General features: G+C 46.4%; 3 protein-coding genes across 5 annotated transcripts; all 3 read right to left on the bottom strand.

The window, feature by feature from the left end:
• Positions 1-287: 287 nt before the first annotated feature.
• On the bottom strand, positions 288-1,317 carry LOC123059640 (uncharacterized). The gene is made up of 2 exons (XM_044482154.1): positions 829-1,317; positions 288-688 (listed from the first exon to the last, which is right to left on the bottom strand). Exons 1-2 carry the CDS (start codon positions 1,302-1,304, stop codon positions 616-618), a joined length of 549 nt encoding a protein of 182 aa, XP_044338089.1. The 5' UTR covers positions 1,305-1,317; the 3' UTR covers positions 288-615.
• Positions 1,318-18,762: 17,445 nt separating this feature from the next.
• LOC123063654 (cyclin-A2-1) lies at positions 18,763-24,013 on the bottom strand. Of its 2 annotated transcripts, none has more exons than XM_044487525.1 (12): positions 23,547-24,013; positions 22,472-22,780; positions 22,065-22,368; positions 21,652-21,758; positions 21,369-21,461; positions 20,530-20,663; positions 20,251-20,326; positions 20,080-20,156; positions 19,957-19,990; positions 19,714-19,863; positions 19,496-19,636; positions 18,763-19,360 (listed from the first exon to the last, which is right to left on the bottom strand). In XM_044487525.1, exons 2-12 carry the CDS (start codon positions 22,772-22,774, stop codon positions 19,256-19,258), a joined length of 1,524 nt encoding a protein of 507 aa, XP_044343460.1. In that variant the 5' UTR covers positions 22,775-22,780; positions 23,547-24,013; the 3' UTR covers positions 18,763-19,255. The 2 variants fall into 2 exon arrangements, with proteins under 2 accessions (XP_044343460.1, XP_044343461.1); XM_044487526.1 differs by having other exon boundaries at positions 23,815-23,965.
• Positions 24,014-56,818: 32,805 nt separating this feature from the next.
• Positions 56,819-122,097, bottom strand: LOC123059638 (deoxyuridine 5'-triphosphate nucleotidohydrolase-like). Of its 2 annotated transcripts, none has more exons than XM_044482153.1 (2): positions 121,683-122,097; positions 56,819-57,015 (listed from the first exon to the last, which is right to left on the bottom strand). In XM_044482153.1, the coding sequence occupies exons 1-2, from the start codon at positions 121,861-121,863 to the stop codon at positions 56,819-56,821; spliced, it is 378 nt and encodes a 125-aa protein (XP_044338088.1). In that variant the 5' UTR covers positions 121,864-122,097. The 2 variants fall into 2 exon arrangements, 1 of the variants encoding a protein (XP_044338088.1); XR_006427518.1 differs by lacking the exon at positions 56,819-57,015 and adding an exon at positions 120,221-120,553.
• Between the last annotated feature and the right edge of the window lie 22,082 nt (positions 122,098-144,179).

Here is a 144,179-nt window from a genome sequence, read left to right as displayed (position 1 = left end):
CAGAAGATTGAACTGTGTGATTTAAACAATAAGCAATAAGATAACAGGATCATCCAAAGATATGTGTTTAAACTGAAGAACACAAACAAGCTTCACATCAAAACCTATCACAGGATCATGTAATTTACTCCCTCCGTTCGGAATTACTTGTCGCAGAAATGGATGTATCTAGATGTATTTTAGTTCTAGATACATCCATTTCCGAGACAAGTAATTCCGAATGAAAGGAGTACATGTTAACATAACAGAAACAGACTGAGCTTCACCTTTGCACTGGGGTTCTTATCCTTGAGGCAGTAGGCGCCGGTGATGGTGCCGGTGATGGTGCCGTTGCTTCCAATCCGGGAGCAAGGTCATTGCCTTTACCGAAAATCCATCGATTTACAACAAGGCTATGCCGCCGTCGTCTCCTTGGTGGATCTGCGGGTACGTAGGTGCCGGCTGAATACAGGGGCAGTACATTTGTGCACCATGCATGTGAACTGGGTGCTACACTTTGAGATAACACTATCATTTTCTTTTTAACACACTATGAGCTTTACATTTTCAAATATGTATAATAAATTTTTTACATCAAAACATACAAGACCAAAAATTAATTCCTGTATCTGCTGCCTAGGCTGGGCTGCGAGTCTTCCTGCCGCCTCTTCCCTTGCGTTGCCTTGTCCTTCTTGCAGCTGTCTCTTCACTGGGACATGAGAGGGGAAGCCCCGGATTCACCAACAAAAGAAGAAAAACACAAGCAACACCCATGTATCAATCAACCATGGTAAGTAGAAGCAACCTAGAAGAAAACAAAGGCACATGTATAATCATGGCTAGCTATACCTGTCAGCACCAAGACGTGAAACGAAGAACGCCGGCCAGTCCATCTCTAAGAGCACGGCATCCAGAGGGCTGCTGGGGCGGGCGTGAGGCCCGTCCGCCACCTCCTTCATTGCTCCGGTCTCGAGGTCGGCGGTGTACACGCGCCCGCGTCCGTTCATGACAAGCAATTTGCCGCACTTGTCTCCCAGTATGGAAAGCGTGTCTTTTCCTTGGGTCGTCGTCTTCTTCCAGTATGGCTGCTGTATCAACCTGATCGTGTGAGGGAGGCACACCATACACACCCTCCTGGCCCTCTTGTCTCCGCATCTCCAGCGTGCCATCTCGCATCTGTAGTAGCGAGAGCGTGCCGTCGCTGGACAGGCTAAGGCACGGGCGGTGATCCCGGCCACGCGCCATCGGGACCGAGGGCCACCCGAACATGAGATGGTCGTCCTGGCCAACCAGTTTAACAAGATTGAAACGCCGTCCCGCGTCATCACGAAATAGCCAGTACGCACAGAATGACCCGAGGATACTGGAAAAAATAGTTTCAAGGGAGCGCCTTGTACTCCAGCTCGGTTTCTCAGTCGACAAGGTGTGGATGTCAAAGTTAATCCGTTGGCCTTCGTGGCCGGCCGTGATGATTACCACTTTGTAGAAGGGCGAGTTGGCCGGCGGCTGTTCGCCGACGCCGCCGGAGCGACAGTCGTCACCGGATAGGACGGCACAACAGTAGCATCCATAGTCACGGTAGCCGACAGAGGTGGTGCGCATTAGAGGAGGAAGCTCGTCGCACGTGCCGAGGACAAGGTTGCACACGGCCAGACGGAGGACCGTCTCGTCCAGGTCGGCCTCACGGGGCGGGACGAGGCGCGTGAGGGGGAGGCCGCGGCGCGAGGACAGCGGTCGGGCACGGTGGGCACGAAGGAGCGGAGGCCACGGCACCGGCGGCCCAGCGCCGACCGTGGCGTGGGGACGAGCGCCTTGGCCTCTTGATCACGGACCCGGTTCTTGATGAAGAAGCCGGCGAGGGACGGGCGCGCGTCCTCCGGCCACCGGCGGCGGAGCATGGCGGGGTCGGCGACGAGGCCTCGCCACTGCTTGCAGGCCGCGGCACATCGGAAGAGCGCGGCCGCGTCGTCCACGCGGAGCAGGATGTCGAGGAGGAGGTCGTGCGGGAGCGAGGCCACCATGGCCGCCGCCGTGTCTTGGGACGATCTGATCTGAGGAGGAACCTCGACTAGTCTGCGTAGGGTTTGGGTTTCGAAACATGTATGCCTGCAACTGGAAGTCGTCACGATGTCCAATTAATCCAATCTGTATCCGTATCCGTATCGCATACTTGACGTGGATTCGCTTTCAACTTGTATATATTTTCGCCACATGCGACCGAACTTGTGACAACATGGTACTCCTAATTGCTAAGTATCGGTTGTGTCGGCTGCAACTTTTGTGCACGTGGGTCGCAACTTCGGGGCTTGCCAGTCATAGCTTTTTTGGTTGCGGTTGCAGCTTTCGGGCTCGACAGTAGAGCTTTTTTGTCGCAGGTTGCAGCTTCCGTGCTCACTGATTGCAACATTTTTTCTAACGCCGGCTGTCGCTATGTATTGCACGGTTGCAACAAATAGTTCGCCCGGCTGCAGCAAAAACAAATCGCCGGTTCCAACAAAAATCATGTGTTGCTGCCGATGGGTTCCAACAAAAAACTTGCCGGATCCAGCAAAAAAAATCTTGCCGGTTGTGGCAAAAACAAAGTCGACGCCAATGAGAACGACTCGACGGTCTTCGGTTCCAGCACTAGTTTGTGTGATTGCAGCTTTTTGTTCGGCCGGTTCCAGCAACACCGTTGAGTCGCAACTTTCTCAAAAAAAAATGTGGCTGAGCATGTCGCCTTCGCAGAGAGAAATCGTGTGCTCAGCCGGCCAAACCATCGACGATGGCGGCAGCCATGGCCTTGCATGCGCAACGGTACAAGAGCAGCTGGAGCCATGGCGCGTGGTGCGCTTGGGAAGGAGAAACGAGAGAAAGAAAAGCGAGTCGATAAAGAGTGCCCCATTAAGGAGGTGGATTTGTGGTCTATGGGGACATCTACACCCTATATGAAAAAAAAGTAGTAATTCAATAAAATGTCAAAAATTCCTGAAAATATTTTTGAAATAAACTTGACCTTCTATTGTACTGGTAAGAAAAAATCCACAAAAAGAAAATCTCCCTTTGACTTCTTTTCAAAAAAAGACATTTTTCGCTAAAATAGTGTGAATAGTGACCTATAATAGCAAATAAATTTTGCCTTTTTTGCTGTGAGGTCAACTTTTTTTCTTCTTGAAAATTTATATACTAGTGCAAAAGTAACTCAAGTGTTTTGTCAAAATAGTTCTTACCTATTTTGACTTTTTACTAAAATATTTACAAAAATTCTCATATAGGATGTATATACAACCAGAAACACAACCGTATTTCCCGCCCCATGAATCGATAGATAAAGGTAAGTGCAGCAGTGCATGGCCCTAGTAATAAGTTCAATGCTAGGCCTGCGAGACGTACGATCTGAAGAATCAGATAGCTCGCACGCGACCGGCGCACGGCTTCGGCGGCCAGCGTATCAAATCATCGCACTAAGATATTTATCCATCAAAAAAGATATTTCAGGTTTATATTAAACAGATTTAGGTTTATACTTTTCTTAGAACATTTATGTTTATATTATACTCCCTCCTATCCTTTTTAGTTCGCATATAAGATTTGACTAAAGTCAAGCCTCGTAAAGTTTGACCAACTTTATAGAAAAAAGTACCAACATTCACAATCTGAAATCAATATCAATAAATGTATCATGACTTAAAGTTTCATATTGTATAACTTTAGCATGACAGATGTTGACATTTTTTCATATAAATACGGTCAAACTTTGTGAAGTTTGACTTCAGAGAATTCTAGTATGCAGAGTAAAAAGGACCGGAGGGAGTAGTAGCACATATGCCCGTGCATTATAAGTTATAACCGATTTTTTTTGACATATAATAAAATTTGATGAGAATTATATGTGCATGCAAAATACATTAGCAGCAGTTGATGCAAAAATTAATCAGTGATAGCTTATAGAGTATATTTACACTTAAGTGGCAATCCTCCTGCAAAATCAGTTCTAAAATTCTACTGCTTGTGTGGATGTTCAAGCATATAGTTGTACTCTTTGTACACAAAATAAGAGTCATTTTTACTACTAAAATTCTCATTTATTGGCATCCATGAAAGGAAATCTGCACGTTGAAATCCTATCCTACTGCTGCAACGAAATCACTCCTTCGCGCTCGCGCGTTGCGACGCGCGACAGACAGCGGCGTATCTCCTTCCACTTTCCATTTCTAAACTACCAGGGTCATTATTAGTGGGTCCTACCTTGTGCCCAGCGTGAGGATGCATGCAAGGAATGGTAGCAATTCCGTGAGCGCCTGGACCCACCAAAATTTTCTTTCTCAGTTGCATGCAAGCACCCTGGTCCAGCACGTTCTCTCTGCTCCGTGAATTTAGCCACACATGCAAGCACGGGCCCGCCACTTTCCCTAATCTCTCTCGCCCCCCCTGATTTCAACGGGGGGGTGGGGGGCCGGCGTGTCCTCAATCTCTGCCACTCTGGTTAGTTAAAAAGGAAATTCGACTCGTTGCGCACATACTTAAGAGGAAAGCCTACCTGGTCCGAAACCGAGCGTTGCGACGCGCGCGCGCGTGTTAGCCATCCTCTGCAACGAAATCTGTAATCGAAGCTGCTAAATCCCACTCGACAGTCGACGAGTCAGCCCGTGTAGTATCGGCCCATTATGGTGCAAACAGCCTCTTCTTGTTCTGTTTTTTTGTTTTTTTCCTTGTGTTGGGCAGGGATGCATCATGGGCTGAGCGTGAGGGAGGGTCTCTTGTCTATTGGGCCTTTTTTCTGGATGTGTGAGAAATATTGTGTCTGAGCTATACGTCTCCCTTCTTAAAAATAAAATTAAGATATACGTTGTTTTTCAGTTTGGTAGTTAATTTATGTTTTATTTTTGTTCCACTCAAAATCAAATTGTGGTTATTTTCTAATTGATAAGGCAAGTTGTAAAAAAGATGAGGGCCTCGTTATTTTTTTCTTTGTTGTTTCTTTTCTTGTCCATTTTTTATGTTCACGTCGAAGCACTCATCCGACACTTAGTGAGTCCTTTTTTTTCTATGTTCATGTCCTTTTTGTGTTTTTTGTCCTTTTTTTGTACATGTCCTTTTTTCCTTGTTTTTTTTTCTTTTTTGCTCTATTTTTTGTGTTTGGGGTTTGATTTTTGTTTTCTTTTTCTAGTAAAGGGGGCCCTTTTTTTTTCAAACCCATCCTTAGGTTGTACGCCTGTCTTGCACACGGAACGGAAAGATGTGAAAACATGTGTGTAACTAAGTGTGCTATAAGCTAGGTGCATAGGCGGCCGGTAGGTATATTTATAATTTTTTGACACACAAAATAGGTATATTTATGGTTAATTTTATGTTTAATTTCATTTTGCACTACCATTGCTCACTCGTCATATGTGTGCAACTGAGTTGAATTTTTTTCTACGAAAAACATCTGGATGCGTATAGTTACATGTCTTTTACATGTGTGCAATCAAATTCGTTATTAGTTTGCTTTTTGCAATTGTTTTGTTGATGGTTATTTTGTCCTATTAATCTTTCCTTTTTCTGCTTTTATTTATTTATATTTTGGTTTATTTTGGGTTTTTTTATTTGTATAAATAGTTTTTTTTATTTTCCACCTAGTTGCATGTTCGCCCTTGATGTGCACTTGTGCTATTATGCCCTGCATGCAACTTCAAGTAACTCCACTGAGTTGTAATTGCATGTTCGCCCTTGATGTTTTGTTTCATGGAAGCGGGGCAATTGCATGGCTACTACTAGTCACGCAACTCTAAGTGTCGCCTCCGACTGCAACTTTGTGTCTTCAATGCGGCCGCAACTCTGTCTTGTTTTATGGGGACGGATTGCATATCTTTTAGTAGGCACGCAATTGCAAGTGTGTCCCCGAAATGCAACTTCAACTCAATGGTGTTTTTGTCCAAGGGAGGTGGCAGTTGCACCACTAGGCACGCAACTGCAAGTGTCGCCTCCGACTGTAACTCTGTGTTATTTTGTTGGGGAGGAGGGTAGTTGCATGTATGCCAATAGGCACGCAACTGCAAGTGTCTCCCCGACTATAGCTGCAACTCAGTGACGTGTTTTCATGGAAGTGAGGTAGTTGCATGCCTGCTACTACTCACGCAACTGCAAGTGTTGCCTGACTGCAACTATGTATTGTTTTATCAGCGAGGGAGGTGGGTTGCATGTCTCCAATAGGCACGCAACTGCAAGTGTGTCCCTGAGATGCAACTTCAACTCAACGGTGTTTCTTTCTGAGGGAGGGGCGGTTGCATGTTTTCTACTAGGCACACAACTGCAAGTGTTGCCCTCGATTGGAACTATGTGTTGCTTTCTTGGGTAGGAGGGCAGTTGCATGTCTGCCAATAGGCTCGCAACTACAAGTGTGCCCCCCCCCCCCCCGACTACAATTGCAACTCAGTGGTGGTTTGTCCACGGGGAGGGCGAGAGTTTCATTCTACTACTAGTCATGCAACTACAAGTGTCGTCTCCGACTACAACTGCATGTCTTCAACGTGGTTACAATTTTGTAGTGCTTCGTCGGGAGAGGGGGCAGTTGCATGTCTGGTCACTAGGCATGCAACTGCAAGTGTCGCCCTTGACTGCAACTGAATGTCTTCTAGGTGGTTGCAACTCAGTGGTGTTTTTGTCGGGCGGAGGAGATGCAATTGCATGTCCACCACTAGACATGTAATTGCAAGTGTCTCCCCCTACTGCAACTACATGCCTTCAGCGTAGTTGCATTTTGTTGTGTTTTGTCAGGGGGGTGCATGACTGTCACTAGACATGCGGAGGGGTTAGCTGCATGTCCTTCACTAGGAACGCAACCGCACGTGTCCCCCTAACTACAAATGCATGTGTTCAACGTGATTGTAACTACATAATGTTTTGTCAGGGAAGGGGTTAGTTGCATGTTATCCTTGAATGCAACACCATGTCTTCCACACAGTTGCAACTCATTTATGTTTTGTGGTACAGAGGAGAGGCAATTGCATGCTCACCACTAGGCACCCAACTGCAAGTGTGACCCCCGACTACAACTTTATTAGGGGGAGGGGGCAGTTGCATGTCCGTCACTAGGCATGCAACTGGAAGTGTCACCTCTGACTGCAATTGCATATCTTCCAGTGCGACTGCAACTTAGTGAAGTTTTGTTGGTGGAAGGAGAGGCAATTGCATGCCCACCACTAGGCACGCAATTGCAATTTTCACCCCGACTACAATTGCATGTCTTCAATGCAGTTGCAATTTTGTAGTGTTTCTTGAGGGGGAGGGGCAGTTGCATGATCGTCACTAGGCATGCAGCTGCAAGTGTCGTCCCCGACTGCAACTGCATATCTTCCAATGCGGCTGCAACTTAGTGAAGTTTTGTTGGTGGAAGGGGGTGAGTTTCATGTCTGCCACTAAGCATGCGACTCCATGTGTCGTCCTCGATTGCGACTGCATGTCTTCAATGTGACAACCGCTGGGGGGGGCAAAAGTTGTGTATTATTGGCGGCAGGGAAGGAGGTATTTGCATGTCTACCAATAATAGTTTATTAATATATTTTAATCTTTTTTCGACCACAAGATATGAAAGTGAGATTGAAAAATAGGATTTTATTATTTTTGACAAATTAGCAGCAAGTTGCATATAAATGCAACAAGCACAACTCACATAGTTGGGGACAGCAGCTCTCAGTGCGGCGCCATCCCTTGAGCAGGGGGCTCGAGTGGTGGCCGACCGCGCGGTGCTCCCTCGACGCACGTCGACGAGCTCTGAAGTGGTGGTGGACGGCGGTGGTTATGGGCGTGATCCGTCGCCTCGGTGCTCATGTTGGTTTGTTCGTGGGTGGTGGCCGCGCCGGTGAAACAAGGTGCGGCGGCGGCAACATCGGCGGACCGGGGGGCTGCAGATGTGGCGGTGTTGCTGCTCGATGGAGCTTGACTGCGCTGCTACGGGTTCTCACGCAAGCTGCGTCCTAGATCCGTGGGAGTCTTCCCCTGGATCTAGAGATCGGCATAGGACCCAATGGCTGCTTGTGGCCTTCGGCCGAGGCTGGCTGGGTTCATGTGGCCCCAGGCTGCCTCTGCACGGCTGTTGCTGGCCTTGTTGCTAGCCAACTAGGTGGGTCGGGGCTCCAGGCGCAGCACCAGATCTGGCGTCTCAGGCCACCGAGATGGATGTTGCTTAGCGGTGAGGTGGCGGCTCACTATTGGGAGCTAGGCTGTGGGCAGCAGGCAGAGGTTGGTGGTGGTTGGGGTGGTGCTCGTGGTGGACCGGCTGCTCTGCTCAGAGGCGTAGGAGACTGCCAGGCGAAACTCTATCTCCGGCTTTGGTCGGAGCCGGCAGTGGCGGCGTCCGTGGGCGTTGCTACCTTCTTGAGGGCGATGTTGTGGTGAAGTGCTCCGATACGTCTCCAACGTATCTATAATTTTTGATTGCTCCATGCTATATTATCTACTGTTTTGGACATTATTGGGCTTTATTATCCACTTTTATATTATTTTTAGGACTAACCTATTAACCGGAGGCCCAGCCCAGAATTGCTGATTTTTGCCTGTTTTAGGATTTCGAAGAAAAGGAATATCAAACGGAGTCCAAACGGAATGAAACCTTCGGGAACGTGATTTTCTCAACAAACAAGACCCGAGAGACTTAGACCCTACGTCAAGGCACAAAAGAGGAGGCCACGAGGTAGGGGGCGCGCCTACCTCCCCTAGGCGTGCCCTCCACCCTCGTGGGCCCCCTGTTGCTCCACCGACGTACTCCTTCCTCCTATATATACCTACGTACCCCCAAACGATCAGGGACGGAGCCAAAAACCTAATTCCACCGCCGCAACTTTCTGTATCCACGAGATCCCATCTTGGGGCCTATTCCGGAGCTCCGTCGGTGGGGGCATCGATCACGAAGGGCTTGTACATCAACACCATAGCCTCTCCTATGAAGTGTGAGTAGTTTACCTCAGACCTACGGGTCCATAGTTATTAGCTAGATGGCTTCTTCTCTCTTTTTGGATCTCAATACAATGTTCTCCACCTCTCTTGTGGAGAACTATTCGATGTAATCTTCTTTTTGCGGTGTGTTTGTTGAGACCAATGAATTGTGGGTTTATGATCAAGATTATCTATGAACATTATTTGAATCTCCTCTGAATTCTTTTATGTATGATTGGTTATCTTTGCAAGTCTCTTCGAATTATCAGTTTGGTTTGGCCTACTAGATTGATCTTTCTTGCAATGGGAGAAGTGCTTAGCTTTGGGTTCAATCTTGCGGTGTCCTTTCCCAGTGACACTAGGGGCAGCAAGGCACGTATTGTATTGTTGCCATCGAGGATAACAAGATGGGGTTTTCATCATATTGCATGAGTCTATCCCTCTACATCATGTCATCTTGCTTAAGGCGTTACTCTGTTTTTAACTTAATACTCTAGATGCATGCTGGGTAGCGGTCGATGAGTGGAGTAATAGTAGTAGATGCAGGCAGGAGTCGGTCTACTTGTCTCGGACGTGATGCCTATATACATGATCATACCTAGATATTCTCATAACTATGCTCAATTCTGTCAATTGCTCAACAGTAATTTGTTCACCCATCGTAGAATACTTATGCTCTCGAGAGAAGCCACTAGTGAAACCTATGGCCCCCGGGGTCTATCTTCATCATATTAATCTCCCACTACTTAGTTATTTCCTTTACTTTTTACTTTGCCTTTATTTTACTTTGCATCTTTATCACAAAAATACCAAAATATTATCTTATCATATCTATCAGATCTCACTCTCGTAAGTGGCCGTGTAGGGATTGACAACCCCTATTCGCGTTGGTTGCGAGGATTTATTTGTTTTATGCAGGTACGAGGGACTTGCGTGTAGCCTCCTACTGGATTGATACCTTGGTTCTCAAAAACTGAGGGAAATACTTACGCTACTTTGCTGCATCATCGCTTCCTCTTCGGGGGAAACCAACGCAGTGCTCAAGAGGTAGCAAGAAGGATTTCTGGCGCCGTTGCCGGGGAGGTCTACGCAAAAGTCAACATACCAAGTACCCATCACATACCCTTATCTCCCGCATTACATTATTTGCCATTTGCCTCTCGTTTTCCTCTCCCCCACTTCACCCTTGCCGTTTTATTCACCCTCTCTCTCTATCCTCCATCTCTTTCTCTATTTGCCTCTTTTTGCCCGCTTGCTTTTTGCTTATGTGTTAGTTTGCTTGCTTGTCACTATGGCTCTACCTAAATTTGGTGACCTTCACCTTAAAAGGCTAGAAGAGGTCGAAAGCAATGTCAGGAGTTTCATGGTTTTGCAATTTGAACATAATAGTTTCTTTAGAAACGAGCTTAAAGAACAGAAAAGTTTTATGAGTTTTATGAATAAAGAGCTTGATGATATGTCTAAAGAATTCGATGGTTTAAGATCCCAAATTGCTCATCTTGAGAAATTAACTGCTGAAATTTCGGATAGGCAGGCTACCTTAGTTAATAAGATGGCCGCTAAACTGGATTGCTATGAAAATAAAGATGAAGATCTAAAAGTTATTCATGTGTCCCCTATTAAATCTTTGTTTTGCAATATGAATCTTGATAATGATGGGACTGAATATGATCCACCTTTACCTAGAAGGCGTTCCAAGAATTCGGAAATTGTTGATCTTGATGCTAAAATTGATAAAAGTGGGATTGAAGAAATTAAAACCCTAGATGTTGCTAAACCCACTATTATGGAGTTTAAGGAATTTAACTATGAAAATTGTTGTTTGATTGATTGTATTTCCTTCTTGCAATCCGTGCTAAATTCTCCTCATGCTTATAGTCAAAATAAAGCATTTACTAAACATATCGTTGATGCCTTGATGCAATCTTATGAAGAAAAACTTGAATTGGAAGTTTCTATCTCTAGAAAACTTTATGATGAGTGGGAACCAACTATTAAAATTAAAATTAAAGATCATGAATGCTATGCTTTATGCGATTTGGGTGCTAGTGTATCCACGATTCCAAAGACTTTGTGTGATTTGTTAGGCTTCCGTGATTTTGATGATTGCTCTCTAAACTTGCACCTTGCGGATTCCACTATTAAGAAACCTATGAGAAGAATTAATGATGTTCTTATTGTTGCAAATAGGAATTATGTGCCCGTAGATTTCGTTGTTCTTGACATAGATTGCAATCCTTCATGTCCTATTATTCTTGGTAGATCTTTCCTTAGAACGATTGGTGCAATTATTGATATGAAGGAAGGAAATATTAGATTCCAATTTCCATTAAGGAAAGGTATGGAACACTTTCCTAGAAAGAAAATTAAATTACCTTATGAATCTATTATGAGAGCCACTTATGGATTGCCAACCAAAGATGGCAATACCTAGATCTGCGCTTGTTGGGAGGCAACCCAATTTTATTTTTATTCCTTGCTTTTTGCTCCTGTTTAGTAATAAATAATTTATTTATCCTCTGTTTTGGTTGTGTTTTTTTATGTCTAATTAGTGTTTGTTCCAAGTAGAACCGTTGGGAAGACTTGGGGAAAGTCTTGTTGAACTTGCTGTAAAAATCAGAAACTTTAGCGCTCACGAGAACTGCTGCCATTTTTATTTGGAGAGTGACATTTAGTTAATTATTTTTGCAGATGATTAATAGATACACTCCTCACGTCCAACAATTTATTTTAGAATTTTTGGGGTTCCAGATCTTGCGCTAGCTACAGGTTACTACAGACTGTTCTGTTTTTGACAGATTCTGTTTTTCGTGTGTTGTTTGCTTATTTTGATGAATCTATGGCTAGTAAAATAGTTTATAAACCATAGAGAAGTTGGAATACAGTAGGTATAACACCAATATAAATAAAGAATGAGTTCATTATAGTACCTTGAAGTGATCTTTTATTTTCTTTCGCTAACAGAGCTCACGAGATTTTCTACTTTAAGTTTTGTGTTGTGAAGTTTTTAAGTTTTGGGTAAAGATTTGATGGATTATGGAACAAGGAGTGGAAATAGCCTAAGCTTGGGGATGACCATGGCACCCCCAAGATAATCTAAGGACACCTAAAAGCCAAAGCTTGGGGATGCCCCGGAAGGCATCCCCTCTTTCGTCTACTTCTATCGGTAACTTTACTTGGAGCTATATTTTTATTCACCACATGATATGTGTTTTGCTTGGACAATATTGTATGATTTGAGTATTTGCCTTTTAGTTTACTACAATCATCCTTGCTGTACACACCTTTTGAGAGAGCTATACATGATTTGGAATTTGTTAGAATACTCTATGTGATTCGCTTATATCTTTTGAGTTATGTAATTTTGCTCTAGTACTTCACTTATATCTTTTAGAGCACGGTGGTGGATTTGTTTTATAGAAACTATTGATATATCATGCTTCACTTAGATTATTTTGAGAGTCTTAAAAAGCATGGTAATTTGCTTAAAATCCTAATGTGCTTGGTATACAAGATTAATAATAAAACTTTCTTATGAGTGTGTTGAATACTACGAGAAGTTTGATACTTGATAATTGTTTTGAGATATAAAGATGGTGATATTAAAGTTGTGCTAGTTGAGTACTTGTGAATTTGAGAAATAGTTGTGTTGAAGCTTGTGATTCCCGTAGCATGCACGCATGGTGGACCGTTATGTGATGAAATCGGAGCATGATTTATTTATTGATTGTCTTCCTTATGAGTGGTGGCCGGGGACGAGCGATGGTCTTTTCCTACCAATCTATCCCCGTAGGAGCATGCACGTAATACTTTGCTTTGATAACTTGTAGATTTTTGCAATAAGTATATGAGTTCTTTATGACTAATGTTGAGTCCATGGATTATACGCACTCTCACCCTTCCACCTTTGTTAGCCTCTCTAATATCGCGCACCTTTCGTCCGTATCATACACCCACCATATACCTTCCTCAAAACAGCCACCATACCTACCTATTATGGCATTTCCATAGCCATTCCGAGATATATTGCCATGCAACTTTCCACCGTTCCACTCCATCATTGTCATATTGTTTAGCATGATCATGTAGTTGACATCGTATTTGTGGCAAAGCTACCATTCATAATTCTTTCATACATGTCACTCTTGATTCATTGCATATCCCGGTACACCGCCGGAGGCATTCATATAGAGTCATATTTTGTTCTAAGTATCGAGTTGTAATTGTTGAGTTATAAGAAAAATAAAAGTGTGATGATCATCATTATTAGAGCATTGTCCCAGTGAGGAAAGAATGATAGAGACTATGATTCCCCCACAAGTCGGGATGAGACTCCGGACAAAAAATAAAAAATAAAAAAATAAAAGAGGCCATAAAAAAGACCCAAATAAAAAAATGAGAGAAAAAGAGAGAAGGGACAATGTTACTATCCTTTTACCACACTTGTGCTTCAAAGTAGCACCATGATATTCATAGTAGAGAGTCTCTCATGTTATCACTTTCATATACTAGTGGGAATTTTTCATTATAGAACTTGGCTTGTATATTCCAATGATGGGCTTCCTCAAAATGCCCTAGGTCTTCATGAGCAAGCAAGTTGGATGCACATCCACTTAGTTTCTTTTTGAGCTTTCATATACTTATAGCTCTACTGTATCCGTTGCATGGCAATCCCTACTCACTCACATTGATATCTATTGATGGGCATCTCCATAGCCCGTTGATGCGCCTAGTTGATGTGAGACTATCTTCTCCCTTTTTGTCTTCTCCACAACCACCATTCTATTCCACCTATAGTGTTATATCCATGGCTCACGCTCATGTATTGCGTGAAGATTGAAAAAGTTAGAGAATGTCAAAAGTATGAAACAATTGCTTGGCTTGTCACCGGGGTTGTGCATGATTTAAATATTTTGTGTGGTGAAGATGGAGCATAGCCAGACTATATGATTTTGTAGGGATAACTTTCTTTGGCCATGTTATTTTGAGAAGACATAATTGCTTTGTTAGTATGCTTGAAGTATTATTATTTTTATGTCAATATTAAACGTTTGTCTTGAATCTTTCGGATCTGAATATTCATACCACAATTAAGAAGAATTACATTAAAATTATGCCAAGTAGCACTCCGCATCAAAAATTCTGTTTTTATCATTTACCTACTCGAGGACGAGCAGGAATTAAGCTTGGGGATGCTTGATACGTCTCCAACGTATCTATAATTTTTAATTGCTCCATGCTATATTATCTACTGTTTTGGACATTATTGGGCTTTATTATCCACTTTTATATTATTTTTGGGACTAACCTATTAACCGGAGGCCCAGCCCAGAATTGTTGTTTTTTGCATGTTTTAGCGTTTTGAAGACAAGGAATATCAAACGGAGTCCAAACGGAATGAAACCTTCGGGAACGTGATTTTCTCAACAAACAAGACCCGGGAGACTTGCACCCTATGTCAAGGCACAAAAGAGGAGGCCACGAGGTAGGGGCGCGCCTACCTCCCCTAGGTGCGCCCTCCACCCTCGTGGGCCCCCTGTTGCTCCACCGACGTATTCCTTCCTCCTATATATACCTACGTACCCCCAAACGATCAGGGACGGAACCAAAAACCTAATTCCACCGCCACAACTTTCTGTATCCACAAGATCCCATCTTAGGGCCTGTTTCGGAGCTCCGTCGGTGGGGGCATCGATCACGGAGGGCTTGTACATCAACACCATAGCCTCTCCGATGAAGTGTGAGTAGTTTACCTCAGACCTACGGGTCCATAGTTATTAGCTAGATGGCTTCTTCTCTCTTTTTGGATCTCAATACAATGTTCTCCCCCTCTCTTGTGGAGAACTATTTGATGTAATCTTCTTTTTGCGGTGTGTTTGTTGAGACCAATGAATTGTGGGTTTATGATCAAGATTATCTATGAACATTATTTGAATCTCCTCTGAATTCTTTTATGTATGATTGGTTATCTTTGCAAGTCTCTTTGAATTATCAGTTTGGTTTGGCCTACTAGATTGATCTTTCTTGCAATGGGAGAAGTGCTTAGCTTTGGGTTCAATCTTGCGGTGTCCTTTCCCAGTGACACTAGGGGCAACAAGGCACGTATTGTATTGTTGCCATCGAGGATAACAAGATGAGGTTTTCATCATATTGCATGAGTCTATCCCTCTACATCATGTCATCTTGCTTAAGGCGTTACTCTGTTTTTAACTTAATACTCTAGATGCATGCTGGGTAGCGGTCGATGAGTGGAGTAATAGTAGTAGATGCAGGCAGGAGTCGGTCTACTTGTCTCGGATGTGATGCCTATATACATGATCATACCTAGATATTCTCATGACTATGCTCAATTCTGTCAATTGCTCAACAGTAATTTGTTCACCCACCGTAGAATACTTATGCTCTCGAGAGAAGCCACTAGTGAAACCTATGGCCCCCGGGGTTTATCTTCATCATATTAATCTCCTACTACTTAGTTATTTCCTTTGCTTTTTACTTTGCCTTTATTTTACTTTGCATCTTTATCACAAAAATACCAAAAATATTATCTTATCATATCTATCAGATCTCACTCTCGTAAGTGGCCGTGTAGGGATTGACAACCCCTACTCGCGTTGGTTGCGAGGATTTATTTGTTTTGTGCAGGTACGAGGGACTTGCGTGTAGCCTCCTACTGGATTGATACCTTGATTCTCAAAAACTGAGGGAAATACTTATGCTACTTTGCTGCATCATCGCTTCCTCTTCGGGAGAAACCAACGCAGTGCTCAACAGGTAGCATGCTCCTCTGCCTTGTCATTCCCTGCTCCGAGGGAAACCTCAGGTCTGTGCTCTTTCGGATCGGATGATGGTGGTGGGCCGCGTCGTTCCCCTCTTGTAGGCATCATTTCTGGAGTAGGGGTCAGCTGGGGGACCAGTGTTGATTTGACGGTGGTGGTGGTACGACCGGTTTGGGGTCGACGGCGGTTGTTCGGTGCTGTTCTTTGGGGTTTGGCGGCGGTGCCATTGGCATCATGGGACGGCCATCCGTTTTCCCACTCGCGAAGGTGTCTCACCCATGTTGTTGGCTTGCTCAAGACCCTCCCATGGCTGCCGATGTGTTGCGGTGAGCTCCGTGCTCTTGGTGATGTCCGGTTCTTCTTTGCTCATTGATGGCGCAAGATGCCTCCCCAACTTGCTAATCATCCTGTTACCGTAGTAAAGGTTCGTGTTTAGTTGCACTCGTTGTTTATGGATGCTTCTGAGTTGTGTCGTGGTCTTGGTACGCACGCCAATTCGGTGTGTTAGGCTGCTTGCAAAATTCGAGTATTCTGATCCCTCGACAACACCCCACATCTACGAATGTCTTTCATGGCGATGGTCTTTTGTCTACTAGCTTGGTGTGCCCTGTCTGGGTGTTGCTTGTACGGTTTTCGGCCCGGTTTCCCTCATAAACGGGGTCACTTTGTTTAGGTTTTCGATCTAGTTTCCCTTATAAACTGGATCAGCCAACGCTTAAGGGGAAACTCTTGGCTTCGCAGCTTTTGAGCAATATATTCAGATGGGGATCCCCCCCCCCCCCCGTTGACCGCTCAAAAAAAGCACATGCACCAGCATCACAACACACATGCGCAGCAGCAGCACAACACACATGTGCGCAACAGCAGCAGACACACACGCATACACGCGCGAGCTATGAATTGCCCAAAATCCTCCAAATTCGTCACCAGCAATGAGAATCCGACGTAGGCAAAGGGTCGCCGGAGTTGCGGGGTTGTTGGGGGTTCCATTTTTCTGGTCACCGGGGAGGCGGACGGTCGGCGGTGTGAGTTTTGACGGCGACAGACGGGAGGAAGAGACGTCGCACATGAGAGAGGAGAAGAAAATTAATAAAACTCGGAAGTGGCATAGGGCAAAAATAAAAGACTTTTTTTGTGAGAAAACTTTTGATCTATTCATCAACTGTCAAGGTAGTATAAAGAACACCAGAAGTAAAAATTACATTCAGATTCATAAACCACCTAACAATGACTACAAACACTGAGCGAGCCGAAGGCACGCCGTCGTCATCGCGCATCCCTAATCGGAGCCAGAAAAATATTGTTGTAGTAGATAGTCAGGAAGTTTTTGTACTAAGACCCAATAGGACCACACGAGAACATCAACCATCGTCGATGAATAAAAGCGTAGATTAGAAGGATCTAACCTGCAGAAACACATATGTAGACGAAAAACGACCGGATCCAAGAGGATCCACCGGAGATAAATGTCGATTGGATCCCACAAGAACCTTATTCCATCTTCAAAAACCCGTTGCAGCCTCGTCTTTTTTTAGCATGGCACAAACCCTAACAATTCAAAAAGGCACCTAAAAAATAAGCACCATAGGAGACGAGGCGGACGGGCAAAAAAATTAGGAAAAAGCTACCCTTCAGCCGGCTGATGTATGTGTAGCGTCCGCCGCCTACGTAGCCGTTGGATAGTTCGGATGGAGCGCTCACGCTGTCACAAGCCCCGCGTAGTCATTTTTTTTGCAACAAGGGTCTTGTTTCAGAAGGTTCCTATAAGAAAGATCTTGTTTCGAAAGAAGAAGAAAATGGTCCAATGGTGAAGATTTTTTCCCGCGACATGGCTCTTGTTTCAGAAGGTTTTTGCAACAAGGGTTTTATTTCAAAAATAAAAAATGGTTCTCTCCAATAGAGGTCTTGTTTCATAAATATAACCCCAGCTGCAGACAGCGTTGGAGGCTGCAGTTGGAGGAGCGCTCAACTTTAGAGCGTGAGAGGTCAGACACTGCAAGATGAGGCATGTTTCAGAAACATATCCCAGATTGCAGAAAACACCGGAGAAGCATCCGACATGAGAGGTCCTCGCCATGGTGCTGGAGGAGAGGTGGCAGTTGCTCATGATGCTGGGGTGGAGGAGGGGTGGCAACTCCAACAACCGGAGGCACTCCATGGTCGAAGCGCTCGGACCATGGCGACACAGCAGCTACGTCTCCAGCCTAGGGTGTGCGTGTCTTGGCCAGTTATTGTCTCGGCGGACCATTGCAACAAGGTCTTTGTTGCAAAGCTCTTGAGCGCAACAAGCTAGCTGTTGCAAAGGTCCTCGACTGGCTGGGACGGTAGATCGATGATTGTTTTAGGCGGCATCTGACGGTTGCCGAGGCGGCTGATCTAATCAACTGATTTTCCGGCGGACGCGTAGCAGTGCCTAAAAAATTAAGAGACTTGTGCTACTTTTGGGAGGCAACTCCTAAAATTTTTACTCCTCTGAAGGTAAGGTTTGAGGGTTGGGCTAGGTGCAGTGGCTCTTAAATTTACTCCTCTAATTCTTAAAGTTTTTAAGAAATCAACTAACAACTAGAGATGCACTTAAATTTACTCCACTAATAAGGATTTCTACTGGATCAAGATGCTCTAACTGGGTTCAAAACTTCAAATCAAACATACCTTAGAATACTACTGGCGTAACGTGGCTGCCACTCTGGCTTCATAGAGTATTGTTTAACCATGTGCCGTCACTTTGTGTCAGTTGACTGTTTGACCGTCATATTTAAATACTAGTGCATCTCATTGCTGAATAGACAATACTGCTCCCACGTGACATTCATTCAGCTCCCCTCATGTCTTCATTTTCCAAAATTACAAAAATCAGTTGCCTCTGAATTCCGATCCCCAAATTCTAAACCAGAGCGCTATTTCTACGGACTGAAAATGACTTCCATTTTATTTGCTCAACTGAAACGATTATTTCATACGGTTATTAAAGCTTATGGCATAAAGTCAACTACTCCCTCTGTCTCAAAACGTAAGACGTTCTTTTGACACTATAGGAACAACAGAGGGAGTACGAAAGATTGGCTCTTCACTGGCTTAGTTTCATCTCATCGCAAACAAAAGGAAACGATAAAGAAACAAACCCTTGTGTTCAGCATGATGTAGACAGTCAGGCTACATTTATGTTCATTTACAAACCAAGCAATAATGAATGTTCTTGTAACAACAGGTTACATCACATCACATCAACCATCCTGGACTCACTACAGTTGCTCTTCTAATCTCAAGAGCGAGCACTGCACTGCAATTGCACTCACTAAACTCTGGGAAACGCCCGCAAACCTACGCTAAATCAAGCGGAACTCACTCAGTTATCATACAGACAGACAGACAGACAGGATCATCATCATCATACAATTACCAGCCCTAGGCATCCATCAGCAGCCTACACAGGAACTCAATCAACATTTATGTGAGCCATCGCCTACGACTGCACAACTCGAAAAAGGTCGGGAAAAATAACAACACAACCAGATCGGAGGGAGAGGATGGTGGGAAGGGGATGCTACAAGATCTTGGAAAAAAATCAAGTTGTTGATCAGCAGGGGGCTGACGCTGCGCTGCTAGGAGTTGTTGATCAGCAGGGGGCTGGTGCCGTTAGCTTGTCTATGGAAGAGGAAGAGCGACACAGGCATCGCCGGAGACAGCATATTGGCTACACATTCAAACTGCAATGGGATGGGAAACACAAATTAGCTGTCAAGTGATTCTAAAACTGTATGAATGTATGGCTTGCACAGAAAAAGGATTCATGTGGTGTTCTGCTTACAGAACTCAAGCAGCAAGTGGTGATTGTGGCATACCTTTTCCTGCCGGTACTTCTCGCGTATAGCATTGAGGGGGGGACTTCCACTGGTGTTGCCCTGCTGCAGCTCCCATAGATCGCGTACGCATCCTTGAATATCGGAACTTTTGTATGAGGTGTAATGCTCGAGAGTACAGTTCTGCATGAGACATAACATATATTAGAGCAAATAGAACATGATGTACAGAGGTCTGCATCCAGAGTGCTCATACGAACCCATGGCAGGTCTGATTGGTCGAGTGTCCATCTTGCAAGGAACACTGCTGAGGCTGCCACCACCGAAGGGTGAAATTTCAGGAAACTGTAATCGGTCAAAGTCAACTCCGCGAGATAATTGCCCAGATAGCCCAAAGTTGCACAAGGAGCCTGCAAATGTAGTTTGGGAACTTAGTGATCATCAGACGCCAAACATACAAATTAAATGAAAACTGTGCTAATATGGTTGGATGCCAGTCTTACTTTTTGAGAAGCATGTGCTGCTCTAAGGAATCTCCTAATAAAATTTCAAGGAAACGCTTGTCAGTGATGTCATATTGGAAAAGAAATAAGATCTGTCTAGTCATCCTGTTCTGAGTAACTAACCTCAGAAACGTTTTGATTGTGGGAACAGAAAGATGAAACCCCAGATCATTAAGCACTTCGCACTCCATTTTCAGCACCTATGGAATCAGGATGATATCAATTATGGCAGATCAACAATGACATTTCGCATGTGTAATTAACAATCCTTCAAACTTCACATGTAACAAGTACCTGATTTTTTGTATATGTGTTATCAGTTATGAAACAAAATTCTTCAACACGAGGCGCACAGATCTCTTCATATTTTCTGCAGAAGAAGGTAGATCTTTAAATGATTCTACTGACATATGTCACTGGCGCCAATGGCAGCACAAACAATAAACATAATTCATGCATTTGCCGCAAAGTAAGCTCCTTCAGCAACTAGGCAAACCTTTTCATGAGACATCTTCCTATCAATTTCAAAGCTTTTGATGTTAAAATATTAAAATCAAACAAATGTGAACTTACGAGGCAATCAGCATGCTAGTTATTCCAAGAAGTTGTAGTTTCTGTCTTTCAATATATTTCCGAGAAAGAAATTGGTCAATAAGATATACAGTGAGGTACAGTGTGTCTGGCACAAGTTTATATTCCTCAGAAACCTGCAAAGATGGAACTTCATAAGCTAAGAAGTCATGATTCATGAACAGTGAAGATTAAACTTGAACAGGGATCTTGATTTGCTGCAAAAGAAAATGCAGGTTTCCCATATGCATGTGAGAAATGTAGAGTACATTTCTGGTGCTGAAGATCACTGTCATCGTATTCTGACTTCGTCACTATCACAGGGCCTCTGTGGTTTATGTGTTTATTTTCTATATATACATACAGCACATGTTACCACCACAGCACGAGTTTGACCATGTTGCATTTGGCTCAGTTCAGCAACTTATGTGGTGCAAAAAGAAAGGATGGACACCACTGATTCAAACTTCTCATATAAAATCCTCCATCACCACTGATTCAAACTTCTCATATAAAATCCTCCATCACTAACACCATATAGTTATGAGATTTGAAAGGGAAATGAATAACTACGTGGACAGGGATGTAAAGAATATTTATGTGATCTATTGAGTCCAACGAGGTCGGATGTGTAAACCTTGCACTCTATTCCTCTCTGAAATGAATGTGCAAAGTTCCTACCATCCGTAAAAAAAACACATTCACGTGTATTTAATTTTGCAAGTTATATACATCAATTTGTATGTAAAGTTGTGCAGTTAAGTGACAATGATGATGTTCAGTCTCAAAAACATGGTTGGACTATTTATGCATAAATTTAATCAGAAGCAATATATACAAACCTCAACAAGCCAATCAATCAGGATTCCTCGCATGCCCTTCGTGATATCCCTTTGCAAAGTCTCCATGTAATTTGATTTAGGTCTCCTTATAAGCTGGGGAGTAACATGAGCATATAAGATGGAAGCTGAAATGCTTTCAGAAAATAATTATAGTGAAGGAAACACAAACATCCAAAACTGAAATTCTTCCCAGCTTAATAAGGCATGTAACATATGAGGAATTTAAAAGTCTGTCTAAACAGTAGAAGAAGCTCTTCCCTTCTACAACAGAATATAAACATACCTCTGCAGCCATCAGGTTTCTGTATATTTCTGCAGCATAGGAAGCACACATTTGTGGATTGCCATTATCTTTGTCAATGTCTATAACGTTTAAGCCAACATAGTCCCCTGGAACAAAGATAAAGATTCTTTAGATGCTGCCCAACAAAACAGAATACATAAATACCTGCAAGTTTCTCAGGAATGCTCAGTGGACAAAATATTTACAATATGCTTTTTTGTTTTAAGTTTTGTGGCCACATAAAGACCATAAAGATTCAAGAATATACTCAGGATACGACCAGACTGCCAGCAAAGAAGTGCAACATTACAAGCAAAGAGAAGCTCCGAACAGTTTCTCAAACTTCTAAGTTCTAACCTATCTTTAAGTCCATATGCTAAACGGTAGAGAGAGAGAAATGCAACTTAACTAACCAGTGTTTGAGTCAGCAGTTTCAGATTTATCTCTTGTGTTTCTTCCCTGAAAGAATGGCTCATGAACACCACTCTCCCTGTTCCGTGCAATATTCCATAATGACAACGATCCCTTGTTTTCGAGCAGAGCAGTGGGCTCCTCTTTTGGTGGCAAAAGCTCTGCCTTCTGAGTTTCTTCCACGTTATGAGAATCATTCACAACAAATGAAGTTCCACTAACAGTAGGAAGAGGTGGCTTAGGGGCCTTCTTTGCGCACTGCTTGTTTTTGCTTCGATTTAGCCCTACCTTTTGTGTGGGCCTTGACTGGAACAAAGGAAATACATTCTAAATTAGCTGACATCAGGAAAAGGTAATCATCAAAAAATCATACTAGGATACTGTAATAATATGTGGAACATCTTGGTACCTGTAGCTTAGTCACAGCAGTGCCATTTCTGAACGAGTTTGCACAGCTTATGTTTGTCACATCCTTGAGCGCTGCTCGCCTTTTAGGAGGTGGAGCTGAAGTTAGAGCACTTGCACAAGTGTTCTCATCCGAAGCTCCCCGTTTCGCCTTTCCTTTAGTCACCGGTTTTCGTTCAGTTCTGACAGGTACCGGTGCTGGGTGAGGCACTCCAAATCTTCCGCGATTAGCAGCTTGAGCTCGTGTTACACGGCCGTTGGGAGCTTGGCAAGCAATAAGGACTGCATTATCCTTCCTTGCAGCCATTTAAGCCTGAATGGGTGAAAATGAAAATAGCATTATGGATTCATGCACTGAGCAAACAATATAGCAAGAAGTAGCACTGCAAAACTGAAAGGGGAATAAGACTAGGGTCTAGGATGTGCGTGAAACATCATGCAACACTCTGTCTTAAATAAACAAGTGAAGGTACAAGTTTACATTGGGACACATCATTTCAACAAAATTACTTTCTGGTGTTGCATCCATGGACAAAATAATGAAAACCCATATTCATGAAACCCAGTTCACAAGATGCACGACTCGAATTATATCTAAGTATATGAATACAGGTGACGTTGTTCTTTTTGAAATTGTGGAAAAGGTAGTTCTTTCTGGTTCTGGATAAGCTTAATGCCCTGGATTGCATTTTGTTTCCACTACCACATGTCTTGCAATAAGAAAATCATGTTGACCGCGTAGAAGAAATGTGCATCTATAATTTGATAGATCCCCAAATCATGTCCTTCAGGTAAGTGAAAAAAAATGCAGAAAGGGCAGCCGCCATCAAACTTAATACATAGCCAGCACTAAAGCGCATCCAAATAATTAAAATGTGGGTGGGGATGAGCAGCACGAGGATGGCAGCCTCGTTCGGCGACGAGGAGCAGGGGGGAGGGGGGCGGCGGCGGGTCGGCCCCAGTTCTTGAAAAAAAGAAAACCCAAATCCTTTTCTTGGAAACAAGAAAGCCCAAATTCGGCGACCACGGCGCGCAAGGAAGGATAGCATCTATGGGGGATGAGTGGAGAAAGAACTCACCGGGCTCGGGAGGGCGGGGCGAGAGGAGTCGCCGCCGGCGTCGATCTGCCGAGGCCCGAGAGGAACGACCAAGAAGAGACTGTACCGCCGTCGATCTGGCGGCGAGGGGGGATGCGCCGGCAGGCGGCCCTGGGGGAGGCTGGCCGCCGTCGCTGGAGCCGTTCGCCGAGAGCGTGACGGGGAGCAGGGGGCGCCGGCTTCTTGGCTCGGAAAGGGCGGGCGGGCTCTAGGGTTTAGGAGGGGGGGAATGCGGCGGCGGGGAACCAACCCTAGCGGCGCCCGTCCAGATCTACGCGGACAAGGCTCCCCCGCGCCGGCTGGATCCGGATGGGGCGGCGGAGGCGGAGGCGGCGACCACCGAGCCTTCGGGGTTTGAAGTTTGAAGGGGGGAGGCGGGATGATTTGGGGCGGCCGTAGAAGAAGAGGACAAGGAGGGGAGGGGAGGAGGGGACGACGCTCCTCTCGTGGGTTCAATCCCTTTGGCAGGCCTGGCCCTACCCAAGCCCAATGTGAGTGAGATTCAACTGCTCACACTTTTTTCCCCTCGCGTTAGTCGATCTGTCCCCCCCCCCCCCCCTCGGCCTCCGGTGTCCTCCTGTGTGCCCGAAGGTGGGAGGGAGCCCTCGTGTTAGGTTTGTGCATGAGAAAGGGAGGCGGGGCACGGGAGGGTAGTCTCCTGGCTCTGTCTCGCTCCTTGTGCGGCCACACACCGAAGAGCACGTGATGTTTGCACCTGGGATCAACAGCTTCGGATCTCGGACGCTTCGGTCCTTCATGGTGGTGGTGGTGGTGGTGGCGGTGGAGATGCTGGCATCAACTGAGTTCCGGTCCAGGTTCTTCCCTTTTAGTCTCGTGACATGGTCTTCTTTGTCGGCAATCGATGACTTGACATGCAAACAGAGTGTCCCTAGCCAGGGTGCATTACATGATACTATAGAATACCTTTTATCACAAGAGTTGACAACAATAGATACACACTACAAAGCTGCACATCATTGTTATCACAAGAGATTCAAATACCAGGAGATTTTATTCACACTATACATCAAATTCATTTATACAAAAGAAAGCTCCATAAACTGCATCACCTATACTATCTTGACTTGAGGAGAAAATACTAAAGGAAAATGAACAAAATATCTACTATCCTAAACTATTTGACTTGAGTTCCTCATTGTTTGGCCTCGTTGAGTGAAATAACTTCTCTCTCGAAACAGGCTCGTGCCCCGCTTTAAAGATAAAGCAACAAACAAAGTACATGATCGAATGATACAAAGTGGAGAGGTAGCCCTCTTACACAGCAGATCATGGGATAACGGGAGCGCGACTACACTACCAAAAGTGAACACGGGGAAGTCATAGTACAACGCCACACCACGCCCTAGCACACCTAGTCTCCATGACAAACGCCCTCAAGAGGGAGAACGGCGCCGAGCGTTGCCGCTGCCAAGTCCATGGGTCTTCACCCGAAGCCTTGGCACGGAGAGGAGAACCACAACAATGTCTTCAAGAAGATAGCGGCGCCCGTTGGGCATCGGCGGCGGTGGCGCCAAAGCGCGGAGCTTCGCTCGGCAACTCACCCATGCCATCACGATGACACCAAGTCGTGTGTGGCGAGTTCCAACTCCCTGGATCTAGGCAACACCTATGTCAATTATATGAAACGTGTCTGAGCCACCAACCTCTACCCCTTGCCGCCCACACGACCAAAAGGGTAAGCCACCGCTGCTGCCATGAGGCCCGCCGGAGAGCCAAGCATGGGGACCACCATCCGGGGCCGCCACCCCGGCATCCCCACCCCAAGACATCACCACCCGACCACCTCACGACACACCAACCACATCAGGAAGAGTAGAAGGCCTTGCTTTCACTCCTAGCCCGGCATCAGTCTCTGGATCTGGGTCCACACCTCCACGGTAGGAGGCGTCGACACCTGCATCCCCAGCTAGTCCCAGTGAACCATGGGGACATGATTCCTAAGACTGCCGACAACCGTCGTACAGGCCTTGGAGAGCCAACACAATGACTAATATGTGGCCATCGGTGATGATCCGTATGTTGGGGAACGTAGTAATTTCAAAAAAAAATTCCTACGCACACGCAAGATCATGGTGATGCATAGCAACGAGAGGGGAGAGTGTTGTCTACGTACCCTCGTAGATCGTAAGTGGAAGCGTTATGACAACGCGGTTGATATAGTCGTACGTCTTCATGATCGACCGATCCTAGCACCGAAAGTACGGCACCTCCGCGATCTGCACACGTTCAGCTCGGTGATGTCCCACGAACTCACGATCCAGCAGAGTGTCGAGGGAGAGCTTCGTCAGCACGACGACGTGATGACGGTGATGATGACGCTACCGGCGCAGGGCTTCGCCTAAGCACTGCAAACGATATGACCGAGGTGGATTATGGTGGAGGGGGCACCGCACACGGCTAAGAGATCAATTATCAACTTGTGTGTTCTAGGGTGCCCCCCTGCCCCCGTATATAAAGGAGCAAGGGGGGAGGTCGGCCGGCCCTACGGGCACGCCAAGGAGGGGGAGGAGTCCTCCTCCTAGTAGGAGTAGGACTCCCCCTTTCTTAGTCCAACTAGGAGGAGGGAGGGGGAAGGAAGGAGAGGGAGAGGAGAAGGAAAGGGGGGAGCGCCCCCTTCCCTAGTCCAATTCGGACTCCCTATAGGGAGGGGGCGCGGCTGCCCCTTGTGGGCTTCCTCCCATCTTCCCTATGGCCCATGTAGGCCCAATAGTTCCCCCGGGGGTTCCGATAACCCCCGGCACTCCGATAATTATCCGGTGACCCCCGGAACTCATCCGGTGTCCGAATATAGTCATCCAATATATCAATCTTTATGTCTCGGCCATTTCAAGACTCCTCGTCATGTCCGTGATCACATCCGGGACTCCGAACTATCTTCGGTACATCAAAACACATAAACTCATAATATCGATCGTTACCGAACGTTAAGCGTGCGGACCCTACGGGTTCGAGAACTATGTAGACATGACCGGGACACGTCTCCGGTCAATAACCAATAGCAGAACCTGGATGTTCATATTGGCTCCCACATATTCTACGAAGATCTTTATTGGTCAAAGCGCATAACAACATACGTTGTTCCCTTTGTCATCGGTATGTTACTTGCCCGAGATTCAATCGTCGGTATCTCAATACCTAGTTTAATCTCGTTACCGGCAAGTCTCTTTACTCATTCGGTAATGCATCATCACGCAACTAACTCATTAGTCACATTGCTTGCAAGTCTTATAGTGATGTGCATTACCAAGAGAGCCAGAGATACCTCTCCGACAATCGGAATGACAAATCCTAATCTCGATCTATGCCAACTCAACAAGTACCATCGGAGACACCTGTAGAGCACCTTTATAATCACCCAGTTACGTTGTGATGTTTGGTAGCACACAAAGTGTTCCTGCGGTATTCGGGAGTTGCGTAATGTCATAGTCATAGGAACATGTATAAGTCATGAAGAAAGCAATAGAAACATACTAAACGATCAAGTGCTAGGCTAACGGAATGGGTCAAGTCAATCACATCATTATCTAATGATGTGATCCCGTTAATCAAATGACAATCATGTCTATGGCTAGGAAACTTAACCATCTTTGATTCAATGAGCTAGTCAAGTAGAGGCATACTAGTGACACTCTGTTTGTCTATGTATTCACACATGTACTAAGTTTCCGGTTAATACAATTCTAGCATGAATAATAAACATTTATCATGATATAAGGAAATATAAATAACAACTTTATTATTGCCTCTAGGGCGTATTTCCTTCAGTCTCCCACTTGCACTAGAGTTAATAATCTAGATTACACAGTAATGATTCTAACACCCATGGAGTCTTGGTGCTGATCATGTTCTGCTCGTGAGAGAGGCTTAGTCAACGGGTCTGCAACATTCAGATCCGTATGTATCTTGCAAATCTCTGTCTCCTTCCTTGACTTGATCACGGATGGAATTGAAGCTTCTCTTGATGTGCTTGGTTCTCTTGTGAAATATGGATTCCTTTGCCAAGGTAATTGCACCAGTATTGTCACAAAAGATTTTCATTGGATCTGATGCACTAGGTATGACACCTAGATCGGATATGAACTCCTTCATCTAGACTCCTTCATTTGCTGCTTCCGAAGCAGCTATGTACTCCGCTTCAAACGTAGATCCAGCCATGATGCTTTGCTTAGAACTGAACCAACTGACAGCTCGACAGTTCAATATAAATACATATCCGGTTTGTGACTTAGAGTCATCCGGATCAGTGTCAAAGCTTGCATCGACGTAACCATTTACGACAAGCTCTTTGTCACCTTCATAAACGAGAAACATATCCGTAGTCCTTTTCAGGTATTTCAGGATATTCTTGACCGCTATCCGGTGATCCACTCCTGGATTACTTTGGTACCTCACTGCTAAACTAATAGCAAGGCACACATCAGGTCTGGTACACATAATTGCATACATGATAGAACCTATGGCCGGAGCATAGGGAATGACTTTCATTTTCTCTCTATCTTCTGCACTGGTCGGGCATTGAGTCTGACTCATCTTCACACCTTGTAACACAGACAAGAACCCTTTCTTTGCTTGATCCATTTTGAACTTCTTCAAAACTTTGTCAAGGTATGTGCTCTGTGAAAGTCCAATTAAGCGTCTCGATCTATCTCTATAGATCTTAATGCCCAAAATATAAGCAGCTTCACCGAGGTCTTTCATTGAAAAACTCTTGTTCAAGTATCCTTTTATGCTATCCAGAAATTCTATATCATTTCCAATCAACAATATGCCATCCACATATAATATTAGAAATGCTATAGAGATCCCACTCACTTTCTTGTAAATACAGGCTTCTCCAAAAGTCTGTATAAAACCATATGCTTTGATCACACCATCAAAACGTTTATTCCAACTCCGAGATGCTTGCACCAGTCCATAAATGGATCGCTGGAGCTTGCACACTTTGTTAGCATCCTTTGGATCGATAAAACCTTCGGGTTGCATCATATACAACTCTTCTTCCAGAACCATTCAGGAATGCAGTCTTTACATCCATTTGCCAAATTTCATAATCATAAAATGCAGCAATTGCTAACATGATTCAGACGGACTTAAGCATCGCTACGGGTGAGAATGTCTCATCGTAGTCAACTCCTTGAACTTGTCGAAATCTTTTGCAACAAGTCGAGCTTTGTAGACAGTAATATTACCATCAGCGTCAGTCTTCTTCTTGAAGATCCATTTATTCTTGATGGCTTGCCGATCATCGGGCAAGTAAACCAAAGTCCATACTTTGTTCTCATACATGGATCCCATCTCAGATTTCATGGCCTCAAGCCATTTCGCGGAATCTGGGCTCATCATTGCTTCCTCATAGTTCGTAGGTTCGTCATGGTCAAGTAACATGACCTACAGAACAGGATTACCGTACCACTCTGGTGCGGATCTTACTCTGGTTGACCTACGAGGTTCGGTAGTAACTTGATCTAAAGTTACATGATCATCATCATTAGCTTCCTCACTAATTGGTGTAGGAGTCACAGGAACAGATTTCTATGATGAACTACTTTCCAATAGGGGAGCAGGTACAGTTACCTCATCAAGTTCTACTTTCCTCCCACTCACTTCTTTTGAGAGAAATTCCTTCTCTAGAAAGGATCCATTCTTAGCAATGAATGTCTTGCCTTCGGATCTGTGATAGAAGGTGTACCCAACAGTCTTCTTTAGGTATCCTATGAAGACACATTTCTCCGATTTGGGTTCAAGCTTATCAGGTTGAGTTTTTTTCACATAAGCATCGCAGTCTCAAACTTTCAGAAACAACAACTTGGGTTTCTTGCCAAACCACAATTCATAAGGTGTCGTCTCAACGGATTTAGATGGTGCCCTATTTAACGTGAATGCAGCCGTCTCTAAAGCATAACCGCAAAACGATAGCGGTAAATCAGTAAGGGACATCATAGATCGCACCATATCTAGTAAAGTACGATTACGACATTCGGACACACCATTACGCTGTGGTGTTCCGGGTGGCGTGAGTTGTGAAACTATTCCGCATTGTTTGAAATGAAGACCAAACTCGTAACTCAAATATTCTCCTGCACGATCAGATCGTAGAAATTTTATTTTCTTGTTATGATGATTTTCCACTTCACTCTGAAATTCTTTGAACTTTTCAAATGTTTCAGACTTATGTTTCATTAAGTAGATATACCCATATCTGCTCAAATAATCTGTGAGGGTGAGAAAATAACGATACCCGCCGCAAGCTTCCATATTCATTGGACCACATACATCAGTATGTATGATTTCCAACAAATCTGTTGCTCGCTCCATTGTTCCGTAGAACGGCGTTTTAGTCATCTTGCCCATGAGGCATGGTTCGCAAGTACCAAGTGATTCATAATCAAGTGATTCCAAAAGTCCATCAAAATGGAGTTTCTTCATGCGCTTTACACCAATATGACCCAAACGACAGTGCCATAAATAAGTTGCACTATCATTATCAACTCTGCATCTTTTGGCTTTAATATTATGAATATGTGTGTCACTACTATCGAGATTCAACAAAAATAGACCACTCTTCAAGGGTGCATGACCATAAAATAGATTACTCATATAAATAGAACAACCATTATTCTCTGATTTAAATGAATAACCGTCTCGCATCAAACAAGATCCAGATATAATGTTCATGCTTAATGCTGGCACCAAATAACAATTATTCAGGTCTAAAACTAATCCCGAAGGTAGATGTAGAGGTAGCGTGCCGACCGCGATCACATCGACTTTGGAACCATTTCCCACGCGCATCGTCACCTCGTCCTTAGCCAATCTTCGCTTAATCCGTAGTCCTTGTTTTGAGTTGCAAATATTAGCAACAAAACCAGTATCAAATCCCCAGGTGCTACTACGAGCATTAGTAAGGTACTCATCAATAACATGTATATCACATATACCTTTGTTCACCTTGCCATCCTTCTTATCCGCCAATTACTTGGGGCAGTTCCGCTTCCAGTGACCAGTCCCTTTGGAGTGCAAGCACTCAGTCTCAGCCTTAGGTCCAGACTTGGGCTTCTTCACTTGAGCAGCAACTTGCTTGCCGTTCTTCTTGAAGTTCCCCTTCTTCCCTTTACCCTTTTTCTTGAAACTGGTGGTCTTGTTGACCATCAACACTTGATGCTCCTTGATTTCTACCTCTGCAGCCTTTAGCATTGCGAAGAGCTCGGGAATTGTCTTATCCATCTCTTGCATGTTATAGTTCATCACGAAGCTCTTGTAGCTTGGTGGCGGTGATTGAAGAATTCTGTCAATGACACTATCATCAGGAAGATTAACTCCCAGTTGTATCAAGTGATTGTTATACCCAGACATTTTGAGTATATGCTCACTGACAGAACTATTCTCCTCCATCTTGCAGCTGTAGAACTTATTGGAGACTTCATATATCTCAATCAGGGCATTTGCTTGAAATATTAACTTCAACTCCGGGAATATCTCATATGCTCCATGACGTTCAAAACGTCGTTGAAGTCCCAGTTCTAAGCCGTAAAGCATGGCACACTGAACTATCGAGTAGTCATTAGCTTTGCTCTGCCAGACATTCATAACATCTGGTGTTGCTCCTGCAGCGGGTTTGGCACCTAGCGGTGCTTCCAGGATGTAATTCTTCTGTGCAGCAATGAGGATAATCCTCAAGTTACGGACCCAGTCCGTGTAGTTGCTACCATCATCTTTCAACTTAGCTTTCTCTAGGAGCTCATTAAAATTCAACGGAACAACAGCATGAGCCATCCTATCTACAACAACATAGACATGCAAAATACTATCAGATACTAAGTTTATGATAAATTAAAGTTCAATTAATCAAATCTATCATTCTTAAGAAGTTGCTCCCCACTACTCCCTATTCTCTCATCATGCACACTATCCACATCAGTGATGTGCCACGTCATTATTCAGTTTTCAAAAGCAGCCAATCAGCCCCGCCACGTAAGCCTTCATTATAATAATTCATGGGAGTCAATTTTTTTACTATGCAGCCATCCTTGTCACCGAAGTGAGTCATTGCCGTCCTTTACTCTTCGTAACAGATGAACCATTTAATGAGAATCGAAGAGCCCATCGTCTCCCACCTCCGTGCGTCTCTTCCCATCTTCTCCTTCAATTCCATTGCTCTTCCCAACACATTATATTTCTCTCCCATGTCCCGTTCGCATCCAAACCCCAAACCATATTTTGGACTTCTATGAATATGTACAGCAGATCCACCTCTTCGCTGCCCCTGATGGCAAAGACGCATCCGACTTTCCCAGCCGCCGCCACATGGGATTTGACGGTGAGAAGTTGCGATGACCCCTGCCACCACCGGATTCAGTGGTAAGGAACTGCACCAACCCCCTCTACGACTGAGCTCGGCCACCCTTGCTCCCTTCCCCATCTTCGAAACCATGGAGACACTACTGCCTGGACGCCACATCAGAGTTAACCTGACCACTGATGGATTCGAGGGCGACGAGTTGCGCCAACCCCTTCTACAATCGAGGTATGCCCTCCCTCCCTTCCCCATCTTTAAATGTCACCCAGATGTAGCCTAAAGAAAGGTGAGAAAATACATGAGATTTTGGTTTCCTACAGGAATAATGCAAGAGCTGATCCTAAATTTGTGGGCAGTTGTGGAACCGTGAGCATGCTGTTCATAAGGTGAGAGATCATGTCAGTGTTTTTTTCCAAGATGTTGGCCTAAGTCTCTGTTGACGCCTAGGCAGTAGATAATTGGATTAACTTTTGGTGTGTTATCCCTTAATTGTTACTTGAGAGGATGCAGAAAATATATGCATGTGCATACCCTAATTTTTCCGTGCCTTAAATTAAAAAGATACAAGCTACTATCATTGATTTTAGCTATATGTGTCCTCCGGTGGCACCATTTATAAGTTGCCACTATGTCTCTGTCAATCTTTTTAATAGATATTGATGTATCCACAAGACACTAATGATATTGCTCCTTCGTTAAAGCTGTACTGAAGTCATTGTCTTCCTTCATGATTCCAGTGAACAGATCATAAGCATCATGCTAGGTGGTAAATAAAATAACTCAAGCAATTTCGAAGATATGTGTTAATTGATGCGGTCTAACTCTGAACTTTTTTCTAATTTGTGTTTTCTTACTGAAGATTACTTCCCACACACGCAACAATGTGAAGGTATATGCAAGTGTAAGTTCCTGGGGTAAGTCATATACATTTGTACTGCTAATCATGATGGCTCGCTTCCTTTCTTTGCTGAAATTTAACAAAAGTTTCTCTATACTTCCCTCTGTAAGTTTTCTGTCTATATTTCAGATAAAGAGCATGTACTATATATGGATGCATATAAATAGATTATTTTACAGTTTTATCTTTCATATGGTCGATGGCAGTTAATGGAAACTAAGAACAGTATTCCAAAAATTATGAACTTTTTTGTGGTGATATAATTATCAACATTATGGTCTCTTAAGAAAATGAACTAACTTTGTTGAACATTACATTGTTGTTGCTCATTCTATTTCTTAGTCACCCTGAAGAGGCCCTGGTGTCACAAGTTAACCATAATTTCAAAAACATATTGGTGTGCACCCGAGAACCCCAAAAGAATCAATTAAGATCTGCAAAAAGTAGTACCATTGATTTGATTTTCCATGATACATTGTGTTTGTGCAAAATTTTAGATTTTTATCAACCATGTTACTGAACCAATGAGGAAGGCAATGCTATCATCCACTCGATGCAGCCCCTGTTCTTCCATCCTCCCTTCAGGATCACATTTGCACAGATCCTATGTTCGTGTATTGCTGAAGATATCCTATGAAGTTACTTTGTAATAAATCTGTTGGTTTATGGGTAAACGACCATATAATCCTCTATTCTGGTTGTTCGTCTGTTGTTCAGAATTGGATTGGGAGGATCAATCATACTTATGAATGTACCAATAACCATATATATAATCCTCTAATCTGATTATTTTTCTGTGTCAGATGTAGGGAAGGGTTGACCAGTACTTACGTATATACCATTACAGATATATCATTCTAAATATTTACTGTGGAAGCAAAAAAATATTTATTCTTTTTCTGAACCATTTTGAAGTCATTTTGCCGAGTAAAACATTAATTTGAGCAAAAAATTCCGCAGCAACGCGCGGGGAATTATCTAGTTACTTAAGAACTTCCACTTAGATAGACATCCCTCTAATCATCTAAGTGATTACGTGATCCAGATCAATTAAACCATGTCCGATCATCACGTGAGATGGAGTAGTTTTCAATGGTGAACATCACTATGTTGATCATATCTACTATATGATTCATGCTCGACCTTTCGGTCTCAGTGTTCCGAGGTCATATCTGCATATGCTAGGCTCGTCAAGTTTAATCCGAGTATTCTGCGTGTGCAAAACTGGCTTGCACCCGTTGTATGTGAACGTAAAGCTTATCACACCCGATCATCACGTGGTGTCTCGGCACGACGAACTTTCGCAACCGGTGCATACTCAGGGAGAACACTTATACCTTGAAATTTAGTGAGAGATCATCTTATAATGCTACCATCGAACTAAGCAAAATAAGATGCATAAAGGATAAACATCACATGCAATCAATATAAGTGATATGATATGGCCATCATCATCTTGTGCCTTTGATCTCCATCTCCAAAGCACCGTCATGATCACCATCGTCACCGGCGCGACACCTTGATCTCCATCGTAGCATCGTTGTCGCGCCAACTATTGCTTCTATGACTATCGCTACCGCTTAGTGATAAAGTAAAGCAATTACATGGCGATTGCATTTCATACAATAAAGCGACAACCATATAGCTCCTACCAGTTGCCGATAACTCTATTACAAAACATGATCATCTCATACAATAAAATTTAGCATCATGTCTTGACCATATCACATCACAACATGCCCTGCAAAAACAAGTTAGACGTCCTCTACTTTGTTGTTGCAAGTTTTACGTGGTTGCTACGGGCTGAGTAAGAACCATTCTTACCTACGCATCAAAATCACACCGATTTTTCATCAAGTATGTGTTGTTTTAACCTTCAACAAGGACCGGGCGTAGCCACAATCGATTCAACTAAAGTTGGAGAAACTGACACCCGTCAGCCACCTGTGTGCGAAGCACGTCGGTAGAATCAGTCTCGCGTAAGCGTACGCGTAATGTCGGTCCTGGCCGCTTCATCCAATAATACCGCCGAATCAAAGTATGACATGCTGGTAAGAAGTATGACTATTATCGCCCATAACTCACTTGTGTTCTACTCGTGCATATAACATCTACACATAAACCTGGCTCGGATGCCATTGTTGGGGAACGTAGTAATTTAAAAAAATTCCTATGCACACACAAGATCATGGTGATGCATAGCAACGAGAGGGGAAAGTGTTGTCTACGTACCCTCGTAGACCGTAAGCGGAATCGTTATGACAACGCGGTTGATGTAGTCGTACGTCTTCACGATCGACCGATCCTAGCACCGAAAGTATGACACCTCCGCGATCTACACACATTCAGCTCGGTAACGTCTCACGAACTCACGATCCAGCAGAGTGTCGAGGGAGAGCTTCGTCAACACGACAGCGTGATAACGGTGATGATGAAGCTACCGGCACAGGGCTTCGCCTAAGCACAACAACGATATGACCGAGGTGGATTATGGTGGAGAGGGGCACCGCACACGGCTAAGAGATCAATGATCAACTTGTGTGTTCTAGGGAGCCCCCATGTCCCCGTATATAAAGGAGCAAGGGGGAGGCCGGACGACCCTTGGGGCGCGCCAAGGAGGGGGAGGAGTCCTCCTCCTAGTAGGAGTAGGACTCTCCCTGATGGAGTCATGTACCTAGGGTAGGGTCACAGACATGATCTAAGTACCCTGCCCAAGGACACCCTTAGAATAGATCACCTTCCAGTCGACCTACGAGGGACTCACTCGACTAACTTGAAGGACTCGACCACGAAGACTCGCTCGACCACCAGAAGGTCAAGAGGCACTCTGCACTGCAACAGCCTGTAATTAAGTAGACTTTATGATAGTAAAGACACTTTATGTGGGGCGTTACCAGTAACGCCCCGGACTTAATGTACCTTAAACCCTTCATTACGTGGGTTGGCTGGGGTCCTGGCGCACTCTATATAAGCCACCCCCCTCCACAGGCAGAAGGGTTCGGCACCTTGTAATCCATATACACATAATCCACTCGACCGCCTCCGGGCTCCGAGACGTAGGGCTTTTACTTCCTCCGAGAAGGGCCTGAACTCGTACATCTCTTGTGTTTACAACCTCTCCATAGCTAGGACCTTGCCTCTCCATACCTACCCCCCACTCTACTGTCAGGCTTAGATCCACGACAGTTGGCGCCCACCGTGGGGCAGGTGTTTTAGCGATTTTGTGGAGAAGTTGCGATTCTTCCGAGTACTTTCATCATGGTAGCTGCTGGAGTTTTGGTCGAGGGTCATGAGATTCGTCTCGGTGCCCTCACCTTCGTCGCCGACAACTCCGCCTGGCTCCAGGAGGCTCCACTCGACATCGATGCGCTCCCCGTCCGCGTTGCGACGCATTTTCGCGCATGTGTCTGCGGCGTTCTGCTGCGGCAACCGTCGACCCCATATCGGTCGACTCCCCTATCGACCACCATCCCGGTCTCCCGCCAGCGCAAGCGCTCGGGTCGGTCGAGGCTTCAGCGGTGGGTGAGACACGCGGTGGCTCGCCAGACGGCCACCACCAAAGTTGCGGCAATCGAGCCCGACGAATCTCTCTACGGCCTGTTCGATCTGTCGACTGGCTCCGTAGAGACTGCATCCGAATGCGATAGCAGTGATCCAGCGGCAGAAATCTTGATGGTCGACGGGCCTCGCAGCCCCCCTGGCTTCGCCCGTGATGGTGGGGCAGGCGACGGAGGCGACCCCGCACGAGACCACGAAGAGTACCAGCCCGAGCCACTCGACTCTTTGCAAAGAGAAGAACTTTGCCGCAGGAACATGGATGCCCTGCATACTCCCATCGCAGGAGAAACCCCCGAGGCTCGCGCCTTGGAGGAGGCACGTTTGGCCAATTTGGCCGAACGCGCTCGCCTGGAGAATCTTCAGCGAGCACTCGACGAGAGCGCGCGGCAACGAGTTCCCGACGCCAGTCGACGTCAACTCTTCCCGCCGACTCAGGTATATCGAACCCCAATCCAGAATTTAGCAGCTGCGACCCGTATAACAGAGTCCATCCAGCCCTCTCAGTCGGAAGCTGGCAGAGGCTTGATGCAGATCAGGGATCTGCTCCGGGCAGCAGGAGATCAGAATTCAGCCGTGTCGCAGTCGCGCAACAGAATTCACAGTCGATCCGTCGCTGCGAATACAGTTCAGTCGGCTCACAGTCCCAGATCGCCTCCACGGCGTGAAGGGCGCGAGAATCGGCGAGACCAATACGGAGACCGACACGACCGAGATGATAGGCGTCGAGTGCCCACTTCCCCTCCGAGGGGTGGGTCTTACGCTCCTCGGCAGCAAGATGACAGACGTCAGCTCAGTGCGGGGCGAAGAGTTCCAGTCGACCCCAGAGAACCAGGCTTCGACGCGCGATCCATTATCGTGCAAGGCTTGGTCGACCGGAACAGAGCCAATCGAGGTGGACTCGACAGAGATGCGCCCACGAGCAGTCGAGTGCACGTTTCTGGTCCGGAATGTTTCAGCAGAGCTATCAGAGCCGCAGTGATTCCTCCCAATTTCAGGTTGGCAACAGGAGTCAGCAAGTTCACCGGTGAGTCTAAGCCTGAAACTTGGCTTGAGGACTACCGAGTGGCAGTTCAGATTGGTGGTGGGAATGACGAGGTGGCCATGAAGCATTTGCCCCTCATGTTGGAAGGTTCTGCCAGAGCGTGGTTGAATCAGTTACCTCCTAGCAGTATTTACACTTGGGAAGATCTGTCCCAAGTGTTTGTCAGAACGTTTGAAGGAACTTGCAAGCGACCGGCTGGATTGATGGAGCTGCAAGTCTGCGTGCAGAAGACCAATGAGACCCTCAGGGAGTATATTCAGAGATGGATCACTTTGCACCATACTGTGGAGAATGTGTCTGATCATCAGGCAGTCTGCGCCTTCAAGGATGGTGTCAAGAACAGAGAATTGAGTTTGAAATTTGGTCGAACCGGAGACATGACCTTGAGCCGGATGATGGAAATTGCTACCAAGTACGCCAACGGTGAAGAAGAAGACCGACTCCGAAGCGGCAAGCACAAGCCGAGCCAGTCGGAGAAGGGAAACACCAGTCGGAAACAGAAGCGGAAGGCTGAACCGGCAGCTCCTGGAGAGGCTCTGGCCATGGCTCATGGAGTTTAAAGGGAAACCAAAAGGATCCTGGAACCATAAGAAGGTAAAGGATAAAGAAGGGAATGACGTGATGGATATGCCGTGTCATATCCACACGAAGAAAGACGAAGAGGGGAATATCATTTACCCAAAGCATACCACTCGCCAATGTCGACTCCTGATCCAGCAGTTTCAAGGGAAACAATCTAAGGACAAGGAAAAGGAGTCGGACAAGGCCGAAGACAAGGAGGACAGTGAGGAAGGATATCCGCATATCAACTCCACTCTGATGATCTTTGCAGATGTGGAAAGCAAGAGTCGATTGAAAGTCATTAACCGCGAGGTGAACATGGTTACCCCAGCAAAAGCAAATTATCTGAGATGGTCCCAAACACCCATCACATTCGACCAATCTGATCACCCGACTCATATTGCCACCCCTGGGAGGCAAGCTTTGGTGGTCGATCCAGTTGTCGAAGGCTCTCGACTGACAAAAGTGCTGATGGACGGTGGTAGCGGGCTGAATTTGTTGTATGCAGACACACTGAAAGGAATGGGCATTCCGATGTCCCGACTGAGCACCAGTAACATGAGCTTTCATGGAGTTATACCAGGGAAGAAAGCCGAGTCACTCGGCCAAATAGCTCTGGATGTGGTGTTTGGTGATTCGAAACATTTTCGCAAAGAGAAGTTGACGTTTGAGGTCGTGGATTTTCAGAGTGCATATCATGCCATTTTGGGGAGACCAGCTTATGCACGGTTCATGGCTCGACCATGTTACGTGTACCTCAAATTGAAGATGCCCGGCCCCAAAGGAGTGATCACTGTCACCGGTGATCGGAAAAAGGCAGAAGAGTGCTTTCAAAAGGGCTCAAAGATTGCTGATTCCCAGGTGACAGCGGTCGAGTTTGAAGAATACAAGCAAAACGCAGATCCGAGTGATTTGCTGCGATCCAAGAAACCCTCCACAGAATCTGCATTTCAGTCGTCCGGTGAGACGAAGCCTGTTCACATTCACCCGACCGACCCCGATGCAGCACCGACCCACATCTCCACAACACTCGACCCGAAATAGGAAGAAGTGCTTATCCAGTTCCTCCGTGAGAACTGGGACATTTTTGCATGGAAGCCCGCTGACATGCCATGTGTTCCCAGGGGACTGGCTGAGCATCGCCTAAGAGTCGACTCATCAGCAAAACCAGTCAAAGAGCATCTTCGGCGGTCCGCCGTCCAGAAGAGAAAAGCCATTGGTGAGGAAGTGGCTCGACTGTTGGCGGCAGGATTTATCCGAGAGATATACCACTCTGAGTGGCTCGCTAATGTCGTCATGGTTCCTAAGAAGGACAAATCGCTCCGAATGTGCATTGATTTCAAGCACATCAACCGGGCCTGCCCGAAAGATCATTTTCCCCTCCCTCGCATAGATCAAATTGTTGACTCGACCGCGGGATGTGAGAGATTGTCTTTTCTAGACGCCTACTCCGGGTACCACCAGATCCGTCTGTACGGACCCGATGAGGTAAAAACAGCTTTCATCACTCCATTCGGGTGCTTCTGCTATATCACCATGCCATTCGGCCTCAAGAATGCCAGAGCCACATTTATGCGAATGATTCAGAAGTGTCTACTCACTCAAATCAGTCGGAATGTGGAAGCGTATATGGATGATATCGTCGTCAAGTCACGAAAAGGTTCCGACCTGCTCGCTGACCTCGCCGAAACATTTGCCAACCTCAGAAGGTATGATATCAAGCTCAATCCATCAAAGTGCACATTCGGAGTTCCTGGTGGCAAGTTACTCGGTTTTCTCGTTTCCGAGCGAGGGATCGACGCTAATCCAGAAAAGATCGGCACCATTCTCCGAATGAAACGCCCTGTGCGAGTGCACGATGTCCAGAAGCTTACTGGATGCTTGGCCGCATTAAGTCGATTCATCTCACGACTCGGTGAAAAGGCATTGCCTCTTTACCGACTGATGAAGAAGGCAAACAAGTTCGAGTGGACTCCAGAAGCTGATGCAGCGTTTGCCGAGCTAAAAGCTCTGCTCTCCACCCAGCCGGTGCTTGCTGCTCCAATCAGCAAAGAGCCTCTGTTGCTTTATATTGCAGCCATAGGACAAGTCGTCAGTACAGTGCTTACGGTCGAGCGGGAAGAAGAAGGAAAAGCTTTCAAAGTTCAGCGCCCAGTGTATTATTTGTCTAAAGTCTTGACTCCATCCAAGCAGAGATATCCTCATTATCAAAAGCTTGTGTATGGAATATACATGACCACAAAGAAGGTTGCTCATTATTTCTCTGATCATTCCATCACAGTCGTCAGCGACGCTCCACTATCAGAGATTTTGCACAACAGAGATGCAACTGGTCGAGTGGCGAAATGGGCGATTGAACTTCTTCCCCTTGATATCAAGTTTGAGGCAAAGAAAGCCATTAAGTCCCAGGCAATAGCAGATTTCCTCGCCGAGTGGATTGAACAGCAGCAGCCGACTGAAGTTCACTCGGAGCATTGGACCATGTTTTTTGATGGCTCTAAGATGTTGAATGGTTCCGGTGCTGGGGTTGTCCTGGTTTCCCCCAGAGGAGATAAGCTCAGATATGTGCTCCAGATTCACTTTGATTCCTCCAACAATGAGGAAGAGTATGAGGCCCTCTTATACGGATTGCGCATGGCCATTTCACTCGGCGTCCGTCGCCTGATGGTCTATGGCGATTCAGATTTAGTGGTCAACCAAGTGATGAAGGAGTGGGACGTGAGAAGCCCAGCCATGACTGGATATTGCAGTGCAGTGAGGAAGCTAGAAAAGAAGTTCGAGGGGTTGGAGCTCCATCATATACCCCGACTGAAAAATCAAGCAGCTGATGATCTAGCAAAGATAGGTTCCAAGAGAGGAGCCATTCCGAGTGGTGTGTTCTTGGAGCATATACACACTCCGTCGGTCAAAGAAGATCCTTTCACCGAAGAAGCTCCACAGCCCAAGAGTGCCACGGATCCGACTGAGGTTGAAGTCCCAGCAGTGGTCGACTTGGTCATGGAGGTCTTGGTGGTCATTCCGATTGGACAGTTCCGTATATCGCGTATATCCTGAGAAAAGAGCTCCCCGAGGATGAGGAAGAGGCTCGACAGATCGTCCATCGATCTAAAGCCTTTACCGTAATCAAAGGACAGCTATATAGAGAAAGCGCGACTGGAGTTGGTCAGAAGTGCATAACACCAGAAGAAGGTCGAATCATCCTTAATGATATCCACTCGGGAACCTGTGGTCATCATGCGTCCTCTCGGACCATCGTGGCCAAAGCATACCGAGCCGGATTTTACTGGCCAAAGGCGAATGAGATGGCAAAGGAAATAGTGGATAAGTGCGAGGGATGTCAGTTCTACTCGAATATGTCACACAAGCCTGCATCAGCTCTGAAGACCATTCCACTCGTCTGGCCTTTCGCAGTATGGGGGTTGGACATGGTCGGTCCTTTGAGAACAGGGCGAAGTGGCTTCACGCATGTACTGGTGGCAGTCGACAAGTTCACCAAGTGGATTGAGGCTAAACCAATCAAGAACCTTGACGCCGGTGCTGCTGTTAGCTTCATCAGGGAACTGACATTCAGATATGGAGTCCCGCACAGCATCATTACAGATAATGGGTCGAACTTTGACTCGGAGGAATTCAGGGATTTCTGCAACTCTCAAGGCACATGAGTCGACTACGCTTCAGTCGCCCATACGCAGACGAATGGACAAGCAAAGCGAGCCAATGGCCTGATTCTCAAGGGATTGAAACCCCGACTGATGCGTGATCTCAAGCATGCAGCTGGGGCTTGGGTCGACGAACTTCCCTTGGTGCTTTGGGGACTGCGGACCACACCTAATCGGTCGACCGGAAGAACTCCATTCTTCTTGGTCTACGGAGCTGAAGCAGTCTTGCCGAGTGATCTTCTCCACAATGCTCCTCGAGTTGAGATCTACAACGAAGCAGAAGCTGAACAAGCGCGGCAGGACGCAGTCGACCTTTTAGAGGAAGAAAGGGAGATGGATCTGATCCGATCGACCATCTACCAACAAGATTTGCGTCGTTTCCACGCCAGAAATGTGAGGGGCCGAGCCTTCCAGGAAGGAGATTTAGTTCTCCGAGTGGATCAGAAGAAACCTCACAAGCTTGCTCCTTCTTGGGAAGGACCCTTCATCATCACCAAAGTTCTCCACAACGGGGCGTACCGTCTTTACAACGTCGAACATAATATCGACGAGCCCCGAGCTTGGAACGCGGAACTACTCCGCCCATTTTACACTTAAGTTTATCACTCGGATGAGTTGCAATAAAGTACTCCTGTAGTTCATGGATCTCAAAATAATAGTGTCATAGTTCCTCCATGATTTTTGTCACTTTTTATTTTGTCCAATAAATTTTTTCCCTCAGTGGGTGACTTAGCCGCGAATCTGTTTCGCCTAAGTTTGTAAAAATCCTTACCGAGTGGTGAGCCAGACTCCCACTCGGAGGCTTAGCTGCGAATCCGTTTCGCCTAAGATTAAATAAAATCCTACCTGGTGGTAAGCAGACTTCCACTCGGAGGCTTAGCTGCAGTCCAAGCACTCCCTAAGTTATCAAAATCCTACTGAGTGGTAAGCCAGACTTCCACTCGGAGGCTTAGCTACAGTCCAAGTACTCGCCTAAGTTATAAAAATCCTACCGAGTGGTAAGCCAGACTTCCACTAGGAGGCTTAGCTGCAGTCCAAGTACTCGCCTAAGTTATAAAAATCCTACCGAGTGGTAAGCCAGACTTCCACTCGGAGGCTCAGCTGCAGTCCAAGTACTCGCCTAAGTTATCAATCCGAGGAGCCAACTTCCCGGGCTAGCCCAAGACCGCCTAGTAAAATCCTACGGGTAAGCCAGACTTCCACTCGGAGGCTTAGCTGCAGTCCAAGTACTCGCCTAAGTTATAAAATCCTACCGAGTGGTAAGCCAGACTTCCACTCGGAGGCTTAGCTGCAGTCCAAGTACTCGCCTAAGTTATAAAATCCTACCGAGTGAAGCCAGACCTTCACTCGGAGGCTTAGCTGCAGTCCAAGTACTCGCCTAAGTTATAAAATCCTACCGAGTGAAGCCAGACTCCACTCGGGGCTTAGCTGCAGTCCAGTGCTCGCCTAAGTTATAAAAATCCTACCGAGTGAAGAGCAAACCTCTCACTCGGGGCTTAGCTGCAGCCAGTGCTCGCCTAAGTTATAAAAATCCTACCGAGTGAAGAGCAAACCTCTCACTCGGGGCTTAGCTGCAGCCAGTGCTCGCCTAAGTATAAAAATCCTACCGAGTGAAGAGCAAACCTCTCACTCGGGGCTTAGCTGCAGCCCAGTGCTCGCCTAAGTATAAAAATCCTACCGAGTGAAGAGCAAACCTCTCACTCGGGGGCTTAGCTGCAGCCCAGTGCTCGCCTAAGATAAAAATCCTACCGAGTGAAGAGCAAACCTCTCACTCGGGGCTTAGCTGCAGCCCAGTGCTCACCTAAGATATAAAAATCCTACCGAGTGAAGAGCAAACCTCTCACTCGGAGGCTTAGTTGCAGCCCAGTGCTCGCCTAAGATATAAAAATCCTACCGAGTGAAGAGCAAACCTCTCACTCGGGGGCTTAGCTGCAGCCCAGTGCTCGCCTAAAATATAAAAATCCTACCGAGTGAAGAGCAAACCTCTCACTCGGGGGCTTAGCTGCAGCCCAATGCTCGCCTAAGTGGATTAAGGAATAAGTCGACTGCGGTGAGCGTCTTGCTTGAACCTGCAAAAGACATTTCAAGCCAAAAGCAATCATATTCAAACATCAAATTCAAGTTCGGAATGACACCTAAAGGAACCGAAAGTGCTCAGGCGCTAAGCCTGTTAAGGTTTATCGGTTACAACTCCACTCGGCATACCGAGGCAAATTTAAAGCGTCGAGCTTAAAAGAAGTTTTTTACTCCTCCTGTGGAGGGCTGGAAGGTGCAACAAACTCATCAAGATCAATTCCGTCAGCGATCCGAGTGGCAGCAGCAATGAAAGTTTCCATAAAGGACCTGAAGTCGTGTTTCTTGGTGTTGGCCACCCGGAGGGCCGCCAGCTTGTCTTCTCGCGCATCTTTGCAGTGGACTCGGGCCAGACACAGAGCAACATCTGCACCACACCGAGCCGAGGACTTTTTCCACTCTTGCACTCGACCCGGGACCGTGTTCAAGCGAGCCACCAGCGACTCGAGGTCGTTCTGGAGTGTCTCCCTGGGCCAGAGTGTCGAGTCGATGCGAGATGTGGCGACCTTCAGCCTTGCAAGATAGTCCACGACAGCTGCAACACGGGACTCCAGTCGGAAAACATTCATGGCAACTTCGTCGTTCACCGGAGAATTGACAGGGTCAAGGTTTGGTTCCAGCCGGCTAGTCTCTTCTTCAAAGTCTTGACAAAATTCTGCAAGGGCGATCACCGAGTCAAAGCAATGGTCGAATGGAAAAATCACAGTTGAAAATGATTGTTGAGCATAAAGGTTTACCTTCAAGCATAAGGAACAGCTTCTTGGCAAGATCACTCAGGAAGGCCTCCAGATCATTTTTCTTCTCAAGAGCAGCTTTCAGATTGGTATTTTCTTGTTCAAGCTTGGTGACTGAAGCTAACTTCTCGTCGGCAAGCTTGATCCTCTCAGCTAGTTCAAGGTCTTTTTTCTGTTGGGCCTCCTTCACCTTACCTGCAAGTTACAGCAAGATCAGATTTCGAAACAAGTAAAGGGAAAAAGCAGTCATCGAGATCTCACCAAACATACCTTTGGTCTCCTCCTTTGCCTTCGTCAGATTCTCCTGAGCCAGCTTCAAATCCAGCTCGAGCTGAATGTGTTTGTTTTCCAGCTCAGTGTAGCGAGCCACAAGGTCACAGGATCTCTGCGAAGAATCAACCGACTAAATGTCAAAGATAATTCACTTCCGAGTGAAAAAGGAAAAATCATGCGTTTCTAAGACTACAGTCGAATACAAGCATTCGACCGTAGTCTCGGGGACTACACCCAGTGGGTGCACTCAGCGTGCCCCCACTAATCCTGTTGAAGACAGAGTCGACCAGTCGACCTAAAAAAACATGTATTCTTTAAGACTGTAATCGACTGCAAGCAGTCGACCACAGTCTCGGGGACTACACCCAGTGGGTGCACTCAGCGTGCCCCCACCGGTTTGCGAAATCCAGTCGCCATAGTCGAATGACGGAAAGACTGAACTTATAAAGCCTAAGGCCGACTGCCAGCAGTCGACCTTAGCCTTGGGGACTACACCCAGCGGGTGCACTTAGCGTGCCCCCGCTAACACGGAGTTTAAATCGACACACCCACTGGGTGATTACTATAAATTCTGGAAAGAAAACAAGCGGTGGTCGACTGACCTGAACATTGCTTTGAAGGGCGGAACTGGCGTCGTAAGCTGCCTGGCTCGCATCCCGGATGGTCTTCAACTGCTCCATCATGATCCCTGCCTGGCGTATCGCCTCCTTCGCGGCATCAGCTTGGTCCTCTAGGACGTGGTGCGTCGTGAAGAGGGAGGGCTGCAGAGCACTCGTCAGTGGATCTGCGAAGGACACAGTGTGTCGAGTGGTGTTTTCCTCCTCTGCGACCAGAGTCTCAGGCACTGTCACATCCTGGGGCACCCTGCCGGCAGACGCTTTCCTACTCCTTCTGTGCTTCAGTGGCTCCTCATCTTCATCATCATCAGGGAGAGTGATAACAACATTGGATGGAGCTACAGAAAAGAATCAGAATTAGAGATCATGAGTCAGTCGACTAGAAACGGTGTTAAGAGCATAGTACCAGGTTTTGAGGTTGCTGCGTCCTCCATCTCATGGTCGTCAGCCCGGGCTGAGGTCTCAGAAGTAGCAGCACTGCAACTCCAAAGAGTCAGTCGACTAACTCCAGCACCAACCAGAGATAATGTTCGCACAAAACAAGAAGACTCAAGCAGCATGATTACCCTGATATGGTGGGGATGGACACCTTCATCTTCGGTAGGAGATTGGTCGGCTTTGACGGGGCCGCCCTGGGCTGCTTCGACGCCTTTTCAGTCGGCGCCGGAGAGGTGGTCCGAGGGCGCTTGGTCGACTGTGTAACAGTCGCAACCCCCTTGCCACGTTCAGTCGCAGGGTCATGGACAAGTTTCGACCGCCTTTCCGAGCGCGGTGGTACGACCTCCTCCTCCTCCTCCTCTTCCTCGTCCTCATCGTCATCATCATCATCGTCATCATCATCATCATCATCCTCAGCGGCGTCCGAGTCCCACTCCTCCTCCTAGCTCTCGCCCCCGCTCGCTTCTCCCTCCTCGGTCGGAGCCTGTGCTCCATTGGGCGTTGAGTACAGCTCAGTGAGGGCCTGATAGACATCAAGACAAAGATCAGTCGACCGATCGGCAGAGCAAACAGAAATAAATGTGACGAGAATACAATGGGAAGTGGAGCAGACATACCTTGTTTGGATCACTGTGGCAGTCGAGTGGAGGAATCCTTCTGGCTCCGCGAGGGTTATCCTTGTTCCCAGTAACAGCGGCCATCCACCTTTCCAGAGTGGCATCGTCGACTGCTTCTGGGTTGACCCGAGTCACATCCTCAGTCCCGCAGTACAACCACATGCAATGGCTCCGGAACTGAAGAGGCTGGATACGACGCCTAAGAAAAACCTCCAGGAGATCCATACCCGTCACTCCCTCCCGAACCAACTGAACTACACGCTCCATCAGCATCTTCACGTCAGCTTTCTCCTCTGGAATCACCTTCAGAGAGGAGGGCTTGTTCACTCGGCCCATGGTGAACTGAGGGAGTCCACTCGACTGCCCCGGCGTCGACTGATCCTGGTAGTAGAACCAGGTCGACTGCCAGCCTCTGACTGATTCGGGAAATGTCATGGCTGGGAAGGTGCTCTTGTTCCTCATCTGGATCCCCAGACCCCCACACATTTGGACAACTCGGGTTTTTTCGTCGCCTGGGCTCGCCTTCTTCACGGTCTGAGAGCGACACGTGAATATGTGCTTGAACAAACCCCAATGCGGTTGACAACCCAGGAAACTCTCACACATGGACACAAACGCGGCAAGGTAGGCGATAGAATTCGGGGTGAAGTGGTGGAGTTGCGCTCCAAAAAAGTTCAAGAAACCACGGAATAAAATGCTCGGCGGCAAAGAAAATCCGCGGTCGACATGGGTAGCCAGAAGCACGCATTCACCCTCTTCCGGCTGGGGCTGCCACTCTTTCCCCGGAAGCCTCGCAGCTCCATGGGGGATCAGGCCCTCGTTGGCCATGTCGAGGAGATCCTTCTCCGTGATGGTCGACTGGATCCAATCTCCCTGGACCCAGCCTTTCGGCAGGCGAGATCTAGACGAAGACCCGCCACGACTGGTGGATCTCCCCTTCGCCTTCTCCGTCGCCGACGCCTTCTTCGCGCGTTCCAACGCCGCCGTCTTCTCCTTGACCATGGCTGCCGGCGGGACACGCGAGGGGAGGTTGTGCGGAGGCGGGAGCGAGCGCGTTGGGCGGAGACGAAGGAAACATAGGGAGAATGCTGAGGCACTGTTCAAAAAACCCTCGCCGGGCGCATTTATAAGATCCCTTCCGAGTGGATGACAGGTGGGCCCGGTCGATCTAATCATATCCTGAACAGTTACGCGGACGCGATACGTGGCGAAAAAAGCGGCGCGGGGATCGAGGCGTCTATGCCCTGTCCCGTCCGAACACCGCGGTCCGCCCCGCTTCGCGCGCTCCCCCAAATTTCGCATCCCGCGGAATCCGCGAACGGCAGATCGGTCTGCCAAACGCGGGATTTCCTGCGATCCGTCGCTTGGAAATCGGCGAAGTCCAAAAGATCACTCGACGAAGGAAAAGAATGGATCGAGTCGACTGAAGAAAAGTTGCTCACTATCAACAAAGAGATTTTTTCAAAACAACGCATGACCAGTACGCGAAGGCTAATCGGAAACAACATCAACTCCTTCATCACTCGAGCCTCAATCCATTCGGGGGCTAATGATGGAGTCATGTACCTAGGGTAGGGTCACAGACCTAATCTAAGTACCCTGCCCAAGGACACCCTTAGAATAGATCACCTTCCAGTCGACCTACGAGGGACTCACTCGACTGACTTGAAGGACTCGACCACGAAGACTCGCTCGACCACCAGAAGGTCAAGAGGCACTCTGCACTGCAACAGCCTGTAATTAAGTAGACTTTATGATAGTAAAGACACTTTATGTGGGGCGTTACCTGTAACGCCCCGGACTTAATGTACCTTAAACCCTTCATTACGTGGGTTGGCTGGGGTCCTGGCGCACTCTATATAAGCCACCCCCTCCACAGGCAGAAGGGTTCGGCACCTTGTAATCCATATACACATAATCCACTCGACCGCCTCTGGGCTCCGAGACGTAGGGCTTTTACTTCCTCCGAGAAGGGCCTGAAGTCGTACATCTCTTGTGTTTACAACCTCTCCATAGCTAGGACCTTGCCTCTCCATACCTACCCCCCACTCTACTGTCAGACTTAGATCCACGACACCCCCTTTCCTAGTCCAACTAGGAGGAGGGAGGGGGAAGGAAGGAGAGGGAGAGGAGAAGGAAAGGGGTGGGGAGGGCGCCCCCTTCCCTAGTCCAATTCGGACTCCCTATAGGGAGGGGGCGCGGTTGACCCTTGTGGGCTGCCTCCCCTCTTCCCTATGGCCCATGTTGGCACAATAGTTCCCCCGGGGGTTCCGATAACCCCCCGGTACTCCGATAATTATCCGGTGATCCCCGAAACTCATCCGGTGTCTGAATATAGTCATCCAATATATCAATCTTTATGTCTCGACCATTTCGAGACTCCTCGTCATGTTCATGATCACATCCGGGACTCTGAACTATATTCGGTACATCAAAACATATAAACTCATAATACCGATCGTCACTGAACGTTAAGCGTGCGGACCCTACGGGTTCGAGAACTATGTAGACATGACCGAGACACATCTCCGGTTAATAACCAATAGCGGAACCTGGATGTTCATATTGGCTCCCACATATTCTACGCCCTGTTCCAAAATTTGTCCGATTAACCATTTAAATTGCAGATTAATCCCTACTCGTAGGGTCACCGAGTAGCCGATAAACTGATAAATCATCTGATTAATTGATTAAATGGCCGATTAACTTGCCGATTAGCCTATTAATCCCCTACTCACCAGCTAACCGAGCAGCTACCAGTTAATGATTTCCTTAACAATGATTCTATGAAGATCTTTATCGGTCAAACCGCATAACAACATACGTTGTTCCCCTTTGTCATCGGTATGTTACTTGCCCGAGATTCGATCGTCGGTATCTCAATAACTAGTTCAATCTCGTTACCGGCAAGTCTCTTTACTCGTTCGGTAATGCATCATCCCGCAACTAACTCATTAGTCACATTGCTTGCAAGGCTTATAGTGATGTGCATTACCGAGAGGGCCCAGAGATACCTCTCCGACAATCGAAGTGACAAATCCTAATCTCGATCTATGCCAACTCAACAAGTACCATCGGAGACACCTGTAGAGCACCTTTATAATCACCCAGTTACGTTGTGACGTTTGGTAGCACACAAAGTGTTCCTCCGGTATTCGGGAGTTGCATAATCTCATAGTCATAGGAACATGTAGTCATGAAGAAAGCAATAGCAACATACTATACGATCAAGTGCTAGGCTAATGGAATGGGTCAAGTCAATCACATCATTCTCTAATGATGTGATCTCATTAATCAAATGACAACTCATGTCTATGGCTAGGAAACTTAACCATCTTTGATTCAACGAGCTAGTCAAGTAGAGGCATACTAGTGTCACTCTGTTTGTCTATGTATTCACACATGTACTAAGTTTCCGGTTAATACAATTCTAGCATGAATAATAAACATTTATCATGATATAAGGAAATATGAATAACAACTTTATTATTGCCTCTAGGGCATATTTCCTTCACCGTAGGCCGGTGCAGCTTCGTTAGGACCACCAGCACTGCCCACCGCACCCGTGAAGACACCCCTCACGGGCACATCCTAGGACGAGCCCGACCTCACCTACCCGAGGAACAAGCCTCGATCTGCCTTGGGCCCAAATCGGAACTGCCCGAGCACAAACCCTAGAAGAAGATGACATTGTTGTGCGCGCAACCACACCAGCCCTGCATACTGCCGGCACCGACCAAGGAGAAGGGAAGACGCCAGGACACCACCCTGTGCCGCCAGCTGGACCACGGCCACCGCGTCGCCGTCACCACTACTAGCCCGCACTCCCATCCCAGCCCGTCTCGGCCCATGAGCAGACCAAGCCCAGGAGGGGAACCACCACCGTCACGAGCTGCCGCAACGTCCCCGCAGGTGCAGAGCACCACCAAGTCGTGGCCACTACCGCCGAGACCCAGCACAGCAGCCACCGGCCCATACCGATGCGGCCCGCTCCACCTGCCGGCCAAATCCGGCCACCGCAATGCAGGCGAGCACCACCGGCCACGCAGCCCCTCACACCGCATCTACACCCCCGCGTGGCTTCCATGCCGGTGAGCCGTCGTGCTGCGACACCCTACGCGAGCACCACGCCCAGGCCCAAGGGAGCCGCCCCGCGCCGCCCCGTCGCGCATGTGGAGGAGGACGCCCCGCCGGCGGTCGGGTTTCGCCCGGCCGCGCCCCTTGGCGACAGTGAGGGGGTGGGAGGAGGGGTTGGCTCTAGGTGGTGGTGGATATTGAGGGGCCTCCCCGTCGCCTCGCGGGGGCGGCATGGGAGGGGATAGGGTTCGACAACCAGGGGATCTAGGCGATGTAGCTAGAATTTGTGTTTTCAGTGAAACAACTTCTAGAAAGCGCTAAATCCTGATCGATAGAGGCATGCACAACAATAGATTGTTGGTTCTTTTGTCTTCCTTTTGTGCCCTAGTGATCATCTTCCATTAGTTACAACAAAGCAACATGCTTCGTGCATTTTATGTTTGCTCCAATTGTCAATGAATAAGAGGATAACCTCAACACAAGCATATCCAGCAGAATAAACGGATGCAGATGAACAAATCGCCTAGCTATGTGCTTGTGTTCCAACCAGTAGATGAGCACGCATACTCTATACTTGAAGTGTAGCCAGCAGGTCCATGTCCAGTCGCTACGCCACATCTGGCGGGTGGCCATGGCTGGAGAGTAACACACTTGGCACGTGAAAAGCTTCGCTGCAATCAAGAGGTACGTGCAACCTGCGTATTACCCCGATGGTGCCGTGAGTGGAGACGCCCAAGAGCATCGCTGTGCCCAGTTGAGAGAAGTAGATGGGGCGGTGCCGCAAGCTGAGCCGCCGACAACCATGGCCGTTTCCGACGGGGATGGAGCACCACAAGCAAGGGACTTGCGCCCGAGGTCGCGCATGTCGTGGCCAGTTGTGGCGAGTAGCTATGGTGAGGCTACGATCTGGGCCGCAAACAAACGTGGTTGTTGCCGACGGGCATGCCCGTCGAGGTTGGGTGGTATATTTGGCATCAAGGAGTACAACAACTCCGATGTGGCGAGCAGATGAGGCATATCACAATTTATACAAAGGGATTTGCAATCCTTTTCATTTACTAGCACAAATGTCCGTGCGTTGCGACGGGACATACATATTTTATTGCACAATGCCAATTTTGTGTACATATATTTAGGAAGCATATTCTATGGTTCGATATCAATTATGTGTACCACATATATTTTTGACTATCACGTACATCAGGCGATAATGCCGACCTTTTTTACTGTTGAATTACTCCTTCCTCCACCCTACATATATGTCTCTTTGTGTTCTATATGATCTTAGAATGACTCTTTCTCTACCGCGCGATCTAAAGAAGTTCATGTTAGATTGGATATTGAACGATGGAGGTTGCCTCATGTTGTAAGAAATGTTTAATTTTACATTATTTCAGTTTTCCTTTTGTCCGAGGGTGGTTAGTAAATGTGTCTACCGGGTAGCAATCTCGAAAAACCGTCTGAGTATTGTAGGAGTACCAAGGCACATCTACAATAGCTTTACGAGATAGCTTAAGCCACTATTGATAACAAAAAAAAAATTTGACAATCACTTTAATGGAAAAATTTACAACAATGCACTGGCCCTTTAGAAATGTAAATATTCCCTCATACCTGGTGTAGAGTATGTAAATATGTGACATGATATGGTCATCATTATCTTGTGCCTTCGATCTCCATCTTCAAAGCACCGTCTTAATCTCCATCGATACCGGCTTGACACCTTGATCTCCATCGCAGCGTCATTGTCGTCTCACCAACTGTTGCTTCTACCACTATCGCTACCGCTTAGAGATAAAGTGAAGAAATTACATGGCGATTGTATTTCATACAATAAAGCGACAACCATAAGGCTCCTGTCAGTTGCCGGTAACTTTTACAAAACACGATCATCTCATACAACAATTTATATCTCATCACGTCTGGACCATATCACATCACAACATGCCCTGCAAAAACAAGTTAGACGTCTTCTACTTTGTTGTTGCAAGTTTTACGTGGCTGCTACGTGCTTCTAGCAAGAACCGTTTTTACCTACGCATCAAAACCACAACGATTTTTCGTCAAGTTTGCTATTTTAACCTTCAACAAGGACCGGCCGTAGTCAAACTCGATTCAACTAAAGTTGGAGAAACAGACACCCGCCAGTCACCTGTGTGCAAAGCAAGTCGGTATAACCGGTCTCATGAACATGGTCATGTAATGTTGGTCCGGGCCGCTTCATCCAACAATACCGCTGAATCAAAGTAAGACGTTGGTGGTAAGCAGTACGACTATTATCGCCCACAACTCTTTGTGTTCTACTCGTGCATATCATCTACGCATAGACCTGGCTCGGATGCCACTGTTTGGGAATGTAGCATGCAATTTCAAAAAGAATCCTACGATCACGCAAGATCTATCTAGGAGATGCATAACGGGAGAGTGTGTCCACGTACCCTCGTAGACCGAAAGCGGAAGCATTAGGTTAACACGGTTGATGTATTCGAACGTCTTCATGATCCAACCGATCCAAGTACCGAACGTACGGCACCTCCGTGTTCAGCACACGTTCAGCTCGATGACGTCCCTCGAACTCTTGATCTAGTAGAGGGCCGAGGGAGAGTTCCATCGGCACGATGGCATGGTGACGGTGATGGTGATGTGATCTCCGCAGGGCTTCGCCTAAGCACTACGGGATTATGACCGAGGGAGTAAACTGTGGAGGGGGGCACCGCACACGGCTAAGAGAACAACTGATGTGCCTTTGGGGTGCCCCCCTCCCTCGTATATAAAGGAGGGGAGGAGGAGGCCGGCGGCTAGGAGGGGCGCGCCAAGGGGGGAGTCCTGCTAGGACTCCCAGTCCTACTAGGATTCGCCCCCCCTTTTCCTTTCTCCACCAGAGGGAAAAGGAAGGAGAGGGAGAGGGAGAGGGGGCGCCGCCCCCTTCCCTAAGTCCAATTCGGACTGCCATGGGCGGGGGGCACCCCTTGCGGTCGTCCTCTCTCTCCACTAAGGCCCACTATTTCCCCCAGGGGGGGGGGTTCCGGTAACCCCTCGGTACTCCGGTAAAATACCCGAATCACTCGAAACCATTCCGATGTCCGAATACTACCTTCCAGTATATGAATCTTTACCTCTTGACCATTTCGAGACTCCTCGTTATGTCCCTGATCTCATCCGGGACTCCGAACAAACTTCGGTCACAAAAACACATAACTCATAATACAAATCATCATCGAACGTCAAGCGTGCGGACCCTACGGGTTCGAGAACTATGTAGACATGACCGAGACACATCTCCGGTCAAGAACCAACAACATAACCTGGATGCTCATATTGGTTCCTACATATTCTACGAACATCTATATCGGTCAAACCGCATAACAACATACGTTATTTCCTTTGTCATCGGTATGTTACTTGCCCGAGATTCGATCGTCGGTATCATCATACCTAGTTCAATCTTGTTACTGGAAAGTCTCTTTACTCATTCCGTAATGCATCATCCCGTAACTAACTCATTAGTCACATTGCTTGCAAGGCTTATAGTGATGTGCATCATCGAGAGGGCCCAGAGATACCTCTCCGATACATGGAGTGACAAATCCTAATCTCGACCTATGCCAACCCAACAAACACCTTCGGAGACACCTTTAGAGCATATTTATAATCATCCAGTTACGTTGTGACGTTTGATAGCACACAAGGTGTTCCTCCGGTATTCGGGGGTTGCATAATCTCTTAGTCAGAGGAATATGTATAAGTCATGAAGAAAGCAATAGCAATAAAACTAAACGATCATAATGCTAAGCGAACAGATGGGTCTTATCCATCACATCATTTTCTAATGATGTGATCCCATTCATCAAATGACAACACATGTCTATGGTCAGGAAACTTAACCATCTTTGATTATCGAGCCAGTCAAGTAGAGGCATACTAGGGACACTCTGTTTGTCTATGTATTCACACATGTACTAAGTTTCCGGTTAATACAATTCTAGTATGAATAATAAACATTTATCATGATATAAGGAAATATAGATAACAACTTTATTATTGCCTCTAGGGCATATTTCCTTCAATATCAATACCAAACGGAGTCCAAATACCACGAAACTTTTGGGAGATTTTTTCTGCCCAGAAGACACCCAGGGAGCCAAAGAAGTGCACGGGAGGAGGCCCATAGGGCCACTAGGTACCAGGGCATGCTAGAAGGCCCAGGCGTGCCCTAGTAGGTAGTGGGCACCACGGGAAGCTTCTCCACCGCCATCCACCTCTATAAATACTCTGAAATCCCCAAAACCCTAGGGGAGTCGAGAGAATACAATTTTTGTCGCCACAAGTTCCAAAACAATGAGATCCAATCTAGAGGCCTTTTCTCGCACTCCGCCGGAGGGGTCAACGATGGGGTTTTTCATCATCCTTGTTGCCCCTCCGATGATGCGTGATTAGTTTACCACAGACCTACAGGTCCGTTGCTAGTAGCTAGATGGCTTCTTTTCTCTTTTTGATCTTCAATACAATGTTCTCGTCGATGTTCTTGGAGACCTATTTGATGTAACTCATTTTATGGTGTGTTTGTTGGGATCCGATGAATTATGGGTTTATGATCAGTTCTATCCATGAATATTATTTGTGTTTTTGCTGAACTCTTTTATGCATGCTTGTTATAGCCTCGTATTTCTTCTTCGGAATTTTGGTTTGGTTTGGCCAAATAGATTAATTTTTCTTGCCATGGGAAGAGGTGCTTTGTGATGGGTTCGATCTTGCGGTGCTCAATCTCAGTGATAGAAAGAGACATGACACGCATGTATCGTTGCTATTAAGGATAAAAAGATGTGTGGAGTAATAGTAGTAGATACAGAATTGTTTCGCTCTACTAATCTTGGACGTGATGCATATATACATGATCATTGCCTTGGATATCGTCATGATTACTTGCTTTTCTATCAATTTCCCAACAGTAATTTGTTTACCCACCGTATGCTATTTTCTCAAGAGAAGCCTCCAGTGAAAACTACGGCCCTCAGGTTTATTTTCCTATCATATAAAATCAAAATACCTTGCTGTGTTTTTCCTTTATTTATCTTATTTTGTGTTTTAGTTAAATCTATTTATCAAATCTCATACTATTTAATCTATCTTAATACCGAGGAGGGATTGACAACCCCTCCTACGCGTTGGGTTGCAAATTTTTGTTGTTTGTGTGCATGTGCTGTTTACATAGTGTTGCTTGGTTCTCCTACAAGATTGATAAACTAGGTTTCATAAATGAGGGAAAATACTTATCTTTGTTGTGCTGCATCATCCTCTCCTCTTGGGGAAATACCAACGCAAATACAAGCAATCAGGAAGAATTTCTGGCGCCGTTGCCAGGGAGACATCATCAACATCTGTCAGGTTCCTATGCATAAACTCTCATCTCCGATTGATAAAGTGGGTTTCTAGCACGACCTTTAATGGAGTTTCTAGCATACTTTATGCAATTGCCTCAATGTTGTGAGAATATGTAGTATGGGTTTTTCGAGCCAAGCCAAATGGTAAGATATTGGTTGGTATCGACATGCAAAGGTTCAAATCCTTTTACTCCAGATTACAATGACCGAATCGAATTTGTCAAGAACAATGTAAGACCTATAGGGGAAGCGACTTAGTATCAACACCTCTCAACCGTATATGTTTGTGCAAATTTAACTTCCGTGCTTTATGTCTCCACATATTTACACAATTCATGTAACTATATTGTAAAAATGAATGGGCACAGCAATGCACACCATCAATGATATAGTATTTCTGTATTGTCCAACCTCCACTCTCGTATCTCACACTTACGTCAAATCAATGGTCCCATCCATCCCACGTCCACACATGCATGCATGACACATCTATCCCCTTCCTCCCCATACACTACTAGGAAAAACGCTACCAGTAGCGTATGTTTTTTTGCATACCAGTAGCGTGGGTACCCATGCTACTAGTAAGACGCTACATCTAACTTTTAGCAGTAGCGCGTTTTTACCCAGCGCTACAGCTAAAAAAGTTAGTAGTAGCACGTTGCACCCATGCTACCACTATTCCGCACCTACGCTACTACTATCTAAGTACTAGTAGCGCCCCAGTTATACCTACACTACTACTATCCAAGTACCAGTAGCCCTCCACCCCCCCCCCACGCTACAACTAACTAAATAGAAATTAAAAAAACAAAAAATCAGATGCAGTATTCATGGATGGAAATCAAGACACGTCCAGTGTAAATAAACTAAGTTCACAGAACCATCTTAGCACTTGCAACATTCATGGATAAAACATTGAACATCTCAACTCGAGATCACGAGATCTCATTTAACATTAGATGCAAACAACTAGACCACTTCTCTAGATGTATCTACCAAGGCTCGGAGTTCAAACGTCGGTGGATCCAAACACTCCCTCCCGCCGGACGGTAGCGTCGAGGTCCTCCACCTCGGCGACCTCCAGCGTCGCAATGACCTGGACGATCATTTGTGCGGTGTGATCGCCGGGCTTCATGATGAAGTCCACCTCTGATTGGTTGAAGAGCATGACGCCCACCAGGCCGCAGTAGTCCACGTCAATCACCCCTGCGCCCACATCGGAAAGTGAAAATTTGTTAGTTGGCGTCCACATCCAAATCCAGTAGGGTATTTTCTTTCTTTTTAGCACATGCACATGAATCAATAGTAATGCATAATAACAAGAAAAATAACCATGAATCCTAAAAAAAGATCATTCTTTGGGCCAGGTTGATAGTTTCGAGGCACGGGAAAGGGTAATGCTGGTAAAAGTCTTCATTAACAAGAACAATGGATCGAGATTTCTCAAATGACATTTGTTTCACCAACAATGATTAATGACGAGGCAAGTAAGATTTACCTGAGCAGTATCAGCATACCCTCTGATCCTTGCTAGAACTTAAAGGCCAAGGTTCATAACTTTCTCCCCTCTCACTAGCACAAGTCCAGCAGCACCATCGATGTACATTGAATAATAAGAATGGCACTAGAGTTACACTCAAAGTAAACATTGCTTTGCATAATTTATATTAACCATGGAGAAAGCCTAAAAAATAAGCTACAAAATAATCTAGCTTTAGTACACTATTAAGATGATACATTTACTACTAAAGATATACGACATAGTGTGGTAGCATACTGCATACAGAAGGTAGTTTGATCATGTAAAAATAAAGCTACAATGCTACACTAAGAAGTGTCAGAATTCTGAATGAAGTTGTTCAGTTTAGAAGTATTCGATAGAGACACTTCAATCACAGAGAAAACGGGTAGTATTCCGGAATGGCAAGTGTCAAATTTTCCATGCACTTGCAATAGGCTTTTGTATGAAGTCAGCCCAATGACTCAATAACTAACACATTTGGTTGAGCATGCTGTAGCATTTCTATATGCATGCAGAGTTTACAGTTCTAATTCAGCAAAAATAAATAAAGAGTTATGCTATGGATTCAAAAGTTTGCTTCAACTCTGTCCATTTTTCGCATGACTTCAGAGTATCGACCATAGAAATTCATAGTACTAACAAAAGCAAGAATAGTTGAACCTCCTATCACATGTCTACAATGGCACGTGAATTGACAAGAAAATACGGGTAAATTTACTACCCAACAACATGAAGGAAATATGGCCTAGAGGCAATAATAAAGTTGTTATTTATATTTCCTTATATCATGATAAATGTTTATTATTCATGCTAGAATTGTATTAACCGGAAACTTAGTACATGTGTGAATACATAGACAAACAGAGTGTCCCTAGTATGCCTCTACTAGACTAGCTCATTAATCAAAGATGGTTAAGTTTCCTGACCATAGACATGTGTTGTCATTTGATCAACGGGGTCACATCATTAGAGAATGATGTGATGGACAAGACCCATCTGTTAGCTTAGCACTATGATCGTTTAGTTTATTGCTATTGCTTTCTTCATGACTTATACATGTTCCTATGACTATGAGATTATGCAACTCCCTAATACCGGAGGAACACTTAGTGTGCTATCAAACGTCACAACGTAACTGGGTGATTATAAAGATGCTCTACAGGTGTCTCCGATGGTGTTTTTTGAGTTGGCATAGATTGAGATTAGGATTTGTCACTCCGAGTATCAGAGAGGTATCTCTAGGCCCTCTCGGTAATGCACATCACTATAAGCCTTGCAAGCAATGTGACTATTGAGTTAGTTGCGGGATGATGCATTACGGAACGAGTAAAGAGACTTGCCAGTAATGAGATTGAACTAGGTATGATACCGACGATCGAATCTCGGGCAAGTAACATACTGATGACAAAGGGAACAACGTATGTTGTTATGCGGTTTGATCGATAAAGATCTTCGTAGAATACGTAGGAGCCAATATGAGCATCCAGGTTCCGCTATTGGTTATTGACCGGAGATGTGTCTCGGTCATGTCTACATAGTTCTCGAACCCGTAGGGTCCGCACGCTTAACGTTCAATGACGATTTGTATTATGAGTTATGTGATTTGATGTACCGAAGGTTAGTCGGAGTCCCGGATGAGATCATGGACATGACGAGGAGTCTCGAAATGGTCGATACGTAAAGATCGATATATTGGAAGGCTATATTCGGATATCAGAAAGGTTCTGAGTGGTTCGGGTATTTTTCGAAGTACCGGAGAGTTACGGGAATTCGCCGGGGGAAGTATTGGGCCTTCATGGGCCTTAGTGGAAAGAGGGAAGGACCACAAGGGGAGGCCGCACGTCCCCCCATGGGCTGGTCCGAATTGGACTAGGGAGGGGGCGGCGCCCCCCTCTTTCCTTCTCCCTCTCCTACTCCTTCCCTCTCTCCCCTCTTGGAAAAGGAAGGGGACTCCAACTAGGATTGGGAATCCTAGTTGGACTCCTCCTATAGGCACGCCCCTCCTAGGCCGGCCTCCTCTTCCCCCTCCTTATATACGTGGCCAGGGGGCACCCCATAGACACACAAGTTGATTTCTTAGCCGTGTGCGGTGCCCCCCTCCACAGTTTTCCACCTCGGTCATATTGTCGTAATGCTTAGGCGAAGCCCTGTGTTGATAACTTCATCATCACCGTCGCCACACCGTCATGCCGATGAAACTCTCCCTCGGCCTAAGCTGGATCTAGAGTTCGAAGGACGTCACCGAGCTGAACATGTGCAGATCGCGGAGGTGCCGTGCGTTTGGTACTTGATCGGTTGGATCATGAAGACGTTCGACTACATTAACCGTGTTACATAACGCTTCCGCTTTCGGTCTACGAGGGTACATGGACACACTCTCCCCGCTCGTTTCTATGCTTCTCCTAGATAGATATTGCGTAATCGTAGGAATTTTTTTGAAATACTATGTTCCCCAACAGTGGCATCAAAGCTAGGTTTATGCGTAGATGTTATATGCACGAGTAGAACACAAAGAGTTGTGGGCAAAAATAGTCATACCGCTTACCAGCATGTCATACTTTGATTCGGCGGTATTGTTGGATGAAGCGGCCCAGACCGACATTACATGACCACGTTCATGAGACTGGTTCTACCGCCGTGCTTTGCACACATGTGGCTAGTGGGTGTCTGTTTCTCCAACTTTAGTTGAATCGAGTGTGAGTACGCCCGGTCCTTGTTGAAGGTTAAAACAGCAAACTTGATGAAAAATTGTTGTGGTTTTGATGTGTAGGTAAGAACGGTTCTTGCTAGAAGCCCGTAGCAGCCATGTAAAACTTGCAACAACAAAGTAGAGGGCGTCTAACTTGTTTTTGCAGAGCTTGCTATGATGTGATCTGGTCAAGACGTGATGATATACAAATTGTTGTATGAGATGATCATGTTTTGTAATAGTTATCAGCAACTGGCAGGAGCCATATGGTTGTTGCTTTATTGTATAAAATACAATCGCCATGTAATTGCTTTACTTTATCACTAAGCGGTAGCGATAGTCATATTAGCAATAGTTGGCGAGACGACAACGATGTATCGATGGAGATCAAGGTGTCAAGCCGGTGACGATGGTGATCATGACGGTGCTTTGGAGATGGAGATCAAAGGCACAAGATGATGATGGCCATATCATATCACTTATATTGATTGCATGTGATGTTTATCCTTTATGCATCTTATTTTGCTTAGTACACCGGTAGCATTATAAGATGATCTCTCACTAAATTTCAAGGTACAAGTGTTCTCCTTGAGTATGCACCATTGCTACAGTTCGTCGTGCCGAGACACCACGTGATGATCGGGTGTGATAAGCTCTACGTTCACATACAACGGGTGCAAGCCAATTTTGCACACGCAGAATACCCGGGTTAAACTTGATGAGCCTAGCATATGCAGGTATGGCCTCGGAACACTGAAGACCCAAAGGTCGAACGTGAATCATATAGTAGATATGATCAACATAGAGATGTTCACCATTGAAAACTACTCCATCTCACATGATGATCGGACATGGTTTAGTTTATTTGGATCACGTGATCATTTAGATGACTAGAGGGATGTCTATCTAAGCGGAATTTCTTAAGTAATATGATTAATTGAACTTTAATTTATCATGAACTTAGTCCTGATAGTATTTGCATATCTATGTTATAGATCAATAGCTCGCGATGTAGCTCCCCGTTTATTTTTTGTATGTTCCTAGAGAAAAACTATGTTGAAAGATGATAGTAGCAATGATGCGGACTAGGTCCGTGATATGAGGATTATCCTCATTGCTGCACAGAAGAATTATGTCCTTGATGCACCCCTAGGTGATGGACCTATTGCAGGAGCAGATGTAGACGTTATGAACGTTTTGGCAAAGCTCGGTATGATGACTACTTGATAGTTTAGTGCACCATGCTTTACGACTTAGAACCGGTACTTCAAAAACGTTTTGAACGCCATGGAACATATAAGATGTTCCAAGAGCTGAAATTTGTATTTCAGACTCATGCCCGAGTCGAGAAGTATGAGACCTCTGACAAGTACTTTGCTGTAACATCCCAAATTTTCAATTTGGAATGTTATACATTAGATCATCATGCATATCATATTTTATTTTGCTTTTGGTTTTGATCCTAGAAAATCCTAAGCAACTCAAGGACCCACGGAGAGAGTTGGGGATTTCGTTATTTACATATTTGAGTTTTCTCAAATTATGTAAACAGGATCATTTGATTTTATTTATTTTATCATCAATTATTTCTATTACAAAAATATGAGAGAGGGAATAGAATGACTTTCCCAAAATATAGAAGTATTGAGGATTTAATAAAAAAATCAAATAAGATTTATTTCAGAGTTTTTCGGTATTTTTATTTGAATTTAGGAAAAATGCGTGTTTTTCAAAGTTGTAGTTTGGGCCCAGATAAATGTTCACTTTATCAGACTTGATTTTAGGAACCCGGGAAAATTTATTTCGTGATTTTTGGAGTCCGTTTAGTATTTCTTTTTATTTTTCTTCCGAGCGGAATTATTTAAAAAAAACGCGGAACCGACTTTGGGCCGTACTCGGCTAGGACACCGCCTGGCCGGGGCCTTATAAGGCGCGTCCGAGGCCCGAGCCGAGCCAGCCCACCACCGCCGCCCTAACCCTAGTGAGCCCCAGCCCCAGCCGCCGCCGCCGCCGCCCGCCGCCGCCGCCGCCGGAGTTGCGCGCCGCCCGAGGTTCGCTACCGCCTCGTTTTCCGTGCTGTTTAAAAAAAATTTGTTCGTTGTTTTTCTTTTTCATCGGATTTTTCCGCGGTTATTTTCTGATCGCGATTTCTGATCCGATTATCGTTTTGGTATAACTTTTCGCTCGTTTATCGGAATCAGGCGATTCAAGCGCCTGGAGTTTCGTCCCGAAACCCTCTTTCCGAATAATCAACTTAAACAAGTTTTTGCTACTGTAAAATTTGGCCTAGATCCAGATTACTAGAACGAAGTTGTTTTCTTTCGCCGTTTGACTTCTTTTGCTTCCTTCTATTTGATTCTTTTTGCCAACCAGGGTTCTTAAGTTGAACTTTCTGGTTAGATCTTCTATTTGCATTTTACCTGTGCATTAGATGAGTACTTATTGTATGCTTGTTTGTTTGTTTGTGATAGAATACCCGGAGTGCGCCGCCTGTTACTTCGAATCTCTAGGTTTCGCGGATCATCAGCAAGGCAAGTAACACTTTGATCATACCTTTTTCTACAACCCAGTTTTATTGCATTAGATCAATCCTCACACATTGCATGATTAGGATCTAATTAAATTGTGGGATGGGAAGTAGATGAGGTAGCACCTATTACCTGTTTATTATCAAACCTTTGGGAGTTACTTCTACGTTTGCTTATTATGCCATGCTATGCTAGTAGAAGTGGATTGGGTGAGTGAAATCCATGACAGATGTGAGATTGTTAATTAAAGGTTTATCTAAGGTGGCAACCTAACACACATCTGGGTGGATTGAGGCACCTGGGGTTTCCAGGACTTACCTGTTTTTCTTTTGGACCGCCACCCAGGCTCAAAGGGATCATGAGATTATTCATACTAGAAACTTCCGTGTGCAGCCACAAGCCATTATGGGCTCTGGCATAGTTGACTAAGTTGTGCGAACTCTTACAGTGGTAGACTAGCAGATGTAGGGGATGTAGGTGGTACGGTCTACCCGATTGTAAGGTGCTAGCGCTTCTGAAAGACTATGTCTCGGTCATCCGTTTCTCAAACACACTGTAGTGCGAGAAACCAAACGGAGGCGATCGAGTCTTGTGGGGAAAAGTGCGCAAACCTCTGCAGAGTGTAACAAACTAATCATGGTTAGCCGTGTCCCCGGATATGGACATCTTGAGTATCTAGTACCTGGATTATCATGTGAATCTCAACATGTTACTCTAAATTAATTTTGTTGGGTTTTAATGATGTTACTTAATTGGGATTGAGAATGCTGTCAACCATTCTCAATGTTTAACAACCACCATGATAGTAATTAAATTTATTCCTTTGAAGTAGGGAAAAATTGGCTTTACGCAAAAACTGTAACCATAGAGCTTTCCACCAGCCAAATATGCATATAGTATAGCTGTTGCATTCCATTACTCTCTATGTGTTACCTTGCCAGCATATTCCATGTGCTGACCCGTTTTCGGGCTGCAACGTTAATGTTGCAGACTTTTCAGACGACGACTGAGGAGTTTTAGGTCATGGTTCTATACTCAGTGATCCCGTTGGAGTTGATGGACTCACTTATCTTCCAAGCCTTCCGCTGTTATCGTTATTAGATGGCCTTAAGCCATATTTATTGTAATAAGTTCTCTTTTGAGACACTCGATGTAATAAGTGTGTGATTGCTACTCTGTTATAAATCCTCTGAGTACTGTGTGGTGTCAGCATTACCGATCCAGGGATGACACCGGAGCATAGAGATCAGACTGTTTGAGGTCTGGTCGCTATAGAGATGGTATCAGAGCACACGCTGACTGTAGGACACGACCCCTAAGCTCAAAGACCTAGATCACTACTCACTCTCTTCTCTTCTGACCTCTCATCTTTTCTACTCCTTAGGATGGCGGATGCAAGAAACAAGTTCACCCAACCAGATGAAGATACACCCTTTGGACGCCACTTGAAGGAAGTCACTAGATACCTGAACATAGGAGTACCAAGCTTCACGGGAACCTACAACGCCACTTTACCTGAAGAAGAGCGCTGGATGATACAAGTTCAAGTTCCAGGAAGGACGTTAATGCCAGTCACTGAGCCCATAGAGTTTTCTTTTGATGCACCAACTTGGAGTCTAGGAAAGAGTATGGCAGCTCACATCGCCATGGGACGCATTGGAGAAGTCTACCGCAAGGATCTTAAGGATACTATCTACCAGATTTGTGGGCGCCGAGATGAACACTGGGAGATGATCAGCACCAGGAAAGATAGATCAATTGCAGCTTTTATCCAGGAGTTAAACCAGCACATTCGACGACAGGAGAATCAGATGTGCGCCGACATGATAGATCTGAAGAAGGCTAAGACTAGAATCAAGGAACTAGAGGAAGAACTCAAGGTTACACGTGAAGATTATGAAGAAGAAATTGAAGTATTGGTGGAGAAGAATGACGATCTGATCAAGAAGATTGGAATATTTATGGGAGGCCCGACACCAGTAGATGAAGATGAAGGACCCAAGGAGATTAGCCCGGAAGACTACATCATCATTGACGGCACCGACTCAGAACAAGATAGTAGCGATGATGACTATGTGGATGAAGCAGGAGCAGATATCATGGAGTCTACAACCGTAGAATATTTCTAGTAGACCACCTCATCAGTAGTAGTAGTCCACCATGTAAATATAGTAGTCCGAGCACTTTGCGATAGTTAGATCGATTGTATGCCTTTGTTTGATTGAAGTGAATTGTTTGTTTTTGCCTCATGTGCATATGGGTAGTGTTTTCCCTTTGGACCCCCTCTATTCTTATATCTCATCTTTTCTAAACCCTCAGATGCCTCCGAGACGTGACCCCAAATTTGCCTTTCCGCCGGAGCTCACCCAGTTGATCCAGCAGCAGAACACCTTGATGCAGTTGCTAGTTCAGAATCAGAATCAAGGGAACAACAACAACAACCCACCACCACCACCACCACCTGTTGACCACTTAGCCCGTTTTCTTAGGCTGAATCCGCCGGTGTTTTCCAGTAGCACCGAGCCGATAGTAGCAGATGATTGGCTCCACAAGATAGCTAGGGAGTTGACCACAGCGGGATGCATAGATGCGGAGAAGGTGAAGTTTGCCGCACATCAGTTAGAAGGACCCGCAGCATCTTGGTGGGAGAATTTCACAGCCACCTTCCCAATCGACACTGTCACATGGGACCAGTTTCAGCAGGCTTTTCGTACTGCCCATGTTTCAGCAGGAGCAATGGCCATGAAGAAGCATGAGTTTCGTAACTTGCGCCAAGGAGGACGGACAGTTGGCCAGTATGTGGAGGAGTTTAGTAAGCTAGCACGATATGCCCCAGATGACGTTGCTACAGATGCAGCTAAGCAGGAGAAATTCCTGGAAGGATTGAATGATGAGTTGAGTATGCAGTTGATGGTAGCCACCTTCAACAACTACCAGGAGTTGGTAGATCGTGCTCTTATGATTGAAGGGAAGCAGCAGCAAATTGAGAACCGTAAGAGGAAGTATGGACAAGGAAAGTATAATTTAGGAGCTCAGCAGAAGCCACGTTTTACCCCTAGGCCAGGAGGACATTTTCAGCATACCCATGGAGTAGGTAGCTCGCACAATCACAATGGCACCAAGAATGGTAATGGGAATGGAGGAAGCAACGGACAGAACCGCAGCACCCCATCAACCCCAACCAAGAAGGACTTGAGCCACGTCACTTGCTATAAATGTTCGAAGCCAGGACACTATGCAAATGAATGTCCTGAAGGCCAAAACGACAATGGAAGTTCTGGAAAGAAGCCGAACCCTTTCAACAGGGGACATGTGAACCACGTTAGCGTGGAGGAGGTTGAAGCTCAGCCCGATGCAGTAATAGGTAAGTTTTTGGTTAAGTCATTTACTGCACTCGTTCTTTTTGATACTGGTGCATCGCATTCATACATATCAAGGGGATTTGTGGATAAGTATAACCTACCAACCCAAGCCCTTAGGTCACCCATGTTAGTAACCTCGCCAGGAGCAGAGTATGTGGCAAGTCTATGGTGTGATCGGTTACCATTAAGGATTGGTAACTATGTTTTTCCCTCAGACCTAATAGTATTGGAATCTCAAGGATTGGATGTGATATTAGGCATGGATTGGTTATCAAAGTATGAAGGGAGTATTGAGTGTGCTGGTAAGTAAATTTTGCCTACCACACCAGAAGGGAGAAGGATCAAGTATGTATCCCGGCATGTACCAAAGAGGACACTAGTAAAATCCTTATCAGGAGTTGTGCAGGAGGAAGTACCAGTGGTAAAGGATTTTCCTGATGTATTTCCCGAAGAGTTGCCAGGCATGCCACAGGATAGAGACATTGAGTTTTTGATTGAGCTATTGCCAGGCACTGGGCCAATATCAAAGAGACCATATAGGATGCCAGCAAAAGATTTGGTGGAAATTAAGAAGCAGATTAAGGAGTTACTGGATAAGGGATATATTCGCCCAAGTTCTTCGCCTTGGGGATCACCAGTACTTCTAGTAGAGAAGAAGGATGGATCGTTAAGGATGGTTGTTGACTATCGAGGATTGAATGAAGTAACAATCAAGAACAAGTACCCTCTACCAATGATCAATGATCTGTTTGATCGATTGCAAGGAGCTAAAGTGTTTTCGAAGATCGATTTGCGATCAGGGTACCATCAGTTGAAGATTCGAGAACAGGATATTCCGAAGACAGCTTTTACCACCAGGTATGGGCTGTATGAGTATACCGTTATGTCATTTGGACTGACTAACGCGCCTGCCTATTTTATGAACATGATGAACAAAGTGTTTATGGAGTTTTTGGATAAGTTCGTCGTAGTGTTCATTGATGATATCCTGGTATATTCGAAGAATGAAGAGGAGCATATGGAGCATTTGCGTTTGGTACTTGGAAAGCTCAAAGAACACCAATTATATGCCAAGTTCAGCAAATGTGAGTTTTGGTTGAAGGAAGTAGGATTCCTTGGACATGTTATATCTAGAGAAGGTATAGCAGTAGATCCCGCTAAAGTTGAAACCGTGACCAAGTGGAAAGCACCAACTACCGTTGGAGAGATCCGGAGTTTTCTTGGACTCGCAGGATACTACCGGAGGTTTATTGAGAACTTCTCAAAGATTGCAAAGCCTATGACGGAGTTGCTGAAGAAGGATACTAAGTTCAAATGGACTGAGGAGTGTGAGGCTAGTTTCTAGGAGTTGAAGAAACGTTTGGTGACCTCACCAGTGTTGATTTTGCCAGATCAAACCAAGGATTATGAGGTGTATTGCGATGCTTCACGACGAGGACTTGGAGCAGTGCTTATGCAGGAAGGGAGAGTTGTTTCGTATGCTTCACGACAACTGAAGCCTCACGAATTGAATTATGCTACGCATGATTTGGAGTTAGCAGCCGTAGTGCATGCCTTGAAGACATGGAGACATTTCCTCATTGGAAATCATTGTGAGGTGTACACGGATCATAAGAGTTTGAAGTACATTTTCACGCAGAAGGAGTTGAACCTCAGACAAAGGAGATGGTTGGAGCTCATCAAGGATTATGATATGAGATTGCATTATCATCCCGGAAAAGCTAATGTAGTAGCTGATGCATTAAGCCGCAAGAGCCATGTCAATAGGTTAATGACGGGAGAAATACCCAAGGAGTTAGCAGAAAATCTTCGTGAACTATGTGTGGAAATAGTTCCGAGAGGCTATGTAGCAGCGTTGGAAATTCAGTCAACTTTGATGGATAGAATCAGAGAAGCTCAGAAAACTGACAAAGAGATTGCTGCTATAAAGGAGAAACTGAGCAAGGGAAAAGCTAAAGGATTTCGTGAGGATGAGCACGACACCCTATGGTTTGAAGACCGTGTTTATATACCCAATGACCCGGAGATCAGGAAGTTGATTTTGCAAGAGGCACATGATTCACCGTATTCGATTCACCCAGGAAATACCAAGATGTATTTGGATTTGAAGGATATTTTCTGGTGGACCGGAATGAAGAAGGGTATTGCGGAGTATGTAGCAGTTTGTGACGTATGTCAGAGAGTAAAGGCAGTGCATCAGAAGCCAGCAGGATTGTTGCAACCATTGCTGATACCCGAATGGAAGTGGGATAAGTTAGGCATGGATTTTATCACGGGATTACCAAGGACTTGTTCAGGCTATGACTCGATTTGGGTTGTAGTTGATCGATTGACGAAGGTAGCACATTTCATCCCAGTAAAGACCACTTACACCAGTGCTAAGTTGGCAAAGATATACATGACCAGGATCGTATGTTTGCATGGAGTTCCGAGGAGCATCATATCAGATAGAGGAACCCAGTTTACCTCAAAGTTTTGGAAGCAGTTGCATGAGACTTTGGGTACTAGGCTAGAATTTAGTACAACTTTTCATCTGCAGACAGATGGACAGACCGAGAGAGTCAATCAGATTTTGGAGGATATGCTGAGAGCTTGTGCGCTAGATTATGGATCTAGTTGGGACGATAATTTGCCATATGCAGAGTTCTCTTACAATAATAGCTATCAGACTAGTTTGATGATGGCCCCTTTCGAAGCTTTGTACGGAAGGAGGTGCAGGACACCGTTGTCATGGGACGAAGTTGGAGAACGCCAGTTGTTTGGACCAGATTTGATTAAAGAGTCTGAACAGAAGGTGAAGTTGATTCGCGATAGGCTCAAGGTAGCCCAGTCCAGGCAGAAGAGCTACGCGGATTCTAAATGCAAGGAGACAGTTTACGAAGTCAGAGATAGAGCTTATCTTCGAGTATCCCCACTTCGAGGGATTAAGCGCTTTGGAGTTAAGGGGAAGTTAGCGCCACGATTTGCAGGACCATATCGAGTTTTGGAGCGTATGGGAGAAGTGGCTTACAAGTTGGAACTGCCAGAAGGATTAACAGGAGTTCATGATGTGTTTCACGTTTCTCAGTTGAAGAAGTGTCACACGGAGATGGCTGGCATACCTTTGAGAGACACAGTGCCACTGGAAGCAATTCAGTTGGATAACAATTTGACCTATGAGGAGAAACCAGTCAAGATTCTTGAGTTTGCAGCCGAGTTACTCGTAGCAAGGTTATCAAGTTTTGCAAAGTTCAGTGGAGCCACCACACGGAGGATGAAGCCACCTGGGAGCGAGAGGAAGATTTGCTCAAAGACCACCCTCACCTATTTTATAGCCAACCCGAATCTCGAGGGCGAGATTCATCTTAAGGGGGGTAGGTTTGTAACATCCCAAATTTTCAATTTGGAATGTTATACATTAGATCATCATGCATATCATATTTTATTTTGCTTTTGGTTTTGATCCTAGAAAATCCTAAGCAACTCAAGGACCCACGGAGAGAGTTGGGGATTTCGTTATTTACATATTTGAGTTTTCTCAAATTATGTAAACACGATCATTTGATTTTATTTATTTTATCATCAATTATTTCTATTACAAAAATATGAGAGAGGGAATAAAATGACTTTCCCAAAATATAGAAGTATTGAGGATTTAATAAAAAAAATCAAATAAGATTTATTTCGGAGTTTTTGGTATTTTTATTTGAATTTAGGAAAAATGCGTGTTTTTCAAAGTTGTAGTTTGGGCCCAGATAAATGTTCACTTTATCGGGCTTGATTTTAGGAACCAGGGAAAATTTATTTAGTGATTTTTGGAGTCCGTTTATTATTTCTTTTTATTTTTCTTTCGAGCGGAATTATTTAAAAAAAACGCGGAACTGACTTTGGGCCGTACTCGGCCAGGACACCGCCTGGCCGGGGCCTTTATAAGGCACGCCCGAGGCCCGAGCCGAGCCAGCCCACCACCGCCGCCCTAACCCTAGCGAGCCCCAGCCCCAGCCGCCGCCGCCGCCCGCCGCAGCCGCCGCCGGAGTTGCGCGCCGCCGCCTCGTTTTCCGTGCTATTTAAAAAAAATTGTTCGTCATTTTTCTTTTTCATCGGATTTTTCCGCGGTTATTTTCTGATCGCGATTTCTGATCCGATTTTCCTTTTGGTATAACTTTTCGCTCGTTTATCGGAATGAGGCGATTCAAGCGCCTGGAGTTTCGTCTCGAAACCCTCTTTTCGAATAATCAACTTAAACAAGTTTTTGCTACTGTAAAATTTGGCCTAGATCCAGATTACTAGAACGAAGTTGTTTTCTTTTGCCGTTTGACTTCTTTTGCTTCGTTCGATTTGATTCTTTTTGCCAACCAGGGTTCTTAAGTTGAACTTTCTGGTTAGATCTTCTATTTGCGTTTTACCTGTGCATTAGATGAGTACTTATTGTTTGCTTGTTTGTTTGTCTGCGATAGAATACCCGGAGTGCGCCGCCTGTTACTTCGAATCTCTAGCTTTCGCGGATCATCAGCAAGGCAAGTAATACTTTGATCATACCTTTTTCTACAACCCAGTTTTATTGCATTAGATGAATCCTCACACATTGCATGATTAGGATCTAATTAAATTGTGGGATGGGAAGTAGATGAGGTAGTACCTATTACCTGTTTATTATCAAACCTTTGGGAGTTACTTCTACGTTTGCTTATTATGCCATGCTATGCTAGTAGACGTGGATTGGGTGAGTGAAATCCATGACAGATGTGAGATTGTTAATTAAAGGTTTATCTAAGGTGGCAACCTAACACACATCTGGGTGGATTGAGGCACCTGGGGTTTCCAGGACTTGCCTGTTTTTCTTTTGGACCGCTACCCAGGCTCAAAGGGATCATGAGATTATTCATACTAGAAACTTCCGTGTGCAGCCACAAGCCATTATGGGCTCTGGCATAGTTGACTAAGTTGTGCAAACTCTTACAGTGGTAGACTAGCAGATGTAGGGGATGTAGGTGGTACGGTCTACCCGATCGTAAGGTGTTAGCACTTCTGAAAGACTATGTCTCGGTCATCCGTTTCTCAAACACCCTGTAGTGTGAGAAACCAAACGGAGGCGATCGAGTCTTGTGGGGAAAAGTGCGCACACCTCTGCAGAGTGTAACAAACTAATCATGGTTAGCCGTGTCCCCGGATATGGACATCTTGAGTATCTAGTACCTGGATTATCATGTGAATCTCAACATGTTACTCTAAATTAATTTTGTTGGGTTTTAATGATGTTACTTAATTGGGATTGAGAATGATGTCAACCATTCTCAATGTTTAACAACCACCATGATAGTAATTAAATTTATTCCTTTGAAGTAGGGAAAAATTGGCTTTACGCAAAAACTGTAACCATAGAGCTTTCCACCAGCCAAATATGCATATAGTATAGCTGTTGCATTCCATTACTCTCTATGTGTTACCTTGCCAGCATATTCCATGTGCTGACCCATTTTCGGGCTGCAACGTTAATGTTGCAGACTTTTCAGACGATGATTGAGGAGTTTTAGGTCGTGGTTCTATACTCAGTGATGCCGTTGGAGTTGATGGACTCACTTATCTTCCAAGCCTTCCGCTGTTATCGTTATTAGATGGCCTTAAGCCATATTTATTGTAATAAGTTCTCTTTTGAGACACTCGATGTAATAAGTGTGTGATTGCTACTCTGTTATAAATCCTCCGAGTACTGTGTGGTGTCAGAATTACTGATCCAGGGATGACACCGGAGCACAGAGATTAGACTGTTTGAGGTCTGGTCGCTACATTTGCCTACAAGATGGAGGAGAATAGCTCAACCAGTGAGCATGTGCTTAGATTGTCTGAGTACTACAATCGCTTGAATCAAGTGGGAGTTAATCTTCCAGATAAAATAGTGATCGACAGAGTTCTCTAGTCACTATCACCAAGTTACTGGAACTTCGTGTTGAACTATAATATGCAAGGGATGATGAAAATGATTCCCGAGCTCTTCGTGATGCTGAAATCGACAAAGGTAGAAATCAAGAAAAGCATCAAATGTTGATGGTTGACAAGACCACTAGTTTCAAGTAAAAGGGCATGGGAAAGAAAGGGAACTTCAAGAAGAATAGCAAGCAAGTTGCCACTCCCATGAAGAAGTCAAAGCTAGACCCAAGCCTGAAACTGAGTGCTTCTACTGCAAAGGAAATGGTCACTGGAAGCGGAACTACCCCAAATACTTGGCGGATAAGAAGGATGGCAAAGTGAACAAAGGTATATTTGATATACATGTTATTGATGTGTACTTTACTAGTGTTTATAGCAACCCCTCGGCATTTGATACTGGTTCAGTTGCTAAGAGTAGTAACTCGAAATAGGAGTTGCAAAATAAACAGAAACTAGTTAAGGGCGAGGAGACGATGTGTGTTGGAAGTGATTCCAAGGTTGATAATATCACCATTGCACACTCCCTTTACTTTCGGGAGTAGTGTTGAACCAAAAATAAATGTTATTTGGTGTTTGCATTGAGCATGAATATGATTGGATCATGTTTATTGCAAAGCGGTTATTCATTTAAGTCAAAGAATAATTATTGTTCTATTTACATGAATAAAACCTTCTATGGTCATACACTCAGTATAAATGGTTTATTGAATCTCAATTGTAGTGATACACATATTCATAATATTGAAGCCAAAAGATTCAAAGTTAATAATGATAGTGCAACTTATTTGTGGCACTGCCGTTTAGGTCATATTGGTGTAAAGCGCATGAAGAAACTCCATGCTGATGGGCTTTTGGAATCATTTGATTATGAATAATTTGATGCTTGCGAACCATGCCTCACGGGCAAGATGACTAAGACTCCATTCTCCGGAACAATGGAGCGAGCAACTAATTTATTGGAAATAATACATACTGATGTATGCGATCCGATGAGTGTTGAGGCTCGCGGCGGGCATCGTTATTTTCTAACCTTCACAGATGATTTGATCAGATATGGGTATATCTACTTGATGAAACATAAGTCTGAAACATTTGAAAAATTCAAAGAATTTCAGAGTGAAGTGGAAAATCATCGTAACAAGAAAATAAAGTTTCTATGATCTGATCACGGAGACGAATATTTGAGTTACGAGTTTGGTCTTCATTTGAAATGATGTGGAATAGTTTCGCAACTCACGCCACCTGGAACACCACATCGTATTGGTGTGTCCGAACGTCGTAACCATACTTTATTAGATATGGTGCGATCTATGATGTCTTTTACCGATTTACCACTATCGTTTTGGGGTTATGCATTAGAGACAGCTGCATTCATGTTAAATAGGGCACCATCTAAATCTGTTGAGACGACACCGTATGAACTGTGGTTTGGCGAGAAACCTAAGCTGTCGTTTCTTAAAGTTTGAGGCTGCGATGCTTATGTGAAAAAGTTTCAAACCTGATAAGATCGAACCCAAATCGGAGAAATGTGTCTTCATAGGATACCCAAAGGAGACTGTTGGGTACACCTTCTATCATAGATCCGAAGGCAAGATATTCGTTGCTAAGAATGGATCCTTTCTAGAGAAGGAGTTTCTCTCGAAAGAAGTGAGTGGGAGGAAAGTAGAACTTGATGAGGTAATTGTACCTTCTCCCGAATTGGAAAGTAGTTCATCACAAAAATTAGTTCCAGTGATTCCTACACCAATTAGTGAGGAAGCTAATGATGATGATCATGAAACTTCAGATCAAGTTACTACTGAACCTCGTAGGTCAACCAGAGTAAGATCCACACCAAAGTGGTACGATAATCTGTTCTAGAAGTCATGTTACTTGACCATGACGAACCTATGAACTATGAGGAAGCGATGATGAGCCTAGATTCCGTGAAGTGGCTTGAGGCCATGAAATCTGAGATGGGATCCATATATGAGAACAAAGTATGGACTTTGGTGGACTTGCCCAATGATCGGCAAGCCATTGAGAATAAATGGATCTTCAAGAGGAAGATGGACGCTGATAGTAGTGTTACTATCTACAAAGCTTGAATTCTCACAAAAGGTTTTCGACAAGTTCAAGGTGTTGACTATGATGAGATTTTCTCACTCGTAGCGATGCTTAAGTCTGTCCGAATCATGTTAGCAATTGCCATATTTTATGAAATCTGGCAAATGGGTGTCAAAACTACATTCCTTAATGGATTTCTTAAAGAAGAGTTGTATATGATACAACAAGAAGGTTTTGTCAATCCTAAAGGTGCTAACAAAGTGTGCAAGCTCCAACGATCCATCTATGGACTGATGCAAGCATCTCGATGTTGGAATATACGCTTTGATGAGTTGATCGAAGCATATGGTTTTATACAGACTTGCGGTGAAGCCTGTATTTACAGGAAAGTGAGTGGGAGCACTATAACATTTCTGATAAGTATATGTGAATGACATATTGTTGATCAGAAATAATGTAGAATTTTCCGAAAAGCATAAAGAGTGTTTGAAAGGAATTTTTCAAAGAAATACCTCGGTGAAGTTGCTTACATATTGAGCATCAAGATCTATAGAGATAGATCAAGACGCTTGATAAATTGTTTTAATGAGTACATACCTTGACAAGTTTTTGAAGTAGTTCAAAATAGAATAGTCAAAGAAGGAGTTCTTGTCTGTATTGCAAGGTGTAAAGTTGAGTAAGACTAAAAACACGACCACGGTAGAAAATAGAAAGAGAATGAAAGTCATTCCCTATGCCTCAGCCATAGGTTCTATAAAGTATGCTATGCTATGTACCAAACCTATTGTGTACCTTGCCATGAGTTTGGCAAGGGGGTACGATATTGATCCATGAGTGGATCACTTGACAACGGTCAAAATTATCCTTAGAAGACTAATGAGATATTTCTCGGTCATGGAGGTGATAAAAAGTTTGTCGAAAGAGTTACGCCGATGCAAGCTTTTACACTGATCCGGATGACTCTGAGTATCAATATGGATACATATTGAAAGTGGGAGCAATTAGTTAGAGTAGCTCCATGCAGAGCATGTTGGAAATATGCCCTAGAGGCAATAATAAAATGGTTATTGTTATATTTCCTTGTTCATGATAATTGTCTATTGTTCATGCTATAGATGTATTAATCGGAAACCGTAATAAATGTGTGAATACATAGACAATAATATGTCCCTAGTAAGCCTCTAGTTGACTAGCTCGTTGATCAATAGATGATTGTGGTTTCCTGACCATGGACATTGGATGTCGTTGATAACGGGATCACATCATTAGGAGAATGATGTGATGGACAAGACCCAATCCTAAGCATAGCACAGGATCGCATAGTTTGTTTGCTAGAGCTTTTCTAATGTCAAGTATCGTTTCCTTAGACCATGAGATTGTGCAACTCCCGGATACCGTAGGAATGCTTTGGATGTATCAAATGTCACAAGTAACTGGGTGACTATAAAGGTGCACTACAGGTATCTTCGAAAGTGTCTGTTGGGTTGGCATGAATCGAGACTGGGATTTGTCAATCCGTGTGACGGCGAGGTATCTCTGGGCCCACTCGGTAATGCATCATCATAATGAGCTCAGTGTGACTAATGAGTTAGCATGGGATCATGCATTACGGAACGAGTAAAGAGACTTGCTGGTAACGGGATTGAACAAGGTATAGGGATACCGACGATCGAATCTCGGGCAAGTAACATACCGATGGACAAAGGGAATTGTATACGGGATTGATTGAATCCCTGACATCGTGGTTCATCCGATGAGATCATCATGGAACATGTGGGAGCCAACATGGGTATCCAGATCCCGCTGTTGGTTATTGGCCAGAGAGAGGTCTCGGTCATGTCTGCATGGTTCCCGAACCCGTAGGGTCTACACACTTAAGGTTTGGTGACGCTAGAGTTGTTATGGGAAATACTATGTGGTTACCGAAGGTAGTTTGGGGTCGCGGATGAGATCCCGGACGTCACGAGGAGTTCCGGAATGGTCCGGAGGTGAATATCGTTATATTGGACGAAGGGTATTGGAGTTCGGAAGTGTCCCGGGGGTACCAGGCTATGGCCAGCATGACCGAAAGGTGTTTCGGGAGCCCCGGCAAGTGTTGCAGGGCCTCATGGGCCAAGGGAAGGGGCAAACCAGCCCACTAAGGGGCTGTGCGCCCCCACACCCTTTCCCACGTTACTTAGGGAGGTGGGGCGCCTCCACCTGGCTTGGGAGGCAAGCCTCCACCTGCTTGGCTTGGGGGGCAAGTCTCCCTAGGGTTTCCCTAGGGAGATCCAATCTGCCCTAGCCGCCACCCCCTAGGGGAAACCCTAGGGCGCCTCCCCCCTCTCCCCTTCCCCCCTATATATAGTGAAGGGGTGGGAGGGCAGCCGTGACCCTTCCCCTGGCACAGCCCTCCCCCTCTCCAACTCCTCCTCCTCTTCTGTAGTGCTTGGTGAAGCCCTGTCGGAGAACCACGAGCTCCATCGCCACCACGCCGTCGTGCTGCTGGAGTTCTCCATCAACTTCTCCTCTCCCCTTGCTGGATCAAGAAGGAGGAGACGTCCCCGAGCTGTACGTGTGTTGAACGCGGAGGCGCCGTTCGTTCAGCGCTAGATCGGATCTTCCGCGATTTGAATCACCGCGAGTATGACTCCATCAACCACGTTCTTTTAACACTTCCGCTTAGCGATCTTCAAGCGTATGAAGATGCACTCGCTCTCTCTCTCTCGTTGCTAGTATCTCCTAGATTGATCTTGGTGACACATAGGAAAATTTTGAATTATTACTACCTTCCCCAACAGTGGCATCAGAGCTAGGTCTATGCGTAGATTCTATGCACGAGTAGAACACAAGTAGTTGTGGGCGTTGATTTGTTCAATTTGCTGACGGTACTAGTCTTATCTTGATTCGGCCGCATTGTGGGATGAAGCGGCCCAATTTGACCTTACACGTACACTTACGTGAGACAGGTTCCACCGACTGACATGCACTTATGCATAAGGTGGCTAGCGGGTGTCTGTCTCTCCCACTTTAGTCGGATCGGATTTGATGAAGAGGGTCCTTATGAAGGGTAAATAGCAAATTGGCATATCACCGTTGTGGCTTTTGCGTAGGTAAGAAACGTTCTTGCTAGAAACCCATAGCAGCCACGTAAAACATGGAACAACAATTAGAGGACATCTAACTTGTTTTTGCAGGGTATGCCATGTGATGTGATATGGCCAAAAGGATGTGATAAATTAGATATGTGATGTACGAGATTGATCATGTTCTTGTAATAGGAATCACGACTTGCATGTCGATGAGTATGACAATCGGCAGGAGCCATATGAGTTGTCTTAATTTATTTTATGACCTGCGAGTCAATGTAAACGCCATGTAATTACTTTACTTTATTGCTAACCATTAGCCATAGTAGTAGAAGTAATAGTTGGCGCGACAACTTCATGAAGACACGATGATGGAGATCATGGTGTCATGCCGGTGACGATGGTGATCATGCCGCGCCTCGAAGATGGAGATCAAAGGCGCAAGATGATATTGGCAATATCATGTCACTTTATGAATTGCATGTGATGTTTATCATGTTTGCATCTTATTTGCTTAGAATGACGGTAGCATTAATAAGATGATCCCTCACAAAATTTCAAGGAAGTGTTCCCCCTAACTGTGCACCGTTGCGAAGGATCATTGTTTCGAAGCACCACGTGATGATCGGGTGTGATAGATTCTAACGTTCGCATACAACGGGTGTAAGCCAGATTTACACATGAAAAACACTTAGGTTGACTTGACGAGCCTAGCATGTACAGACATGGCCTCGAAACACGAGAGACCGAAAGGTCGAACATGAGTCGTATGGTAGATGCAATCAACATGGAGATGTTCACCGTTGATGACTAGTCCGTCTCATGATGATCGGACACGGCCTAGTCGATTCGGATCATGTATCACTTAGATGACTAGAGGGATGTCTATTTGAGTGGGAGTTCATTAAATAATTTGATTAGATGAACTTAATTATCATGAACATAGCCTAATTGTCTTTTCAAATATGTTGTAGATTAATAGCTCACGCTTTAGCTCCCTGTTTTAATACGTTCCTAGAGAAAGACTAAATTGAAAGATATTGTAAGCAATTGTGCGGACTAGGGCCGTAGTCCGAGGATTGTCCTCACTGCTACACAAAGGCTACTGTCCTTGATGCACCGCTCGGTGTGCCAACCCCTCTAGCGTCATCTGTGGATGTTGTGAACATCTAGCAGACACATTCTGATGACTACTTGATAGTTTAGTGCGCCATGCTTTATGACTTAGAACTGGGGCTCCAAAGGCGTTTTGAACGCCATGGAACATATGAGATGTTCCAAGAGCTGAAATTGGTATTTCAGGCTCATGCCCGTGTTGAGAGGTTTGAGACCTCTGACAAGATCTTTGCCTACAAGATGGAGGAGAATATCTCAACCAGTGAGCATGTGCTTAGAATGTCTGGGTACTTCAATCACTTGAATCAAGTGGGAGTTAATCTTCTAGATAAGAGAGTGATTGACAGAGTTCTCCAGTCACTATCACCAAGAAGCTAGAGCTTCGTGATGAACTATAACATGCAAGGTAAGATGATCCCGGAGCTGTTCGTCGTGCTTAAGGCCGTGAAGGTAGAAATCAAGAAGGAGCATCAAGTGTTGATGGTTGACAAGACCACTAGTTTCGAGAAGGGCAAGGGAAAGAAGGGAAACTTCATGAATGGCAAGCCAGTTGCCGCTCTAGTGAAGAAACCCAAGAACCCAAACCCGAGACGAAGTGCTTCTATTAGGGGAACGGTCACTGGTAGTGGAACTGCCTCAAATACTTGGTAGATAAGAAGGCTGGCAACTTCAACAAAAGTATATTTGATATATGTGTTATTGATGTGTACCTTACTAGTACTCCTAGTAGCACCTGGGTAGTAGATACCGGTTCAGTTGCTAAGATTGGTAACTCGAAACAAAAGCTACGGAAGAAACGGAGACTAGCTAAGGGCGAGGTGACGATGTGTGTTGGAAGTGTTTCCAAGGTTGATGTGATCACCATACACGCTCCCTCTATCTTCGGGATTAGTGTTGAAGCCAGAGTTGCATTGGTGTCTGCGTTGAGCATGAACATGATTAGATCATGTTTATTGCAATACGGTTATTCATTTAAGTCAGAAAATAATGGTTATTCTGTTTACAGGAATAATACCTTCTATGGTCATGCACCCAATGTGAATGGTTTATTGAATCTCGGTCGTAGTGATACACATGTTCATAACATTGATGCCAAAAGATGTAGAGTTGATAATGATAGTACCACTTTCTTGTGGCACTGCCGCTTAGGTCATATTGGTGTAAAGTGCATGAAGAACCTCATGCTAATGGACTTTTGGGGTCACTTGATTTTGAATCACTTGACACATGCGAACCATGCCTAATTGGCAAGATGACTAAAAACCCGTTTTCTGGAACAATGGAACGGGCAAGTGACTTGTTGGAAATCACACATGCTGAGGTGTGCGGTCCGATGAGTGTTGACGCACGTAGTGGATATCATTATTTTCTCACCTTCACCGATGAATTGAGTAGATATTGGTATATTTACTTAATGGAGCATAAGTCTGAAATGTTTGAAAAGTTCAAACAATTTCAGAGTGAAGTTGAGAATCATCGTAACAAGAAGATCAAGTTCCTACGATATGATCGAGGGGAGAGTATCTGAGTAATGAGTTTGGCAATCACTTAAGATAAGGTGGAATAGTTTCACAGTTGACGCCACCTGGAACACCATAGCGTAATGGTGTGTCCGAACGTCTTAATCGAACCTTATTGGATATGGTGCGTTCTATAACGACTCTTGCCGATCTACCACTATCGTTTGGGGTTATGCATTAGAGACAACTACATTCACTTTAGATAGGGCACCATCTAAGTCTGTGGAAACGACACCGTATGAACTGTGGTTTGGCAAGAAACCTAAGTTGTCGTTTCTTAAGGTTTGGAGCTGCAATGCTTATGTCGAAAGGCTTCAGCCAGAAAAGCTCGAACCCAAAGTGGAAAATTGTGTCTTCATAGAATACCCAAACAAGATGATTGGGTATTGTAGGATCGGAAGTATGTCTAGAGGGGGGGGGGTGATTAGACTACTTGACCAAATAAAAATCTAGCCTTTTCCCAATTTTAGTTCTTGGCAGATTTTAGCTATCTTAGCACGAGTCAAGCACTCTTCACACAATTCAAGCAAGCATGCAAAAGAGTATATGAGCAGCGGAAAGTAAAGCATGCAACTTGCAAGAATGTAAAGGGAAGGGTTTGGAGAATTCAAACGCAATTGGAGACACGGATGTTTTTGGCGTGGTTCCGATAGGTGGTGCTATCGTACATCCACGTTGATGGAGACTTCAACCCACGGAGGGTAACGGTTGCGCGAGTCCACGGAGGGTTCCACCCACGAAGGGTCCACGAAGAAGCAACCTTGTCTATTCCATCATGGCCGTCGCCCACGAAGGACTTGCCTCACTAGCGGTAGATCTTCACGAAGTAGGCGATCTCCTTGCCCTTACAAACTCCTTGGTTCAACTCCACAATCTTGTCGGAGGCTCCCAAGTGACACCTAGACAATCTAGGAGACACCACTCTCCAAGAAGTAACAAATGGTGTGTTGATGATGAACTCCTTGCTCTTGTGCTTCAAATGATAGTCTCCCCAACACTCAACTCTCTCTCATAGGATTTGGATTTGGTAGAAATAAGATTTGAGTGGAAAGCAACTTGGGGAAGGCTAGAGATCAAGATTCATATGGTTGGAATGGAATATCTTGAGCTCAACACAAGTGTAGGTGGTTCTCTCTCAGAACATGTGTATTGGAAGTGTAGATGTGTTCTGATGGCTCTCTTCACGAATGAAGAGTGGGTGGAGGGGTATATATAGCCTCCACACAAAATCTAACCGTTACACACAATCTGCCAAACTCGGTGGGACCGAATCGTTAAACTCGGTCGGACCGATTCAGCAAACCTAGTGACCGTTAGGATTTTCGGTGGGACCGAGATGCAACTCGGTAGGACCGAGATGGTTAGGGTTTGGGCATAACGTAATCTCGATGCGACTGATTACACAAACTCGGTGGGACCGATTTTGGTAATAAGCTAACCAGAGAGTTGGTCAGGTAAACTCGGTGGGACCGATTCGCTCTTTTCGGTGAGACCGAAATGTTACGAAAAGGAAACAGTGAGTTTACATTGCAATCTCGGTGGGACTGATTGCTCACTTCGGTTAGACCGAAACGTTACGAAGGGAAACAGAGAAATTGCAATCCCATATCGGTGAGACCGAGATCCCTATCGGTGAAACCAAATTGCTAGGGTTTGTGGCAATGGCTATGACAAATGAAACTCGGTGGCGCCGGATAGAAAGAATCGGTGGGGCCGAGTTTGACTTTTGCTTTAGGTCAAATGTGGATGTGGGAAGATAGTTGAGGGTTTTTGGAGCATATCACTAAGCACATGAAGCAAGAGGCTCATTAAGCAACACCTCATCCCTCCTTAATAGTATTGGCTTTTCCTATAGACTCAATGTGATCTTGGATCACTAAAATATAAAATGTAGAGTCTTGATCTTGAAGTTTGAGCCAATCCTTTGTCCTTATAATTTTGAGGGATCCACTTTCCTCATCCATGCCATGCCATCCATTGAGCTTTTCCTGAAATATTAATCTTGGAATAATGTTAGCTCAATGAGCTATATGTTGTTAGGAATTACCAAAACCACCCAGGGATAGTTGCACTTTCAATCTCCCCCTTTTTGGTAATTGATGACAACCTATAGATCAAAGCTTCGACAAATGATAATAAGAGTGAAATACATCTTCGCTTTGAGAAGTATGTGATAAGCAAGAGCTCCCCCTAAATTTGTGCATATTTTAAGATTTGCTTTGGACTGCAAATGCACAAAGAGTTAAGCTCATGGGTTACTCTTCCATGTCACATACATCTTGGTGGAGCGCTCAAAATGATAAGAATTAAAATACATGCACTCATCACCAAGCAAAGTGAATGATCAAAATAAGGATAAACTGATAGTGACATCCAACAAGCATTAAGTGTAGCTTATGATCAAACACATGATCATCAATGTCTCACGGATTAAGGCATAGTATCTCAAGCACTCAAAAGAAAATAAAGTTCAACCAAGAAGACAAGAGAGAACAAATGCAAACTCTCTCTCTCTCTCTCTCAGCCTATGATTTATACATTTTTCTCCCCCTTTGGCAACAAGTTACCAAAAAGTTCATAGAATGCATAGTACTAAACGACTCTCAGGCTTGGTCTTCAGTTGGTGGAGTCCGGATGACGCCAAGGATGAAGGCTTCAGTAGACGTAGTTGGAGCTGCTGGGGTAGGAGCTGGAGCTGGTGGAACTGAGGCTGTAGCTGGTGCAGAAGTGGTGGCTCTGGTGTCAGGAACTGGCACTGCAGATGATCTCTGAGCTCTGGGCACTCTGGCAAATGCATCAGTTGTGGTCTTGCCCTTCCTCTCCTGCATATCATCCTGTAGTTGTTCCACAGCAGACTGAATCTCTATTACTTTCACATCTAGGTCATAGAACTTTTGTTCCATGATTCTTTCCAAGCTCTCTTGGTTTCGAGTCAGGGTGGCCAGTCCTTTCTCAATTCTCAGAGTGGATGCTATCAGGTAACTGAGCTGCTCCTGCTTGTTCTTCAAGAAGTACTCAGATGCCTCCTCTTGAGTTGGCATCTTGGTAGCTTTCTCCATCTTTGCCTTCTCCTTCTTTGCTTGAGCATGTGCAGATGATGGTTCATTCTCATTCATCACAACTTGATTGTACTCAAAGTCTGGATGGATGGGCAGGTGTTCCTTGTCCAACAGATATGTGCCTGTGCCCATCTTTGAGTTAATCAACTCCTGAATTTGTGGGGCATATCCACAGCTCCTCTTCTAATCAGTTGCTGTCCTCTTAATGGTTTCTACCATGAGGCTCATCACCTTAAATTTCTATGGCACATCAAATATGTGAAGCAAGTTTATTGCATGGCCTCGGATCATCTTGTGATCACCTGACTTGGGCAAGAGAGTGTGCCTTAGAATCCAGTTGATAGTGGGCAGCCCTGATAGAAGGAAGTGCACTGAGCCAAACTTGAAGGTTTCAAGTGCTTTGTTTGGGATCTCCTTGTACATATTTGACATGGAATTGTGATCCATCTTCTTCTTGGCATAGATGTCCAAGTCATCTTCCTGCTCTTCTGGGGCATTAATCAGCTAAGCCCATTCAGCAACTGTAGATTGGTATCTAGTGCCTTTTGACATCCAAACTATCCTACCATTTGGATAGAAATGTGCTATGGAGTAGAAATGCATAATGAGCTCCTCATTCCACTTTGTGAGCTTTTGCCCAACAAAGTCTGCAACTCCACAAGCACTGAAGCTGTCATACACTCCAGGATAGTGTTCTTCGTTCTCCTTGATATATTCCCAGTCAATCCATCTCATGTCACACACTATGGGTTTCTTATCCAGCAGCACTGTCTCATAGAAATCTTGCTGTTCCTTGGTGTGAAACCTGTAATCCACAGCAGTTCTTCTCCTTGAAGCATATGGATCTGCTTCTCTCCACTTCCTCAGCCCTGGATCTCTCATGATTTTCATGTCCTCAGCCACAGGATGAGCATCATTGTGGTCTGGGATCTTGGGCTTAAGCTTCCTGAGAACTTGTCCTTCTTCTTCTTCTTCCTCAGCAGCTTCAGGCACTGGGGCCTTGTTCTTTTCAGCAGTAGATATGTTCTTGGTGTTCCTCTTAGGTGCACTCTTGGGCTTGGAGGCAGCTTTGGGTGCCTCTTTGGGCTTGGATGAAGTAGCCCCTGTCCTTATGGCATCACCCATAAGCTTCCGTGCCTTGGGTGCTGGTGCATCAACCTCTTCTTCTTCTTCTCCCTCAGAGTCTCTCCTCATGGAGGGTTTGCCAAGAACTCTGGCAGTTGTGGTTCTGACTCTCTTCTTCTTCTTGTCTTGGCCACTTGCTTCCTCTTCAGATTCCATGGTAAACTTCATGGTTTCTTCAGTTACAGCCTTCCTAGGCTTAGAAGTAGGAACTCTTCTTGCAGATGCCTTTTTGTGCATTCCAGGTTTGATGGCTGCAGCTAAGCCATATTCTTTCTTGAGCACCTTCTTCTTAGATGTGGCTTCCTCTTCTGCCACATAATCCTCATCCTCTGATTCAGAAGTTCTCTTCTTGCTAGCTCTAGTGGCAGCCTTAGGCAAGTTGCTTGGGGTGCTCCTGCTACCCTCATCAGAGCTGCTAGAGGGACTAGTGCCCTCACTCATATGAACCTGCTCCTCAGATTTGTTCTGGCTGTCACTCTGATCAGACATGTTGCAAACTCTGACTATTGACCCTGTGAATAGATTATAGATGAGATAGAGTGGATGAGCATCACAAAATGCAGAGATTTTTACAAAAGAATGAGTCAAAAACTTAGTTTTAGTTTTCCATAGAAAGCATTTCGGATCAACCGATTTGCAAACTCGGTGATACCGAAGCAGCTTTTGGAACCAAAACTAGTGAACTCGGTCAGACCGAGTCACAGTTCAATGGCACCGAGACTGCTAGGGTTTCACAAAGTCCTGAACTCGGTCTCACCGATTTGTAATTCTCGGTCAGACTGAGAACCACATGTGCAATGGCCGTGGCCGAATCGGTGGAACCGAGTTCCGCAACCCAGTGGGTCCGAGATGGTTTCGGTGGAAACCTAAACCTAAATTTTCGAATCACATCTATTCTAAGGATTGTTTTGACTGGATAGGAGTGTTTCAATTGTAGCAAGAATCATAATGAACACAATGTGCTAGGAATCAGACAGGGATAGCACTGTGATCGAGTCCATACCCTAGTTCGGCGGTGGACTCGCTACGGCGGCAACGGTAGAGACGAAATCCGTTGACGGTGGCGAAGACCAGCGACAGGAGGCGGCTGGCGACGAGGGGGACGATCCGGAGACTCAGGAGGCAGAGCGAGCTATGCACGGGCGAAGAGGTTTCAGAGAAATTTCCAAAAAATTTCCCGTGAGTATATATAGCCCGACCCTGTCGGTGTGACCGAGTGGAACAACTCGGTGGCACCGAGATGCATAACTGTTGACAGTTATAGCAACTCGGTGTGACCGAAAAGTTCAAATCGGTTGAACCGAGGTGAAGACCTAGATCGACTTAGTGATCTCGGTATGACCGAAATGGAGGAATCGGTCAGACCGAAAAGCACAAAGAAGTTTTGGAAGTTTAAGTCTATGACAAATCGGGGACTCCGAGTGCTCCTCACGCTGAGTGGTTTGAATCCGACTTGATCAAATTTTGTGATATAGCATGAATAGAGTTTGAGACGAGAAAAGCATAGATAGCTAGAGAGGGTTCTTAGGCATTCTTGTCCATCCACTTGGTAAAAGAAAAGAAGACCAATCAATCAAAACAACAAGTGGATGTCCTCGAATGAGTAAAATATGCAACCAACATGCTCACACAATAAAATGGCAATTGAAATATGTGGCAAAGCATGCACAACCAATTCTAGCATCTATCAAGCAATTGGCGATGACTAGGTCATCTATATATGAGTATATTGACTTAGGAGTCAAATGAGAACATTTGATCATAGGTCATACTCATCGTTTAAGCACAAGTGGGGTTACCACTTTTACATAAAGCATTGTTGTGTTCACATCATTAGAGTTGCTTTAGCTCAAGTCTTAGATTAAAGCTCCCCCTAGAAGCACTAGTAGAAAAGGGAAAATTTTGTTTTTGCCACTTTAGATTTTGCCAATTTTACTTATTCCACTCTAAATTTTGACATATCACTTTTACCACTCTTAGCTTTTGACAATGTATCACAAATGCCACTCTGTTATACTTCCTTGAGTTGACCGTTTCTTCTACCCAGTTGACCAAGGAAAAACCTGTTAGTTTTTGTAAAAATGACATAAGTTGCCCCTACTGACTTGTGGGTCCACTTTGAAAGTGACCCGGGCAATAATCTATACACATACTCGTCCTGAGCTAACCTACCCACAGCACACACTCGCACCTGGTCACCACCGCCAAAATCCGGCCACCACGCCGCCATCTCCATTCCTCGTCCCCGCGCGCCATCGCAGCCAGCCGCCTCCAGCCGGAGGCGCGGTGCTCCGCCCCTGCTGGCAGGCGCGACTCTTGCCGCAACTGCCGCCTGGTTGAGCGCGATTCCTGGGCGCCGGCTGCGCTCCTCGTGGAGGAGCCCCGCCGTCGAGGCCTACCTCCTCGCACCGCGCCGCTATCCTCGTGCCCAAGCGACGGCAACGACCCACCTCACCTACTGCCTCTCGTCCGGGATGGAGACGCAGCCCCTGCTCACCCGGGATCTGGGAGCCCATGGGCCTGCGTGCCTCTATCTTGTCTCCAACGCCACCTGTGCGCCTCCAGAGCTTCGCCTCGTCATCAGCACCGACTGCGTGGGCATGCCTCGTTGTCCATCTCCTGCTGCTCTTCTCCATGGCTGCGACGTACTCCCGTGCGTCCATGCCACTGCCTCCAATCAGCGCTCCCATCTGTCCTAGATGCGGGAGTGGAGCTAGATGCATCTCCAATCAGCGCCATGTCCTAGATGCATCTCCAGCACTCCCTACTTGATCTACACATGGTGAATCGGAGATGCATGCTATGTGTTGGGCTTAGTGCGTGCTTGATCCTTGATGTTGATGTGTGTTCAATTCGGCTGAATTGGAGAGACGGAGATGCATATCATCATATATGTATGTGTTGTACCTTGCGTGCCTGATGATGTGTGTGAAAGTGTAGTGAATCAGAGATGTATTAACACGGATGCGTGGCTGCTTTATTTGTTTGCAATTTTCTTTTCTTATTAGCAGATGAACTCAGCCAAACCAATGGTTTGTTGTTTTTGTCGGATATTAGTAAAATTCAGACTACGAAAACTGGAGTGGCAAAAGCAAAACAAAAAACGAAGGGTCATATGGTCTTTTACCTACTCTGTTTGGTCAAAACGTGGCTTGACCTAACAGAGTGGCATTTGTGATACATAATAAAAACTAAGAGTGGCAAAAGTGAGATGTTAAATTTTAGAGTGGCATAAGTAAAATTGGCAAAGTCTAGAGTGGCAAAAACAAAAATTTCCCAGTAGAAAAAGGGTCAAACGTGAAGAACATTAGTGCCGGTTTGTAAAAAAACCGGCACTAATGTGATCAATAGTACCGGTTCGTGGCGGTGATCAATAGTACCGGTTCATAATGAACCTTTAGTACCGGTTCGTGCCACGAACCGGTACTAAAGGGGTGGTGGCAGGCTGGCGTCAGGCCAGGGCCCCACGAGCCCCTTTAGTGACGGTTTGTGACACAAACCGGCACTAAAGGTCTAACCTATACTACCGGTTTGTGTCACCAACCGGTACTAAAGAGTCTTAACCTATAGTCCCGGTTGAAGACACAAACCGGCACTATAGGGCAATTTTCAAACTCTACCACCCCGGTGTATCGCCATTTCAGTTTTGAAAAAATCAAAATAAAATGATAAAAACTTCAAAAAATAAAATCCTTCGAGAGGTAGTTATATTACTACATCTACTAGTTAGGAAAATTTGAAAACTTAAATTTGGACATGTTTTGCAAAAAGTATAGGGAAAATGTAAAACGACTATAACTTTTGCATACGATGTCGGAAAAAAGGTAAAATATATAAAAAAATTCAGCACAAAAATCCGCATCCGATGGAGACCGCCTACGACCTGTTTGCAAATTTTTAGAATCCTCAAATTCCAAAAGGAAAAAAAAGGTATGGTCAAATTTCAGTTTTTTTAAATTTTTTTTGTTAAATCTGGTCAAACTACTTATTCAAGAAGTATTAATGTTACTACATAATTATTCAAGAATATTAGTGTTACTAAATAATTATTTCAATTTTTTGAATTTTGGTTAAATATGGTCAAACTGTGGTCAAACTATGGTCAAACTTATTCAAGAAATATTAGTGTTACTAAATAATTACTGTTTTTTAGAATAATAGTTTCAAACTCAAACGGTGAAACGTGTGACCTAATGCTCAAGCTAAACTGCTGAGGGTTAATAGGATTGACAGCTTACATTTGTCAGGAAAACAACAAGTGCAGACTTGGAATGTAGGGGGAATAGAACTCCGAAGTTAAGCGTGCTCAGGCTGGGGGAGTGAGAGGATGGGTGACCGGCTTGGAAGTTAGGCGATTTGGAATGAGTGATCCACACTTGAGCAGTTAAGAGAGGTGATTAGAGACTAAATCATCAAATAGTTCCGAAAAATTAAAAATCGAAAATAATAATAATAAAAATTTCCAAAATTTTCAAAAAAAATTCAAAAAAAACCTTTAGTACCGGTTGGAAACACCAACCGGTACTAAAGGTCCCCCATACCAGGGCGCGAGCTCACACCACATGGTGGCACTTTAGCGCCGGTTCGTGCCGAACCGGTACTAAAGGGGGGGCCTTTAGTGCCCACCCTTTAGTGCCGGTTCTATAACCGGCACTAAAGGCCCTTACGAACCGGTTTTAAAGCTCCGTTTTCTACTAGTGATGTGATATCCCCCCTAAGAGGGATGAACTAACCTTGGGTTTTGTCGATGATGACTTCATGTAGATGTTGAAGATGTGGATGCTCAATGTTGATGTAGATCATTTGGAGCTATCCATTGGAGTGAATTGCACTTTCAATACCTACACGGGTTAGTCCCACAAGGAACAAACAAGAATATCCATAGACATAGAGTGATACACACACAAGATGATGTCCATGAAAGCTTTTAGGTTACCTTGTCCCTTGTCTTACCAACAAGAGGGTTTGTGACTCCTTGAACTAGTGCAAGATGTGGAAGTTGATTGCACTTGTTCTTGCCAAGATGATAAGAGTGAAGTATGTTGGCGAAGTCACCCTCAAGAACTCTCTAGTTCTTCTTCTTTTGGATCCACACCATCTTGATGGGAATCCTTGGAGTTGTAGTTGTACTTGATGAAGTAGAACTTGAAGTAGTCTTGGGAATCCACTTGACTAAGGTCTTAGGACCTTCTTCAAATGCATCAATTTCCTCTTGAAGCTTGTCCTTGCCTTTTTGCTTGTAGTCTTGTGGTGGAAGATCATCTTGAGCTTGTGTCCCTTTGAAAGAAGTAGGATCATACTTCTCTTGTTGAGGAACAAACTTTGTCTTGGGGTATTGATCTTCTTCCCACTCAACTCCATTGGCATTGAACTTCCGTTCAAAACCAACACCTTGATTCTTTCGGTGCCTTCCTTGCTTGCGTACAATTTCCTCGAATTGCTTACTTCCGGCAAGGCTCTTGTAAACTTCTTTCTCTATAATTCCCTTCAATAGGCTATTTTCTTGCTCAAGTGTAACTTGGCTAAGAGAATCATTAGTGGAATCAAGAGAACTACTAGAAGCAACAATATTGGATTTAGCACGATCATTGTTACTACTAGAGGAAGAATCTTTCTTGTTCTTGTTACTAGACTTGACTAGAGGCATGTAACTGGATAAGAGTAAATGCTTGGCAATGTAAGAAGAACTTTTCTTACAAAGATCATCATTGATTGCTTTTAAGAACTCATGCTCTTGCTCAAGGTTGAGCTTTTCAAAGCGTAATTTCTCATGTGTCCTTAAAAGTTCTCGATGATCTCCTAAGATAGTTTAATGAGCTAACTTAAGAGTGTTTAGTTCTTTAGTTAGAGACTCAATCTTCTCCTTATCATTGTCATTCGTTTTATCTTGATTAGCATGATTAATTGACGTTTCATCATAGTATTCATCACTAGAGCTGTTAACAAGTAAATCATCATCACCTAACAAGTCATCTTCATCACTATTGAAATCAACATACTCGGGATGTGATACCTTTGGTCCTTTAGCCATGAAGCATGTTCCAACTCCTTCATTTGGTGAGTCAAATATGTCGTAGGAGTTGGTTGACACAAGTGCTAGACGGGCAACACCTTCATCTTGTGTATATTCGGAATCGGAGTGATAGCTTCTCTCGGAGTGGTTGTCGGAGTCGGAGCCGGATACCCATTCACCAACATGAGCTTGATGTCTTCGTTTTGTGTAGATCCTTGATGACTTGTCCTTTCTTTTTGAATCCTTGCTTCTCCGTGAGTGTCTTCGTTCATATTGATCATCTCTACTCCTTCTTTCTCTAGATGGTGATTCTTCTCTTCTACTTCTTCTCTTGGGAGAGTCTTCTCTTCTCTTGTAGGGAGCCGTACACTCATTGGAATAGTGTCCGGGCCTCCCACAATTGTAGCAGTTTCTCTCTCGGCTAGAAGATCTTTTGTCATTGTAGGACCTTGACTTGGAGCTTCTATCTTTGCTTCTACTCTTGTAGAACTTGTTGAAGTTCTTCACCATTAAGCTCAATTCTTCATTGAAGGTTTGCTTCTCACTTGATGATGTGGGGGCTTCACATGAGGCTTTGTAAGCACCACTTGATTTGTTGTGAAGTTCCTCTTTATCCTTGAGTGACATCTCAGGAGCAACAAGTCTTCCAATGACTTCGATTGGCTTGAGATCTTTGTAATTGGGAATCATTTGGATCAATGTGCACACGGTATCATATTTTCCATCCAAGGCTCTTAGGATCTTCTTGATGATTAATCTATCGGTCATCTCTTCACATCCTAAGCCGGCAATCTCATTTGTGATAAGAGCAAGCCTAGAGTACATTTCAGCGACACCTTCACCATCCTTCATTTTGAACTTGTCAAGTTGACTTTGAAGCACATCCAATTTGAATTCCTTGATGGAGTCGGTACCTTCGTGTATATCAATCAAAGTATCCCAAATTTCCTTTGCATTCTCAAGACGGCTGATTTTGTTGAATTCTTCGGGGCACAATCTATTGAGGATATAACCGCTAAGGGTAAACCGACCAGGAGGGGCCGGTTCACCTTTAGCTATACCGAAGCCCAAGACAACCCAGAGGATGGCGCTTTACGGATGAAGCCTAGAGGCCCAGAGTCCACGGGCGATTTAAAGCCCATGATGGTAAACTGCCATGTTTGTATAAACTTGTATTATAAGAAAGAAAGGAAGAGACCAAGGCTGGCACCTATATAAGTCAGCCTAGGACTCTGTAGACCGGCCGGGGTCCTCCTGTGTATATAAAGGGGTGACCCGGCGGCGGTTTAAGGACAGACAACAACAACTCGAGGCTCAGGCTAGCGTATTCGCTCCCTGCGCATCGAAACCCAATCAATTCCATCACAACTAGACGTAGGCTTTTACCTTCATCGAAGGGGCCGAACTAGTATAAACTCCCGTGTCCCTTGTCCGGTTTAACCCCTTCAAGCTAACCCTCCGCGATGGCTCCACGACTAAGTCTTTCTAAGAAGACATCTGACATGTTAATTCCACGACAGTTGGCGCCCACCGTGGGGCCATCGCACGATGGTTTCGAGTTCTTGAAGGGCAGCTTCGAAGGACTCAAAGGGTACGCGGTTGGCTGGATGACCAAGAGTCATCGCGGCAAGCTCTACATCGACAATGAAGGGTGGGGCCCTGAGACCGGCTCAATCGAGTACGGATACCGGGTCCCCTTTGGAGGAATCCATGTCTTCATCGGCAAGATCGGCGAACCGGGTCCTGAGCTGGACATCTGCACCGACCTCGTCGAAACAGCTCAGCGTGCAAACCCTACCCAGGTTAAGCCTGCCGTGAAGCGGGCGTTCGTAGGGTGCGTCCATAGGGCCGGATTTGAACCGGTATCTGAAGGTGAGACAGCTGTTTACTCCGCCAGCGAGTCATCCACCGGTGAAACTGAGTCCCTGTACCAAGTCCATGACGATGGGTTCAAGGGATATTCCGACGGCGGCAGTATTCTGGATCTCCTTGAACCGCCAAGCCGGGTTGCCGTTTACATGGCCGGAACACAGCCTACTTTGCAATCTTCAACAGCAGCTGCGGCAGGAGGCCCGGGGCGCCGGCCGGTTCAAGTTCTCTCCGATCTGATGGATGCTTGGGCGACCTTGCTAACTGCGGTGGTTACCCCAGAGACGCAAGACCAACATAATGCAGACGTTGCAAAGTTGAAAGACCATATAGCACATGCCAAGGAGGATCTGGCGACTGCTGATGCTAGGATGGCTGAAGAACGGGCCGCTTTGGATGCCCAGTCACAATTGATACAGGCACAAAATTACCGGGTGGCGTTGGATCAAAACGCATCGAACGAGGTAATGCGGCGGAAGTATCGATCGCGTATGCCGCCGGTCTTTGAAGGTTTGAACCTCTTTAATACACCGGGGGCTGGGACGAGCAATCCAGCAGCCATAAACCGGACTGAAGCACTTAGGACGGCGCCGGATCAGCCACGCCTGACAGAACCACCTCGACGGACGGACAACCCGCCGCCGTATGTGCCCGCGCCACCGGATCACTTTCCGAGCCCTTTGGATAATATGATTGCTGCAGCATCCCGTCTGGCGACTATTCCGATCGAAGGCGACTCATTGGCGGCGATCGAAACGCGGCGGGCCAAGGATCTTCTTCAAACCGCCGTGGTGCAACAGCAGGCCTATTCTTATAGCCGGCATAGAATTCATTCGACCCCCCGTCCAAGCAAAAGCTACAACAGACACATGGATGAACCGAAGTGTCTAGCAGTGCCAGGCACCGTAATGCGGCCCACGGGGAGATAAATGCTCAAGATGTGGTAGATAATGGCAGGGCACGAAGGGAGGTAGGCCGCCATAAAACCGCCCCGCTTCAGCCAATGGCGTCAGTAGACCGAGGCACTGGGGTCGCTTTCAGTTCCTGGGGAGTGCCGTGTCTTATTCCGGCCCTCTGTAACATACGACTACCTAAGGATTTTAAGGGTCCGTGGAAGGTACCCAATTACACTGCTGATCAGCCGCCTGAGGCGTGGGCCGAGAGTTATGAGATGGCAATGGAGATGCTGGAGGTGGATCAAAAGGCTTGTGCAAAATATTTCACGATGATGTTACAGGGGACAGCCCGCACTTGGCTGAAAAACCTACCAGCCAATTCCATCGAGTCATGGGGGCAGTTGAAGGCCCAGTTCATAGCCAATTTCAAAGACACCTGCAAACAGCCTATGTCCATTGTGGATCTGGATGCCTGTGTTCAAGGGGAGAGCGAGTCAACAACTCACTGGGTGCGCCGGGTTTTGGAGGTTTTGCATTCTTTAGACCGGATTAGCGCTGGCCAAGCAATCTTAACGCTGGAGCGCAATTGCCGATTTAAGTCACTAAAGATGAAGTTGGGAAGGCTCAAGCGCCATTGCAATGATATCGGAACACTTATGGCAGCCTTGGTATAATATGCCGATTCTGATAATACCAAGGATCCCGAGTCTGATGAGGAGAAACCGGAGAAGGGAAAGAAGAACGGCAGTGCGAAAGGGCAGCAACACCATAACCAAGGAGGCCATGGGAATAACGGTAAGCGCAAGGCAGATAATTCAGATTTTTTGGCTAACACGAATATGCAGCGTCGTAAAGGTAAACCGCCCCAGCGCGGTGGCGGGATGAATCTGGAGCGCTTGTTAAACCAGCCCTGTCCGAAGCATGGAACCAAGGAGGCCCCTTCCACACACCTTTGGAAGGATTGTCACATAATGAGGGAGTTCAAAAACTCTGATCTCTACCGGTATGATCAGGGCCCGTCCGGCGGTTCAGGTCCTGGTTTCCATGGGGGCGGCGGTTCAAGCTCTGGATTTCAAAATAATCAAGGTCAGCAGAACAACCATGGCAATAACCAGCAGAACAACCAGGGGAGTCAGCAGCAGTCAGGCTACCAAAGTCATCCCAAGCAGTTGAACAGCGGACAATATCACGTGTTCACGACTAGCCTATGCAAGCGAGATTAGAAGCTTCACAACAGGGCAGTTAGTACTGTTGAATCGGCCGTGCCACGTTATCTATGATGGTCGGAGCAGCCCATTGTGTGGAGCCGAGAGGATCACCCACCCCGGGTTGACAATCCGGGTCAGCTAGCTTTGGTCGTAGCACCTCAGGTGGGGGGTTACAAGTTCACTAAAGTTTTAATGGATGGAGGAAGCAGCATTAACATCCTGTACTATGAGACTTTCCGTCGCATGGGGTTGACAGATAAGAATCTTAAACCGTCGAATACAGTTTTTCATGGCGTGGTACTAGGTAAATCGGCATACCCTATTGGGAAGATTGCCTTGGAAGTTGTGTTTGGGGATGAGCATGATTCCAGGTCGGAGACATTGACATTTGAGGTGGTAAAGATCCAGAGCCCATATCACGCGCTGTTCGGACGGCCGGCTTATGCGAAATTCATGGCGAGACCCTGTTATGTTTATCTACAGCTCAAAATGCCGGGTCATAAGGGGACGATCACAGTACATGGGAGCCGCAAGATTGCTTTGGATTGTGAGGAAGGTGAGGCGGCCTATGCTGAGTCGGTTTGTGCTACCGAGGAGTTGAAATTTTATAAAGACAATGTTGATCCGGCAGACATGACCCCTTTGAAGAAGCCTACAACCGAACATGACCCGGCCCTGACGTTCAAACTGGCTAATGAGACTAAACTTATTGACTTTGTCCCTGGTGATTCATCCAAACAGTTTAGTATCAGTGCCAATCTGGATCCGAAATAGGAAAGCGTGCTCATCAAGTTCATCCGTGAGAATCGGGACATTTTTGCATGGAAGCCTTCTGACATGCCAGGTGTACCGAGAGGACTCGCTGAGCACACCCTCAATATCGATCCCAAGTTTAAACCGGTCAAGCAGTTCCTTCGCCGTTTTAATGAAGAGAGACGCAAGGCCATTGGAGAAGAGGTTGCCCGGCTACTGGCAGCAGGGTTTATCATCGAAGTTTTTCATCCCGAGTGGTTGGCTAATCCGGTGCTTGTTCTTAAGAAAAACGGCACTTGGCGTATGTGTGTGGACTACACAGATTTGAACAAGGCATGCCCGGCCGATCCTTTGGCTCTCCCCCGTATTGATCAGATCATTGATGCGACGGCGGGTTGTGATCGCCTGAGTTTCCAAGATGCTTATTCGGGTTATCATCAGATTAAAATGGTAGTTAAGGACTAGGAGAAGATAGCCTTCATCACCCCCTTTGGAGCCTTCTGCTATGTTTCCATGCCTTTTGGGCTCAAGAGTGCCCAAGCAACCTATCAGCGTTGTGTGCAGAATTGTCTTCACAAGCAGATCGGGTGCAATGTTCATGCTTACGTGGATGATATTGTGGTAAAATCCAGGAAGCAGGAAACCTTGATAGACGATCTCAAGGAGACGTTTGACAATCTTCAGGTTTATAAAATGATGCTTAACCCGGAGAAGTGCGTTTTTGGTGTTCCGGCAGGAAAGCTTCTGGGCTTTCTCGTATCCAACCGAGGCATTGAGGCCAATCCGGAAAAAATCAAAGCAATCACATCTTTGGCTAAACCGGCGTGTATCAATGATGTTCAGCGTTTGGCGGGCCAGATTGCAGCCCTCAGCTGGTTTATCAGTCGTTTGGGAGAGAAGGCAATTCCTTTGTATCAGATGCTGAAGAAGACAGATAAATTCGTCTGGAGTGACGCCGCTAACGCAGCATTTGAGGATTTGAAGCGACAGCTGGCTGAACCGCCCCTTCTTGCTGCTCCGGTTGATAAGGAGCCCTTGTTGTTGTATGTGGCTGCCAATGCCCGTGCAGTAAGTGTGGCGATTGTGGTTGAACATAAGGAGGCTGGAAAAGAATATCCGGTTCAACGGCTAGTTTACTATATCAGTGAAGTACCGATCGAATCCAAGCAACGATATCCACATTGGCAGAAGCTCGTATATGGAGTCTTTATGGCAAGTAGGAAGCTCAAGCAATACTTTCAAGGCCATCCCATCATAGTGGTTAGCTCTGCTCCCTTGGGCGATATAATCCATAATAGAGAGGCAACTGGCCGGGTTGCAAAGTGGGCAATTGAGCTTGGTCCCCATGGGTTGAAGTACATGCCCCGAACAGCCATAAAATCTCAGGCGCTGGTTGACTTCATTAATGACTGGACCGAGTTACAGGCACCAGAGGACAAACCGGATAACACATACTGGACTATTCACTTTGACGGGTCCAGGCAGTTGGAAGGCTCGGGGCTGGAGTTGTCCTTACTTCCCCTCGAGGTGATAAAATTTGTTATGTTCTCCGCTTAATGTTTCCTTGTACTAACAATGCAGCAGAGTACGAGGCCTTACTCCACGGCCTCCGTGTGGCTAAGGAAATGAACTTAAGCCGGGTTCGGTGCTTTGGAGACTCTGATCTAGTGGCCCAGCAAGTTTCTGGCACTTGGGATTCTAAGGACCCACTCATGGCAGCTTATAGGCGAGAGGTGGATGTGGTAGCAGGCCACTTTAAAGGTTATTAGGTGGAGCACATCGACCGGCACAAGAACGAAGCAGCTGATGCTCTAAGCCGTCTGGGATCTCAACGTAAACCGGTACCACCTAATACCTTTCTGGATATCTTGCATAACCCGTCTGTGAAATTGCCTACAGAGGAGGATTTAGTTGTTCCTGATCCGGAGGCTCAATTGGTAGCTGCTTTACATGCCACTCCGGATTGGACTGTCCCATATTTGGCATATCTAAACTGGGGCGAGTTACCAGATGACGAGCTTTTCGCTAGACAGATAATCCGGCGGTCCAAGTCTATGGTCGTGCATAATGGTGAGCTACACCATTGCAGCATTTCAGGCGTGTTCCAACGTTGTGTTTCTCCTGAAGAAGGGCAAGAGATTTTGCGTGAGATCCATGAGGGGGATTGTGGTCACCATGCTGGTTCAAAATCCCTAGTGGCTAAAGCTTTCCGTCATGGGTTCTACTGGTTAACAGCTCATTCTGATGCGGAGGATCTGGTAAAGCGGTGTGATGCTTGTCAGAAATTTTCACGTCGAGCTCATGTTCCGGCTCAAGAGTTACGCATGATTCCCATTACTTGGCCGTTTTCTACTTGGGGGCTCGATATGGTGGGACCCTTTAAGCGTTCCAAGGACAAGAAGACCCACCTGTTGGTGGCGGTTGACAAATTCACTAAATGGGTTGAAGCGGAGCCCATCAGTAGTGTGACGCAGCTACGGCAGTTCAATTCCTTAAAAAGATTATTTTCCGTTTTGGCTTTCCACACAGTATCATCACAGATAATGGTACAAACCTTTCTAAAGGAGAGATGGAGGAATTTTGCCAAGGAGAGCACATCCGGCTTGATCTAGCGTCTGTGGCTCACCCCCAGTCTAATGGTCAAGCGGAGAGGGCAAATCAAGAAATCTTGAAGGGTATCAAGCCTCGGCTTATGGTCCCTCTGAAGCGGACCCCGGGTTGTTGGGTGGAAGAATTACCATCAGTGTTATGGAGTATAAACACCACCCCAAACCGGTCTACGGGTTATACACCTTTTTTCATGGTTTATGGGGTAGAGGTTGTCCTTCCAAGTGATATTCGTCACGACTCGCCCTGAGTTGCGAATTATGTTGAAGCGGACAACGAGCAAGCACGCCAAGAGGCGCTGGACCTATTAGATGAGAAACGAGACATGGCTTTGGCTCGGTCGGCGGTTTATCAACAAGACCCGCGGCGTTATCACAGCCGCCGGGTTAAGACAAGAACCTTTCAAGAAGGTGATCTGGTGCCCCGTCTCGTTCAAGACCAGACTGATATGCACAAGCTATCCCCACCTTGGGAAGGGCCCTTTGTGGTCAGCAAGAATCTGCACAACGGATCATACTACCTCATTGACGTTCGAGAAGACTCACGTAGCTCTGAGGAGGAGACCCGACGGCCATGGAACATAGCTCTCCTACGGCCTTATTATACTTGAAGCCACTGGCTTTTCTTATGTATATATTTCGACAATGTATATATTATGATCAATAAAATAAGCCGGCACCCTTGCTAAATCAAGCAGGGTCTCCGCTGTTTTTCTTCCAATATCTATTAAACTTGGGGGCTTCAACTAAGAAAAGCGGAGTACTACCTGTTAAACCGGCTATCACGCCACCACCTAGCTTGGGAGCTTCACACCCAAGGGGCCAAAGAGAGTCTGATTGCTCACAGCACAACCCATTGAGCACAGCTCACAAAGTTACTTGGGGGCTCTTTGTGTCAAATACCAAAGAGCTTGAAAGGACCCTTGTAGCCGGGTATCGACCCACGGCTTGGAAGCCTGGTGTATTCACCTAAAACCCCGGGTTAACCTGCCTTCATCAAGTAAGCCACTCCTATCCAGGTAATCCTGGCATGACCCATCAAACGTTTGACAGTTACTCTCTTTGAGACCCTGAACTCGTCAAAGTTAAAATGATGATTGGTTAGTTGGAGGCCCATCTTAAAAGGCTTTGCTAAAATGGTTTAACTCAGTGGCCTGGCAGCCCATGAAAAGCCTCGATTTGGGCCTGGCAGCCCTTGAAAAGCCTTGCTATTGATTTTTTGTTTGTTTTTGTCCATGCTAAGTTTTTATTCTTTCATTATGTTTACGATGAGCCCGGTGTTTCTTAACCCGGTGTGGCTTACTGATTTTCTGTTCAAACATACAAATAAAGGTAACCCGGCATCCTTAAAACCGGTCTGGTTTGACACTTTGTCTCCAGCAATCGCCCGGTGTTTATCACAGCCCGGTTCGATATCATATACCAACATGGCATGGTGGAAGTTGGATTTTTCATCCTTCCTAATATCACAATTGGTAAAACTAACAGCAATGTTTCATATCACAGGTATGATTTATTATTGCTATGTTGTTAGCAACCATGGTTGCTTGCCAAGTTATGCGGGGTATTTTGACCCGTCCAGCGGTAAACCGTCTGGACAGATTTTTTCTTATGCAGATACAGGGATTGCATAATATTGAAAATACATAAGGCAGTACTGAAATTATCATGACAGATCAAGGCAAAGTATATCCTAGTGCACAATGGCAGACGGATCACAGTATTTTTCTAGCCTATTACAAAGCGCTTTCAAGGCCCAAAATATGGTGTTGTTTCCCCCTGAACAAAGTTTGCGGAGCATCCATCAGCTTGCCGGATTAAGTTTCGTTGCCACGATGCTGCGAAGTTGACGGGTCATTTGGCGCCGGTTCAGCCTCTTCTTCACCTTGTGGTTGGAAATCCGTGCTTGTCCAGTCAATCCGGGTTAAAGCCTGAAAGACAGCTTCTTCACTGATAAGTTCTGACGGATCGACATCAGGGGCATAAGTGTGCTTACGAATTGGCGGAATGAGATTTTGCACTTCCGGCAGGTCAGCATTAATCCGTTTGTTATTTGCATCATAACAAGACCGGTGAACAGTCAAGTTAGCATCTTCTGCCAGCTGACTCGCCAGAGGACGCATTTCCCTTGTCACCTTTTTCAAGGCTTCGTCGTCAAAGTCCGCCCCGTCCTCTTGTGTGCTTGGAAAGCCTTTTGCAAGGTCAACCGGATCAAGGTCAGCTATCCACGCTTTGGCTCGGGTGAGGGCCAACAAAGCGCCTGCCCTGGCAGCAGATCGCTTCACCTCTTCTATCTGTGCTGGTACCATAGATAGCCTTGCTAGCGTTTCCTTGATCAGGGTTGGGGCCGGGTTGTCATAGGAAGCTGCACAAATAACCCGTTGGGCACCAGCATACAGTTGTTCAATCAAAGTATATGCTGCTTTCAATTTTACCCGTGCATCTGAGCCCAGATGTGTAATAAGGCTTCCTGCAACGGTTTAAGGATTATCAACTACTGCCTTACAAAATGGAATATTTCATGTCTTAGTGGGAGTACTCACCAAAAACTGCAGAGGTCATAGCATTCACTTGGCGCTTCAATCCGGAAAGCTCCTCTTCCACCGGTTTAAGAGCCGATTCGGCGTCTTCAGCTCATTTTCGTAATGCATCCTTCTCAGTTTCCCACTTGGCACGTTCACTCTTGAAGCCTTCTTTAAGTTGTTCCAGGGAAGTTAAAGCGGCTTTTAGTTCATCCTTGGACTTGGAAGATTCCTCTTGCTGAGATTTGATGCTTTCTTGAAGGTCAGCAATTTGAGTGCGTTGACCGTTTATCTCCGCCTGTCAGTCACTGATGCATATCAATATAATATCAAAGTCCCAAGTATACAACTAGTTATACACTCGGCACTTGGGGGCTAATGCGGATTGCTTCTTTACTACTGCTGGTCCAAAGTCCCTAGGATCAGTACAGGATGAGAGGGATTACAACTCCCGGTTTAACTTTACAAATTAACCCGGCCCTTGGGGGCTACAGGATACAAGATAGAGACGAGAAGGAATACCTCATAGCGTTCTTTCATCAGGTTCACCAAATCAGCTTCAGAGTCTCGGCTTGCATAAAGCCGGTTCAAGAATCCGGAATGAAGCTCCTGGACAAAAAGATGAGCGTATTTTGACAAGTCAATTTCCATTTTCCCTTTGCCTGGGAAAGCAGATTCATCTTTGGCCTTATGCTTTGCCAGGACGACCGGATTGCCCGGGGCGGTATAACCAATGCCGGTGACGACAACTTCATCATCCTTTTCTGGGATTGAAGTGGTAGGAGGAGTTGGCGGATTGGCTATGGAGTTCAGAGGGTTAACAACTGGACTTGCAGGTGTGGCATGTGGACTTGAGGTGCCCTCGTGAGTGGCCAGGTCAGCTTCCGGCGGATTAGCATTTACAATTGGTTTTGGCAGGACAAAATCATCCATGGGATTATCAAAGTTCTCACGGGCATCTTCAGGAATCTCTACCAGTTCAACTTCGCCAGAAGGGGTACTGATCTTAGCTTTCTTACTCAGACGAGCTTTGCTGCTAAGATTAAAACAAGGATTAGCAGAGTCAATATAATGATAAGGGAAAAATAAAGGGCTATATGCTTACCCAGGGACGGTTTTCAATGGAGGCAGCTGAGTAGTGGATGAACCGCCAGACAAGTTAGAAGATACCTGATAATTTGAATCAGAGGGATTGAGAGGGCATCGGAAAAAACCCTTCAAAGGATAACATTTTTCAGGAGAACAAACAACCTCTAGACGGCGTTTCTGGGTTGGTGTCTGAGGTAAATCGGAAGAAGTGACTTGTTGACCGCTGTGCTGGGTTGTGCGACGACCTTCGGTCTGCTGTGTCTTCAAAGAAAGTTTTTGACCCACATAAGCAAGAGGGTGAGAGCATTTTACTTTCCGAACTGCACGATGAAACCTTTGAACCGGCACAAGTTCTGGGTCAGAAAGATGAATTACCTCAACATGATCTGCACGGCTGGCTTCCGCATCGTACTGGGAGTAATCATTATCAATAAGGTGTATGAAATAGAAGCCAAGGGAGTCAAGTTTTACCTCTTCGGCTGAATCGCTAACATCTTCTGGCGGTTCAGAAGTGTCAGCAGCTTTCTTCTTAACAGTTCTCTTGGTGACCTTGCTCTTGACACGGGGAGGCTTGGTTGGTTTTTCTTGCGTTTTCCTTTTCCAGAAGGAGCTGTTGGCCTGCGAGGTTGCACAAAGGATTATTGTAAACAATGTTAAAGCGGAAAAGCGTCAAGGGAAGTACGAGGTTAAAGTTTTACCGCTGGCGGTTTGTTGGAAGCATTAAAAGGGGGCAGGCCGGTTTGAGTGCATACGGCGAGCGACTCATCAAGTATCTTCTTTACACTTTCAGTAACTTCATCATCAGACAGTTCTATTGTGTTAAACCGTTGCGGGTCATTGGGTTTGCCGGTATATTCACACATCAATCTGGAGCGGCGGCTCAAGGGTAGAATGCACCATGAAACCCAATAGCAGACGAGATCAACACCAGTTAAACCATTGGCAAGGAGAGCCCGGAGTCGGGCGAGTTGAGGTGCGTAGGCTTGTCGATCTTTGGCAGACAATCTTGAAGGTAAAGGATGGTTGTTGCTAAGCCGGTGTGGACGGTAACCTGGCAAAGGATTTTCATCGGAAGGGGCAGTATTTCGACAATAGAACCAAGTTAAATTCCAGTCTTTTGGATGACTGTGAAGCTTGGCGTGAGGGAATTCCACCTCTTTCCTCTTTTGAATTGATACACCGCCAAGTTCAGTATTGGGGCCATCAGAAAATTCAGTCCGGCGGTTTAGGTGGAAGAGATCTCAAAAAAGTTCAACAGTTGGTTCTTCCTGCAGGTAAACCTCGCAAAATACTTGGAAATCACATATGTTGGACACAGAATTTGGTCCAATGTCTTGAGGATGGAGCCGGAAGCTGGCAAGTACATCCCGGAAATTTTTTGATCCAGGGGGACTGAAGCCTCGAGATAAATGTTGCATGAACACAATTACTTCTCCGTCTTGAGGCTCAGGAGGGCATTCGGGGCCAGGAACCCGCCAATGAAGGACATTTTTTGGAGCTAAAGCGCCTGTGGTGACATATCCGTTGATTTGAGTCTCTGTGATTCGTGACGGAGCCTAGTTGCAAGCGGAGAATTGCTTCACCATCTTACAAATTTTGCAAAGGGAAAATGGACGGTTTACGGTTCATGTGTGTTAAACTGGAAATTTGATCAAAGGGCACATTCGAGGTGAACCAGACATTATTATTCAAATACGAGGGGCGGTTTAAATGAGGGCTAATGACATATGATGGAGTATCAACTATTGCATGTTAAACCGCCTTTCGGTGAAAAGGTCAAATCTGAAATTTTACTAAGTGTTGCAGAAACAAGTTTCACAAGATGGTGGTATAATTTTGGATCTACCGTTGGTCAATAAAGAAAATTTTCTGAGCCCTACAATGGCGTTAAGTGGAACAGAGAAGGATCAGCTAAGGATTTATCCAGGAACAACAAGATGCTGTGGTACGGTACAGTAAAAACTACAGATCCAACCGCAAAAAGAAACTATCAGGCATAGCTAGATTCAGTGAGATGCTAAAGGGAAAGCAGATAAACGCTGCTGAACGCTAATGAACACCGACGAACACCAAAGAAACTTTGAAACCCTAATACATATATGATAAGTGAGAGAAAGGAGTATTTACCAGAGTCACGCAGCGGCGGAGGAGTATCACAGGAGCTCTGGTGCAAACAGGGTGATGCGGCGGCCTGAGATGAGGCAGAGCTTCAGGGTCGACGACGGCGGCGATGCTTGAGTTCTTCGGGTCATGAGGAGGAAGACGAGGCTAAGAGGCAAGGGGGAAAATGGAAGGAGCCCCGGTCTTATTTATAAAGGAAAGGGTATAAAATGGCAGGCGCGAAAATCGAGGAGTCTGAAGCGGCAGAAAAGGATGCAGTTGTCGCCTCGATCTTCGGGAATTAATTAAAGAGAAGGGAATCTTCATAAAACTTTTTATGCAGGGATGACATCACAATAACTTACTGCAGTGACAGAAGATGACGTCACGGCGGTTCACTAAAGTTCACAGGGAAAGACAATATGGCGGTTTACGAGGGTTGTTATCAACTTTAATAATTTTCCTAAGGATTGAAGATTGACATGAACAGGTCCAAATCAATCTGGGGCCTAATGTTGAGGATATAACCGCTAAGGGTAAACCGACCAGGAGGGGCCGGTTCACCTTTACCTATACCGAAGCCCAAGACAACCCAGAGGATGGCGCTTTACGGATGAAGCTTAGAGGCCCAGAGTCCACGGGCGATTTAGGGCCCATGATGGTAAACCGCCATGTTTGTATAAACTTGTATTATAAGAAAGAAAGGAAGAGACCAAGGCTGGCACTTGTATAAGTCAGCCTAGGACTCTGTAGACCGGCCGGGGTCCTCCTGTGTATATAAAGGGGTGACCCGGCGGCGGTTTAAGGACAGACAACAACAACTCAAGGCTCAAGCTAGCGTATTCGCTCCCTGCGCATCAAAACCCAATCAATTCCATCACAACTAGACGTAGGCTTTTACCTTCATCGAAGGGGCCGAACTAGTATAAACTCTCGTGTCCCTTGTCCGGTTTAACCCCTTCAAGCTAACCCGTCGCGATGGCTCCACGACTAAGTCTTTCTAAGAAGACATCTGACGTGTTAATTCCACGACACAATCCATTGAAGAGAATATCACAAGCTTGAGCGTTGTATTGCAGCATCTTCAACTCTTCCGCGGTAGCTTCACGGTTTGGTTCTTTTCCATCAAAGAAGTCACCTTGCAAGCCAACACACATAATAGCCCAAATGGCGGGGTTATGTCCAAGAATATGCATTTTCATCTTATGCTTCCAACTAGCAAAATTAGTACCATCAAAGTAAGGACCTCTATGGTGATAATTTCCCTCGCTAGATGCCATACTCTCCTAGGTTGTGAAACCAAGGCTATGACCATCAAAAGCTCACTAGTAGAAAAGGGGGCTTTGGTCCAGGCCGGGTAAGCCCATTAGTCCCGGTTCAGTCCAGAACCGGGACCAATGGGTGCATTTATCCCGGTTCGTGCGGCTAAGGCATTAGTCCCGGTTCACCTAGGCCCTTTAGTCCCGGTTCGTGCCACGAACCGGGACTAAAGGGTGCGATGCCCATTGGTCCCGGTTGGTGGCACCAACCGGTACTAAAGGTTAGACCTTTAGTCCCGGTTGGTGCCACCAATCGGGCCTAATGGGCTTTGAGGCATTAGTACCGGTTCATGGCACGAACCGGTACTAAAGGTCCCATTTTCAAACTCCCCCCCCCCCTTGGACCGCCTTTTTAGTTTTAGAAAAAACAAAAGAAAATGATGGAAATGTCAATAAAAATAAAATAAAATAAGTTTCCCATGTGATATGTGGTCTAGTTGTTGGGAAAATTTACAAATATGAATTTCGACTTTATTTACAAAATCTCTCTGGAATTTGTAAAATGGGCATAACTTTTGCATACGAACTCGGATTAAAAAGTTTTTTATATGAAAAATCATCTACTCGAAAAGTTACATCCGATGGAGACCGCCTACGGCCTGTTTGCAAATTTGTAGAATCCTCAAATTCCAAAAGGAAAAAAAAGTTATGCTCAAATTTCAGTTTTTTTTAAATTTTCAGTAAATCTGGTCAAACTATGGTCAAACTACTTATTCAAGAAGTATTAGTGTTACTAAATAATTATTCAAGAATATTAGTGTTATTAAATAATTATTTCACCTTTTTTGAATTTTGGTCAAATCTGGTCAAACTATGGTCAAACTATGGTCAAACAATGGTCAAACTACTTATTCAAGAAATATTAGTGTTACTAAAAATTATTGTTTTTTAGAACAATAGTTTCAAACTCAAACAGTGAAATATGTGACTTCATGCTCAAGCTAAATTCCTGAGGGTTAATAGGATTGACATCTTACTATTGTCAGGAAAACAACAAGTGCAGACTTGGAAACGAGGGAGAATAGAACCCGGAAGTTAAGCGTGCTCAGGCTGGAGTAGTGAGAGGATGGGTGACCGTTCAGGAAGTTAGATGATTTGGAATGGTGAGGGGTGATTAGAGATTAAATTGAGTAGTGATGAGGGGTGATTAGAGATTAGAGGTTAAAATAATTTAGAAATTTGAAAATAAAAAAATCAAAAAAAAATTCAAAAAAAAATTTCAATTTTTTTTTCAAAAAAAATCAAAATATTTCCTTTAGTACCGGTTGGTGTTACCAACCGGGACTAAAGGTGGACCGGCCACGTGGAGGGCCTTTAGTCCCGGTTCTGGATTGAACCGGGACTAAAGGGTCAGGGCATTAGTACCGACCCTTTAGTCCCGGTTCCAGAACCGGGACTAAAGGCCCTTACAAACCGGGACTAAAGGCCCTTTTTCTACCAGTGGATATGGAAATCAAAGCAAATGGAGACCAAAGCTCTGATACCACTTGTAGGATCGGAAGTATGTCTAGAGGGAGGGTGATTAGACTACTTGACCAAATAAAAATCTAGCCTTTTCCCAATTTTAGTTCTTGGCAGATTTTAGCTATCTTAGCACGAGTCAAGCAATCTTCACACAATTCAATCAAGCATGCAAAAGAGTATATGAGCAGTGGAAAGTAAAGCATGCAACTTGCAAGAATGTAAAGGGAAGGGTTTGGAGAATTCAAACGCAATTGGAGACACGGATGTTTTTGGCGTGGTCCCGATAGGTGGTGCTATCGTACATCCACGTTGATGGAGACTTCAACCCACGGAGGGTAACGGTTGCGCGAGTCCACGGAGGACTCCACCCACGAAGGGTCCACGAAGAAGCAACCTTGTCTATTCCATCATGGCCGTTGCCCACGAAGGACTTGCCTCACTAGCGGTAGATCTTCACGAAGTAGGCGATCTCCTTGCCCTTACAAACTCCTTGGTTCAACTCCACAATCTTGTCGGAGGCTCCCAAGTGACACCTAGCCAATCTAGGAGATACCACTCTCCAAGAAGTAACAAATGGTGTGTTGATGATGAACTCCTTGCTCTTGTGCTTCAAATGATAGTCTCCCCAACACTCAACTCTCTCTCATAGGATTTGGATTTGGTAGAAAGAAGATTTGAGTGGAAAGCAACTTGGGGAAGGCTAGAGATCAAGATTCATATGGTTGGAATGGAATATCTTGAGCTCAACACAAGTGTAGGTGGTTCTCTCTCAGAACATGTGTATTGGAAGTGTAGATGTGTTCTGATGGCTCTCTTCACGAATGAAGAGTGGGTGGAGGGGTATATATAGCCTCCACAAAAAATCTAACCGTTACACACAATCTGCCAAACTCGATGGGACCGAATCGTTAAACTCGGTCGGACCGATTCAGCAAACCTAGTGACCGTTAGGATTTTTGGTGGGACTGAGATGCAACTCGGTAGGACCGATATGGTTAGGGTTTGGGCATAACGTAATCTCGGTGCGACCGATTACACAAACTCGGTGGGACCGATTTTGGTAATAAGCTAACCAGAGAGTTGGTCAGGTAAACTCGGTGGGACCGATTCACTCTTTTCGGTGAGACCGAAATGTTACGAAAAGGAAACAGTGAGTTTACATTGCAATCTCGGTGGGACCGATCGCTCACTTTGGTTAGACCGAAACGTTATGAAGGGAAACAAAGAAATTGCAATCCCATCTCGGTGAGACCGAGATCCCTATCGGTGAAACCGAATTGCTAGGGTTTGTGGCAATGGCTATGACAAATGAAACTCGGTGGCGCCGGATAGAAAGAATCGGTGGGGCCGAGTTTGACTTTTGCTTTAGGTCAAATGTGGATGTGGGAAGATAGTTGAGGGTTTTTGGAGCATATCACTAAGCACATGAAGCAAGAGGCTCATTAAGCAACACCTCATCCCTCCTTAATAGTATTGGCTTTTCCTATAGACTCAATGTGATCTTGGATCACTAAAATATAAAATGTAGAGTCTTGATCTTGAAGTTTGAGCCAATCCTTTGTCCTTATAATTTTGAGGGATCCACTTTCCTCATCCATGCCATGCCATCCATTGAGCTTTTCCTGAAATATTAATCTTGGAATAATGTTAGCTCAGTGAGCTATATGTTGTTAGGAATTACCAAAACCACCCAGGGATAGTTGCACTTTCAAGTATACCTTCTATCTCAGATCTGAGGGCAAAATGTTTGTCGCCAGGAACAGGTCCTTTCTCGAGAAAGGGTTTCTCTCGAAAGAATGTAGTGGGAGGAATATAGAACTTGATGAGGTTGTTAAACCTTCAGTTCAACCAGAGAGTAGCGCAGCACAGAAATATGTTTCTGTGGCAACTACGTCAGTTGAAGAGAAATCTAATGATGATGATCATGAAGCTTCAGATCAAATTACTATCGAACCTCATAGGTCGACAATGGTGTGTACAACTTCTCAGTGGTAACCCTGTCTTAAAGGTCATGTTGTTGGACAACGATGAACCTATGAGCTATGAAGAAGCGATGGTGGGCTCGGATTCCAACAAATGGCTGGAAGCCATGAAATCCGAGATAGAATCCATGTATGAGAACAAAGTATGGACTTTGATGGACTTGCCCGATGAACGGCAAGCCATTGAGAATGAATGGATCTTTAAGAAGAAGACAGACACTGATGGTAATGTCACCATTTGTGAAGCTCGACTTGTCTCAAATAAGTTTCCGACAAGTTCAAGGAGTTGACTATGATGAGACTATCTCAATCATTGCGATGCTAAAGTCTGTTAGAATTATGTTAGCAGTTGCTGCATTTTCATTTGAAATCAGGCAGATGGATGTCAAAACAAAGTTTCCTTGAAGGTTTCCGTGAGGAAAGGCTGTATGTGATACAACCAGAAGGTTTTGTCAATCCTAAGGATGCTAAAAGGTATGCAAACTCCAGCGGTCCTTCTATGGACTGGAGCAAGCATCTCGGAGTTGGATCATATGCTTTGATGAGCTGATCAAAGCTTTTTGGGTTTATACAAAGTTTGCAAGAAACTTGTATTTACAAGAAAGTGAGTGGGAGCACTACAACATTTCTGATAGGTATATGTGGATGACATATTGTTGATTGGAAATGATGTAGAGCATAAAGGGTTGTTTGAATGGAGCTTTTCAAAGGAAGACATGTGTAAAACTGCTTACATGTTGGGTATCAAGATCTATATATAGAGATAGATCAAGACGCCTGATAAGACTTTCATAGAGCACATACCTTGACATGATCTTGAAGGAGTTCAAGATGGATCAGTCAAAGAAGGAGTTCTTGCCTGAGTTGTAAGGTGTGAAGTTAAGACTTGAAGCTCGACCATGGCAGAAGAAAGAGAAAGGACGAAAGTTGTCCCCTATGCCTTAGCCATAGGCTCTATACGATATGCCATGATGTGTACCGCGATGTGCCTTGCCACGTGTCTGTCAAGGGGGTACAAGAGTGATCCAGGAGTGGATCATTGGACAGCGGTCAAAATTTTCCTTAGGAATAAGGAAATGTTTCTCAGTTTTGGAGGTGATAAAGATTTTGTCGTAAAGGGTTACGTTGATGCAAGCTTTAACACCTATCCAGATGACTCTGAGTAGCAAACCGGATATGTATAGTGGAGCAACCATTTGGAATAGCTCCAAGTGGAGCATGGTAGCAACATCTACAATATGACATAGAGATTTGCGAAGTACACACGGATATGAATGTTGCAGACCCGTTGACTCATTGAGTGTTAATAACATGATCAGGCCCTAGAACTCATTGAGTGTTAATAACATGGTGATGTGAAATAGATTATTGACTCTAGTAAACTCTTTGGGTGTTAGTCAAATGGCGGTGTGAACTATGAGTGTTAATCACATAGCGATGTGAACTAGATGATTGACTCTAGTGCAAGTGGGAGATTGTTGGAAATATGCCCTAGAGGCAATAGTAAAATGGTTATTGTTATATTTCCTTGTTCATGATAATTGCCTATTGTCCATGCTATAATTGTATTAATCGGAAACCGTAATAAATGTGTGAATACATAGAGCATAATATGTCCCTAGTAAGCCTCTAGTTGACTAGCTCGTTGATCAATAGATGGTTATGGTTTCCTAACCATGGACATTGGATATCGTTGATAACGGGGTCACATCATTAGGAGAATGATGTGATGGACAAGACCCAATCCTAAGCATAGCACAAGATCGCGTAGTTCGTTTTCTAGAGCTTTTCTAATGTCAAGTATCATTTCCTTAAACCATGAGATTCTGCAACTCCCGGATAGCATAGGAATGCTTTGGGTGTATCAAACGTCACAACGTAACTGGGTGACTATAAAAGTGCACTACAGGTATCTCCGAAAGTGTCTGTTGGGTTGGCACGAATCGAGACTGGGATTTGTCAATCCGTGTGACGGAGAGGTATCTCTGGGCCCACTCAGTAATGCATCATCATAATGAGCTCAGTGTGACTAATGAGTTAGCCACGGGATAATGCGTTACGGAACGAGTAAAGAGACTTGCCGGTAACGGGATTGAACAAGGTATAGGGATACCGACTATCGAATCTCGGGCAAGTAACATACCAATGGACAAAGGGAATTGTATACGGGATTGATTGAATCCCTGACATCGTGGTTCATCCAATGATATCATCGTGGAACATGTGGGAGCCAACATGGGTATCCAGATCCCGCTGTTGGTTATTGGCCGTAGAGAGGTCTCGGTCATGTCTGCATGGTTCTCGAACCCGTAGGGTCTACACACTTAAGGTTTGGTGACGCTAGAGTTGTTATGGGAAATAGTATGTGGTTACCGAAGGTAGTTCAGAGTCGCGGATGAGATCCCGGACGTCACGAGGAGTTCCGGAATGGTACGGAGGTGAAGATCGGTATGTTGGATGAAGGGTATTGGAGTCCGGAAGTGTTCCGGGGGTACCAGGCTATGGCCAGCATGACCGAAAGGTGTTTCGGGAGCCCCGACAATTGTTGCAGGGCCTCATGGGCCAAGGGGAGGGGCAAACCAGCCCACTAAGGGGCTGTGCGCCCCCACACCCTTTCCCACGTTACTTGGGGAGGTGGGGCGCCTCCACCTGCACTACTAAGGAAAACCCTAGTAGTAGCGCAGGTTTTGAGGCTATCAGCAGCGCGGGCAGCCGCGCTACCAATAAGGCGCTACAGCTAACTGTTAGTAGTAGTGCGATCTGTACCCGCGCTACTACTATGGACTGTATCAGCAGCGCGTTTCCGGAACGCGCTACTATTAATTAGCTGTAGCGATTTCCTGGACCCACGCTACTGCTATATCTTTCATCATTTTTCCCCGGCTTCCTACCCCGTTTCAGCTTCAATAAACAGCAATTTCCAGATACTAGGTACTACTAGATATCAATTTCATAAAGCATTATAGGTACTAGGTAGTACTCCCTCGGTTCCAAATTACTCGTCGTGGTTTTAGTTCAAATTTGAACTAAAACCACGACGAGTAATTTGGAACGGAGGGAGTACTAGATAATAATTTCATATATACTCAACATGCATCCTCAAGCAGTACAAGGTGATATCGATGACGATCATCATATGTAGTTCTAGATAATATAGATGACGATCATCATATGTAGTTCTACATGATATCGACGACGATCATTATATGTAGTTCTAGATGATATAGCCACACACACACATATGTAGTTCTAGATGATATCGACGAAGATCATCATCCTCAAGCCTGGGCGGTGGGTGTTCCTGATAGTAATTAGGATGGCCTGTCCAACACGAAGATTCTTGCCAACGAGGAATCTCTTCCACCCAACCGAGTTTAAGTGTGTGCGACCGTCTGTGTCCATACGGTGAGTACAGGTGGTGACGGAGCCCCTTGCGGTAAGGCGTAGTCCAGCGGAGCCTTCTTCATCAGGCTCAATACCACAACTCACAGATAGGTTCTTTGGCAATTTCTGAATAAGAAAAACATATCAATTAATAAATAGCCTCGCACATACTCTTGCAAATATATTTATATTAAGTCTAGATTTCTACACTATCAAAAGACACAGTACTATGCATTTGTACTAACTAATCATGAATTCTACTAATAAGTATATATGGATTATCTACACTGTTAATAGTTCCTTGGATTCTACACTAATAAGAGCATGTCATCGGACTCTACACTAAAGCATATCATCGACTAGATTCCACAAAGCATATCATTGGACTCTACACTAAGCATATCATCGGATTCACTAAGCATATCATTGATTAATTTGCATTTGTAAGTATAACAATAAAGCATATATATATCATCAAATTACTATAGGCAGTACGTATAACATACCATTTCATGCCGATCGACCATGGTACTTGTTAGGCGGGTCACGAATGGCACCCCGACAAAGTCATCACGTGGCAGAATTATGTTCCATAGGTTGCACACCTCCTCCTCGCTCAGCCTCATTCTTTGAGCTATGATGGCTTCATGAAGTGGGTTCTCATCATCTTCATCGAGTGGGTCCTCATTATCTTCATCATCTTCGTCATCTTCATCATCTTCGTCATCTTCCACCAGGTTGAGATAAATGACAGCCAGCTTGGGTCTTTCTGCTCTGAAGGAGAAGCTGATCAACTCACCACCAGTAAGACACATGTGGGCAAGGAAACGGGCCCATCCATCTCCTCCAATCTGCGACATATTGCGTCCTTTCTTGACCTCCATAGTGTACGGCCCCCCAGGAGCCTCAAATGTCACAATGTGTCAGCTTGTTGAATTTCAACCTCACATTGCATGGGACGATCTGTGTAAAAAAACCAAAATGACACAATGCAGTAATGCCAACACAAAAAATAAAATAGTTGTTACATTTCATCTAATTTATTACCGCCGCATGAAGAAAACTCGGCTGGAAGTAGATGCTGAACAAGTTGCCAGTTGCAAGGCTGCTGGCGCACCTTGACTTGCACAGTCGACATAGTGGTGGTGGTGGTGGCGCCATTTTCCTAAAGCAATATGAGCAAAGGATTAACGATTCACTTCACAGGAAAGAAAAACAGTAGCATGTGATATTTTTGGTTCTTCTGCGAGAAGCAATTTTATGGACAAAGCATTTCGGTGGCACCTATGGCCGAAAAAACTTTTCACAAATATGTACCAAATAAGGGTACCACCTACCAAGACATTTCATCTCATTTGTCCCCTATTGCCTAAGATAATTGATTAAAAAAACAAGTGGCAAATTTAACTAAATTGGCACCTACATTTTGCCAAAAAATAACTTATTACAAAAAAATAAGAGCATCTACCTATCCATGTACAGAAAAAATAAGAATAAAATGGTGCATACTAAATCAACTAGCCTACTAAATCCACTAGCATACTAAATCAACTAAATCAAAATGTTCTAAATCAACTAAATCAACTAAATCAACTAGCCTACTAAATCAACTAAATCAACTAGCCTACTAAATCAACTAAATCAAGATGTTCTAAATCAACTAAATCAAAATGTTCTAAATCAACTAAATCAACTAGCCTACTAAATCAAAATGTAGCAGGGAGGAGGGGTTGTGGATGGAGGACAGAGGAGGGAGAAGGAGGGGCGACTGGAGGAGGGAGAAGAGAGTAGGACGGAGGAGGAAGACGGAGCGAGGAGGGGCCAGCCGACGGCGAGTGGAGGGAGGACGAAGGAGGAAGGCGGAGCGAGGAGGAAGCGGCCAGCGGTGACTAGAGGGAGGACGGAGGAGGAGGCCGGTACCGAGTCCAGCGAGGAGGAGGAAGTGGCGGCGGTGTAGATCGGAGGAGGGGCGACGGGGGATGACCGACGTGGGGGGTTGAGGGGGAGATCGAGTGAGTGTGAGTGTGAGTGGATCGGATAGGTCGGAGAGGGGGGAGATGGAATGGCTTAGCAGTAGCGCGCTATAGCAAAAGGCGCTACTGCTAAACGACCTAGCAGCAGCGCCTTTCACAAAGAGCGCGCTATTGCTATGTGTCAGCATGTAAAAATAGACATCAAAAATACATTGATCATCAATGATCTTTTTGTGTACAATCTGATTTGTCAATATGAGTCCTCACCAGTTTAGGAACTGGTGAAGACTCATATTGCGGCCACAAATTCTACACATAGAGTTCAATGAAGACCAAGTGGTTGTGAAAGTTTGAGAAGTAACATATTTAAGGTGGTACAAACTCTCTTCACGAAGCGAGGTGGGACTAATTTTTTTAGTAAACTTAGCAATAGCGTTTATTGTGTAAATGCGCTACTGCTATGGTCCCTAGCAGTAGCGCTCTTCGTATTAGCTCGCTGCTGCTAGAACTAGCCTCGCGGCGGCGTCGTGGCAATTATAGCAGTAGCGCGTCTTATAGTGGGTGCGCTACTGATACATTTATTTCAGCAGCGAGGTTTGTGCGCGCGCGCTACTGCTAGTTAGCAGCAGCGCCTTATTTTAAAGCGCGCTGCTGGTAACATTCCGTGTATAGGCTTTTCCCTAGTAGTGCTGGCTTGGGAGGCAAGCCTCCACCTGCTTGGCTTGGGGGGCAAGTCTCCCTAGGGTTTCCCTAGGGAGATCCAATCTGCCCTAGCCGCTGTGACGCCCCCGATTCAACCGTATACTAATCATACACACAAACGTGTACGATCAAGATCAGGGACTCACGGGAAGATATCACAACACAACTCTACAAATAAAATAAGTCATACAAGCATCATATTACAAGCCAGGGGCCTCGAAGGCTCGAATACAAGAGCTCGATCATAGACGAGTCAGCGGAAGCAACAATATCTGAGTACAGACATAAGTTAAACAAGTTTGCCTTAAGAAGGCTAGCACAAACTAGGATACAGATCGAAAGAGGCGCATGCCTCCTGCCTGGGATCCTCCTAACTACTCCTGGTCATCGTTAGCGGGCTGCACGTAGTAGTAGGCACCTCCCGAGTAGTAGTAGTCATCATCAATGGTGGCGTCTGGCTCCTGGACTCCAACGTCTGGTCGCAGCAATCGGATATAGGAAAGGGGAAAAAGAGGAGAAAAGCAACCGTGAGTACTCACCCAAAGTACTCGCAAGCAAGGAGCTATACTACATATGTATGCATTGGTATCAAATGGATTAAGGGTATCATATTTGGACTGAACTGCAGAATGCCGGAATAAGAGGGGATAGCTAGTCCTTTCGAAGACTACGCTTCTGGTAACCTCCATCTTGCAGCAGGAGAAGAGGGTAGCTGGTAAGTTCACCAAGTAGCATCGCATAGCATAATCCTAACCGATGATCCTCCCCTCGTCGCCCTGTGAGAGAGCGATCACCGGTTGTATCTGGCACTTGGAAGGGTGTGTTTTATTAAGTATCCGGTTCTAGTTGTCATAAGGTCAAGGTACAACTCCAAGTCGTCCTGTTACCGAAGATCACGGCTATTCGAATAGATTAACTTCCCTGCAGGGGTGCACCACATATCCCAACACGCTCGATCCCATTTGGCCGGACACACTTTCCTGGGTCATGCCCGGCCTCAGAAGATCAACACGTCGCAACCCTACCTAGGCACAACAGAGAGGTCGGCACGCCGGTCTAAATCCTATGGCGCAGGGGTCTGGGCCCATCGCCCATTGCACACCTGCACGTTGCGTACGCGGCCGGAAGCAGAACTAGCCCCCTTAATACAAGAGCAGGCTTACGGTTCAATCCGGCGCGCGCCACTCAGTCGCTGACGTCACGAAGGCTTCGGCTGATACCACGACGTCGAGTGCCCATAACTGTCCCCGCGTAGATGGTTAGTGCGTATAGGCCAGTAGCCAAACTCAGATCAAATACCAAGATCTCGTTAAACGTGTTAAGTATCCGCGAACACCGCCCAGGGCCAGGCCCACCTCTCTCCTAGGTGGTCTCAACCTGCCCTGTCGCTCCGCCACAAAGTAACAGTCGGGGGCTGTCGGGAACCCAGGCCCACCTCTACCGGGATGGAGCCACCTGCCCCTTTAGCCCTCAACTCCGAACAGTACCACAGGTAATGTAACTGTGTAAAGTATATAGTATATGCCCGTGATCACCTCCCGAAGTGATCACGGCCCAGTAGTATAGCATGGCAGACAGACAAGAGTGTAGGGCCACTGATGGAACACTAGCATCCTATACTAAGCAGTAGGATAGCAGGTAATGGTAACAACAGTAGTAGCAAGGACAGGCTATGCATCAGGATAGGAATAACGGAAAGCAGTAACATGCTACACTACTCTAATGCAAGCAGTATAGAGAAGAGTAGGCGATATCTGGTGATCAAAGGGGGGGCTTGCCTGGTTGCTCTGGCAAGAGAGAGTGGTCGTCAACAGCGTAGTCGATCGGGGCACCAGCAGCGACGTTAGTCTCGTAGTCTATCGGAGAGAAGAGGGGGAAGAAACAATGAATATAATGCAAACAGATGCATGTCGATGCATGACATGACAAGTAGCGGTGCTAGGGGTGCCCTAACATGGTATGAGGTGGTACTGGTGAAGGGGGGAAACATCCGGGAAAATATCCCCGGTGTTTTGCGTTTCCGGATAGATGAACCAGAGGGGAAAAGTTGCGTGTTCACTATGCTAGGGATGCGTGGTGGACGAACGGGCTGCGTATCCAGATTCGTCTCGTCGTTCTGAGCAATTTTCATATACAAAACTTTTTCATCAGAATTACGGTTTATTTTATTTGATTTATTAAAGTTTTAATTGATTTTCTAAGACTATTATTATTTCAAAAAAATTTAGTAAATCCTACGGGTACACCAAAGTGTACCCAACATTATGCACATGTGGCTGATAGGTGGGGCTAGAGGGCCCAGTTGACCAAGTCAACAGGGACTAGTCAACCAGTGAATAGTAGAAGAGGGTCCGCATGTCATTGACTCTAACCTTAGTAGTTTAGGTAATTTTGCTTAATTAATCGCGGGGCCCATTTGCCATAGACTCGGTCTTTTTAGATCAACTAATTAAAGCTAATCAATAGAGGGAACCACTTGCCATTTCTTATTATTCTAATTGAGCACTAAAGTGTTAGTAACTAAGTCTAGACATACTCCCTCCGTCCGGAAATACTTGTCGAAGGAATGGATGATCCGGACGGAGGGAGTACTAAACAAGGGCCGGCCTGGTGGCACAACGTGAGGCTGGTTGTGCACACACGCACACAGCCACACACCACACACGGCCTTGGCCATGGCCACCAGCAGCAGCAGCAGCCGGCGATTGCAGGCGGCAGTAGTAGCAGCAAAGCAATGCTAGCAGCAGCAGCACGCAGCAGAGCAAGGAAGCAACGACGGCAGCGCAAGAGCGGCGGCAGCGGCAAGCAGCGCAGCCGCGGCATGGGGCAGAGCAGCGAAGCAGCGAGCAGCCACAACGGTTGGTGAGCAATAGCAAGCCGCGGCGAGGCCGCGCGCGTGCACAGCAGCGGCAGCAACAGCGCAAGAGCAGCAGCAATACACACGTACGTACATACGCGTACGCGTGAGCTCCGACGAGCTCGGGGACGGAGGCTACCGCAACGAATCAAGGGGACAAGCAAGGCGGAATGGAGGAGGAGCTCACAGAGAGTTCGTGGGCGCGGTCGAGGAAGCCCGGGGTGGACTGGAGCCGTGGGAATCGTCGATGGCGGTCGGCGATGTACGCGACGGACAACGGCGATGGCGAGCGTACGGGGCCTCCCCGGTCAAACCCAACGGCATAGACGAAGGGGGCGATAGTAGTGAAGCTCCTGGACGCGTCAGCTTGGCGGGGGAAGACCGGTCGCCGCGAGGACGAGGCGGCGCGGTGGCGAGGCTTCGGGCGAGCGGGCGCGGCGCGAGGAGGAATGGGGGAGAGGCAGGGGTGTCCTAGGGTTCCAGGGGGAGGGGTGTCGTGGTCTTGTATGTGAGGGGGAGCCGGCCGATGGCTGCCACCGCGGCCATGGCGCCGTGGATGGCTGCCACGGCCCCCCTCCGTCTCCTGTAGCGAGAGGAAGAGGACAAGTGGGGTTGGGCTGGGCCTATTTTTCCTAAATGGGCCAGGGGTCCAGTAGTTTAGGTCCCCTTTTCTTTTTACTACTATTTTCCATTTTCTTTTCTTTTTAATTATTTCGCTACTGTTTTGTACTAATCCTAGAACCAAATGGCTTTTGTAAAATGTGGAGCTTTGACATATACTCCCTCCGTTCCAAAATAGATGACCTAACTTTATACTAACTTTGTACTAAAGTTGATACAAAACCGAGTCATCTAATTTGGAACGGAGGGAGTAGATACATACTATACATTATTTAGCACCGCCACAATAAGTTTGAGGATTAAATGAATCCATTTGAATTTTGTTTAAATAGAAAGATTTATTTTGGGGTTGTTTCGTCCAGTTTAAAATAGTTTAAAGACATTTTAATAATTCCAATAATGTTGGATTATCATGATAATTAGTTAGTAATTTTTGGAACCCAACGAACATTTTTGTTTTACCGCTAGAAAAATAATAATTTTGACTCTATCATAATTCGAATTTGAATTCAGTTTGAAACAAGTGAGGTTAGCAAAATTTTAATTATGATGATCTGACATCATTAACAGGGGTTTACTGTAGCTTAACTATTGGGGTGTCACAGCCGCCGCCCCCTAGGGAAAACCCTAGGGCGCCTTCCCCCTATATATAGTGAGGGGGTGGGAGGGCAGCCGTGACCCTTTCCCTGGCGCAGCCCTCCCCTTCTCCAACTCCTCCTCCTCTTGTGTAGTGCTTGGTGAAGCCCTGCCGGAGAACCACGAGCTCCATCGCCACCACACCGTCGTGCTGCTGGAGTTCTCCCTCAACTTCTCCTCTCCCCTTGTTGGATCAAGAAGGAGGAGACGTCCCCGGGCTGTACGTGTGTTGAACGCGGAGGCGCCGTCCGTTCGGTGCTAGATCCGATCTTTCGCGATTTGAATCGCCGCGAGTACGACTCCATCAACCGCGTTCTTTTAACGCTTCCGCTTAGCGATCTTCAAGGGTATGAAGATGCACTCGCTCTCTCTCGTTGCTAGTATCTCCTAGATTGATCTTGGTGACACATAGGAAAATTTTGAATTATTAATACGTTCCCCAACAGAGCATTGTAGACATAGAAAATTTGCAAAATACATACGGCTCTGAATGTGACAGACCCATTGACTAAGCTTCTATCACAAGCAAAACATGATCACACCTTAGTACTCTTTGGGTGTTAATCACATTGCGATGTGAACTAGATTATTGACTCTAGTAAAACCCTTTTGGATATTAGTCACATGACGATGTGAACTAATCACATGGTGATGTGAACTATTGGTGTTAAATCACATGGCGATGTGAACTAGATTATTGACTCTAGTGCAAGTGGGAGATTGAAGGAAATATGCCCTAGAGGCAATAATAAAGTTGTTATTTATATTTCATTATATCATGATAAATATTTATTATTCATGCTAGAATTGTATTAACCGGAAACTTAGTACATGTGTGAATACATAGAAAAACAGAGTGTCCCTAGTATGCCTCTACTAGACTAACTCGTTAATCAAAGATGGTTAAGTTTCCTGACCATAGACATGTGTGTCATTTGATCAACGGGATCACATCATTAGAGAATGATGTGATGGACAAGACCCATCCGTTAGCTTAGCACTATGATCATTTAGTTTATTGCTATTGCTTTCTTCATGACTTATACATGTTCCTATGACTATGAGATTATGCAACTCCCAAATACCGGAGGAACACTTAGTGTGCTATCAAACGTCACAACGTAACTGGGTAATTATAAAGATGCTCTACAGGTGTCTCCGATGGTGTTTTTTGAGTTGGCATAGATCAAGATTAGGATTTGTCACTTCGAGTATCGGAAAGGTATCTCTGGGCCCTCTCGGTAATGCACATCACTATAAGCCTTGCAAGCAATGTGACTAATGAGTTAGTTGTGGGATGATGCATTAGGAACGAGTAAAGAGACTTGCCGGTAACGAGATTGAACTAGGTATGATGATACCGACGATCGAATCTCGGGGAAGTAACATACTCATGACAAACGGAACAATGTATGTTGTTATGCGGTTTGACCGATAAAGATCTTCATAGAATACGTAAGCGCCAATATGAGCATCCAGGTTCCGCTATTGATTATTTACCGGAGATATGTCTCGGTCATGTCTACATAGTTCTCGAACCCGTAGGGTCCGCACGCTTAACGTTCGATGACGATTTGTATTATGAGTTATGTGATTTGATGTACCGAAGGTTGTTCGGAGTCCCTGATGAGATCACAGACATGACGAGGAGTCTCGGAATGGTCGAGATGTAAAGATGGATATATTGGAAGGCTATATTCGGACATCGGAAATGTTCTGAGTGGTTCGGGTATTTTTCGGAGTACTAGAGAGTTACCGGAATTCGCCGGGGGAAGTATTGGGCCTTAGTGGAAAGAGAGAAGGACCACAAGGGGAGGCCGCGCGCCCCCCAATGGGCTGGTCAGAATTGGACTAGGGAGGGGGCGGCGCCCCCCTCTTTCCTTCTCCCTCTCCTACTCCTTCCCTCTCTACCCTCTTGGAAAAGGAAGGGGACTCCAACTAGGATAGGGAATCCTAGTTGGACTCTCTCTATAGGCGCACCCCTCCTAGGCCGGCCTCCTCTTGCCCCCTCCTTTATATACGTGGCCAGGGGGCACCCCATAGACACACAAGTAGATTTCTTAGCCGTGTGCGGTGTCCCCCTCCACAGTTTTCTATCTCGATCATATTGTCGTAGTGCTTAGGCGAAGCCCTATATCGATAACTTCATCATCACCGTCACCACGCCGTCGTGCTGACAAAACTCTCCCTCGGCCTCAGCTGGATCTAGAATTCGAGGGACATCACTGAGCTGAACATGTGCAGATCGCGGAGGTGTCGTGCTTTCGGTACTTGTTCGGTTGGATCGCGAAGACGTTCGACTATATCAACCGCGTTATTTAACGCTTCCGCTTTCGGTCTACGAGGGTACGTGGACACACTCTCCCCGCTTGTTGCTATGCTTCTCCTAGATAGATTTTGCGTGATCGTAGGATTTTTTTTGAAATACTATGTTCCCCAACACAACAATGATTTACTCTGAGCAAGAAACAGCAAAGTCGAATTCAGAAGGCCTACACTATGAATTCAAAAGTTTGCTCCAAATTCGACGCACACAAGTTCAGAGTACCGACAATTGATTTACTACCAAACAACAAAAAGATGAGCACATTGCATCGAGCAAGTAACCAGCAGCAGGTCAGCAATCGACTAACTTTAAGCATTCTACTGTCTACTCCATGCCAGTGACCATCGATGGAGGAAACAGAGGATGCAGCAAGCAATACCGATAGCACGCAGCGTGCGCAAATCGAACGGGTCGGCGAGGTGGGGACGTCCGACGGTCTCCGCCTGCTTCACGGCCAGCATTTTCAGGCTGCTGAGCAAATCCTGCACCATAGAACATCTGGTCAGGAAAGCAAAGCAAGGCAAAAGAAAGCAGAGCGAGAGGGGCATCACGGACGAGATCGGGCTCGGAGAGGGCCGTGAGCCACCGCGACTTCCTGTTGCCCCTGCTCTCTACGGTCGCCGGTGGTGGGGGCGCGCTGCGGCGTCTCCATGAGAGAAAAGAGAAGAGGAAAGGAGTGCTGTACTTGTGGTGGAAGAACAAAATACAGTACCATTACACAGGTAATAGTAGAATACACATCATGCACATCATGCACGCATCCAGGGCATCCAGGGCTGCTTCCGTCGTGGACATGCTCAACGCGCTGCAGGTCTGGTTCGACAATTTGGTTCATGTCTATGGATTGAAACCGTTTGAGACTGATGCGTCTCTGTCCAGACTAAACCAAACAAATCCAATAATAGGTACAACCCAGACCAAACTAAATTATTTTAAGGGATTATCCTATTTCATCCAATCCAAAAGCATTCCAACGGAAAAACTTACTGAAACTGTAGTTTCAGTCCAAACTATTCACAGGCTTAAATACACAAAAGTAATTAGGTGGATTAGTAGTAGAAGAAGCGACCTAGGTAGCAGTAGCACCCAAGTTAGATGCTACTCCTTCCGTTCCCAAATACTTGTCTTTCTAGGCATTTCAAATGGACTCAACATACGGATGTATGTAGACATATTTTAAAGTGTAGATTCACTCATTTTGTGCTGTATGTAGTCACTTGTTGAAATCTCTAGAAAGACAAGTATTTAGGAACGGAGGAAGTAGTAAATTACTTGTGCATATGGGTGAGACAAGAGAAGAGGTAGTAGTTCTCTGTACTATGTGGTGCGGCTGGGTAGACAGGGAATTATGGGCTTGTTTAATGAAATAAATTCACAGTCAATCCATGGACTATCACCGGCTGCAACAAAAATAGCACTAATCTTATACTCCAGCATGAAGAATATAATATGCAGGCAGACTCGGTGCTAATAGAATACAGCAGCAGTGAACAGTAAGTATACAATTAACAAAGAGAGAAGAGGATCTGCTCTGCTCTGCTTTCGTGCCTTGGTAACAGTAATTAACAGAAGATGATTAGATGAATGTGCGAAGAAGAGTAGGAGCCTTACATAGGTACGCGACGTGCGGGTTGCTGGCCTCGACCTCGTTGGCGACGATGGACTCGCCCAGGTTGCCCGCGGTCTGCGTGCGCAGGATCCTCCTGCCGCCAGACGCCGGGGTGGAGGATGCGGCGCCCGAGGGCTCCCTGCCTCCGCTGGTGACGGATCCTGCAAGCTCCGGCCCCGCCATCGCCGATTGTGGTGGATTCCTGCAAGAATACGGGAGGTGCCCTGCAGGCCTTAGGCACGGATCTGGACGGAGGGGCGGAGCTTTTCGATCTTGGGGGCGTGTGGCGCGCGGCCGGAGCTCGCCGGAACCGGCCGGCGTGGGTGGTGGCGGCGGCGAGGAGATAGTGGGGGAGAGGAGATCGACCGAGGGGTGGGGCGAGGTTCGCGCGCGAGAGAGAGCTTTTTTTGAGGGATTCATGAGAGAGTTTGGTAGGGTGGGGGTCGACCGGGGGGAGGGGGGAGGGTGTGGTGCGGTGGTGGACAGGCTCAGTAGTAGCATGGGGTATCTCACCTCGCTATAGTTATCTGCTTACTAGTAGCGTATGGTTTGCCACCCGCGTTATTACTATCCTCTGTCTGCGGAAGATATTTACTAATAGCGCGTTTTTTCCATGCTGTGATGCCCGGAGAATTATGCTACAGTAATACCCTACTAATGGTGCCACGTCATCCCGGTTACTGTTGCTAATCTCGCGTTGGATCAAAACTTTTCAAATTCTCCTGTTAGGGCTATGCTCGCTTGAACGGACCATTGCGAGGCAGCGATCTAGGATCCTTTTTCTACGGGAAGGAGAGGGTAACACGCGGCTGTTCCACCAATCGGCGTGTCACCGACAGAGGCGGAACATGATCACCTCGTTGTCTGATGGAGTTTAAGTGGCCACAAACCAGGATGAGATTGCAAGCATGGTAGATGGGTATTACAAGAATCTATTTGGGACAGCCCCACAACGATTGGCCTCCATCAACTTGGAAACGCTCTAGCTACCTTGCTTACACATGCCGGGCCTTGACATTGCCTTCACTGAGGAGGAGGTACGGAAAGTTGTTCATGCGATGCCCATGGACAAGGCGCCCGGTCCGGATGGATTCACAGGCCGTTTTTATGCTTCATGCTGGGAGATTATTAAAGAGGATATCATGGCCGCGCTTGACTCTTGCTTTCGTGGTGATATGCGAGGGTTGCATGCTATCAATAAGGCAATTGTTTCCCTGTTGCCTAAGGTGGATGGGGCGATCAACGTCAAAGATTTCAGGCCTGCGAGCCTAGTTCATGGGGTGATCAAGATATTTGACAAGCTACTTGCGGGTAGATTAGCCTTGGAGCTGCCAGGGCTGGTTGGCAAACACCAAACTGCCTTTGTCAGGGGACGTTCCATACATAACAACTTCATGTTGGTGCAAAGTACAGCAAGGAGATTGCACGCACTTAAGCAGCCAACCATCATGCTCAAGCTGGATATCTCAAAGGCATTTGATTCGGTTCAGTGGCCATTCTTGGTGGAAGTGATGAGGTGCATGGGTTTTAGCACTAAGTGGATCGACTGGATCTGTGGATTACTTGCAACATCGTCAACGAGGATCATGGTTAACGGTGTGCCAGGAGAGCCTATCTTCAATTGCCAGGGCCTGAGGCAGGGTGACTTTGTCTCTCCGATGCTATTCATCCTCACAATGGAGCCACTTCAGAGGATGTTTGGGGTGGCTCTCGAGCGTGGTCTCATTTCCCCACTAGCTTCCAGAGGTTTAACCGAGAGAGTATCTATGTTCGCGGATGATGTAATGATTTTCCTCAAGCCGGAGGTGCAAGACCTCACTACTTGTGCATCCTTGCTGCGTCTCTTTGGCGAAGCGTCTGGTCTCAGAGTTAACCTGCAGAAGAGTGCTGCTCTGCCAATACGGTGCAATTCGGTGATCATGGAGAGGGTGGTACAGGTGCTTGGCTGCCCTCAAGGTACTTATCCATGTAGATACTTGGGGCTCCCCATCACCCTGCGAAAGCAAACAGCAGCCCAGCTGATGGGTATGGTGGATCAGCTGGCTCGATGCCTACCTAGGTGGATGGCTGTCAACATGCCGAAGAGTGGAAGAATGACTCTTGTCCAGTCTGTGCTCTGCGCAATCCCTTTACATATGATGATGGCATTAGACATCCCACAAAAGGTCATAAAGGCCATGAATAAGATTTGTCGCGGGTTCTTGTGGTGTGCCAAGGATCAGGCATCCGGTGGACAGTGTAGAGTGGCCTGGGAGAAAGTGTGCTCGCCGAGGTGGGCAGGAGGACTTGGCATTCCCAACCTCAAGTGGCTGAATACGACCATGCAGGCACGGTGGCCTTGGCTGAAAAGAGTGGATCCATCAAGACCGTGGGCAGAGTTTGATATCTCAGTCCCTCGAAGATCGATGCAAATCTTCCAGGCTGCCACCCATGCGATGGTGGGTAATAGTGAGAGCACGTTGTTTTGGGAGGACAGATGGGTGGATGGATTCAGAGTGGAGGAGCTGGCGCCAGCACTTTATAGTACGGTACGACAAAGGATTCGAGGCAGCCGTACAGTCAGATAAGGCCTGATGAACGGAGCTTGGGCTTTAGACATAGGACCTGAAGTGACGAATCAGATGCTTCAGGAGTACCTAAGGTTGTGGGATCGAATGGAGAGAGTTCAGCTGCATCAGGACTCGGTGGATTCAGTGAGGTGGGCGTGGGAGCCAAGCGGCTCCTTCTCCATGAGGTCGGCGTACCAGGCTAAATTTTGGGCTCGAGAGAAGGATCCAACTGCGCAGTTCACATGGAAGTCCAAGGCCCCCTTGAGATATAGATTTTTCACCTGGCTTGCATTGCAGAACAGATGTTGGACATCGGATAGACTAGCGAGCCGGGGACTAGAGCATGAGGATGCTTGTCCGTTTTGTGACCAAGTTGAGGAGAGTATGAACCACCTAATGCTCCGGTGTGTCTTTGCCAGAGAAGTATGGGCACGGGTGTGCACGGCTTGGGGTAAGCCACAATGGACACCGACTGCAACATCAAGCCTTGTAGAGTGTAGCGTGATCACAGAAGATAGCGTGGCTGAGAAGAAGGACACGCGGGCGCTGATCGTCCTGGTGCTTTGGGAGCTGTGGAAGCATCGAAATAGCATAGTGTTTGAGGGGATGCCCCGTCGATCATATATGTAATGCGTATGATAGCTGTGGAGTGCGCATCGTGGAAGGATGCAGGCTTGCTTAAAGTGGATATTGATCGCTTTCTAGCGGGCTTGCAGGTAGGTGATGTCGCGAGGATTTAGCGTGTAAGTGTTGTATGGGTGGAGTTGGGATTATGTAATCACCAACGTGGAGGGGCTCTTTCCCCCCTTTTTCTTCTTGAATATATAGTACGCACACTCGTGCGTATTCGAGAAAAAAAACTTTTCAAATTCAAAAATTTAAATAATGTCAATCATCAAACTTTTCAAAAGTTAAAACAAAAATGTTCGGGTAGTGCCTAATATTACATAGATAATTATAGTGAAGAGAACTCCTTTTTAGAAAATGCCTAAATATTTTAAAATGATTTAAAACAGAAAATAAAATAAATAAAAAGAAAAGAAAACACAAAAACAGAAAAGAAAACTAACAAGAAAAAAAAGAAGGAAAAGAACACCCCCGAGCTCCGGCCTAGCAGGCCATCAACTCCATTGGGCCAACCCACCAGGCCCAGCCGGCCACCCCTTATTCCCCCACCCCCAGAAACCCTAACCCACGAACCCCCCACTTCCCCCTCGCACTCCCCTCCCCATTCTGGATCGGGATCGAGCGGCGCCCGACGCCGCGCCCGCGTCACTGCTCGCTTCCTCCAGCGCCAGTTCGTCCTCACCGTTCTCGCCGCACTCGACGCTGCTGGACCACGTCGTCGCCGGAGCACCACCAACACTGGGACCTCGTCGCCTCCTTCCCTGCGTCGTCATCGTCCCCGACATCCACCGCGCGCCACTGCCCCTGAACCCTATGACTCTGCCGTGAGCACCGCACCTCCCCCTCTCTTCCTCCCCCGCACTCGACCCCGTGCCGCGCACCGCGCGCCCGACTCCGCATTTGGTGCCGCCCTGTCCGCGTCACGCCCGCGTCGAACGCGCCAGCAGGCCGCGTTCCCTGTGCTTCGCGCGCATGCCCGTGCCTCATCTCACTGCAGCCGCCGCGCTTCGCACCCGCCTCCCCTGCGCTGGCCGCGGTCACCGCGACCTAGGGCCATCCCTGCCGCCGCGCCCCTCGCCTTTGCCTCGCCTGACTCCGCGCTCGTCCGCTCCAGTTGCCGCTCGCCGCGCACCTGGCCTAGCCTCGACGGCACTGCGGTGGCCTTGCCGGCCCACGCGCCCGCAACCCCTCTCTCGCTCGCGGTGCTGCCCCCCCAGCGCTCTCGCGCGTGCGTAGCCCTCCGCCATCGCCGCCCTTCACCGGCACCGCCCGCTGCTTCCCCCTGGCCGCGTCCCCTCCGGCCCCAGCCGGCGCCCCGATAGCCTCCGCGCCGGCCCGCGCTCGTCTTGCATCGCTGTGTCCGCAGCCACCGGCCGGGTTCGCCCGACCCGCGCGCCCCTTTTGGGCTGGGCATTACCGCCCGCTAACCACGCCCGTTAAGCCCCCCCCAGGGGCCTATGAAAAAGGGGCCCCACCGCCCCAGAACGTTTATTAAATAAAAATAATAAGAAATAAAAATATTAAATAATTAATTTATTTATTAACTAGATTAATTAACTTAATTAATTATCCTTAATTAACCTAATAACTAGTTAACCTAATTAACTACTGTTAATTAGCTAAACAGTTCCTGACAGGTGGGACCCACCTATCAGGTTGACCAGGTCAACAGTGAACGTTGACTACTGATGTCATGCTGACATCATGCTGATGCATTAATTAAGTTTTGAATTAAATTAATTTATTAAATCTAGAAAATTGATTAATTCTTTTAAAATTAATATAAAATAAAACGTAGCTCGGATGAAAATACTTTGTACATGAAAGTTGCTCAGAACGACGAGACGAATCCGGATACGCTGCCTGTTTATCCGCCACGCGTCCCTAGCATAGAAAACATGCAACTTTTCCCCTCAGGTTCATTTGTCCGAAAACACGAAACACCGGGAATACTTTCCCGGCTGTTTCCCCGCTTCGCTGGTATCACATATGCCTGTGTTACGTCACCCCTAGCACAACATATTGTCGCGTCTAGCTTTGTGTTACATTTGATTACTCCGTTATTTATTGTGTTCCCCCTCCGTTACTTCTTTCCGGTAGGCTCCGAGACCGTTGCCGATACCCCTGTGATCGGCTACATCGACGATGACCCTTTCTTCTTGCCAGAGCAACCAGGCAAGCCCCCCCCCTTGATCACCAAATATCGCCTATTCTACTCTCTACTGCTTGCATTAGAGAAGTGTAGCATGTTACTGCTTTCCGTTAATCCTATTCTGCTGCATAGCCTGTCATTGTTGCTACAGTTGTTATCCTTACCTGCTATCCTACTGCTTAGTATAGCATGCTAGTGTTCCATCAGTGGCCCTACTCTCTTGTCCGTCTGCCATGCTATACTACTGGGCCGTGATCACTTCGGGAGGTGATCACGGGCATATACTATATACTTGATATTGTTACATTACTTATGATACTGTTCGGAGATGGGGGCTGAAGGGGAAGGTGGGTCCATCCCGGTAGAGGTGGGCCTGGGTTCCTGACGGCCCCCGAATATTACTTTGAGGCGGAGCGACAGGGTAGGTTGAGACCACCTAGGAGAGAGGTGGGCCTAGCCCTGGTCGGCGTCCGCGGTTACTTCAAAATAACACGCTTAACGAGTTCTAGCTATTTGATCTGAGTCTGGCCATTTGGTCTATACGCACTAACCAACTACGCGGGAACAGTTATGGGCACTCGATGTCGTGGTATCAGCCGAAGCCTTCGTGACGTCAGCGACTGAGCGGCTCGCGCCGAGTTGGAACGCGTAACTCAACTTCCTTTGAAATGGAGGTTGCTAGGTCTGCTCTCCGACCGCGTACGCAACGTGCAGGTGTGCAATGGGCGGTGGGCCCAGACCCCTGCGCGCATAGGATTTACACCGGCGTGCTGACCTCTCTGTTGTGCCTAGGTGGGGCTGCGACGTGTTGATCTTCCGCGGCCAGGCATGACCCAGAAAAGTGTGTCCGGCCAAATGGGATCGAGCATGCTGGGTTATGTGGTGCACCCCTGCAGGGAAGTTTATCTATTCGAATAGTCGTGTCCCTCGGTAAAAGGACGACCCGGAGTTGTACCTTGACCTTATGACAACTAGAACCGGATTCTTAATAAAACACACCCTTCCAAGTGCCAGATACAACCCGATGATCGCTCTCTAACAGGGCGACGAGGAGGTGATCGCCGGGTAGGATTATGCTATGCGATGCTACTTGGTGAACTTACCATCTACTCTCTTCTACATGCTGCAAGATGGAGGTGGCCAGAAGCGTAGTCTTCGACAGGATTAGCTATCCCCCTCTTATTCTGGCATTTTGCAGTTCAGTCCACCGATATGGCCCTTTACACATATACCTATGCATATGTAGTGTAGCTCCTTGCTTGCGAGTACTTTGGATGAGTACTCACGGTTGCTTTTCTCCCTCTTTTCCCCCTTTCCCTTCTACCGGGTTGTCGCAACCAGATGCCGGAGCCTAGGAGCCAGACGCCACTGTCGACGACGACTCCTACTACACTGGAGGGTGCCTACTACTACGTGCAGGCCGCCGCCGATGACCAGGAGTAGTTTAGGAGGATCCGAGGCAGGAGGCTTGCGCCTCTTTCGATCTGTACTCTAGTTTGTGTTAGCCTTCTTAAGGCAAACGTGTTTAACTTATGTCTGTACTCAGATATTGTTGCTTCCGCTGACTCGTCTATGATCGAGCACTTGTGTTCGAGCCCTCGAGGCCCTTGGCTTGTATTATGATGCTTGTATGACTTATTTTATTTTTAGAGTTGTGTTGTGATATCTTCCCATGAGTCCCTGATCTTGATAGTACATTTTTGCGTGTATGATTAGTGTACGGTCGAATCGGGGGCGTCACAAGTTGGTATTAGAGCCGACTACCTGTAGGAATCCACCTTTCCAACTCCTTGGCAGAAGTTGAGTCTAGTCGATGAAAACTATTTTACTAACATGGCTGTGAGGCCCATGGGCCCACGTCACCATTTGGAGGTATTAGGATCTTTTATTCCTCGTCTATACTATGGGATTCTGATCTCTCTTCTATTCGGGTTAAATAATTTTGTAAAAATTTAACTTTAGCTTCTCGAAAACACTTTCTCCCGGAGAGCCCCTTCCTTCCAGATGATCGCTGGTTGCACCAGCAGATTTTGAAGTTACTCTCCGATGTTCCCTCGAGACTTGGTGCCCGTTGCTTTTGCAATTCCATATCATCGATATACCCCTATGGATAACCACGTACACTTGCCATTCATTCAATCATTGCCCGTTGATCTTGTTATTACAAGATACCCTGAAATTCTCTCTATTGTTCCGAGTATACTTTGTGCCTACTGCCTTGTAGTTCCTTGCCACATAAATACCCCTACGCATAATCCCTCGCACTTGCCGGGTATCCGCTCATTCCTAGTTGTTCATGTGTTTCACAAAAGTCCTCGAAATACCATTCAATTTTCTAGAAATCCGGAGCAGCTATTGCTCTTGAAATTCTTGCTTGCATGCATTATGTTTAATCCCATAAGTCTCGTAATCTGATTGACATCCCTCGTCATTATCATTTGGGTCCATTGATTCAATATGTTGTGAATGCTCACAATCCTCAATCAGGTCCTAGAATTCATCCCTCCGGCTCAGACGTCATTTTGAACAGGAGCTAGTTCTTGACCAATCAAATTGCCGTCGATTGTGCCCCCAAGTCTATTCAACTTATCCATCCTTGATCAGAGCATCTGCTTCTGATCCTTCGATTTGGAATCATAATTTCTTTGCATTTAAGCTTCGAATTATTCAGATGATTCCATAACCTGTTGCATTTGCATTCTTTCCTCTTCTGCTTGAGTACCGATACTCACATCAGATCCTTTGTGGACCATCAAGTCCTTTGTTGGATTTTATCCGACAACGTCCTTCATATTCAATCACATTGGGAGTTCTTTCCCTGACACATAATGCCAATGGTAAATCCTATTCTCTGAATTGGCCAACGATGCTCTGCTTTCGAGCTTGTGTTATTTACTCCTGAAGTTCGTAGTATATGTTCCTAAGATGCCCCGATGGCACTAGTAGAAAATGGGCCTATTGTCTCGGCTCGTAAGGGCCTTTTGTCCCGGTTCCTGAACCGGGACTAAAGGGTCGTTACTAATGCCTTGACCATTTAGTCCCGGTTCTAACCAGAACCGGGACAGATGGGCCTCCATGTGGCCTGCGCGCTGAGCCCAGGCAGGAGGGCCTTTGGTCCCGGTTGGTGGCACCAACCGGGACCAATAGGCATCCACGCATCAGCAACTGGCTGGAGCTGAGGTTTTTTTTGAAAGGGGCTGGTTTAGGGGTTTTGGGGGTTAATTTAGTTTGTTATTAGCTAGCTAATAGAGAGAAGTGTCCTCTCTTATATCTCCGTGCTTGGTTTATACCAACGCTATGCTATGCCTAAACATGGCTTAGATTGAAGTGAAGGCAACATGTGGTGCATGTCAAAAGTAATACTAATTAATCCTAACTTGATCAAGTTTGGATTAGTACTACTTTGGACATGCACCACGCATGTTGCCTTCACTTCAATCCAATCCATGTTCATTTCACCCACTGATATATAATAACTCTTCATGCTCACATCATGCATCATCATAATAATAAGTCCTACTAATCATCATGATACAACTTCTATTCGTTATTAATAACAAGTCATACGATCATCATCCTCATAGTCATCGAACCAACCCTACTTAATTGTTCTTAGCACATGATCATCAGTATTAGGTAGGACCTAAATACCCTCTTTAAGGTAAAATAGCATAAAACAGTATAGACCCTAACTCTCCATTATGGAGAATGGAGATCATCCTGTCCCCAATTCTTGCGCTGCGCTTCCTTTTGCCTCCAAGAACCTCTTTACGAGTGTCCATACATTTTTTCCATTCTCTAATTTGCATGTCTCCACTTCTTTAAGAAATCCGGTATGGACAGTTGAGATTCGTAGGATGACCTGGATATATGTTCAAAACATCAAGGCGGCCATGCTCATACATCAGATGAGGCACACAATCCTCTGGGATTATCTGTTGAAAAACATAGTAATAACTTCATAGTTAGCAATGATGTACTAGTTTTATAGAAGTATGCAAAAGATGCACGGATGTCGTAATAGTAAAAAATCTTACCAGGGTATCTCCATAGTAGTTACCGTAGTTCAACACGTGCACTAGTGGCACGTATTGACCATAATGTTGAGGAGTTTGATTGTAGATATTGTAATTCTCAAGATCATTACAAAATCCAACCAGATGATTTTTCTCCTTGTAAGTTAACTCAGAGCCATCGGTGTAGTAAGTTCTATCTACCATCTTCTGCACATTCTTTGATACTTCAAAATAAGCTGTCAATGGAAATAAGCTGTCAACTATTTTGAAATGAACAATACAAATTAGTTAATAATTAACTATGTTTGAGAAACTCACATAGCGGTAGAATTGGAGGCGTATCAACAAGGACCCAAATGTCCATATTGTCTTGCTCGATTTCAGGATCACCAAGATCCATGGTGACAAGCATACCCTCATCAAAACCATACATCTTGCAAAATGCTTCCCAATTTTTGCAACCAAAATGGGTTACGCTCTCAGCATTATACAGATTTACTCCAAAATCCACATCATGATGGGTCCTTAGGTGAATTTTCTTCGTTTCAAAATTTTCATGGTCTTCAAAATCCATCCTATCCAAGACATAGCGTCTTGCATGGCATGGGATAAACTATACTCGAATTGTAAAATATGAAAATTACATGTTGAAATAGTTGAAGTCATGCTTAATTATGAAAAAAACACTTGTCATCGTTGCGTACCATTTCAACTTCGAAGGTCTCCTCGAGCTTAATGCTGAAGCGCGATCATCGTCCAGGTGAGGCCTGTCGCACAGACCTCGATCATCGTGGCACCAGTTGATGGGGTAATGTACCTAGGGTAGGGTCACAGACCCGATCTAAGTACCCTGCCCAAGGACACCCTTAGAAGAGGTCACCTTCCAGTCGACCAACGAGGGATGCACTTGACTGACTTGAAGGACTCGACCACGAAGACTCACTCGACTACCAGGAGGTCAAAAGGCACTCTGCACTGCAACGGCCTGTAGTTAAGTAGACTTTATGATAGTTAAGACACTTTATATGGGACGTTACCAGTAACGCCCCGGACTAAATACACCTTAAACCCTTCATTACGTGGGCTGGCTGGGGTCCTGGCGCACTCTATATAAGCCACCCCCCTCCACAGGCAGAAGGGTTCGGCACCCTGTAACTCATATACACATAATCCACTCGACCGCCTCCGGGCTCCGAGACGTAGGGCTTTTACTTCCTCCGAGAAGGGCCTGAACTCGTACATCTCTTGTGTTACAACCTCTCCATAGCTAGGACCTTGCCTCTCCATACCTACCCCCCACTCTACTATCAGACTTAGAACCACGACAGTTGGCGCCCACCGTGGGGCAGGTGTTTTAGCGATTTTGTGGAGAAGTTGCGGTTCTTCCGAGTACTTTTATCATGATGACTGCTGGAGTTTTGGTTGAGGGTCGAGAGATCCGTCTCGGTGCTCTCACCTTCGTCGCCGACGACTCCGCCTGGCTCCAGGAGGCTCCACTCGACGTCGATGCGCTCCCCGTCCGCGGTGCGACGCATTTTCGCGCATGTGTCCGCGGCGTTCTGCTGCGGCAACCGTCGACTCCGTATCGGTCGACTCCCCCATCGACCACCCTCCCGGTCTCCCGCCAGCGCAAGCGCTCGGGCCGGTCGAGGCTTCAGCGGTGGGTGAGGCACGCGGTGGCTCGCCAGACGGCCACCACCCAAGTTGCGGCAATCGAGCCCGACGAATCTCTCTACGGCCTGTTCGATCTGTCGACTGGCTCCGTAGAGACTGCATCCGAGTGCGATAGCAGTGATCCAGCGGCGGAAATCCTGATGGTCGACGGGCCCCGCAGTCCCCCTGGCTTCGCCCGTGATGGTGGGGCAGGCGACGGAGGCGACCCCGCACGAGACCACGAAGAGTACCAGCCCGAGCCACTCGACTCTCTGCAAAGAGAGGAACTTCGCCGCAGGAACGTGGATGCCCTGCGTACTCCCATCGCAGGAGAAACCCCCGAGGCTCGCGCCTTGGAGGAGGCACGTTTGGCCAATTTGGCCGAACGCACTCGACTGGAGAATCTTCAGCGAGCACTCGACGAGCGCGCGCGGCAACGAGTTCCCGACACCAGTCGACGTCAACTCTTCCCGCCGACTCAGGTATATCGAACCCCAATCCAGAATTTAGCAGCTGCGACCCGTATAGCAGAGTCCATCCAGCCCTCTCAGTCGGAAGCTGGCAGAGGCTTGATGCAGATCAGGGATCTGCTCCGGGCAGCAGGAGATCAGAATTCGGCCGTGTCACAGTCGCGCAACAGAATTCACAGTCGATCCGTCGCTGCGAATACGGTTCAGTCGGCTCACAGCCCCAGATCGCCTCCGCGGCGTGAAGGGCGCGAGAATCGGCGAGACCAATATGGTGACCGACTCGACCGAGACGATAGGCGTCGAGTGCCCAATTCCCCTCCGAGGGGTGGGTCTTACGCTCCTCGGCAGCAAGATGACAGGCGTCAGCTCAGTGCGGGACGAAGAGTTCCAGTCGACCCCAGAGAACCAGGCTTTGATGCGCGATCCATTATCGTGCAAGGCTTAGTCGACCGGAACAGAGCCCATCGAGGTGGACTCGACAGAGATGCGCCCACAAGCAGTCGAGTGCATGTTTCTGGTCCTGAATGTTTCAGCAGAGCTATCAGAGCCGCAGTTATCCCTCCCAATTTCAGGTTGGCAACAGGAGTCAGCAAGTTCACTGGTGAGTCTAAGCCTGAAACTTGGCTTGAAGACTACCGAGTGGCGGTTCAGATTGGTGGTGGGAACGACGAGGTGGCCATGAAGCATTTGCCCCTCATGCTGGAAGGTTCTGCCAGGGCATGGTTGACTCAATTACCTCCTAGCAGCATTTACACTTGGGAAGATCTGTCCCGAGTGTTCATCAGAACGTTTGAAGGAACTTGCAAGCGACCGGCTGGATTGACGGAGCTGCAAGTCTGCGTGCAGAAGACCAATGAGACTCTCAGAGAGTATATTCAGAGATGGATCACTTTGCACCATACTGTGGAGAATGTGTCTGATCATCAGGCAGTCTGCGCCTTTAAGGATGGTGTCAAGAACAGAGAATTGAGTTTGAAATTTGGTCGAACCGGTGACATGACCTTGAGTCGGATGATGGAGATTGCTACCAAGTACGCCAACGGCGAAGAAGAAGACCGACTCCGAAGCGGCAAGCACAAGCCGAGTCAGTCGGAAAAGGGAAACACCAGTCGGAAACAGAAGCGGAAGGCTGAACCGGCAGCTCCTGGAGAGGCTCTGGCCGTGACTCAGGGAAAGTTTAAAGGGAAACCAAAAGGATCCTGGAACCCTAAGAAGGTGAAGGATAAAGAAGGGAACGACGTGATGGATATGCCGTGTCACATCCACACGAAGAAAGACGAAGAGGGGAATATCATCTACCCGAAGCATACCACTCGCCAATGTCGACTCCTGATCCAGCAGTTTCAGGGAAAACAGTCTAAGGACAAGGAGAAGGAGTCGGACAAGCCCGCAGACAAGAGGACAGTGAGGAAGGATATCCACATATCAACTCCACTCTGATGATCTTTGCAGATGTGGAAAGCAAGAGTCGACTGAAAGTCATTAACCGAGAGGTGAACATGGTCGCCCCAGCAAAAGCAAATTATCTGAGATGGTCCCAAACACCCATCACATTCGACCAATCTGATCACCCGACTCATATTGCCACCCCTGGGAGGCAAGCTTTGGTGGTCGATCCAGTTGTCGAAGGCACTCGACTGACAAAAGTGCTGATGGACGGTGGTAGTGGGCTGAATTTGTTGTATGCAGACACGCTGAAAGGAATGGGCATTCCGATGTCCCGACTGAGCACCAGTAACATGAGCTTTCATGGAGTTATACCAGGGAAGAAAGCCGAGTCACTCGGCCAAATAGCTCTGGACGTGGTGTTTGGCGATTCGAAACATTTTCGCAAAGAGAAGTTGACGTTTGAGGTCGTGGATTTTCAGAGTGCATATCATGCCATTTTGGGGAGACCAGCTTATGCACGGTTCATGGCTCGACCATGTTACGTGTACCTCAAATTGAAGATGCCCGGCCCCAAAGGAGTGATCACTGTCACCGGTGATCGGAAAAAGGCAGAAGAGTGCTTTCAGAAGGGCTCAAAGATTGCCGATTCCCAGGTGACAGCGGTCGAGTTCGAAGAATACAAGCAAAACGCAGATCCGAGTGATTTGCTGCGATCCAAGAAACCCGCCACAGAATCTGCATTTCAGTCGTCCGGTGAGACAAAGCCTGTTCACATTCACCCGACCGACCCCGATGCAGCTCCGACCCACATCTCCACAACACTCGACCCGAAATAGGAAGAAGCGCTCATCCAGTTCCTCCGTGAGAACTGGGACATTTTTGCATGGAAGCCCGCTGACATGCCAGGTGTTCCCAGGGGACTGGCTGAGCATCGCCTAAGAGTCGACTCATCTGCAAAACCAGTCAAAGAGCATCTTCGGCGGTCCGCCGTCCAGAAGAGAAAAGCCATTGGTGAGGAAGTGGCTCGACTGTTGGCGGCAGGATTTATCCGAGAGATATACCACTCCGAGTGGCTCGCTAATGTCGTCATGGTTCCTAAGAAGGACAAATCACTCCGAATGTGTATTGATTTCAAGCACATCAACCGGGCCTGCCCGAAAGATCATTTTCCTCTCCCTCGCATAGATCAAATTGTTGACTCGACCGCGGGATGCGAGAGACTGTCTTTTCTGGACGCCTACTCCGGGTACCACCAGATCCGTCTGTACGGACCTGACGAGGTAAAAACAGCTTTCATCACTCCATTCGGGTGCTTCTGCTATATCACCATGCCATTCGGCCTCAAGAATGCCGGAGCCACATTTATGCGAATGATTCAGAAGTGTCTACTCACTCAAATCAGTCGGAATGTGGAAGCGTATATGGATGATATCGTCGTCAAGTCACGAAAAGGTTCCGACCTGCTCGCTGACCTCGCCGAAACATTTGCCAACCTCAGAAGGTATGATATCAAGCTCAATCCATCAAAGTGCACATTTGGAGTTCCTGGTGGCAAGTTACTCGGTTTTCTCGTTTCCGAGCGAGGAATCGACGCTAATCCAGAGAAGATCGGCACTATTCTCCGAATGAAACGCCCTGTGCGAGTGCACGATGTCCAGAAGCTTACTGGATGCTTGGCCGCATTAAGTCGATTCATCTCACGACTCGGTGAAAAGGCATTGCCTCTTTACCGACTGATGAAGAAGGCAGACAAGTTCGAGTGGACTCCAGAAGCTGATGCAGCGTTTGCCGAGCTAAAAGCTCTGCTCTCCACCCAGCCGGTGCTTGCTGCTCCAATCAGCAAAGAGCCTCTGTTGCTCTATATCGCAGCCACAGGACAAGTCGTCAGTACTGTGCTTACGGTCGAGCGGGAAGAAGAAGGAAAAGCTCTCAAAGTTCAGCGCCCAGTGTATTATTTGTCTGAAGTCTTGACTCCATCCAAGCAGAGATATCCTCATTATCAGAAGCTTGTGTATGGAATATACATGACCACAAAGAAGGTTGCTCATTATTTCTCTGATCATTCCATCACAGTCGTCAGCGACGCTCCACTATCAGAGATTTTGCACAACAGAGATGCAACTGGTCGAGTGGCTAAATGGGCGATTGAACTTCTTCCCCTTGATATCAAGTTTGAGGCAAAGAAAGCCATTAAGTCCCAGGCAATAGCAGATTTCCTCGCCGAGTGGATTGAACAGCAGCAGCCGACTGAAGTTCACTCGGAGCATTGGACCATGTTCTTTGATGGCTCTAAGATGTTGAATGGTTCCGGTGCTGGGGTTGTCCTGGTTTCCCCCAGAGGAGATAAGCTCAGATATGTGCTCCAGATTCACTTTGATTCCTCCAACAATGAGGCAGAATATGAGGCCCTCTTATATGGGTTGCGCATGGCCATTTCACTCGGCGTCCGTCGCCTGATGGTTTATGGCGACTCGGATTTAGTGGTCAACCAAGTGATGAAGGAGTGGGACGTGAGAAGCCCAGCCATGACTGGATACTGCAGTGCAGTGAGGAAGCTGGAAAAGAAGTTCGAGGGGTTGGAGCTCCATCATATACCCCGACTGAAAAATCAAGCAGCTGATGATCTAGCAAAGATAGGTTCCAAGAGAGAAGCCATTCCGAGTGGTGTGTTCTTGGAGCATATACACACTCCGTCAGTCAAAGAAGATCCTTTCACCGAAGAAGCTCCACAGCCCAAGAGTGCCACAGATCCGACTGAGGTTGAAGTCCCAGCGGTGGTCGACTTGATCATGGAGGTCTTGGTGGTCATTCCCGACTGGACAGTTCCATATATCGCGTATATCCTGAGAAAAGAGCTTCCGGAGGATGAGGAAGAGGCTCGACAGATCGTCCGTCGATCTAAGGCCTTTACCGTAATCAAGGACAATTATACAGAGAAAGCGCGACTGGAGTTGGTCAGAAGTGCATAACACCAGAAGAAGGTCGACTCATCCTCAATGATATCCACTCGGGACCTGTGGCCATCATGCGTCCTCTCGGACCATCGTGGCCAAAGCATACCGAGCCGGATTTTACTGGCCAAAGGCGAATGAGATGGCAAAGGAGATAGTGGATAAGTGCGAGGGATGTCAGTTCTACTCGAATATGTCGCACAAGCCTGCATCAGCCCTGAAGACCATTCCACTCGTCTGGCCTTTCGCAGTATGGGGGTTGGACATGGTCGGTCCTTTGAGAACAGGGCGAAGTGGCTTCACGCATGTACTGGTGGCAGTCGACAAGTTCACCAAGTGGATCGAGGCTAAACCAATCAAGAACCTTGACGCCGGTGCTGCTGTTAGCTTCATCAGAGAACTAATATTCAGATATGGAGTCCCGCACAGCATCATTACGGATAATGGGTCGAACTTTGACTCGGAGGAATTCAGAGATTTCTGTAACTCTCAAGGCACACGAGTCGACTACGCTTCAGTCGCTCATCCGCAGTCGAATGGACAAGCAGAGCGAGCCAATGGCCTGATTCTCAAGGGACTGAAACCCCGACTGATGCGTGATCTCAAGCATGCAGCTGGAGCTTGGGTCGACGAACTTCCCTCGGTGCTTTGGGGACTGAGGACCACACCTAATCGGTCGACCGGAAGAACTCCATTCTTCTTGGTCTACGGAGCTGAAATAGTCTTGCCGAGTGATCTTCTCCACAATGCTCCTCGAGTTGAAATCTACAACGAAGCAGAAGCTGAACAAGCGCGGCAGGACGCAGTCGACCTTTTAGAGGAAGAAAGGGATATGGCTCTGATCCGGTCGACCATCTACCAACAAGATTTGCGTCGTTTCCACGCCAGAAATGTGAGAGGTCGAGCCTTCCAAGAAGGAGATTTAGTTCTCCGAGTGGATCAAAAGAAACAACACAAGCTTGCTCCTTCTTGGGAAGGACCCTTCATCGTCACCAAAGTTCTCCACAACGGGGCGTACCGTCTCTACAACATCGAGCATAATATTGACGAGCCCCGAGCTTGGAACGCGGAACTACTCCGCCCATTTTACACTTAAGTTTTATCACTCGGATTAGTTGCAATAAAGTACTTCTGTAGTTCATGGACCTCAAAATAATAGTGTCATAGTTCCTCCATAATTTTTGTCACTTTTTATTTTGTCCAATGATATTTCCCCCCAGTGGGTGACTTAGCCGCGAATCCGTTTCGCCTAAGTTTGTAAAAATCCTACCGAGTGGTGAGCCAGACTCCCACTCGGAGGCTTAGCTGCGAATCCGTTTCGCCTAAGTTATCAAAAATCCTACCGAGTGAAGAGCAAACCTCTCACTCGGGGGCTTAGCTGCAGCCCAGTGCTCGCCTAAGTTACCGAAATCCTACCGAGTGAAGAGCAAACCTCTCACTCGGGGGCTTAGCTGCAGCCCAGTGCTCGCCTAAGATATAAAAATCCTACCGAGTGAAGAGCAAACCTCTCACTCGGGGGCTTAGCTGCAGCCCAGTGCTCGCCTAAGTTATGAAAATCCTACCGAGTGAAGAGCAAACCTCTCACTCGGGGGCTTAGCTGCAGCCCAGTGCTCGCCTAAGTTATGAAAATCCTACCGAGTGATAAGCCAGACTTCCACTCAGAGGCTTAGCTGCAGCCCAGTGCTCGCCTAAGATATAAAAATCCTACCGAGTGAAGAGCAAACCTCTCACTCGGGGGCTTAGCTGCAGCCCAGTGCTCGCCTAAGATATAAAAATCCTACCGAGTGAAGAGCAAACCTCTCACTCGGGGGCTTAGCTGCAGCCCAGTGCTCGCCTAAGTTATGAAAATCCTACCGAGTGAAGAGCAAACCTCTCACTCGGGGGCTTAGCTGCAGCCCAGTGCTCGCCTAAGTTATGAAAATCCTACCGAGTGATAAGCCAGACTTCCACTCGGAGGCTTAGCTGCAGCCCAGTGCTCGCCTAAGTTATCGAAATCCTACCGAGTGAAGGGCAAACCTCTCACTCGGGGGCTTAGCTGCAGCCCAGTGCTCGCCTAAGTTATGAAAATCCTTCCGAGTGATAAGCCAGACTTCCACTCGGAGGCTTAGCTGCAGCCCAGCGCTCACCTAAGTGGATTAAGGAATAAGTCGATTGCAGTAAGCGCCCTGCTTTGAACCTACAAAAGACATTTCGAGCCAAGAGCAATCATATTCAAACGACAAATTCAAGTTCGGATCGATACCCAAAGGAACCGGAAGTGCTCAGGCACTAAGCCCGTTAAGGTTTATCGGTTACAATTCCACTCGGCATACCGAGGCAAATTTAAAGCGTCGAGCTTAGAAGAAGTTTTTTACCCCTCCTGTGGAGGGCTGGAAGGTGCAACAAACTCATCAAGATCAATCCCATCTGCGATCCGAGTGGCAGCCGCAAGGAAAGTTTCCATAAAGGACCTGAAGTCGTGTTTCTTGGTGTTGGCCACCCGGAGGGCCGCCAGCTTGTCTTCTCGCGCATCTTTGCAGTGAACTCGGGCCAGACACAGAGCAACATCTGCACCGCACCGAGCCGAGGATTTTTTCCACTCCTGCACTCGACCAGGGATCGTGTTCAAGCGAGCCATCAGCGACTCGAGGTCATTCTGAAGAGTCTCCCCGGGCCAGAGCGTCGAGTCGATGCGAGATGTGGCGACCTTCAGCCTTGCAAGATAGTCCACGACAGCTGCAACACGGGACTCCAGTCGGAAAACATTCATGGCAGCTTCGTCGTCCATCGGAGAATTGACGGGGTCAAGGTTTGGTTCCAGCCGGCTAGTTTCTTCTTCAAAGTTTTGACAAAATTCTGCAAGGATGATCACCGAGTCAAGGCAATGGTCGAATGGAAAAACCACGGTTGGAAATGATCGCCGAGCATAGAGATTTACCTTCAAGCATAAGAAACAGCTTCTTGGCAAGACCATTCAGGAAGGCCTCCAGATCTTTTTTCTTCCCAAGAGCAGCTTTCAGATTGGCATTTTCTTGCTCAAGCTTGGCGACTGAAGCTAACTTCTCGTCAACAATCTTGATCTTCTCAGCTAGTTCAAGGTCCTTCTTCCGTTCGGCCTCCCTCACCTTACCTTCAAGTTACAGCAAGATCAGATTTTGAAACAAATAAAGGGAAAAAGCAGTCGTCAAGGTCTCACCAAACATACCTTCGGTCTCCTCCTTTGCCTTAGACAGATTCTCCTGAACCAGCTTCAAATTCAGCTCGAGTTGAATGTGCTTGTTTTCCAGCTCAGAGTAGCGAGCCACAAGATCACAGGAGTTCTGCGAAGAACCAATCGACTAAAATGTCAAATATAATTCACTTCCGAGTGAAAAAGGAAAAATCACGCTTTTCTAAGACTACAGCCGAATACGAGCATTCGACCGTAGTCTCGAGGACTACACCCAGTGGGTGCACTCAGCGTGCCCCCACTAATCGACCAGTCGAAGACAGAGTCGACCGGTTTGTGAAACCCAGTCGCCTTAGTCGAATGACGAAAAGACTGAAATTATAAAGCCTAAGGCCGACTGCCAGCAGTCGACCTTAGCCTTGGGGACTACACCCAGTGGGTGCACTCAGCGTGCCCCCACTAATCCTATTTGAAGACAGAGTCGACCAGTCGACCTCAAAAAAAAAACAAGATGTATTCTCTAAGACTGTAACCGACTGCCATCAGTCGACCACAGTCTCGGGGAATACACCCAGTGGGAGCACTCAGCGTGCCCCCACCGGTTTGCGAAATCCATTCGCCGTAGTCGAATGACGGAGAGACTGAAATTATAAAGCCTAAGGCCGACTGCCAGCAGTCGACCTTAGCCTTGGGGACTACACCCAGCGGGTGCACTCAGCGTGCCCCCGCTAACACGGAGTTTAAATCAACACACCCACTGGGTGACTACTATCAATTCTGGAAAGAAAAGTTTTTTGATAGCATATCCTAACAGAACAAGTGTTGGTCGACTGACCTGAACATTCCTTTGAAGGGCGGAACTGGCGTCATAAGCTGCCTGGCTCGCATCCCGGATGGTCTTGAACTGCTCCATCATGATCCCTGCCTGGCGTATCGCCTCCTTCGCGGCGCCAGCTTGGTCCTCTGGGACGTGGTGCGCCGTGAAGAGAGAGGGCTGCGGAGCACTCGTCAGCGAATCTGCAAAGGACACAGTGTGTCGAGTGGTGTTCTCCTCCTCCGCGACCAGAGTCTCAGGCACCGTCACATCCTAGGGCACCCTGCTGGCAGACGCTTTCCTTCTCATTCTGTGCTTTAGTGGTTCCTCGTCTTCATCGTCATCAGGGAGAGTGATAACAACATTGGATGGAGCTACAGAAAAGAATCAGAATTAGAGATCATGAGTCAGTCGACTAGAAACGGTGTTAAGAGTATAATACCAGGTTTTGAGGTTGCTGCGTCCTCCATCGCATGATCGTCAGCCTGGGCTGAGGTCTCAGAAGTAGCAGCACTGCAACTCCAAAGAGTCAGTCGACTAACTCCAGCACCAACCAGAGATAAAGTTCACACAAAACAAGAAGACGTAAGCAATATGATTACCCTGATATGGTGGGGATGGACACCTTCATCTTCGGCAGGTGCTTCGTCGGCTTCGACGGGGCCGCCCTGGGCTGCTTCGACGCCTTTTCAGTCGGCGCCGGAGAGGTGGTCTGGGGGCGCTTGGTCGACTGAGTAACAGTCGCGACCCCCTCGCCGCGTTCAGTCGCAGGGTCATGAACAAGTTTCGACCGCCTTTCCGAGCGCGGTGGTGCGACCTCCTCCTCCTCCTCCTCTTCGCCGTCCTCATCGTCATCATCATCATCGTCATCGTCATCATCATCGGCCTCGGCGGCGTCCGAGTCCCACTCCTCCTCCTGACTCTCGCCCCCGCTCGCTTCTCCCTCCTCAGTCGGAGCCTGCGCTCCGTTGGGCATTGAGTACAGTTCAGTGAGGGCCTGATGGACAACAAGACAAAGATCAGTCGACCGATCGGCAGAGAAAACAGAAATAAATACGACAAAAATACAATGGGAAGTGGAGCAGACATACCTTGTTTGGGTCACTGTGGCAGTCGAGTGGAGGAATCCTTCTGGCTCCGCGAGGGTTATCCTTGTTCCCAGTAACAGAGGCCATCCACCTTTCCAGAGTGGCATCGTCGACTGTTTCTGGGTTAACCCGAGTCACATCCTCAGTCCCACAGTACAACCACATGCAGTGGCTCCGGAACTGAAGAGGCTGGATTCGGCGCCTAAGGAAAACTTCCAGGAGATCCATGCCCGTCACTCCCTCCCGAACCAACTGAACTACGCGCTCCATCAACATCTTCACGTCAGCTTTCTCCTCCGGAATCAGCTTCAGGGAGGAGGGCTTGTTCACTCGGTCCATGGTAAATGGAGGGAGCCCACTCGACTGCCCCGGTGTCGACTCGTCCTGGCAGTAGAACCAGGTCGACTGCCAGCCTCTGACTGACTCGGGAAATGTCATAGCTGGGAAGGTGCTCTTGTTTCTCACCTGGATCCCCAGACCTCCACACATTTGGACCACTCGGGTTCTTTCGTCGCCTGGACTCGCCTTCTTCACAGTTTGAGAGCGACATGTGAATATGTGCTTGAACAAGCCCCAGTGCGGTCGACAGCCCAGAAAACTCTCGCACATGGACACAAACGCGGCAAGATAGGCGATAGAATTCGGGGTGAAGTGGTGGAGTTGCGCTCCAAAAAAGTTCAAGAAACCACGGAAGAAAACGCTCGGCGGCAAAGAGAATCCGCGGTCGACATGGGTAGCCAGAAGCACGCACTCACCCTCTTCCGGTTGGGGCTGCCACTCTTTCCCCGGAAGCCTCGCAGCTCCATGGGGGAACAGGCCCTCGTTGGCCATGTCGAGGAGGTCCTTCTCCGTGATGGTCGACTGGATCCAATCTCCCTGGACCCAGCCTTTCGGCAGGCGGGATCTGGACGAAGACCCACCGCGGCTGGTGGATCTCCCCTTCGCCTTCTCCGTCGCCGACGCCTTCTTCGCGCGCTCCAGCGCCGCCGTCTTCTCCTTGACCATGGCTTCCGGCGGGGCGCGTGAGGAGAAGTGGTGCGGGGGCAAGAGCGAGCGCGTTGGGCGGAGACGAAGGAGGCAGAGAGAGACAATGCTGAGGCACTGTTCAAAAAACCCCCGCCGGGCGCATTTATAAGATCCCTTCCGAGTGGATGACAGGTGGACCCGGCAGATCTAATCATATCCTGGAACTGTTACACGGGCGAGATACGTGGCGAAGAAAGCGGCGTGAGAATCGAGGCGTCTATGTCCCGTCCCATCCGAACGCCGCAGTCCGCTCCGCTTCGCGCGCTTCCCCAAATTTCGCATCCCGCGGAATCCGCTAACGGCAGATCAGTCTGTTAGGCGCGGGATTTCCTGCGATCCATCGCTCGGAAATCGACGAAGCCCGAAAGATCACTCGACGAAAGAAAAGAATGGATCGAGTCGACTGAAGACAAGTTGCTCACTATCAACAAAGAGATTCTCTGGATTCAGGACAACGCACGACCAGTGTGCAAAGGTCAATCGGAAACAGCATCAACTCCTCCGTCACTCAAAGCCTCAATCCATTCGGGGGCTAATGATGGGGTCATGTACCTAGGGTAGGGTCACAGACCCGATCTAAGTACCCTGCCCAAGGACACCCTTAGAAGAGGTCACC

This window comes from Triticum aestivum, chromosome 3A (assembly GCF_018294505.1).
Source record: "Triticum aestivum cultivar Chinese Spring chromosome 3A, IWGSC CS RefSeq v2.1, whole genome shotgun sequence".
NCBI classification, from domain to species: domain Eukaryota; kingdom Viridiplantae; phylum Streptophyta; class Magnoliopsida; order Poales; family Poaceae; genus Triticum; species Triticum aestivum.
This window is presented reverse-complemented; position numbering and strand designations above follow the sequence as displayed.

Excerpts from the sequence above, each read along its gene's own strand:
- LOC123059640 (XM_044482154.1), bottom strand. The coding sequence starts at position 1,304 with ATGACGCGGGACGGCGTTTCAATCTTGTTAAACTGGTTGGCCAGGACG. Across the intron at positions 689-828 it reads TCACGTCTTGGTGCTGACAG|TGAAGAGACAGCTGCAAGAA; the intron begins GTATAGCTAGCC and ends CTCATGTCCCAG.
- LOC123063654 (XM_044487525.1), bottom strand. The coding sequence starts at position 22,774 with ATGGCTGCAAGGAAGGATAATGCAGTCCTTATTGCTTGCCAAGCTCCC. Across the intron at positions 19,991-20,079 it reads ACAATCAAAACGTTTCTGAG|GAGATTCCTTAGAGCAGCAC; the intron begins GTTAGTTACTCA and ends AAATTTTATTAG. Across the intron at positions 19,637-19,713 it reads ACCAATCAGACCTGCCATGG|AACTGTACTCTCGAGCATTA; the intron begins GTTCGTATGAGC and ends TGTCTCATGCAG.
- LOC123059638 (XM_044482153.1), bottom strand. The coding sequence starts at position 121,863 with ATGGCGGGGCCGGAGCTTGCAGGATCCGTCACCAGCGGAGGCAGGGAG. Across the intron at positions 57,016-121,682 it reads CCCGCACGTCGCGTACCTAT|GGGTGATTGACGTGGACTAC; the intron begins GTAAGGCTCCTA and ends ATGTGGGCGCAG.